Raw genomic sequence first — 144,179 nt, 5'->3', positions numbered from 1 at the left:
AAACCACAAAAAAAAAAAAAAATATATATATATATATATATATATATATATATATATATAATTGGCTGTTGGGAAGAATAGAATTGTAAGCCATTCCAGAGCAGCACCATGTCTAAGCAAGGAGGTCTTCCTGCCCGCAAGCTTAATATTCTGAGTGCTGCTGTAGAAGCCAAGTAAGTTCAGGTTTAAATTCTTGCATTCTGATTTTGCCACGACTTTACTTTGAGGCTTCAGGGAATCTACCTATCATTCCTGACCCTCAGTCTCCTCATGTGTAAAATGGAGACAAGAGTCCCTGATTTGAAGCTTTATTGGAAGGATTAGAGATAAGACTGGCGTAGAATAGTGAACAGATAAATGGGCCTGATTATTATAGAAGATTTTGAAAGTGGCTGGGAAGGAATGTCCAGGGAATCAGTGAGATGGTGATGACTGAATTCTGACCAAGCAATTTCTCACAATGCCACAGAACACTTAAAACCTGCACGTCACACGACTAAGGTCGGTGTGATTTGAGCCCATTTGTCATGGAATATTACAGAAGAATAGCAGGAAGTTAATGAGCAGTGGGGTGAACAGTAGGATAGGAAGAACTGAGGGAAATTATTTTGAAAGTGCAAAGCAACCTGTATATAGACCCTTGGAAAAGGTTATACATAGCTAAAAGGAAAAGGGCTTTCCAAAGTTATCAGTTAATGAGATCTGCATATGAACTACCTTAAAGTTGCTGGATTTTGTCTAAATTTTGCATTTTCACCATGTTATATGTTGTTTTTATGATTTGATCAATTTATAAACCAACTTAACTCCAATGGTTGAACTATTCTGAATACTTGTGTTGGACACCTTTTCCTTTTTTTTTTGAGACAGTTTTACTTTGTCACCTTGGTAGAGTGCCGCCGTGGCGTCATAGCTCACACCAACCTCAATCTCCTTGGCTTAGGCAATTCTCTTGCCTCAGCCTCCCAAGTAGCTGGGACTACAGGCGGCCACCACTATGCCCAGCTATTTTTAGAGACGAGGTCTTGCTCTGGCTTAGGCTGATCTTGAACCTGTGATCTCAGACTATTCACCCACTTTGGCCTTCCGAGTGCTGATATTAGAGGCGCGAGCCATGGTGCCCAACTGTTGAATACCTCTTGATTCCTGCCTCAAAGTCTCTTGGCTCCCTTTCTTTCCAGCCTTTGCTGCACTAAACACTTTTGAGCAGGTGGAACCTGCGCTTTGCTGCACCCTGTGTCTTTTTTTTTTTTTTTTTTTAGAGACAGAGTCTCACTTTATGGCCCTTGGTAGAGTGCTGTGGCATCACACAGCTCACAGCAACCTCCAGCTCCTGGGCTTAAACGATTCTCTTGCCTCAGCCTCCCGAGTAGCTGGGACTACAGGTGCCCGCCATAGCACCCGGCTATTTTTTTGTTGCAGTTTGGCCGGGGCTGGGTTTGAACCCGCCACCCTCGGCATATGGGGCCGGCGCCCTACTCACTGAGCCACAGGCGCCACCAGCACCCTGTGTCTTGAATGCTCTCTAACCTGGAACTCCACAAAGCTGCAAAAAGATAGTCCTGCAACGACAGCAAGGAAGTTCAGGGGAGTTAGCAGCCATGTGGCACCCTTTGTCAAGGATGGAAACTGGTGGGACATGGTTCCTCTTCTGTCCCTTGGGAGAAGTGTAGAGGACCACTGGACATGTCCCTTCAGAGGGATATCCCCAGCAATGACCAGCATGAAAATGCACCCCTGTATTGGCCTCCTCACTTTTCTGTCTCATTCTTTCCAGTATTCTTAAACCTGCTTTTCTGTGCCTCTCCTCTCCACCTGCAAAAAAGCTGCATCCTCATGAGCCCTCTGCTCGGGCTCAGCTTTCTGTGCTAAATAGAGTCGATATCAGATCTTTGACATGGAGTCACTCACCGACCAGATAGCAACAGGATCCCTTGTGGTGCTGGTGTTAAGTGGCTTGGCTGTAGCATGCAGCAGGGGTACAACTTCCAAGACTCTCCATGTGGGGTGAGGTGTAGGTGACTGCAGCGGCAGTAGCACATAAGCAGTCCGAGGAAAAAAGCAACGAGTGTGCGATTGAATAAATGGCTGTGGACAGCTGCCTCGGAGCAGGGGTGGGCAAACTATAACCTGGGAGCTGGCCATCTGTTTTTGTTCATAAAGTTTTACTGGAACAAAGTCAAAATTATTTGTTAACTTAGTGTCTATGGCTGTTTTTTTTTTTTTTTTTTTTTTTTTTTTGTTGACGCAAGGCAGAGTTGAGCAATTCCAAAAGAGAACATATGGCTTCCGAGTCCAAATATTTGCTACCTGTCTCCTTGACTCTCCTTGAGAGTTTTCCAATTTCTATTTTGGAAGTATTTCTTCATTCCCTTCTTTTTTGAGAAAGAAAGAGAAATATAACATATATTTCTAAGTCTTAATTTCAGCACATGCAATGAAAGTCATTTTTATCTCCTATAGTCAGAAAGGAAACAACGCTGAGAACTTGAAAATGTGCAAGGTCCTAACAGAAAATGTCTGGGAACCTGAGACATAAGATGGAGACATTCGGGTGGCTGAGCCCCAGATTATCCTGGACCCAGCCTGGCAGAAGCAGGAGTCACTCCATTGCTGGAGGAGTGCAGCCTCCTCTTGCCTAGAGACTATGAAGTTCTCCACAGAGCAGGTGCTTCTCAAAGGATGACCATCCTGGTCAACATCTGCCCCATTTCCTTTTCATTCCTGGTCTCTTAAATTCAGTCCAAAGAAAGATTTTTAAGAAACACTGACTACATATATTAGTCAGGATTCTCCAAAGAAACAGAATATACATAATATATATAATATATATTATACATTAATACATGTGCATATATATAAATAAACAGAATATATATGTATATATAAAGTGGTTCGTGAGATTACCAAAGCTGAGAAGTTGTATCATCTTCTGTCAACAAACTGAACATCCAAGAAAGCCAGTGGTGTAATTTCAGTCTAAGTCTGAGAACCAGGGAGCTGATGGCATAAATCCCAGTCCAAGGGCAAGAGAAGACTGATGTCCTGGCTCAAGCAGACAGGCAGGAACTAAAAGGGGAATTCCTCTTTTCTCCACTTTTTGTTCTATTCAGGACCTCATGGAAGTGACTGATGCCCACTGACACTGGGGAAGGCCATCTACTTTACTGTGTCCACTGATTCAAACACTAGTCTCATCTGGCAACTCACAGACACACCCAGAAATAATGTTTAATATGGACACCCCTTGACCCAGTTAACTTAAAATTATCACACTCCATGAATTGTAGTTCCCAAATATGTTCTAAATTTAAAAGATGAGAACATTATGTATTCTATTATTAAAATATTGGTATGATATTGAAAAACATATATATATAAAACATATAACGTATTTATATTGGAAAATAGCTCTCCTGATTGATAGATATCCATGGAGAAAACCCTGGGAATCTAGAGGAGATAGTGAGATCAAAGCCAGTCCCAGCTGTGCTGTGAAGCTTGGACATGGCTCTCATTCAGGCTTTATATCAACAGGAATGGGTCTAGTCGAGGGTCTAGCTGAGATTCTCAGGGTAGCAGTAATGATTCAAAGAATCTTATTGTTCACCCATTTGATCTAGGGAGATAAGGCAGGGAAAATGGTGAGGGTGAGGGCGTGTGCGTGCACACATAAGCATCATTATAGTGTAGGAGAATTCAGGCTGCACATCCCACCTGCCCGCTTTCTGAGCAACAGTTGCTTGCTGTTTCCTGCCAGGCTGTGCCTTTCTTTTCATGACACTCCTAAATCAAGGACTTCAGTCCAGCCAAGAAAACAAGGCAGGGCAAGGGAGTCAATTGCCATTGAAGTTATAACTGACTGCATATCTTCCTACAGTTTTGCTGTGGAAATAATAATAATGACTGGCATTTATTGAGTGCTTACTACATACCATGTAAACCTTACATACATACACTAATTAATGCTCACACGGAGCTTATTGCTATTAATATCTGTTTCACTGATGAGAAAATTGAGAAATAGAGAAGTTAAGAAATGTGGCCAGTTTACCCAGATAATAATTGATGGACCAGGTAATCTGTTCCTTTAGCCATTAAAATAATGTTCACTGTAAATACACCTAAATTGAAAACTTTTTAAGGGTGGTGGGAATTATAAAAGAATGAGGACTAGGTTAAGAATCATAATAACCAGTGGTTTATTATACGTGCACCATCAATCCTTGGTAAGGAAGTTATTTTTCAATTACACTTCACCTTGATTAGAACATTGTTCATATTCATATGTCAGACACACATTTTTCTGTTTTCAGAAACCGCTGTACCTAATGGCATTACTGCATCAGAGTCAGGAAATAAATTAAAATTAATCAATAAGGCCATTTTCTTTTAGGTAATTCAGCCTATAAAAGAGCTGGAAGGTAATTGTGGTATACAAAGGGGTTTTGTTTCCAAAAGTACTTAGTGCCACGTTTTCTAGATTCTACAACTTAAAAAATCATATGTCACCATGTTTCCCTTGGTGACTTTTGGGTCAATGTTAGACTGTACACGTGACTGTTTTTTTAAGATTACAATACTGGGCTCGGCGCCCATAGCACAGTGGTTGCGACGCCAGCCATGTGCACCAAGGCTGACGTGTTTGAACCTGGCCTGGGCCACCTAGAGAAAAATGACAACTGCAACAAAAAATGGCTGGGCATTGTGGTGGGCGCCTGTAGTCCCAGCTACTTGGAGGTTGAACGGCAAGAATTGCTTGAGCCCAAGAGTTCAAGGTTGCTGTGCGCTGTAACACCACAGCACTCTACCGAGGGTGACATAATGAGGCTCTGTCTCAAAAAAAAAAAAAAGATGATAATACTGTATTTTTTATTGTATCTTTTCTATGTTTAGATATACAAACACTTAGCACTGTGTTACAATTGTTATCAGTACTCAATACAGTAATAGGCTGTACAGGTTTGTAGCCTAGAATCAATAAGCTACACCACGTACCCTAGGTAGGCAATAGGTTTGTGTAAGTATTTTCTATGATGTTCATAGGATGATGAAATCACTCAACTTTGTTTTTCTCAGACTGTATCCCCGTCATTAAGTGGTGCATGACTATATATGTACTTATGTTTACAGACAAAAGAGAAAAAAGATTCCAAAGTTCCATATGCACATATTGTAACGCCAAGGCAGGAAGTATAAAACGAAGACTTCAGTTTTGACTTTTTACTTAAGTAAATATAATACAGAAAATGTGATTTTTGGAATTCATCAACATTCTCATCATATTGACTATTCATCAAGCACTTACTATATACAGATACTGACTTGTATATTTACAGGTTTCACAGCTTGGCCAAAATGCCATAACCTAAGTTTACAGGAGAATGTTTCAACTAAGAAAAAATAAATCTATGGGAAGCTTTAACATATTTATGTGAGAAAAAAATAACCATTTTTAACTAAATGAAGAATGAGACTATCTTGAAAGTACTGAGCAGCTGGTGTACATCCACACTCAGGGCAATTGTGCAAGCTGTGTATACCTGCTGCTAGAATTTGAGATCAAATGAGAGGAAGCAGCTGAAACTAACAGCAGCATTTCCACAGATCTCCAGACACACACACGATGAACAAAAGCGCTCTGGGCTCATGCGGCCCAGGATGACAGTGAATGCAGCCCAACACAAAATCTTAAATTTGCTTTATGGCATCTTTTTGTGTCCTTTTTTTTTTTTCTTTTTTTGGATGAAACTTGATTGAATGGTTCTCGAGTGTGAACTTTGTAGATAATGTCATGTTGCAATGTCATGTAAAATAAACATTCCTATTTGTATGCATGCATGGGTTCAGTTTTACTGTGGTGTGGGGCTTCCAGTGCGTTATCTGCCAATTTGGAAATGGAACGCACAGTGCTATAATCTAACATTTAACTTAAAGAAGAATTTGATCACATCTCTTTACTGGACTTTCATAGGCCCTACCTTCCCAGAAACAAATATCCCTTTACTTCACAATGACATCTTATCCATGTCATCCTTTTTTGGAAGCATGTACATTTGCAAGTGACTATTTTCAAGAATGAAACACATTAAGAATAAAATTTGAAATATCTGATGAGCCCCTTGAGAACTCCAAACGCATCTGCACAACAAGGGAAGCAAGAGCACATGTGGCGTGAAGATGAGAATTACCGTAGCAAGAGGGAATGCTCAAGTGAAGTGGTTTTTTCCCCTTATTTTTTGAAAAATTAGGAATGAAAAAAATGAAAAGTCAAAAATCACGTAAGCTTTTCAAGGACTACAGAAGAGCTTAAACATACTCGGCTTCTTTCCCAAGTGATTTCTCTGTAGCTGGGATCTCAGAACACGGCTTTTGAAAAAAAATTGTGACTGTCAGTCATGCATTTCCCTGTCTTAAGCCCAGGTGCCATGATGAAAAGCAGTGGAGGTTTAAAAAAAATTGATTTGATGGTTTAGCGACAATAGACGTTAGAACCAAAAAAAAAAAATTTTTTTCCTATCATATATATGTCAAGTCACAGATATCGATCTGTTTACATTTTTGCATGTAGAAATGAGTGCATAATAAGAAAAACTGCTCTTAAAATGATACGACTCTTCAGCCAATTTACTAAAATTTGCAATAGTGTTACGCTATTTTTCCCTCTTAACATTTTCCACTTGATGCTGTTAATTAAAACAGGTATATCAATCTTGTTACTTTTGCAAAAATATTATTCACTGCAGACGGCTGTTGATATCTCTGAGCAGTTCGGTATAGGCACAAAATCCAGGTTTGGAAAGTGGAAGAAAATGAACTTTGTTACCAGTAGAAATGACGTTTTAAAGCTGCCTCATGTTTTCCTGTAGCTTTGTCAGTCTTATTCCCATCCTTTCGCTTTTCTTCCCACCCTCCTTCCTTTCTTCTCCTTTTCTTCTTTCCTTTGTCCCTACCCCAACCTCCTTTTTAATGTTTATTTAGACATTAAAAAAAAAAAAGTTTGTTTTGTGTCAGGTGCTGTACGACATTACTGATACTTACTTTCACCAGAAGACTTCCTGGTCTTTGATGGGTCTGTTTTAATCCTCTTGAGTGTAGTCAGTGCTGTAGGTGTACAAGCAAAACGGACAAGATATTCAGCAGGGAGGTCCAACATGCGGCCCAGGATGGCAGTGAATGCAGCCCAACACAAAATCTTAAATTTGCTTTATGGCATCTTTTTGTGTCCTTTTTTTTTTTCTTTTTTTGGATGAAACTTGATTGAATGGTTCTCGAGTGTGAACTTTGTAGATAATGTCATGTTGCAATGTCATGTAAAATAAACATTCCTATTTGTATGCATGCATGGGTTCAGTTTTACTGTGGTGTGGGGCTTCCAGTGCGTTATCTGCCAATTTGGAAATGGAACGCACAGTGCTATAATCTAACATTTAACTTAAAGAAGAATTTGATCACATCTCTTTACTGGACTTTCATAGGCCCTACCTTCCCAGAAACAAATATCCCTTTACTTCACAATGACATCTTATCCATGTCATCCTTTTTTGGCAGCATGTACATTTGCAAGTGACTATTGTCAAGAATGAAACACATTAAGAATAAAATTTGAAATATCTGATGAGCCCCTTGAGAACTCACTGAAAATTGCAACTACTTCCATTGAACTGGATATTAATGCATTGGTTTCCCAAATACAATGTTGAACATCCCGTTAGTTTTATGTTACCCACTTTTACTTTTATATTAAAAAACTCCACCCCCACAAAGGTGTTTTATTACTTAGATATGTACATCGTCTATCTTAATGATCTCAAACTTGTGAACAGACCACTGCGTAATTAGGATTATTACTTGAGGACTTTTCTTGCTCACGTGTGGTGGCAGATATTAGAAAAATCATGTATGAACTTTTTTTTTCCTGGCTCATCACCTGTTGTTAGTGTTTGCATATTTAATGGGTGGCCCAAGACAATTTTTCTTCTTCCAGTGTGGCCCAGAGACCCCAAAAGTTGCCTTGATATAGAGGTTGGGACAGAGCTGGAGCCATGAACTGTGTCTAGGGGCACAAGTTCAAGTTCAGGGAGCAGAGATGGTTCCACAAAAGGAGAGCTGTTTGATCTAATTTTCTTTTTTTTTCTATTTTTTTTTTTTTTTATTGTTGGGGATTCATTGAGGGTACAATAAGCCAGGTTACACTGATTGCAATTGTTAGGTAGAGTCCCTCTTGCAATCATGTCTTGCCCCCATAAAGTGTGACACACACCAAGGCCCCACCCACCTCCCTCCTTCCCTCTTTCTGCTTCCCCCCCCCATAACCTTAATTGTCATTAATTGTCCTCATATCAAAATTGAGTACATAGGACTCATGCTTCTCCATTCTTGTGATGCTTTACTAAGAATAATGTCTTCCACTTCCATCCAGGTTAATACGAAGGAGGTAAAGTCTCCATTTTTTTTAATGGCTGAATAGTATTCCATGGTATACATATACCACAGCTTGTTAATCCATTCCTGGGTTGGTGGGCATTTAGGCTGTTTCCACATTTTGGCGATTGTAAATTTTGCTGCAATAAACAGTCTAGTACAAGTGTCCTTATGATAAAAGGATTTCTTTCCTTCTGGGTAGATGCCCAGTAATGGGATTGCAGGATCAAATGGGAGGTCTAGCTTGAGTGCTTTGAGGTTTCTCCATACTTCCTTCCAGAAAGGTTGTACTAGTTTGCAGTCCCACCAGCAGTGTAAAAGTTTTCCCTTCTCTCCACATCCACGCCAGCATCTGCAGTTTTGAGATTTTGTGGTGTGGGTCATTCTCACTGGGGTTAGATGATATCTCAGGGTGGTTTTGATTTGCATTTCTCTAATATATAGAGATGATGAACATTTTTTCATATGTTTGTTAGCCATTCGTCTGTCATCTTTAGAGAAAGTTCTATTCATGTCTCTTGCCCATTGATATATGGGATTGTTGGCTTTTTTCATGTGGATTAATTTTAGTTCTCTATAGATCCTAGTTATCAAGCTTTTGTCTGATTGAAAATATGCAAATATCCTTTCCCATTGTGTAGGTTGTCTCTTTGCTTTGGTGGTTGTCTCCTTAGCTGTACAGAAGCTTTTCAGTTTAATGAAGTCCCATTTGTTTATTTTTGTTGTTGTTGCAATTGCCATGGCAGTCTTCTTCATGAAGTCTTTCCCCAGGTCAATATCTTCCAGTGTTTTTCCTATGCTTTCTTTGAGGATTTTTATTGTTTCATGCCTTAAATTTAAGTCCTTTATCCATCTTGAATCAATTTTTGTGAGTGGGGAAAGGTGTGGGTCCGGTTTCAGTCTTTTACATGTAGACATCCAGTTCTCCCAACACCATTTACTGAATAGGGAGTCTTTCCCCCAAGGTATGTTCTTGTTTGGTTTATCGAAGATTAGGCAGTTGTAAGTTTCATTTCTTGGTTTTCAATTCGATTCCAAGAGTCTATGTCTCTGTTTTTGTGCCAGTACCATGCTGTCTTGACCACTATGGCTTTGTAGTACAGACTAAAATCTGGTATGCTGATGCCCCCAGCTTTATTTTTATTACTAAGAACTGCCTTAGCTATACGGGTTTTTTTCTGGTTCCATACAAAATGCAGAATCATCTTTTCCAAATCTTGAAAGTACGATGTTGGTATTTTGATAGGAATGGCATTGAATAGGTAGATTGCTTTGGGAAGTATAGACATTTTAACAATGTTGATTCTTCCCGTCCATGAGCATGAGCATGGTACGTTCTTCCATTTGTTAATATCCTCTGCTATTTCCTTTCTGAGGATTTCATAGTTTTCTTTATAGAGGTCCTTCACTTCCTTCATTAGGTATATTCCTAGGTATTTCATTTTCTTTGAAACTATGGTGAAGGGAGTTGTGTCCTTAATTAGCTTCTCATCTTGACTGTTATTGGTGTATATAAAGACTACTGACTTGTGGATATTGATTTTATATCCTGAAACATTACTGTATTTTTTGATGACTTCTAGGAGTCTTGTGGTTGAGTCTTTGGGGTTCTCTAAGTATAAGATCATGTCGTCAGCAAAGAGGGAGAGTTTGACCTCCTCTGCTCTCATTTGGATTCCCTTTATTTCCTTGTCTTGCCTAATTGTATTGGCTAGAACTTCCAGCACCATGTTGAATAGTAAAGGTGACAGAGGACAGCCTTGTCTGGTTCCAGTTCTAAGAGGAAAAGCTTTCAGTTTTACTCCATTCAGTAAAATATTGGCTGTGGGTTTGTCATAAATAGCTTCTATCAGTTTTAGAAATGTGCCACCTATGCCTATACTCTTCAGTGTTCTAATTAGAAAAGGATGCTGGATTTTATCAAATGCTTTTTCTGCATCTATTGAGAGGATCATGTGGTCTTTATTTTTGCCTCTGTTAATATGGTGGATAATGTTTATGGACTTGCATATGTTAAACCAGCCTTGCATCCCTGGGATGAAGCCTACTTGATCATGATGAATGACTTTTTTGATGATAAGCTGTAATCTATTGGCTAGGATTTTGTTGAGAATTTTTGCATCTATATTCATGAGTGAGATTGGTCTGAAATTCTCCTTTTTATTTGGGTCTTTCCCTGGTTTTGGTATTGATCTAATTTTCTTAACTGCATTATTTTGAGACTTCACAGATTTTGTATATGAATAATATTTTAGTTTCTTATCCTTCTCTAAAATGATAAGAATATGAAAAAATTCTCTTCTCTTGGAAAGGATCACATGTTCTAGAAAAAAATTTCAATTTTTGTTTTAGTCATTTGGTTTAGCACATTGTGGTCCATATACTTAGTTTTTACATTCTACTAAATTGTCCTTATTAACTGTTTTGTTCTGAAGTAATGTAAAATCTATATAACTTCACACAGATATTCATACAGAAAAAGACTTTGTCATGGAGGAATATAGCTTATATCCACTTAGCCATGTCAGGAAATGACCAAAATATTATGCTAAAATCTAATTTTAAAAATTTAATGAGTAGCTTTTACAGTTTAACTCTTTCTCTATTTCTAGAAAATGTCCATTCAGCATCATTTAAAAATGTTATCAATGTCTCTTTGTTTTTCTAAAAATTATGAGAGCTTATAAAACCCAAGCACTAACATGTCATTCATTACTTAGTTTAAAGAATGACCTTGGGGCATTGTTCCCTTGTTAAAAAATAAAACAAAACAAAAACTTTGAGTTTGAAACCTTCACCTTAATATTAACATATTTAAAATATTTTCTTTTAATATTTTCTCCTTTATATAGAATTTACTTATTCACTTTAAAATGATTGTAAATAATAAGAACAGATTTTTGCACTCCTTACATTTTTCCTTCCTTTTCTAATTATTCCTGTTAAGGGTGATATAAAATATTGAAGCTATGAGGAGAATCTTATTGTCCTAAGGAAAAAATATCTTTGCAATCTCTTCGTAGATAAGATGCTTACATTAAGAAATAAAAATGTCAACTGAAAAACAATTTAATTTTTGTCCTATATTTCTTGCAGAATAAATTACATATGTACATATACAAACACACATAGTTAGAGAAATCAATGCAAGCCTTCAATCATATTTTTAAAAATTGGGATAGTCTTGGGCGGTGCCTGTGGCTCAAAGGAGTAGGGCACCGGCCCCAATATGCTGGAGGTGGTGGGTTCAAACCCAGCCCCGGCCAAAAACTGCAAAAAAAAAAAAAAAAAAAAAAAATTTGGGATAGTCTTGCAATTTTACGTTTATTGTCCGAATTGGTACTTAAATAACAAACCATTTTCAAACATGAATTTTCTGAAAAGTTGGAACGTGCCAACTTTTTTAAATGGAACATGTTAAAATGGAGCTTTTTCCTCATTTACTCTCTGGTAGATATTGAAGTAGATATTATTGTACAGATCCAGTGGTTCTCTAAGTAATCTACAAATCCAGTGAAATCTTGATTTTTTTTTTTTTTCAGTAATGAAGGAGTCAAAGACACAAGTAATTCCAAATATTGGATTTTGAACATATATAAAAGATTTTTAACACATATAGAAGATTTTAAACAAGACATTAAGTTGATGTGGATACAAAACTTGATGATGATAGTGATGGTGGTAATGACCACCACTTGATGGTTAGACACTACACCAAATACTTCCCATGGGTCTGGTTTATTTATTCCTCAAAACAGCCCTGTGAGGTTATTTTCTACTGTTATTTGAAGCTTAGATATGTTAACTGACCTGAGCAAGGTTCCTTAGCTAAGAAGCAGCTTATGATTATAAACTGTCCCTCAAATATTTCTGGTTCTCTTCCAAAACACATGTTTGTATTGCACTTCCTCACCCACTTGAATTTAGGTGTGTCTGTGTGACTTGCTTTAATAAATGGAGAGCAAAATGACTTCCACTGGTCAATGCAATGAAAGCAAAGTATTTCTTAGACTCCTAAGAGACACTGAGATCTCTCTCTTTTCTTCTGTAATGACAATTATGTCAAAATCACTGCTCCATGTGCCTGACCCTAGAAAAGTGGTGATGGCAATGGAGCCACCAACCATAGTGAACAAGTGGATTGAAGGTGCTCACAGATTCAGTGTCTGAAGAGGGCCTGCTCTCTAGTTCACTGACAGATGTTTCCTGGCTGTGATCTCACAGGGTAGAAGGGGCCAGAGGTTTCTCCCAGGCCTTTTTAATAAGGGCTCCAATTCCATTCATGACAGCTGTGCCCTCTTGACCTCATCACCCCTAACATCTCTAGCTCCTAACATCAGGAGTTACAATCATCTCAGGGCAGTGGTTCTCAACCTTCCTAATGCTGCAACCCTTTAATACCGTTCTTCATGATGTGGTGACCCCCAACCATAAAATTATTTTCATTGCTACTTCATAAGTGTAATTTTGCTACTGTTATGAATTGTAATGTAAACATCTGATATGCAGAATGTATTTTCATTGTTACAAAGAGGTCAAGACCCACAGCTTAAGAACCACTGCTTTAGGGATTACTATTTCAAAATCACATTTTGGAGAGGACTCAAACATAAAGTCTATAATGCTATTTCACTTAAAACTAAGAAAATAAGTAAAAACTATCATATAACATAGGATGATGTAGCATAGTCATAACTTTTATATATATAAGGAGCAAACAGCTTAAGGACACAATGGAAGAAATATCCCCTTTACATTGATTTAAAAAAAACTACTGACATTCCAGAAAGGAACATGACCAAAAATACACAAGAGCTTTGTTTGAAAAGTAATAAAGTTTTGAGGAATATAAAATGATTTGAGAAAATGATGTCATACCTTATCGTTTTTCCATGGAAGACTCAACATTATAAAAATATTAGATCTCCGTATCTTGTACCTTTAACACAAACCCAATAAAAACATGAATAATTTTCAAAGGGAAAAGAATAGTCATTCTAAAATTCAGATAGGGAAGCAAGCAGGGGAAACTAATTCAAAGGAGTTTAGCTTTGGTATAGGAGGTGGGAAGCTGCAAAAGAACAAGTGTTGGAAAAATATGAACTATCAACAAATCATAATTTTCCTCTAACTACTCAAAAAGCTGCTGTCACAAAAAACTACACTTAATTCCTCTAACAAGTAAAACAAAGTGAATTTGTTTTACTATTGGTAGAACACTGAGAAAACTTACCTACTATGAAGATGGATAAGAAAAAAGTTACAATATTGGTAAATTCTTAAAGGCTAAATGATCAGCCTCTCAGAAACCCCAGACACAGGTAGAGTCTGAACTCATTCACCAGTTCCACGTTCCCCTCTTCTTGGTGACTATTAGGTACAAAACTCTCCTTTTTTTCCTAGACTTATCTTTTTTTTTTTTTTTTTTTTTTTTTTTTTTTGTGGTTTTTGGCCGGGGCTGGGTTTGAACCCACCACTTCCAGCATATGGGACCGGCACCCTACTCCTTGAGCCACAGGCGCCGCCCCCTAGACTTATCTTTTATATGATGCCAAAGAGAAAGGGAAATGATCCACTAACTCCTGGGGTAGAATTTAAAACAAAACCCAACTGTCTCCTTTGCGTCAGAGAAAACAGAACAGGCTGCCTCCCAGATCCAAAATGGTGGCAAAGAGGCGACACACACAGTTCTGAGACCCACACCAGCACCTAGCCAGAGCTCAAGCCCGAAGATGAGACGGGTCCTGGGGCCACGGGAAAGTGGAAACCCCTGGGCAGCTGGTAAGAAAATAGGACTTCCGTGTCCTAGATGTCACTGCCCCCGCATTGCCACGCGTGCAGGACCAGCCCCTGCAACTCACAGTTTTTATACCAGAAAAAGTGAAACTGAAGTGGTCGAAGCTTGCGCATGTTGGGTTCTCTGGCGGGAGACCTGTCTTTGCCTTCATACACCGTAGCAGCCCAACTGCCTGAAGGGAGAACTAGCCCCAGGACAGGCAGAGATAAACCAGGAGCGCTGCTCAGGGTCCGAGAGGTTGTTCTGCAGCACCACATCTTAGGAGATGGGCTCCCCAGGTCCCCTGGACACAAACCCCTTCCCGGTCTTCCCGCATTGGTGGGTGACCTCTGCAGGACCTTGTCCACTGCGGGCCTACAGGTACATTGATGACCTGTGCAGGACCTGTCCACTGTGGGCAGACAGGCACATTGATGACCTCTGCGGGACCTTGTCCACTGTGGGCAGACAGGCACATTGATGACCTTTGCCGGACCTTGTCCACTGCGGGCAGACAGGCACATTGATGACCTTTGCCGGACCTTGTCCACTGCAGGCAGACAGGCACATTGATGACCTGTGCAGGACCTGTCCACTGTGGGCAGACAGGCACATTGATGACCTCTGCGGGACCTTGTCCACTGTGGGCAGACAGGCACATTGATGACCTCTGCGGGACCTTGTCCACTGTGGGCAGACAGGCACATTGATGACCTCTGCCGGACCTTGTCCACTGCAGGCAGACAGGCACATGGACTACCCCTGTGGCTGCTGTTCCCCAGAGCAGAGGCCAACCTGGGCTCCAGGAGCTATCTAGAGGCAAAAAAGAGGCAGAGAACTAGAAGAAAAGATTTGGAAAGCAAATACAGTGTCGTATTAAAAAAAAAAAAAAACAAATTCAATAAAAACAAGCAGAACAGAGAAAACTGGAATAAAAAACAAAATAGTCCACCCTTGGTGGAAGAAGGAAAATAACCAGGGAGAGAGGATGTTACAGTTTGATTCCAAAGACAGGAAAAGCCAATGTCTCTGTCTGCTTCTTTCCCTTTTGTTTTCTCCAAACCTGGAACATCTTTTACTCTCTTGTGTGCCTGAAAAACTTCTTTTTAAATGCTCGATACTTTGTTTATATGGTGTCTTCACGTTAAAAAAAAAATGTCATATAATGCTGGTTCCTCCCTGACAAAGACATAGGCTGAGGTGGTAAGTTCCTTCTTCTATTTTTCATTAGCTTTTATACAAATCAGATTTCTGTAATTGGTTACTTACATAATTTTCCCATTGGTGTATACACTTCTCCAGGGCAGGGGTTGTGTCTTATCACCATCTGCAACTTTTTCTTTTTAATTATCAGATACTCAACCAAAACATTTATATCAAATCAGTTGAAATGAAACTGTTCAGACCAATATGAACATGATGTTTGTACAGGATGGATTGCAAAGAGAACACACTTCTTTAAATAAATATTTTATAGTAAAGGAATTATCAGGAGGCATATTTTTTAATTTATCTTGCTTAATTTATTATAAAATAAAAATTGTTTGTTTAATTTCTATGGATAAGAAATTGATAGTCCAAGATGACTTGTTAACTACAGGTGTTTTATTTGAATTTACAATAAAAGATTTAAAAATTAATAGGCTTTTCTTTCTCCTGAAGGCAAGGTTATTAGTCAGATTGCCTTAAGACTCTTCATGCTGAAAATTACTAAAAAGGATTAAAAAAATAAAAAATAAACTGTTTATAAATGTATCTGTAATGATACAAGAAAGTAAGGAATTCTTAGAGGCCAAGGATTCAACGCAGGAAAACAAAATTCATAAGTCAATTCTTTTTGAGGGAATTTTCTGTATGGATAGCTTGTTTTAAGGGACTATTCAGATGTGGAGAACAGTAGGTAAATTTTAGGTCTACACGAGATGGTATTCTCACAGGAATTTTAAAACATTAAGGCAGGAATCATCTCTGTGTATCCTATTCATTTACTTCTCAGGAAAGGACAAGAAAAATCGTCGGTCTTGAACTTTGATATTGTAAAAAGAAGAAAGAAAAAATTTCTTTCAGACTTGTACCCATAAGCCATCTGATTTCAGTTTTATAAGTTTGTACTTCCTGGGTGGTCTCAGCTCTCAAAGTACAAGTATTCCATGTAATGTGGTCTTCGGTTACTAGTGCCCCCAGGACTTGGCAGGACTTGACAAAAATCCTCTGCCACAGCTCTCAGCGCAAATACTATGCACAGAAATATGCACTCACATTTCAAAACAAAAGCAAGTCAAAGCAAAACAACAAAATAAGCAAGCTCTATGGTAAGTGAGAGCCTGCAAGAAAAAAATAAAATCACAAAACCGAACCTGCAAAAACTTAAAATATTAAAGTTATCAGACACAAAATATAAAGTAACGATTTAAAAACAAGTTATAAGTGAGAGTCTATAAATACATTTGAACACAAAATCTGAATGAAATGGGTTTACTAGCAGATTAGACAAAGATGAAGAGCAAATTAGTGAACTGGAGAAAGATACGGAGAAATTTCTGAGTCTACGAGAAATTCCCTGGGATAGAAAATAGAAAAGATACGTTAAGACAGATGGAAGATAGAGTCAGATTAAAAATAAGAAGTTCATATCTAAACATAACAGTAAAAATTCAGATGGCAAAGATAAATAGATGATTTAATACCCCAGCCAGAACTTTGATCAGTTATATTCAGAGCGATATAAAGAAGGTGATTTCTCACTAGCATCAATGTAAGTTTGAAGAAAGTGGAATGATATATTTCATATCCCAAGTGAAAAGAACTGTTTGTGTAGAATTGTATACTAAAAAATAACAAGAATTAGGGCAAAATAGTGATATTTTCAGGTAAAGAAAACTTGAATTTGCTCATAATAGGTTCTCAATAGGGAAAACGTAAAGTGTGTATTTCAGGAAGAAAATATTATTTCAGGTAGAAGTTTTCACCAGGGAGTTAAGCAACAGCTTCCATTTTGACAAAAATGATTCCAGGGTAGATAAAAAGAAAGAACATTCCAACTCTTTATATGAAAATAGTATATGTTTGATCCCAGAAACACCAAAAAGAGTGAATGAAAAAAACATATCAGGTCATGTCACTGTTGATATCAAAATAGGTTTGGTAATGTACAAATAAGATAATAAACATATTTTAGACAGATGGTTTAACTCAAAAATGCAGTAGAGATTTAACATAAGAAAATTAATGAATAGAATTCACTACATTAACAACTTGAGGAAGAAAAAGTTGACAAGGGTAGAAAGAAATACAGACAAACATGGTAGGTTAAAAAAACAGGATTAACAAGATTGAAGAAATAGAAAACAAAGCAGAAGCTATGCAAGTAGGTACATTGAACACAACTATATTAAATATTCTAGTGAAAAGACAAACACTGCCAGATTAAAATAATAATGATGAAGATAATAAAAAACCCATCTACATAATCTGTATAATGGCAGGACTTGACAAAAATCCTCTCCCATGCGAACTGGTTGAAAATAAAATTTATAAACAGGTTGAAAATAAAAATTAAAAAAGGGCGGCGCCCGTGGCTCAAGGAGTAGGGCGCCGGTCCCATATGCCAGAGGTGGCAGGTTCAAACCTAGCCCTGGCCAAAATAAAAAAAAAAAAATAAATAAAAATTAAAAAAGATAAACAATAAAATTTGCAACCAAACATTATATTTTGAGCATCTTGTCCTAATCAATGGTAAACCTTTAAACTTTTATTTATTTTTTATTTTTATTTTTTTATTGAATCATAGCTGTGTACATGAATGCAATCACGGGGTACAATGTTCTGGTTGTATATACAATTTGAAATATTTTCATCAGACTGGTTAGCATAGCCTTCACGGCATTTTCTTAGTTACTGTGTTAAGACATTTATATTCTACATTTAGTAAATTTCACATATACCCTTGTAAGAGGCACTGTAGGTGTGGTCCCACCGATTACCACCCTCCCTCCAACCATTCTCCTCCCTCCCCTCTCCTTCCTCTCCCCTTTTCCCTTCTTCTTGTGCTATAATTGGGTTATAGCTTTCATATGAAAGCTATAAATTGGTTTCATAGTAGGGATGAGTACATTGAATACTTTTTCTTCCATTCTTGAGATACTTTGCTAAGAAGAATATGTTCCAGCTCCATCCATGTAAACATGAAAGAGGTAAAGTCTCCATCTTTCTTTAAAGCTACATAATATTCCATGGTGGTAAACTTTTATTTATTTATTTATTGTTTGGGATTCATTGAGGATACAAAGAATTAGGTTACACTGATTGAGGTTGTTAGGTAAAGTCCTTCTTTACCTGTCCCACCCTCAAGAGGTGCGCCATACACCATGACTCCCATCCCCCTTCTCCTTCCCCTCCCCTCTCCCCACTTGCTCATTACCCTACAACCCACCATGTACAAAATCATCTTCTGCCTTCATATTAGAATTGAGAACATTGGATTCTTGCTTCTCCATTCTTCTGATGCTTTACTAAGAAGAATGTCTTCCACTTCCATCCAGGTTAATAAAAAAGATGTAAAGTCTCCATTTTTTTTAATGGCTGAATAGTATTCCAAGGCATACGTACACAGCAGCTTCTTAATGCATTCCTGGGTCGGTGGGCATTTAGGTTGTTTCCAAATTTTGGTGTTTGTAAATTGAGTTGCGATAAATGTCTAGTGTAAGTGTCCTTATGATAAAAGGATTTTTTTTCTTCTAGGTAGATGCCTAGCACTTTGATTGCAGGATCAAATGGGAGGTCTAATTTGAGTTCTTTGAGAATTCTTCATACTTCCTTCCAAAAATATTGTATTAGTTTTCAGTCCCACCAGCAGTGTAAAAGTGTTCCCTTCTCTCTACATCCATGCCAGCATCTGCAGCTTTGGGACTTTGTGATGTAAGCTATTCTCACTGGGGGTAGGTGATATTTCAGGGTGGTTTTGATTTGCATTTCTGTGATGATCAGGGACAATGAGTATTTTTTCAAATGTTTGTTAACCATTCATCTATCTTCATCAGAGAAGGTTCTGCTCATATCTCTTCTCCAGAGGCAGATGGGATTTTTTACTGTTTCTGTTGATTAATTTGAATTCTTTGTAGATTCTATTTATCAACCCTTCATTGGATTGATACCCTGCATCTTCCCATTCTGAAGGTTGTCTTTTTGCTTAACTTGTTGCATCTTTAGCTGTGCAGAAGCTTTTCAGCTTAATTAAGTCTCATTTGTTAATTTTTGTTGTTGTTGCGATGGCCGCTTAAGTCTTTCTCATAAAATCTTTCCCCAGTCCAACACCATCAAGAGTATCCCCACACTTTCTGCTAAGATTTTTATTGTTTTGTGTCTTAGATTTAAGTCTCTTATCTATCTTGAGTCAATTTTTGTAAGGGATGAAAAGTGCGGGTGGAGTTTCAATCTTTTACAAGTGGTTATCCAGTTCTCCTAGCACCATTTGTTGAATAGGGATGCTTTTGTTTGGTTTACCAAAGATCAAATGGCAACTAGACACTGGTTTCATCTCTTGGTTTTCTATTCTGTTCCATATATCTATGTCTCTATTTTTGTGCAATACCATGCAGTTTTGATTATGGACTGGTAATGTAGCCTGAAGTCTGGTAGGGTGATGCCTCTGGCTTTGTTTTTATTACTAAGAATGGCCTTAGCTATATGTTTTTTTTTTTCTGGTTCCATACAATATGAAGTAAAATTTTTTCCAGTTCTTAAAAATATGATGTTGGTATTTTAATGGGGATTGCATTGAATTTGTAGATTGTTTTGGTAGAATAGACATTTTGACAATGTTGATTCTTCCCAGCCAAGAGCATGCTATGTTCTCCATTTGTTATTGTCATCTGCAGTTTCTTTTCTTAGCGTTTGATAATTCTCTTAGAAAATATCTTCCATATCTTTTGTTAGGTATGTTCCTAAGTTTTTCATTTACTTTGAAGCTACTACAAAGGGAATTGTGTCCTTGGTTTGCTTCTCAACTTGGTTGTTATTGGGGTATACAAAGGCTACTGATTTGTGGACATTGATTTTTGTACCCTGAAGTATTACCATATTTCTGATGACTTCCAGGAGTTTTGTGGTTGAGTCTCTGGTGTTTTCTAAGTATAGTATCTTATCATCAGCAAGGAGGGAGAGTTTGACCTCCTCTGCCCACATTTGGATGTCCATTATACCCCCTTGCCTGATTGCATTGGCTAGAATTTCCAGAACTATGTTGAATAATAGTGGCGATAGTGTACATCCTTGTCTGGTTCTAGTTCTAACTGGAAATGCTTTTAGTTTTACACCATTCAGTATGATGTTAGCTGTGGGTTTGTCATAGCTGGCTTAAAAAAATGTGTCACTTATCCCTATTAAGTGTTCTTGTTTGAAAAGGATGCAGAATTTTATCAAATGCTTTTTTCTGCATCAATTAAGAGGATCATATGGTCTTTGTTTTGCTTCCATTGATATAGTGTATTACATTAATGGATTTGTGTATGTTAGATCAACCTTGCATCCTTTGTATAAAGCCTACTTGATATGATATATGATTTTTTTAATGAGTAGCTGCAATCTATTAGCTAAGATTTTGTTGAGTGTTTTTCATAGATATTCATTAGTGAAATTGGTCTGTAGTTCTCCTTTTTGGTTGGGTCCTTTCCACGTTTTGCAATCAAGGTGATGTTTGCTTCAAAGAACATGTTGGGGAAGGTTCTTTCCTTCTCAATTGTTTTGGAATAAGTTCTGCAGAATAGGTACAAGCTCATCTTTGAAGGTGAATTCTAGATGTGAAGCCATTTGATCCTGGGCTTTTGTTGTTGTTGTTGGAAGCCTTTTTATTCTTTCTGTAATCTCAGTGCTTGATACTGGTCTGTTCAAGAGATCAATTTCTTCCTGGTTAAATCTAAGAAGGTGTGATTCCAGGTGTTAGTCCATTTCTTCCATATTGTTGAATTTATGGGCACAAAGTTTTTGGTTATAGTCAGAAATAATCTCTTGTATCTTTGGGGTATCAGTTGTTATTTCCCCCTTTCATTTCTGATTGAGGTTATTAAAGATTTTACTTTCCTATTTCTGGTTAATCTGGCCAATGGTTTATCAGTTTTATTTATGTTTTCAAAGAACCACCTTTTTGTTTCATTAATTTTCTGAATGATTCTTTTATTTTCAATTTCATTTATTTCTGATTTAATTTTGGTTATTTTTTTTTTCCTGTTAGTTTGGGATTGGATTGCTTTTCCATTTCCATTTCTTTAAGATGATTCATTAGGTTACTGATGTGCTCTATTTCTATTTTTTGGATGTATGCATCTAATGCAATAAATTTCTTAGGACTGCCTTTGCAGTGTCCCACAGGTTTTGGTACCTTTTGTCTTCATTGTTGTTATGCTCAAGGAAGTTAATGATTTCCTTATTTTACCTCTTCCTTGATTCAACTGTCATTCAGCATAAAGTTGTTTAATTTTCATGCCTTTGTGTGGGGTTGAGTTCCACCTTTATTGCCTTGTGGTCTGAGAAGATACAAGGTAAAATTTCAATTCTTTTGATTTTGTTAAGGTTTGACTTGTGTCTTAGAAAATGATCTATTTGGGGGAATGTTCCCTGGGCCATTGAGAAGAACATATATTTTTTATCTTTGGGATGGAATGTTTTATATATGTCTATCATATATAAAAGCACAGTTTTTCTAGGGTCACATTTAAGTCCCTTGTATCTTTGTTTAGTTTCTGTTTAGAGGATCTGTCCAGGTCTGTAAGAGGAGTTTAAAGTCCCCTGCTATTATGGTGTTATGGGATATCATATTCCTCAGACTAATTAAAGACTGTTTCAAGAATCTTGGAGCATTTAAGTTGGGTACATAAGTATTCATAAGAATTGAAATATCTACTTTTTGTACTGTTCCCTTGACCAACATAAAGTGTCCATCATTTTTTTTTTTTTTTGGTTTGTTGTTGTTGTTTTTAATTGTGTTGCTTTAAATCCACTTGTATCTGAGGATAAGTTCGCAACTCCTCTTTTCTTCTGATTTCCATTTGCCTGAAAAATTGTCTTCCATCCTTTAGCCCTGAGTTTTACTTTGTCCTTTGAGGCTATGTGTGTTTCCTGTAGAAAACAAATGGATGGCTGTGTTTTTTGTCCAATCAGCCAGTCTATGCCTCTTCAATGGGGAATTCAAGCCATTTAAATTTATTGAGAGAATTGATAAGTGTGATGGAGTTCTATTCATTTTATTTTGTGAAAGTCCATTGTTTAGTTTTATCATTTGCATCATTGTAAATGCTAGGTTTTGTCACTTAGTTTCTGGATATTTACTTTTCTCATGGTCTATTGTGATAGTCAGTCAGCAAAATAGGTCAAAGTATTTCCTGTAGAGATGGTTTTGTTGTGGCAAACTTCCTCAATGTTTGCACATCAGTAAATTTCTCTGATTTTGATTTCTCTGAAATTGATTTCTCTGTCAATTTTAAAGCTGAGCTTAGCAGGATACAGAATTATGGGCTGAAAATTGTTCTGTTTAAGTAGATTAAAGGTAGATGAGAATTGTCTTCTGGCTTGAAAAATTTCATTTGAAAAGTCTGCAGTCACCTGGGCTGATGGATTTGCCCCTGTGCCTCAATTGGCACTTACTCCTGGCAACTTGCAGAATCTTCTCTTTTGTCTTGACTTTGGATAGGTTCATCACAATGTGTCTTGGAGAAGCTCTATTTGAGTTGAGATGGCCTGGAGTCCGATATTCTTCTCTAAGATGTGTGTCAGAATTCTTGGTAATATTTGGGAAATTTTCATTTATGATATCCTCTAGTAGGGATTCCATTCCTCTGGGGCCTTCTTCTTCCTTTTCTGGTATACCTATAGCTCATGTGTTTGAACACTTCATGAAGTCCCATAATTCTGTCAGTGAATGTTCTGCTTTCTCTCTCATTTTTTTCTGTCTCTTTGACTGCCTGAGTTAGCTCAAGAGCTTTATCCTATACCTCTGAGGATTCTTTCTTCTGCATGGTCTAATCTGTTATTGATACTTTCTACTGCATCTTTTAAGTTCCCTGATTGACTGCTTTAAGTTCTGCTATATTCTTAATATCATTCATCTCTTATTTGATTCTATTTTTGGATTTCCTTTTGGTTATTTTCTACTTTCTTAGCAATTTGTTCATTGTTTTTACCATCCATATTTTAAATTCCCTTCTGTTATTTTTAACATTTCATTAATGGTGGAATGCTCTGTAGTAGCGACTTCATGATCCCTTGGGGGGAGGGGTGTTCCTCTGTTCTGGTTTTTCTCTCTCTCTCTATTTTTTTTGAGACAGTGTCTCAATATGTCACCCTCAGTAGAGTGCCATGGCATCACAGGTCATAGCAACCTCAAACTCTTGGGCTTAAGTGATTCTCTTGCCTCAGCCTCCCTAAGTAACTAAGACTATAGGTGCTCGCCACAATGCCTGGCTATTTTTTTTTTGTTGTTGCAACTATCATTGTTTAGCTAGCCCAGGCTGTGTTTGAACCTGCCACCCTGGATATATGTGGCTGGTGCCCTACCCACTGAGGTATGGATCCTGCATTCTGGCTTTTCTTGTTGCAGGGTTTTTCTGCTCTTTCTTCTTCATGAATGTTTTCTTTCTGTCTATTCCCTTGCCCTACTTTTTCCTAACACTTCCTCTTGCTCTTCAAGTTACTGTGCCTCTGACCTAAGTTGTTAAAGTGTCTTTTTGGTAAAGGACACTTCTCCACTGCTTTCATCCTCCTCTTGTGGGCCTGAAGTCTACTGCTGCTTCCCTGTGTCCCTGAAGGGATGTTTCTGGGTAGAGCCCATAAGCCAGAGGTGCCTGGAGTCAGGTTTCCCCAGTCTCACCACGGCTGGCCATAAAGAAACTGTCTCTAATCTGCTATATTGCTCCACCCCCCGAACCTTTAAAATTTTAAATGATATCTTTAGAAAGCCTGTGCTTTTTATTTTAATGTAGTATAATTTATGAACTTTTCATTTTGGGCTTAGTACTTTTTAAACATTGTTAAAGAATTTTGCCTAATTCCAGATTCTAGATGTTTATGATTTTACTATTTACATATCAAGCAACGTACATTTCAAGTTAGTGTTTAGGCAAGGGAAGTGAAGTGCAGTCAGTTTATTTATTTTTTTCTTATATGGGTATATAATTGCTTTAGCACTGTTCTAGTGATCAATTTCTATAAAAGAAAACAAATTGTATAAGGCAAAACTACCCAAAACATAGTATCTTAAAATACATCTTTTGCTTTCCTTATGATTATTTGGGTCAGGGAGTCAAGAAGGACATTGCCAAGTGATTCTTCTTGATCTATATTATCTGCTGGGTCACCTGGGCTTGAAGAACCTATTTCCAAGATGGCTTCTTCCATCCTTGTCTATTTCCCTATCACCACACCATGTCTCATCCTCTAGAATTTCTCAGTGTGGCTTAGGATATTCATAGAACAGTGACCTCCGAGTAGCTGAACTTCTAACATAGCAGCTTATATTTTTCAGAGACCAGACTGGAAGCTGCCAGCCCATTAATGACTAGGTCCACAAGTGGCATAATGTCATTGCAACCATAGTCAGTTGGTGAAAACCATGGCAGGAAAGCCCAGCTCCTCAGCAAAGGAAACTGAACACATCTCAGTGGAAAGAATATCAAAAAAATTATGGCTGTCTTTAATTTACCAGAACATTGTATTGAAAAGACCATTTTTTCCTCCATTAAATTGCATTAGTTATCATAATTTAAATGAATATTTCTGTGTGAAGCTATTTTGGTACTGTTGTTTATTCTTATAAAGTTAAAGATGTACTTACCATAAGACCCAGTAATTTTACTTAGTATTTCCATAAGATAAAGAAAAAACTGTATAGAGATAAAGCCAATTCCATGAGAATGTATGAAAGCTTAATTCATAATTGTCCCAAATTGGAAATGATTCAGATGGCTTTTAACAAGCAAATGTATAAAGAAATCATAGCACACCCATTCAGTGAAATACTCAGATGTTTAAAGGAAAGAGCTATTGATTTACACAACATATATAAATCTTAAATACATTTTCCTGGGCAGAAAAAATACTAAATCCAAAAATCTACATATTGCTTTTTAAAAATTATTATTTATTTAGTTTCAGTACATTTGGGGGTATGAGTAGAGTTTTATTTCATGGGTATGTTGTATAGTGGTGAAGTCTGAACCTTAGGTGTATCCATCACTCAATTAGTGTACATTGTACCCAGTAGGTAATTTTTCATCCCTTACCCTCCCACTCCTCGCCTGTTGAGTCTCCAATACCACATCCATTATGTCACACTGTATTACCATGAATACCATTATATATTGCTTGATTCTATTTATACAGTATTGTGGAAGAAAGGAAAATTAAAGGGATGTGTATTTGTTAGGGTTTTAGCAAGAAATAGAACCTATAGGGGAGCTATACTTAGACAAGGAAATAGATAAGAGATTTATTATGGGAACTGACCCAGGTGATTTTGGATGCTGAAATCTCCTACTATATGCCACTTGTAAGCTGAAGAATCAGAAAAGCTAGTGGAGTAATTCAGTCAGAATCCCAAGGCCTAAAATATAGGGAAGGTATGGTGTATCCTGCATAGAGGCTGTAGGCCAGAGAACAGGGGATGTGGCATCCAATAGCATTAACTAGATGTCCCAGGTCAAAAAGAGAAAGAGAACATTTATCCTTCCTCTGCCTTTTGTTCTATCAAGATCCTCAGCTGAATGAATGCTGCCTGCCACATTAGTGAACATAAATTTCTCTTACTCAGTCTACTGATTCAAATGATAATCTCTTTCGGAAATATCCTCATAGATATAACCAGAAATAATTCTGCATCATTGATCTGGGCATCCCTCAACCCAGTCAAGTTATACACAAAATTAAACATCACAGATTTGTAGTAACTAGGAATAAGGGGTAATAGGAGATGCTGACAAAGAGACAGCATGAGGGAATTTCAGGGGAAATGAACTGCTTTTGTGTCACAACTGTAGTGGGGGGAGGTACATGAATATGCATTTTTTAAAGCCTCTACAACTCCATGCCACAAAAAATGTGTAGATAATTTAGAGCTAAATGAGAAAAGATCATTGAACAAACCCTACATTGTATTATAAATTTGTTTCTCATGGAGATATGGGTTAGTTATTCTGGAATAACTAACACATTCTACTTTATGTGTATAATATGATTGAAAATATAAGTAAATGTATTATGGAAAATAAGAGCTCAGGTTTCTTTCTCCTTTGTAAAAGTTACATATGAGTAAAGGGGGAAAATTGGAATGAAGTTTATGGTGTTGAATTGGAGTTGGAAATATCTATATCAAATTGCAAATATCTGTAGAAATGTATACACACAAAAATAAATATATGAATGTATTTGTGTGTTAGTATGCATACACATACATTCACATTCTACATGCCAAAAGGACTTAAAAGCAATGGCAACCCAGTAGCAATAAGCATACTTAGAGCCTAGATCTTGATTTTTACATACCATTCTCCAATAAAAAGAATAAGGACTTCTTGCTAGAGTGGTTGATTTCAGGGAAAATATAAAATGTGCTTGGAAAATCTTATGGTACCAGAAAAAAAAAAGTAGTTATAAAAATGGATTACTGAAATAAACAGAATGTTTATAAATAAACAGAACAAATAAAAGTTTGTTAAAGGATATATGTAGTATCATTCTATTTATATGACAACTAGAAATGTTCAGAAGCAGAAATATTAAGTGATGCAGACACATGTGGTGATAATGTAAATAAAATAGCACTCAAAATGCTATTTTCCTTATTTGCTAAAAACAAAAACACTGTTGAACGTTCAACTGCTTACTGGCTTCCATCATCAGGAAAACTTTTTCTTTATCTCACATACATATTTTTCTTGTTACAATTACTTCCATCTGTTTAGGGTTCAGTAGATCTAGTTATTGCATGCTCTGGGCAGTAGCCAAGCTTAAAATTGAAGATTGACATTAACTTTCTTTCTCTAGGGTAAATGATTCTGAGTCTTAAAGATCATGTCCTCTAATCATTTAACCATATTCGCATTGTTCCTCTGGTCTTTCTAAGTTTTTCTTACTCTTTGTCTTGAATACCTTTTTATAAAGCTATGAAATTAGCAACTCTTAAACAAAATAAGCCCCCTTTATGATGTCAGTTAGCAAACCCAAGTTTATTGATTCCAAATTAAATTTTCCAAAAATCTTTAATAAAGTAGTTTTCTCTGCCACAATCTCACAGAAATATTCAAGTCTTGAATGGTTGAAGTTTCTCTCTCTTTCTATCTTTAGTTTCTGAGATACTTAGAGCAGCATCTGTATCTAAGCAAATAGTCCTATCTAACCCAGATAGTTTACAGTCATAGGAACATATCTTTTCATAAACAGGACAAATAATACCATAATAAACACATTGAAATGTAAATTCCACTTTTTCAGTGTGTAAATGTATTATTTTACTACTTTTGTATAATTTTATGCTTTTATAATGAATTAATATAAATAAATACACACTAAGAGCAAAATGAAATGCTAATTACACTAGAAGGTGCTAAATCCTACAGATTTACTCCAAGCTTTTGTGTAAGTTTTAAAGAACACCTTGTCCAAGAAGTGTATTAGATTTCTACTTCTAACAAATATTTTAATAATATTCAAGTAATATTATATTAATATTTATTTTATCAACAATAAATGTAAATATGTTTCATAAAAAACTAACTAAATGAAACATGGTACCATGGACTACTACTGAAAAAGGCTTAGAGAAAAAACTGGTGAAATCTGAATATTGTCTGTAGTTTAATGTTAATTTATTAATTTTAATGATTCAGCCATGGTCATATAGAGGTTAACATTAGGGAAATCTGAGTCAAGGGTACATGAGAGTTCTCTGTATTCTCTTTGCAACAAGAACTATTAAAAAATAAAAAAATAAAAGTCTATTTAAAAATAATATATGTTACCTTTGGCCAGGTGCAGTGGCTCATACCTGTAATCCTAGCACTTTGGGAGGCTGAGATGAAAGTATCACTTGAGACCAGGAGTTCAAGACCAGCCTCAGCAAAAGTGAGATTGTCTTTATAAAAAAATAGAAAAATTAGCCAGTCATGGTGGCATGCACATGTATTTTTTTTTTTTTTTTTAGAGACAGAGTCTTACTTTGTCACCCTCCGTAGAGTGCTGTGGGGTATTCACAGCTCCAGCTCTTGGGCTTAGGCAATCCCCTTGCCTCAGCCTCCCAAGTAGCTGGGACTAGCCACGATGCCTGACTATTTTTTGTTGCAGTTTGGCCGGGCCAGGTTTGAACCCACCATTCTTGGTATATGGGACCAGCACTCCACTCACTGAGCCACAGGCACCATTTGGCATGCACATCCACCAGCTACTCTGGAGGCTGACTCAGGAGGCTTGCTGGAGCCTAGAAATTTGAGGTTGATGATGCCACTACATTCTAACCCAAGAAACAGAATGAGATCACGTCTCAAAAAATAAAACAAAATAAAAATAACACATGTTATTTTTAAGTAAAAAATGTATTCTTGGCGGCACCTGTGGCTCAAAGGAGTAGGGCACTGGCCCCATATACCAGAGGTGGTGGGTTCAAACCCAGCCCCACCCAAAAATAAATAAATAAATAAATAAATAATTTATTCTATTTAGTATGTGTTTTTAATTTTTGTCTGACTTTTCTTTTTGCTTAAAAAGAGAATTTGCTTAAGAACCTAGTAATTTAGTAACTGATTTCAAATTATAGATTAATTTTAATGGTGGTCTTTGGTCTTTAGTATTCCTCTCTGTCACATAAACTTATAGACGTAATGAATATGTACTTTTAATTCGGAACTATGACATTTTGGAACTAGAAGTTTTGTGAATAAGTGATATTTTTTAGGACAATATAGAGCATATAAGTGCCTGTCAAATATATTATTGTACCTCACACTTCTTTTAGATGAGCCCAGTTGTATATTTAGGATAAAGATCCCTACGTATCAACTAGATATTCTATTATGTACGTTTTTCTAGTAGGGGCAGAATGGACAGTAAGCACAGATAACTGTTGACATACTTCATGATAATAAATACACAAAATAGGAAAACAACTTATAATTTTATTGTGATTTTTGAAAGTTTAATAAACAAGTCAGACTTAAACGAACTCGGGAAAAAATCAAGAATGGTAATTTCTGAGACTGCATTTACAAATTTGTGATAAAAGAACTGAATATATCGGGCGGCACCTGTGGCTCAAGGAGTAGGGCGCCGGTCCCATATGCCAGAGGTGGCGGGTTCAAACCCAGCCCCGGCCAAAAAAAAAAAAAAAAAAAAAAAAAGAACTGAATATATCGTAATTCTCAAATATGCTATGAAAACAAGTCCATGAAGAAATTTAAGCACTATCTGAAGGTTCTATTTAAGTATAAACAGCAAATAAACTGATGTGTAACAACCTACTAACAAAAAGGAGAAATAGTACTTTATTATGCATGCTACATTTCTTTCCTATTAATATACCAGAAGTAATAGATTCTTAGTGGACTAACATAGAGAGGGCAATAAGATTTGCATGGTTTGATGAAGTCCCATTTGTTTATTTTTGTTGTTGTTGCAATTGCCATGGCAGTCTTCTTCGTGAAGTCTTTCCCCAGGCCAATATCTTCCAGTGTTTTTCCTATGCTTTCTTTGAGGATTTTTATTGTTTCATGCCTTAAGTTTAAGTCCTTTATCCATCTTGAATCAATTTTTGTGAGTTGGGAAAGGTGTGGGTCCAGTGTCAGTCTTTTACATGTAGACATCAAGTTCTCCCAACACCATTTATTGAATAGGGAGTCTTTCCCCCAAGGTATGTTCTTGTTTGGTTTATCGAAGATTAGGTGGTTGTAAGATGTTAGTTTCATTTCTTGGTTTGGAAGGAAGTATGGAGAAACCTCAAAGCACTCAAGCTAGACCTCCCATTTGATCCTGCAATACCACTACTGGGCATCTACGCAGAAGGAAAGAAATCCTTTTATCATAAGGACACTTGTACTAGACTGTTTATTGCAGCAAAATTTACAATTGCCAAAATGTGGAAACAGCCTAAATGCCCACCAACCCAGGAATGGATTAACAAGCTGTGGTATATGTATACCATGGAATACTACTCAGCTATTAAAAAAAATGGAGACTTTACATCCTTCATATTAAACTGGATGGAAGTGGAAGACATTATTCTTAGTAAAGCATTGTAAGAATGGAGAAGTATGAATCCTATGTACTCAATTTTGATATGAGGACAATTAATGACAATTAAGGTTATGGGGGGGAGGAAAAGCAGAAAGAGGAACAGAGGGAGGGGGGTGGGGCCTTGGTGTGTGTCACACTTTATGGGGGCAAGACATGATTGCAAACGGACTTTGCCTAACAATTGCAATCAGTGTGGCGCCGGTCCCATATGCCAGAGGTGGCGGGTTCAAGCCCAGCCCTGGCCAAAAAAAAAAAAAAAAAAAAATTGCAATCAGTGTAACCTGGCTTATTGTACCCTCAATGAATCCCCAACAATAAAAAAAAAAAAAAAGATTTGCATGGTTTGAATGTGTTTTTAAATTAATACTACTCTAGATTTTAAGCTAATAGGACTCCCATAAGTTGTTAAGTAGTTTTCCCTTATTTGTGAATTTGTTGATTCTCACTTAACTCTGTGGAGTGAAGAATAAAGCACGACCTTGACTGGATTTGAATTTAGTCAATGCACACACTCTCAGGTGGGCAAGGTGCACAGATTTGTGTTTCATCTTACCAGTGGCATATAGTAAAAGCTTGGTTATCTCAGTGCAATGTCTTGTGGAATGCATTCCTTCACAAACTTGATCCATTCTGGATGTGTGCTACACTTTTACTCCAGTCACAACTTCCTCACACTAAGACAGTGTTTCTCAAAAGGGGTGGGCTCAGGCGGTAGCCCAGTACTATTACTCAAAGGGTACCACTACCTTTGCTGGGCCATTGCCTGCAGACCACTATCATGAACTCCTAAGACATGGCCACAGTGGTTTTACCCTGACTTCTCCTTGGTAAACTTGTGCTAACACAGTTTTTCAATCAGATCCACTGGACTTCAGAAGTTTAAGAATTTTTAACTCTCTTTTTGTTTGATTACAAGTCCACTTGCCTATGAGCTCAGCATGTTTAATACTTATCTTGCATTTTCTGTCCTATCCTTTTTTTTTTTTTTTTTTTTTCTTTTAATCTCCCTTTGGCCTAAGCTAAGACCAAGTAAACTCTCAGAGGGCTGGTACATCCTGCTCCTAGCTGATACTAAGTGCAACAACGACAGCCTCCTTACTGGAGTTAAATTAACCCCTTACACTTTGGCATTTGAGCTACATCAAATGAGATTTAAAATAATTTGTAAAAATAAACTTAACATAAGGAAGAGCAATTTGAAATGCAAACGGAACAGGGGTCGCCAGCAAAGCGCAGAAAGAGTGACAAAATACCTGAGCAGATCTAATTATCATAAGTAGGCACAGAGTTTGAGTTGCTTGTTTTTTTTGTAGCCATAATAATTTAAATGACACAAATTCACACGATGGAACTTTTTTTTTTTTCAGGAATCAAATGTAAAAGGGGTGCTTATATGAGAAGCATTAAATTTCAGGAGAACTACTATGATTTAAAGAAAAAAAAAATCCTCTGAAATCATATTTAAATAAATGATGTTTTTATTAACCTGAAGGCTGAAAATTATAAATTTGTGAAATATTTTTACAGGCAACTGGGTTAATATTTTTACATTTCTTATTGTTCAATGATCCAATTAATTATAGGAGTAGGAGTTTAGGAATCTAGATGAATGGGTGGGAAATACACCACTCTCTTCAATGGTGACTCTTCAATGAATGATTTATAGATTTACATAAGTTTATGGAAGGTACTGGGCAACAATAATATTTTCCATTTTTAATCTAAAGCAGAGAGATCCTTATTGTTGAACAAATTCAGAATGTAGTTTTTAAAATACTAGATCATAGTAAAAGAGAACAATTCTGTTATTTTGCTGCAAAATTTTGAGAATATATTTCTCATCTAACCTGAAGTTCAACCTAGTCTATCAGGATACGAGTAGCAAAGGATATTTGTTAGAGCTACTATTGTCTTGGAGTGGGTGACTGGAATTGGTGAAATTAGAATTACAAAACTGGGGTTTGATATTGGCTCCATGAATTGTAAATTGTGAGACGTTGGAAAAATTTCTTGGTCATCTCTGGCTGTCACTGATACAGGCTCTTTAAGCAGCCATAGTTCATTAATTTTTAAGTTTCTTAAGAGAAACAATGTAGATATAATTTAAAGTCAAACTTTATGTGAATACTAGGGTTTGTGTTGGGGACTCAGAATGTCATAGTTGGGATTGGTGGGGGTCAAATCTCATGATTCAAAAACCTCTGGTGAGGAAAGTTCACTGCTCCTATTTTATTACAGAAGATAAGTGAAAATAGTCCCTGTTTGAATAAACTGTACAATTAATGTGAACAGTTAAGGCCACAAACTTGTTATGCTAGAGTTTAGTTAAAACACATACACTGAATTTCCAGTTATGAAATTTCCATTTCCATTTTAATGTTATGTAATAACAAGACCACCCAAAAGGTGGCACTCAAAAACAGATAGTCGTTATGTAACTTTCAAGTAAATACAATTTAATGAGAAAAAAGAGAGACTTAACAGAGAAGCTTTCGTATTCTTTTACATTTAAATACTAAGGTTCTTAGCAACTTGTAAATATTAAGCAGTTAATGTGTTGAAGAATGGTTTCTCTTTTCAGTTCAACATAAAGCATTTGAAATCAATTTGTATTGAAGCTGTGTGTATTTAATTTAATATATTTCAACTTGAAAGATTAGCAAACTTTGTAATTATCAGAGACATTGGCATCTGTAGACTGATTTGATTTTCTTTGGGGTCATGCTTTTACCATAAATTTTGAATGAACAGATGATCATCTGAATCCAAATTCATACTATTGCATGCCATTTTGCTACAGAAAATGTTAGTTGAAAATGTTATGTTAAAATTGATTTTTTTTTTTACTTTTTAAATTTTTTTCTCTGTGTAAATAACCAAGTCAATTAAGAATATAATGCATGTGTATTAATATATTTTACTTCAAATTGATAGAAAGATTTTCTATGAAAGGTTAGCAGTAGGTTAGCAGTAGCAGTAGCAGTACATTGTAACAATTAACAGAGTATTAGGCCTAAATCAGTAGTTATGTTATAGTAATAGTACACAAAAAGCCTGTTGTAAATATTAATAACAACCATATTTAACTAAATAATATAAAGAATATGCAAACTTTTGAAACTATTTGGAAAGTGTAATAAATTATACTTCATTTATGTACTCAGCTTCCGTATCAATTAAGAAATACAGCCAATAAGTCACCATATGGGGAACAACAACAAAAGATTACTCTTAGTACAGTGACACATGAAAATTTGTATCTGGGAGTTTGTGGGTTTCTGGACTGAACCGCTGATTTATACAGCCTCACTCACCTCGTCACAGACGTGTTTGATGGGCAGGCTTACCTGTGAAGGCAGAATTTGCTCATAGAGGAGCACAGTAGAACGTGTGGGCAGCTGTTTCCCAAGACAAACAAAGAAGAAAAATGCTGGCTTCACTTACTCTGGTCCTTCTTCCAACTTTGCCTGTTAGATAAGCCCCTCCCAGGTATATAAGTTGTGAGGGGAGGAGAGAGTGAGAGGGCAAAGGAAGCTGTGAATTTATAACAGTGGAATCTTCTCCACATAGGAAGGACCAGGAGTAAAGAGCTCTTCCTCCTATGCACAATTGGTCTTTCTAATGAAGAGTTCTTTCCCACCTTGAAACAGCTCTGAGTATTCCCTGATAAATGGGAATAAGTGAGCTGTATCTTGTGATGGGGCCTATTATCTCAGAATCCTGTTAATGTGGAGGATGTGTAGGCACTTGAAGCAGTGACATACCAAAACAAGTGCTGCAGTGTGAAGGTTTTGCCCTCTTCCCCACATTTATACATTGAAATCTAAACCCCAATGTGACAGCATTAGAAGATGGGCCCTTTGGGAGGTGACTAGATTGTGAAGGCTTTGTCCTCATGAATGGAGTTAGCATCCTTGTCAAAGAGACCCCAGAGAGCTACCTAGCCCTTTTCATCATGTGAGGTGACAGTGAAAAAATATTTGTCTGTGAGGGAGAGGAACCTTCACCAGATACCAGACCTGCCAGTGCCTTGACCTTGGACTTCCCCGCCTCCAGAATTATAAGAAAAATGCCCATCAACCAATGAATGGATTACAAATTGTGGTATATGTATGCAATGAAATACTATTCAGCCATAAAAATATGGGGACTTTACATCTTTTATGTTTACCTGGATGGAGTTGGAACATATTCTTCTTAGTAAAGTTTATCAAGAATGCAACAAAAATTATCTAATGTACTCAATACTATTATGAAACCAATATATAACCACTTACACATTTATACAAATAATAAAACACAAATATAGTCCAGCAAGAAGGAGGGGAGAGGACGAATAGGGGAAGGGAGGGGTGAGGGTGAGTGGAGGGAGGAGGGAAGGCCTTGTACACCTAATGTGCACAATGTAAGAATACATTTAAAACAACTGAGAGTAAATTATAAATGTCTTATAATGTTATGTTAATCAGTTTGATCTAAGCATTCCACATTGCATATCAAATCATCACATTGTACCCCATAAATGTATACAGCTATGATTTAATGAAAAATTAAATTTAAAAAAGGAAGAAATTTATGTTGTTTATAAAGCATTGGTATTTTTGTTATTGCACCTTAGATGGCTTAAAGCAATAGAGGAGCCTCTATGTTCCTTCAACCTTTCGATACTCTTCTGAAGGTTCAAAGCCATTTTGTTGCTCACATTAGGTTCATTGTAGGCCGTTGTTACTGGGCAGCTTTGTTCAATGTCAGTAAATGGTAGACTTTCATCTGGGCAGAGGAGACTAGCTCCTAACATGCCTGTGCTCTTCACCTTCAGATTCTAAGAGCATGCTTCCTTTCACATTGCTTTCCCATCTGGTCTGATGATAAGAGACCTAAGCAGGCCTACTGGGACAGGTGGGGATGAAGGGACTGTCCTCAATTCTTCCCTGCAGGTAGCAATGCTCCAGCATTCTAGAATATCAGTGCTGGTTTGAAAATGTCTGCTATACATGAGCTTGGATTATTAACATAAATTTATTGTGCTGGCAACATTCATGCTCACTAAATATCCTGTTTATTCCTCTGCATTTTATAATCCACTTGCAGTTAGGTGAAACCCTGGGAGCCAAAATGAATTTTGTCACTTCTGATCAGAGGTGATGAAAATTCCCTGCACAATTCTCCAGTTTCTTTATTCCTGTGTCATAGCAACTGAGGATAACACAGCACCAGGGATAAAGCCTCTGTCTGCCGGGTGGGACACCGGAATGATTTTGCAGCAGAACTAGGTGATGACGCATGTGGGACAGACACGTAGTGCATGGGGGAAACTTCTGTCAAGTTATGAAATTCAGGGATTGTCTGTTAGATCAGCATAAATTAGCCTACCTTGACTAATACAGGCATTCAGAGGTCTTATGTATTGAAAGAATCCAAGTTAGTTTTTGTCTTTCATTGGAGGCATTTTTACATTAGGAGAGAGGATTTAAGGCGGGGCTTGTGTAGATCCTCATCAATGGGAAAGGAGAGCAAGCTTTTTTTTTTTTTTTTGTAGAGACAGAGTCTCACTTTATGGCCCTCGGTAGAGTGCCGTGGCCTCACACAGCTCACAGCAACCTCCAACTTCTGGGCTTAAGTGATGGTCTTGCCTCAGTCTCCCAAGTAGCTGGGACTACAGGCGCCCGCCACAACGCCCGGCTATTTTTTTGTTGCAGTTCAGCCGGGGCCGGGTTTGAACCCGCCACCCTCGGTATATGGGGCCGGCGCCTTACCGACTGAGCCACAGGCGCCGCCCGGAGAGCAAGCTTTTAGAAGACAGAATTTGGGATGGGTTGAGAAAGCTATGAAGGCTTGGTAGACTCTGAGCAAAGGTGTGAGAAAGGAAATTATTGGTGGTATGGCAAAACTGGATTGAAGAAAACAGGGGCTTAAGCTAAGTGAATTTTTGTAAGGATGAAGAGTCTGGCATAAGAAAACAGTCTGAGACTCCTTATAATTCTGCAAGAAATATGAGGAATGGAAGTGGCCAGATGGAAGCAGCAGGCCGGGGAAAGGATATTGGAAATACTGCTGCCACCCCTACATGAGGTGACGCTGCACCTGATTATCTTGTATCAGAAAATGTTCGGCATGTGATGGATATTTTATAACTACACTAATTAGTTTACTAGATTGTTCAGTGATAAGAGAAAGAAAGTGAGAGGAAGAATAGGATGCCAAGGATAAAAAAACGACGACATGATATTGAAAGAATGGCAGTACCTGTAGATAGTACAAAGGAGAACCAATTGGGGTAAAGACAACTGACTTACTCCTGAATAAGTTTTGCTTGTAGTAAGGGTAAGCTCCCTGGGTACTTGTATATAAAGAAATGAAACTTAATTAGAAGTTAGCACAGGAGTTACATATTTGGGATTAACACTAAGTGGTGATAATTACTGCCCTAAGATTATAATTCCAGGGAGAGAAAATCATCTTGCTGCAGGAACAAAAAAATATATATGTACGATATATCTGGAAAGATGTGCTGATGACTGAATTTGTTTTCATGGTAGGAAATAGAAAGCAAGTTCTTTAAGAATTGTTTATCAAGTGTCGTTTGTGACCAGTATGCCAAGCTCTTTACCACGTGCATGTTGCCTTTTTTCGTTTTTACGAATGTCTGTGAAATTATATTAATGTGTTTATGGCTTTCATTCCACTGGAATCCAGCTTAGAAGAATATCTGCTGTAATCGCCCAATCACTGTCTGGTTTCTTGCACAACTTAGACAACGTGGCATATTTCTTCTTGGGCTGCAACAGATTGACTTAGTTCATCCCTACTTATTAAAAACTCAACTCTTTTGGAGTAGATCACGTCACAATATATTCAGTTTTATCCCACAAAATCCAGAGCTTTATGAACATCTTGGTTTTTCAATATTTCTATGAGAGTTTAGAAGTTTAGTTTGAGTCAATGGAAACTTTATGGGAATCTAGAAAGTTTGTTTGCTATGTGGTAATAAATGTTTTATAATTCAGGGTTAGCAACTTTAGAGGCTCCTGAAATTCTACAGCGTCAAGGTGTTAAGATGAGTCCTGTACTTATGATTAGAATGTCTTAAGATGTACTTTATTCAGGTCTTCTGTGTTATTTGGGTCCATGGAGAAGATACTATATATAGTGCTTCTGAAAATATTTTATATGTGTTAGTCAATAAACATTTACCCTGTGCTCACTTGGACAGCATATATACTAAAACTGGAACAAAACAGAGAAGATTAGCATGGTCCATGGGCATGGATGACATGAAATTTATGAAGTGTTCCATATTTTTATTTTTAAAAAAATGGTGACCTTGTATCTTTTGTAACAACTTGGATGGAATTGGAGACCATTCTACTAAGTGCAGTATCACAAGAATGAAAAAACAAACACCACATGTATTCAATACTAAATTGGAATGAGTTGATCAACACCTAATGCACATGTGAAAGTAAAACTCAATGGAATTCAAGCAGGTGGGGAAGGAGAGAAGGGGACAGGTAAACTCACACCTAATTGGTACAATGCCCACTTTCTGGGTGGGAGGTACACCTGCAAGTTTCACTTAAAACATACAAAAGCAAACCATGTAACCCAAATGTGTGTACCCCTGTAATACTCTGAAATTAAAAAAAAAAAAAAATTATGGGTTGTTTTCATGTGCTGGGGTGTTCCACTAAGTGTGCAGAATACAAAGGTGAATGAGACATAGTTTCCAAATTCAAAGATCAGAACCTGCCTTCTAGAAAGGAAGGCATACAGAGAGAACAAACGTACAGGACACCGTGATAGATTTTGTGTTGGAGGCATGTACAGAGTGACTAGCCAGGTGGAATAAAGGAGAAGTAGATCTTCTAGAGCTGGGGAGGAGGGCAGGCATTTGTCAGGTGAAATGAGGACAGGGAGCAGGAAGGCCACTGCAGGCAGGGGACCGGCAAGTGCCCAGGCCAGGAGATGAGAGAACATGTAAGTAGCTCTGTAAGCTGTAGCACAGAGCGGTGAGAGATGAAGCCGGGGAGATAAGCAAGAGCCAAATCACGATAGACTTTGATGCTTCACTTGTTTGTTTAGTTACAGCTCACTTTGTTCCAGAAGAATTTTCAAGAGCCTTGAAGGGCCGTGAATACCACACTAAGACGTTTGGCACTCTTCCTAAGAGGTTGGCGAGTCTCAGGAAGAAAGCAACATGGTCAGATTTGCATTTAGAAGTTTAATTCTATCTTCTTAGATGAGAGTGAACTGCAAGGAACAGAGACAGAAGCAGAGAACCAGTTCGTAAGTTGCTGCAGTTAGTCAGGTAAGAAATGCATCCTGAGGGGCTGGAGGAAAGAGGAGCCTTCAGGATGGAAAGAAGAGACACAAAGTAACCCAACCAATAAGGTTGCTAATAAATACTTTCTCAATGAATGAGTGGGACGAGCTAGATGTGTGGGGTGAGATAGAAGGAGGAAGCAAGGATGAATTACAGGGTTAGGCTCGGGAACTAGGTGAAGGACAGGAAAAGTCATTGCGTGGGTACTGAATGCTTTCCCTCTGTGGTCTTTGTATGCTTGAAAACTGTAATTGGTGCCCCCTCCAATTTTATTTTTTAATTAATTAATTTATATTTCTGATTAACATTACATAAGGGTACACATGGTTAGGTTACACTGTTTGCCAGGGAAAATATGATTCGTATTTAAGTCTTCATGGAGAATGTGTGCCATCTACCCCAACTTAGCATCTGTTAGGTAATGGCTTATTGAGTACCTTCCCTTCTCCCCCCACATTGTTTTCTGTTGTGTGGGCCTGTAGTTGTTCATCTACTAGTTTCAAATTAGTATTAAGGACATGGAATGCTTATTTTTTCATTCTTGAGATAGTTTATTAAGGAGAATGTTCATCAACTCCATCCAGGTAGATGTAAAGTCTCCTCATTTTTTATGGCTAAATAGTATTCCATGGTGTACCTGTACCACCGTTTATTCATTCATTCCTGGGTTGATGGGCACTTGAGTTGTTTCTACATCTTTGTGATTGTGAATTGAGGTGCTAAAAACATTTGAGTGCAAAGAACTATAATATGTTGTACATGGATTTCTCTTATCAACGTGGTAAACGCCTGGAGTGTAAGTCAGTGACTTCCTTTATTTGAATAATTTTTCTAGCACCAAGAACAGTATTGACCACACAAAATGTGATCATTACTTTCATTGAATTGATTACAATTCAATTGTTCTTGAAACTGTAATTTTGATGATGTTTCTGTTTTCTTTAATTTCTGATATTATACTTAGATAATTTCTTTCTCTTTTTCTGCAAATCAGAGCTCAACCTTGAGAAAGCCCATATTCTTGTGTAGGGTGAAACAGAGATGAAATACTAGACTTAATAGGGGAGAAGTATTTTTTGAAGTACTTTTGATAAAATCAGTATTTTTCATTTAAGAATGACTGGCAGGTCCTCATTGTCAGTTGGTATTCCTTGATTGTGTACAAAAGAAACTGACTCTACATGAGGACCAAAAAGAACTGTGGTAAGTTATTGGGAATTCTCAGACTTGACATCTAGTCTGGAGAAACAGGATTGGAAATAAGCAAGAGGAAAGGAAGCGTCCTGTAGCATGAAGGATCTGGTCAGGAAGCCACTGTGGAAATGAATGAACCATGACAACTTCAAAGCCTTTTTGTCCTTCAGCTCAAGAATCAAATTTTGGAAAGCTCCAAATTATTGCTTATCTTGAGTAGCATCTCCACTGTTTAGCTAGGAGGGGGTTAGGCCCCTCATTATAGTCCCGCAGGAAGAGATGGAAATAATTCCTTCAACATTGGTGCACTTCAGAAGAGAAAAAGGATGCTAGCAAGCCAAGTAATTATAATGCCCACTTCAAGGAGATTTTCTGCTTTTATTGTTTTCTGACTAAAAAGATTCTTAAAAACAAAAGCGAACTTCTGTGAAGTATAAGCATGAGACATTTATTTTCTGACTAAGAGAAACTTGGGGTTTTTTTTAACTTAGCTACTCTCTTTGACAAAAGTTCTATTATTTAACTTCTGCAAAGTAAAACAGATATTTTAAAAATAGTGGGTTACCAGCACTGAATTAAAGAGACACAATGGGAAAATTTTAGCCTTGGGTAGAAATATTATTTAGTTTCTGCAGGAGAAAATTGAATAGGTAGGTGGTGGGGTTGGAAAGAAAACATGTGAGCAAAGGAAGGAACACACACAGAAGAAAACTTCAGGATTATTTGGATAAGCTTCTGAACAACATTCAAACCAAATCTCTAACTCTTAAGCATCCGCAGGGAACACCCACCACTAATTACAGGATAAAACGTACAAGAAGCCACTTGAGGACTGTGGAGCCTGAATCAGTCATCCCGGTGGTAGATTTTAAGATGTGGCTGTGGTTGTCTGTTTGGTGGTAGGGGAGAGTTTAAATTTACTTTCACTGGCTTTAGTAGATGTTGATATTTCTTCCATCTCTAATCTCATTCCAGAGCTAAGGACATACCTGTGCCAGCTATGGATTTGTTTGCTATACCAGATAATCCTGGTGGCACAAAGTCAAATCACTGTGAAAGATGTTTATGCAAATATGGGAAATAGTACTATAATCCTGTTTGAATTTTGCTTGGAGATTACTGGGAAGGTTTCCTATTACATTCCTTTTGAGGAAATAAGTAAAGAAGCTGCTTTTATCGTTGATTCTTAAAACTATAGAACAATTTTAAGTTGGTCTATTCTTAAAACTATAATTTTGATGATGTTTCTATTTTCTTTCATTCCTAATATTTTTCTTAGATAATTTCTTCCTCTTTTTCTGCAAAGCAGAGCTCAACCTTGAGAAAGTCCATATTCTTTTGTACAGTGAAATAGAGATGAAACACTAGACCTAATGGGTAAAAAGTACGTTTTGGAAATCGAATTAGTATTTTCTGTGAACAATCTTATTCTGTTGTTACAGGTATTCTACATGTTGTAGAATGACTTTATAAATCTATGTAGTTGCGGTTTATTACTTAGTTTAGAATTTCTTGGTTTTTCTTTTCTTTTTTTTAAGATAAACTAATGATCTAGAAAAGAAGGAATGATTCATAAAATCATGAATTATAATCCATTTATTTACATTTATTGTTTTTATTCTCATGAGTGAGTTTTTTTTTTTTGATATCTCTATGTAGAAAAGATGTTTATGGAACAGCAAATGGGTAATTAAGGGGTAATTCGACAAACTGGAATTCAAATGGGAAATCAGAGAGCAGAGTTGCTTAAGGAGTAACTGAATTATTTTAATCTGTCACAGACCAAAAATGTCTGACATACTCTTTTTGCTTCAGAAATTGTTTTCTGTCCTCACTTCTAGGAGAATTGATACACTGCCAGGGATACTGGACACGTTAAACAGCACCTTGTAAGTTGGACTAGACAATCTTCTTAAATTCCTTCCAAAAATGAGTTTCTATGTAACCATTGTAGCCAGGGTATAGTCAAAAATATGAGCCAAACTGCCTGAATTTGAGTCCTAGCTCTTAACAATAGAAGCAGCTGCTATCCGTAAGTTGCAAACAAGTGGCCTTTGGAGAGCTCTATCAATATATGTAAATTGATCAAGAAAAACCTGAAAACTTTACTTTGTAAGTTGCTTTTTCATATGGTGCTTCTGAAGAGGTAAGAATGTGTGCATGCGTGTGTGTAAACAGATAAGTGAGCGTGTATATGTACATATGTATTTATTGTATTTTGTGTGTAATATAAGAACTGATATCTTTAATAAAGATTGGATTAATGGTCTTAATATTACCAAGCTATAATAAGAGGAATCTCCTTTCAGTATCTTAATGCTGCTATCCCACACCATTTCATGTGGAATAGAGTTATAGCAGGATTAAATCAATGCTCTAACTTCTCTCCTGGCATTTTATACTTTTTGAGGTAGAGATAAGATAATTAGATAGGTGGAGACTAAATGGGACCCAAGACTGACTCTCATTTATCCCACAAGCTCTTATTTCAGACTAGGAGGGGAGCTATCGTTGAAGAGAATATCAAGATATTGCCCCATCAATGGCAGTCAAGACTAACCTCTGATGTGGAATACTGAATGACATGTTGGTGATGAATACTGAGTAATTCAAATCCTCACAAAGATTTATTTTAGCATTTCCTTAGTTACCTCTGCCTTCTTTCTAGCCTGTCATTTATTACAGGGGGATAAAACGTGTGTGATAACTTGAAGACATTCCTTGAACTAAATTAATGCTACTACTACAATTGGCAACAATATTATGTGACTCTCTGTGTGTTTGGGGGATTATTTCATGAGAGTATTGAAGTGGAAGTTACTGAACCTGAAACCCTTTTGAGCTATATACCAAATTACAAAAGTTCATTCCCTGAGAAATGCCTACACCATTCCACTTCCTGAGTATATTTTCTATTAACTTTTCATGGAAAGTAGGTGGCCTGTATCTTACAACAGAAGAATAAATTCTCAACTACAAGACAGTTGTTAAGTCCAGCTTTGATCCAGTTTGCAATAAAATGATTTTGCATGATTATCTTTTTTTTTTTTTTTTTTTTTTCAGGGACAGGAAAGGGGGTGGGAGAAGGAATTGTGGTATGTAACCATAAAAAAATTTGAATATCCTGCCTTTTTAGAATTTATAGTTGCTGTGTTTCCAGGTCTTGATTTGGGTAGGATAATACTAATAACACTGTGTGGGGTCTGAGAAGTTTACACTAGCTTTTTAATTTAAATATATACATCAAAACTATTTAGGACTTTCTAAATTCTTCTCATGGCTTCGTCATCTATTCATGACACAGTGAGAACATCATTAATATAGGACAACACATCTGGAAATAGGGTTGCAAGGTCAGGTTGAAGTCATGTAACACTCTAGGGAGGCCAAAGTTCTAAATAGAAGCAGCTTAACTCTGATGTTCTTTAGTAAGTGATGGTCATTTTGGCTTCCGTCTCATTGATGATCTGCGATTAAGAAGCTTTCAACATCTTTTCAAAACTTCACTTCCTGAATGATAGGTAAGAATTTTATTAACTGTAAGCATTAGACATAGGCATTCATTAAATTCATGATGTTTTTTCAGACAGTTTCACATTATCATCATTCTTTGGTTCTTGACTAAACTGTGTAGTATAGTGGCCATTAAGTGTCTATTGAAATGTAACTAGTGAAACTGGAATTGAATTTTTAATTCACTTAAATTTTAATTCAGCAAATTAAAAAACTAGCTATAACATAGCTCATTAAAGTTTTTACATTGATCACATGTTAAAATGGTAATATTTTAAATATATTGAGTTAAACTCTATGTGTTATTATTTTGCCTATTAGTTTATACTTTTCTATCAATTCTACACTATAGAAAAGAAGTATAAGACACATCTGGCCTGCATTATATTCTATAAGACAGAACAGTTCTGTTTTATATTTGTCAGTGGCTCAAAGATGTCTAATTTACTTAGATGGACCATCTGTCCTTATCCCCACCCCACCCCCGAGTGGTGGTATAGATCTGTTTTCATTAATTGATTCAATTCAGAAGAAGTGACTCATTCTTCCATGCAATCTCTTAGTTCCTCAGAGAGTGTCTTGTCTTTTCGGAGAACAAAGTCACTATTATGAAATAGTCAAGTTCACCTAATACTCCATTATGCCTTTCTTCCTTGGCTTCCATTAATTCTCAAGGCTAACCCATGCCAACAGCTATGGGCATGGCATTAGAAAATCTTTCTGTTTTGTATTTTTGATTCAGTAATGCCTCCAGGATGTTCATTATGTCTGCTTCTGTCCAGATAGAACATTGGTTTTGCTGGATTTCTGAACTTCTTGGCCTTAAATTCCCCTTTGTTGATCCCACTCTAAGTTATTTCGCATGGTTTTACTCAGAAGGCTGCTTTCTAAGCAATATCCTCTGTTCCACACCCTGATTACTGAGGCCTGGAATAACAGTGGGCTGTTGAGATCTTACACTATTCTGGGTACTGGACGCAGCTCTGTAGAAAGATATGGCTTCTGGCCTCATGGGATCCAAAGTCTAGTGCAAGAGAGAGGTACAAAATAAAACGTGTGTTTCTTTTCCAGCCTGCTGGAAACTGCTTTTCCTGTAAGCCTGGAGAGGGAAGTGCCTGGGAATTTAGTTTTGTGGGGGACAGCTCTACACCAGTAGCTGATGCTTGGGGGGACGGGAAATAGAAATATTCCTTCCCCTACTAAGGGCACCTCTTATGTGAGAGTGACATGGAATTCAAAGTGCCTCTGAATTATTGAGCTTAAATTGCATTCTTGTGGCTTAGCTTGCTACCAGAGCCTTCCTTGGTCTCCCTCCTCCCCTGATCTCACCTCCTCGCTCCCTTCCTTATTTCCTAGGAATAATTCATAAATCACTTTCCTTAAAATCCTCATCCCAGTATATGCTTCTAGGGAATGCAACCCCAGGTCAGGAATCTTAGGCACTGGACCTGGTTTTAGGAAGCAGACTCAGGCTGGGATTTGGGAACTGGATTTCTCAATGGCCTGATGGTGTTGGAGCTTCTGCTGTTTGTGGTACATGGAGGGGTGATACCTTCTGGCCTGTTGTAGCGTTACCATCCTTGATACTTTCATCTGTGCAGAGTTGGGATGGAGTATAAGTGAAAGAAGATGCACTGAATTGTACGACATCTGTGGAATTTAATAGTTATTGCAATAAGAAAGGTGGAGTTTTGGATTGCTGCTGATTGAGCTACTGTAGAAAGAAAACACTGCTTTTGTTAATGAATCACCAGTTCACGGGAAGGAGCACATCAAGAATTGTGAATTATGTTTTATGGATGTTCAGTCTGTATCTAAAGGTGATTTCAAGGGAGGTCATATATCTGCAAATGAGATCAAAGATAGAAGCAGAAAATTTCAAATCATTTCTCTATACATGATATTTAGTGCAATTTTATCGATCAGATTTCTCAGGAAGAAGCAATGAAAACTAAGAGTGACCACCTTAAGAGGGAAAAAAACATTGAAGAAATATTTCAATAGAATAGGTAACTCACAGAATTGCAAGAAAGGTACCCTGACCCGGCTGAGTATCCTAGCCATATGGCCTCTACTTCCACCTCTGACTCCTGGGCGCTACCATGGGCACCTCTGCTGCTGGCGCCCTAAAAAAATAGATGTGGCAGAAACTGGAATCAGAATGGATTCACTACCAGCTGTTTTCTTTCTCTCTCAAGCTCCAAATACAAAGAGTGGAATAAGTGAATAAGCCAAGGCTATGTGCCCACAGATCCTGCACCAGTAGAATATGTATCTTTTGTAACTTACAAAATATTTGAGATTCAGCCAGATTGTTGAGTGTATCATGTAAGTCCGTTCCTTTCTATTGCTGAGTAATATTCTTTGTATGGGTATACAGCAGTTTGTTTATATCATATTATATCCTTGGTCAAGTTCTCAATTTTTTTTTCATAGTTTCTTTTGAAATTTTATAACTTTAGCTTTTGTATTTAAGTTTACGATCCACTTTGAAAAAAATGTTCTCTATGGTATGAAAGAAGTATATATTTTCCCCATATCTATATACCGTTGTTCCATTACCATTTGTTTAAAAATTCTCCCTTTCCCATTGTGTTTCTGTAGTACATATATCAAAATATTATACTGTATCACCAAAATATGTATAATAATTATGTATTAATTAAGAATAAAATAAAATTTAAAATGTCAAATGACTATATATATGTGGATCCAATTCTAAAGTTTCTATTCCGTTCCACTGAGTGATATGTTTATACATTTGAAAATAACACCCTTTGATTACTGCAGGTTTGCAGAGAGTCTTGAATTTAGTCAGTACAATATCTCCAACTTTGTTCCTTAAAAATAATTTGTTTTGCCTATTCTGCTCATGCAAAATTCAAGGTAAATTTCTGAATCAGCCTATTAATTAAAAAGTACCTTGCTGAAATTTTGACTAGAATTATCAATACATAGTTCTGAGAAATTGAAGTTTTAACATTAAGGCTTGTAATCTTTGAAGATAACATGTCTATTCATTTTTTCCTTATTTCACTCAGGAATATTTTATAATTTTCACTATATAAGTCTTTCATTATTATATCTATAACTGTGTATTTTATATTTTTATGCCACTGAAATGGTGTTTGAAAATATTTCAACATTCCATTATTTGTTGCTAGTGTATAGAATGATAGCTGATTTTCCAATGTGGATATTTTACCTTGTGACCTTACATTATCATAAATTTCTAAAGATTATCTAAGTAGATATTTACTAGCTTCCTAGAGTTTTATTTTATTTTTATTTATTTTTTGGAGACAGAGTCTCACTTTGTCACCTTTGGTAGAGTGCCGTGGCATCATAGCTCACAACTCTTGGGCTCAAACAATTCTCTTGCCTTAGCCTCCTGAGTACCTGGGACTACAGGCACCCACCACAACACCCAGGTTTTTTTTTAGAACTCTGAGCTCAGGGCAATACTCCCACCTGGGCCTCCAGAGTGCTAGGATTACAGGTGTGAGCCACTGCACCTGGCTACTCCTGAAGTTCTTTAAATACATATTATCACATTGTCTTCAAGTGAAGAGAGTTTCTTTTTATTCCCACTTTGCTAAGAGGCTTTATCATGAATAGTGTTGAATATTGTCAAGTAGTTTTTTTCTTCATTTATTGAGATAATACATTGTTTAATTTCTCTTTTCTTCTAAGAGGATGGATTGCCCTGATTACTATTCAACCATTGACCAAACTTGCAATCTTGTGATAAACTCCTATTGGTCATGCAGTATGAAGTTACTGCTGCATTTGATTTGCTACTCTTTGTAAGGAGTTCATAAGCAGCATTGATAGTTTCCTTCTCTTGTAACATCTCTGTCTACTTTGGGTATCTGAGAAAAGCTGGTGTCATAAAATTAGTTGGAAATTGTCCCTTCCTCTTCTTGTAGTTTCTGAATTTGAGTGAGATTATGTTTTTCTTTCTTAAAGGTTTGATAGATTTCAACAGTGAAGACATTTGAGCCAAGGGCATTATTTTTCCCTAGATGCTTCTCTTTTTTACTGATTTTTAATAATGTGATTAAGATGCACCTTTTTAAATTCTCTTCGTCTTTTTTGTTGAGTTTCTTGGATCTGTAGATTTATAGTATCCATCAAATTTGGAGAAAATTTGACCATGACTTATTTTAATCTGTCTTTTTTTTTTTTTTTTTGGTGAGAGTTCAATTGTTCCACACGTAATGGAGGCCCTGTTTATTTATTTTGCAGTATTTTTTCCTTTCAGTACTTTAGTTTGCATAATTTCCATTGCTATGTCTTCAAGTTCATTGATTTTTTTTTTATTATCCAGTCTCTCATATATGATTAAATTCCTCCAGTTAATTTTTCCTTTCAGATATTATCTTTGTCAATTCTACAAGTCACATTGTTAAATCTTCCATTTCTCTTGTATTATGTTCTTATTTTCAAGAGAATATTTATAATATTGTTTTAATGCAATTGTCTACAAGTTCTGTCACCTCTGCAATTTCCATTTGTTCCTATTAACCAACATCGCCATGATGATGAAGAACATTTTCCTGCTTCTTTTCCCATCCGGTACCTTTTTACATGATATTGTGCTTGAATCTTTTTGTCTACCCTTAAAAATATCAAAGTATATTTTGGCCAGAAATTTAATTACTTGTGGATTATTTTGAAATTTATGTCTTCTCCTTTTAAGGGTGGCAGCGAGTAGCCCTACTGTAAAGTCCTCTCTGAGTTCACAGGCATTCAGCTGGGTCTCTCCAGTTTGGCTGACCAATACCAAACTGCCTCCTACCCCTGTGGGAGTTTTGGGAATTATTCAGCTTATATTCCTTCATTAGCTTTTCATTTTTGCCCAGCCTCATGGAGTTTTACCCTATGCATTCCTTAGTTTTATCCCATGCATATAGAAATTAGTGTGCAGCCAAGGTCTCAAAAATCCCTATGCAGTTTTCTATAAGACCTGTTTCCCTGGGACATCCTCCATCCTCAGTACTCTGCTTTGCAAGTCCAACTGCTTCATCCTCTCAACTCTAATTGCTGCTTCATCAACTCAGTGGAACTGTGTAAGCTTCCTTTTCTTGTCCTGAAATTTAGGAAGTATTTCCCGAAAGAAAGTTACTACGACCCCTTTTGTTTCCCTTTCCCTGGGCAATGCAGTCCTGTCCTGCCAGTGTCCTGATGCCTGAAAGGAGCTGCTGCACATATTTTGTCAGTTTTCTAGTTGTTTTCAGTGGAAAGGCAAGTCTTGTTCCTCTCACTCTGTCATAGGCTGAACTAGCAGTCTTTGTTAATTTTTAGTCTCTATTTTCAAATTTAAAACGTTTCAAAACAATAATTTATAATATTATACATTCAACATTCACATAGCTATTATGTATATGGTGGTCTTAAGGAAAATTAGTGATAGAAGAATTTATTTATTTGGGGAATCCATAGATAACCCCGACTGTTAGGATTATAATACAGCTTCAGTTTTTTTGGTGGCATAAACAAATAAAACCTTTTAGCAAATAAATCCCTAAGTGCAAAATAATAATTCAAAGTTTTCTATATTCCTTAAATCAGCCAAATGTGTCTTGTTTCAGTTGTTTACTTGTAGTTTTCAGAGTAAAATTTTTTATTCCTTTTGCTGACTTTACCTGCTAGAATTATATCCTTGTATTCAATTCAAAAGAAAACATACAAAAAGACAAGAAAAATGTAGAACACCAGCTAAAAAATTCTTCTATTTGTTTTAAACTTCTATGCTCTCTTTTCTTGAATTATTTTGCCATTTCAGTAAACATGCAGTCAAAAAGGGACAAGTGAACGGAAGTGTCTGCTGGCTTAAAGTATATATACAGGTGAGTTTCAGTGCTTCTCTTTGGAAGCTTTAAGTAGTATTCTGTCCCCTAGCAGTCACTTACAATCAATGTTTTGAACTCTGGCCACAATCTCACTCTGATCCCTTTGTCTGATCTCTCACTCCTTTAGTCCTATCTGCTCTTGCCCTAAATCAGACCACATACCAAGGCAGCACAGGGATTTGTGGGTGAGATTCCAGGTTTCCCAGTGAGGACTAGAAGTTCTGTGTACACATGGAGTACTCACCATGCTTGCCATGGACAGGCATGCGGAAGTGTGACTTGGAGATGCAGTGTTGTGAGGCCATCAGTGTGGACTTGGTCCCTTCGAATCAATATATGAAAGGATGCTGTTAATGGCAGTGACGGGTGCTTTTGACTTTTAGTAGTCATGAATTATTGATCTCTTTCCATAAAAATGCAAAAGGGCAAGGAACCACAGATTTTTCAATTCATTTTGGCAGCACAGGCTTCTGGTCATCTTCCTGTGTGAGTGTTTTCCCCTGCGCATAAATAAACCCACTCCAGCTGTCTGGTATGTCATCTCTTCCAATGTGTTTGCCTTTTAGTTCTGATTATTTTGCACACAAACCAAGCATCGTCTCCAGCCAACACTTAGTTTGACTTCTCATTTCCTAGATCTATCATAGACGTGATGGTTTCTCATGTGATTTCAATCTATTTTTACCCAATGCAGTAAACACTGAATCAGCGCCTACCTTGAGTCACTCAGACAAAACATGATGTGGCATTTGAATGTATTTATAATAACATACACGATAACATTTTACCTAGCATGTATAAAAATTATTTATTATTTTTCTAGGCTTTTGAGATTTCAAACGTGTGTGCTTGAAGTATTTAGAACATGTCTTTAGCGTTATCTAAGGTCAGGACACCTGCTGTAATCATCTTCTCAAGTCACCTAGGATGCTTGAGACCAAATTCAGGGAAGGGAACAACAAACAGTTCAAGGCCAAGATGTGAAACAGTTGATTTAGCAGATGGAGATATGACCATTTTCAAGGTGTTTCTACTTTGAAGATGTTATTTCTCTGGTTGGTTGTTTTTTCCACCCTCCACCCCCCATTTTCCTGTTGCTATTCATCTTAGTCGAAAGCTAACACTTTGGCACTTTCTGGAAAGGTAACAAGAAAGACATAGAGAAATTTAAATTAAAAAAAATTAAAATAAAAGGATATTTTGGCATGGGGCCAAAATTTGCCGGGACTTTTCGGAAGCAAGGAGATCTACCTTCCATTGGGTGTGGTGTTTTAAGTAAGTCTGGTCATCATTTGCTTTTCAATTCACCTGGTTAGGGTTAGTTAGTATTTAAATTCAGTTAGCTATGATCTTATGTTCAGTCTGTGACGTTCACACTTAACATTAGCAATAGATTTGCCAAAGTTTTGATGCCCGTAGAGGGGATCAATATTTATGGAATAGATCAAAATAGATCTAAAGTGAAATAATGGTTTAACTTCCTAAGTTAAATCTTTCAGATATTCATATTTGATTCAGGGAAAAAAATATATGTGTTAAATTTTTGTTATAGGAGACACCGGAATAAATATTTATTCTTTCTCTAAGAGTTTCCTCCTCAGCATTCTTTCTGTTTTCCTCACGTCTCTCTGTCTCTCACTATTTTCATTCATGACTGGATGTTGTTGGTATAGTCAGCGTTTCATTCATTCATTAAATGTGAGTGGAAGTGAAGTTCCGTTAGAAGTTTAGCACAAACATGACTGGTTTACTTCAGGGTAAGTCCATCAACCAAAGGTGGAAAAAAATTCTAAAAAAATTCTCTTTGCTGGAAAATTTGCTAACAAACTCTGGGTTACTCCAAGGTTTGCTCACAATGTGGAACTTGAGGGTGGGAGCCCTGGGTGGAGAGAAGAGAAAGTATAATAAACACAACAGACACTCATTGGCCTCAGAACTGATGGGAGTACATTAGGAAAACAAGTTATGAGAGAACTATGGAAACCGCTCTGTGTATTTTGTTCAGTGGAACATTTCAGAGATGCAGATTACGAAGATTAAAACGAACAGCAAAGTCCCAAAGCAAGTTTTCTGTTTAGGTGTGCATATGCACATTTTATTCTTGATTCATAAATAAATTTTACTTCCCAAACAGGATGTATGCCAGACCCCTTAAAAATCTAGAATTTCATCTGCATAGAGAATTAATATAAACACATGTCCTTCTTTAAGAGTGAGAGAAGGTTAAGCTGAAATCAAACAAATAGCATTTGGCTTATCTTTCTTTTTTAAAATTAGGAGAAAAGATATATAAATGAAGAAGTAGGTTTTTTTATTAAAACATATTGTAGAATGTTTTATTTTTTCAGGTGTATTTATTTTCTTTCATTTGTTGACTTCATTGAGAATTTAAATAAGTTCTTGGCATGTTCTTGGTTTATATGAATTTTTATTTAAAAAGACAAGGGATGAATTTTAGTTTCTAAATTTGGAAGAAGTTCTTGGGAATGAGGTCATCTTAGCTTCTTGGAGGAAGTTGCACTTACATTAGGTCTTGGTTTCTCGGAGGGCACAATTACAGTAACAGAAGAATAGAGACGAGTGCCCTCTACGAAGGGGCTGAGCTTCTTGAATGAAGGGATGTGGGTGAGGACCAAGTCATATCAGACTAATGAGAGGAACTCGAGGTGCGGGACATTAGGCAAAGTGGAAGGTGGAGTAGGAAAGTTAGGATTGGCACACCCTGAATGCCGAGATTGGGACCGTTCAGTATGTTTATAACTGGCCCTTTGTAGACATTGAGTTTTTTTTTTTTTTTTTGTAGGGAAAAATGGAAAGCTTTATTGTATGTGGGTTACATCTCAATGAAACTAACCAAAACAAACAAATAAATAATTTAAGAATCATTTTTCTAAAAGGCTAGGATCAATTTAGTATCACTTTATTCTAGTAAGCAAGGCTTTAATTTCCATTCAAAGGGAAGAAACTCACACAAATATAAAAATTATTTTTTACACCTGGTTCCCTAATAGATGATTTAAAAAATACTCTCATATTCTCTTGCATTCAAAGGTGGCCCATAAGATGGGGAAATTCTTTGGACAAGTGGAAAGGGAACAGAACAACTTCAGGCAGGACTAAGAGAAGGGAAGAGCTGTTTGGACTCCACTTGTCTACGGGGAGGTAGTACAGAGGAGCAGGAGATGAAGCCGGTGAGAAATGACAGTGGCAGGCAATGGAATCTGAGCTTTGTCCTGAACAGATGGGGCACCAGCCCTGCCCCCAAACAACCTCAAAGTCGAGCCTAAATATCTCCTTTCCATCCATCTACAAACATTACCAACTACCTACTATGTGCTGGGTACTCCCAGAGGGAACCGACACAGATGTGGCTGCAACCCACATGAGGCTTCATCTAGCCTGGAAAAAACCCAAGGGTCAGCACAGTGATGGGTCTAGGAGGGGAAGTAAGTGTGAGTGCAGGATATTGTAGCAGAAATAAATGGCATGAAACCCAGGTCTGGGGTCAAGGGCAAGTTTCCCAAAGGATGAAGCACCCCAAATTGTGGTTCTTGATCTTAGCTGTTCATCAGAATCACGGGTGCAAGTTTTAAAAACAATAAAGTTTGGCTTCACCCGCAGACATTCAAATTTTAACTGGTCATTGGAGGACCGCATTGTTATTTCTTTTTTTTTCTTTTTTTTTTTTTTTATTAAATCATAGCTGTGTACATTGATACTATCATGGGGCATCATTCACTAGCTTCACAGACCGTTTACCAAGTTTCACATATACCCTTGTAAGATGCACCACTAGTGTAATCCCACCAATCCCCTTCCCTCTACCCATCTCCCCCCTCCCGCCCCTCCCTGTCCCCCTTCCCCCTATTCTTAGGTTGTAACTGGGTTATAGCTTTCATGTGAAAACCCTAAATTAGTCTCCTAGTAGGGCTGAGTACATTGGGTACTTTCTCTTCCATTCTTGAGATACTTTACTAAGAAGAATATGTTCCAGCTCCATCCAAGTAAACATGAAAGAGGTAAAGTCTCCATCTTTCTTTAAGGCTGCATAATATTCCATGGTGTACATATACCACAATTTATTAATCCATTTGTGGATCAATGGGCACCTGGGCTTCTTCCATGACTTACCAATTATGAATTGGGCTGCAATAAACATTCTGGTACAAATATCTTTGTTATGATGTGATTTTTTGGTCTTCTGGGTATATGCCCAGTAGAGGAATTACAGGATTGAATGGCAGATCTATTTTTAGATCTCTAAGTGTTCTCCATATCTCTTTCCAAAAGGAATGTATTTATTTGCATTCCCACCAGCAGTGTAAAAGTGTTCCCTTTTCTCCACATCCGCGCCAACATCTCTGGTCTTGGGATTTTGTGATATAGGCTAGTCTCACTGGAGTTAGATGGTATCTCAAAGTAGTTTTGATTTGCATTTCTCTGATGATTAAAGATGATGAGCATTTTTTCATATGTCTGAAGGCCACGCGCCTATCTTCTTCAGAGAAGTTTCTCTTCAAATCCCTTGCCCAGCCTGTGATGGGATCCCTTGTTCTATTCTTGCTAATGCGTTTGAGTTCTCTGTGGATTCTGGTTATTAAACCTTTGTCGGAGACATAACCTGCAAATATCTTCTCCCATTCTGAGGGCTGTTTGCTTGCTTTACTTACTGTGTTCTTGGCTGTGCAGAAGCTTTTTAGTTTGATCAAGTCCCAGTAGTGTATTTTTGAAGCTGCTTCAATTGCCCAGGGGATCCTCCTCATAAAATACTCACCCATCCCGATTTCTTCAATGGTTTTACCTGCACTCTCCTCTAGTATTTTTATAGTTTCATGTCTTAAGTTTAAATCTTTGATCCAGTGAGAGTCTATCTTAGTTAATGGTGAAAGGTGTGGGTCCACTTTCAGTCTTTTACAGGTTGCCAGCCAGTTCACCCAACACCATTTGTTAAATAGGGAATCTTTTCCCCACTGAATGTTTTTAATTGGCTTGTCAAAGATTAAATAACGGTAAGTAGCTGGCTTCATCTCTTGATTCTCTATTCTATTCCAGACATCTACCTCTCTGTTTTTGTGCCAATACCATGCTGTTTTGATCACTATTGATTTGTAGTATAGTCTGAGGTCTGGTAGCGTAATTCCTCCTGCTTTGTTTTTATTTATGAGTAATGTCTTGGCTATTCGAGGTTTTTTCTGATTCCATATAAAACGAACTATTGTTTTTTCCAGATCTTTAAAGTATGACAGTGGAGCTTTAATAGGGATTACATTGAAATTATATATTGCTTTGGGTAGTATAGACATTTTAACTATGTTGATTCTTCCCAGCCATGAGCATGGTATGTTTTTCCATTTGTTAGTATTTTCAGCTATTTCTTTTCTTAGAGTTTCATAGTTCTCTTTATAGAGATCTTTCATGTCCTTTGTTAGATAAATTCCCAAATATTTCATCTTCTTTGGCACTACTGTGAATGACATTGAGTTTTTAAATAAAGAGGGTGGGTAAGATAGGACCACGGCAGAAAGACCACACATTTGCAGAGCTATTCCTCTGTGCTTTATTATATGGGCATGTTACATGCCCTGTTCCATGATGTGGATGCTGAGACTCAGAGTAGTTGAAAACTTGCTAATATCTATACAGTGAGCATTTTTTTTTTTAAGACAAAGTCTCACTCATTCTGTCACCCTGGGTAGAGTGCCATGATGTCGTAGTTTACAGCAACCTCAAACTTTGGGGTTTGAGCAATCCTCTTGCCTCAGCCTCCTCAATCCTCTTGCCTCAGCCTCCTGAATAGCTGGACTACAGGCACCTACCACTGTGCCCAGCTAGTATTTCCTATTTTTAGTAGAGATGAGGTCTTGCTTTCGCTCAGGCTGGTCTTGAATTCCTGCTCCACTGGTCTCGGCCTCCCTGAGAGCTAGGATTACAGGGCTGAGCCAGTGCGCCTGGCCTATACAGTGAGCATTTTGATTCAGGTTTCTTGAATGACAAAAGGCTAAGCTCCAAGATTCAAGAAGACGGTAGGAGATCTGGCCTTGGGCATAGAGATTAGGAGTTGCAATACTGGATTTGAGCCTCTAGCCTATGTCCACAATGGAACTCATAAACTATATTAACATTACTGAACATAGAGCAAACATAGGGATTTCCAGTTTTATTATTTTTGTCTGATTATAAAAGTATGTAAGAGTTCTGAGTTAGCACACTAGGCATGCTTAATAATATACCTCCACTTAACTTCCCATTAAAATTGCCATAATGGTACACAGAGTGGCATCAGCAGTATAAATTAAATGGAAGAGAACAAGGGACAAATTTTCTCTAATTGCATCTCTTGTGTGACATTTGTAAAGCTCATTCTTGGGCTACACACTCTGGGGTTCCAACCTCTGAAATGGGATGAAAAAGAAGCCACCATGTTTGCAAGGGAGTAAACATGTTAACCTCTGCTTACAGGTGCTGGTAACACCTGTCCTCTGAACATAGATGTCTACTTCTGAGCTGTGAGCATGCTAAAGTCTGAACTATTTAAATCCAGAGCCCAATTCTTTCCTTCATTTCATCTACATGCATTAGCTTCTTGACATTTATTCATAGATTCCACTTCTCAGCATGGAAAAGCCCAGGAACTAGAGGGGGCTGGAATGTATCTGGTAGCACACTGAAAATAAGAAGACTTGTGAACTCAATCTGTCAGAGAAACCTACTGTTGGTGTTAAAAAGGACCCAAATTCTTAGTTCACCAGGTGCTATCTTGGTGACAAATCCTTCCTGTGTTCTACAAGATGACCAAGGGATTATACAAGTCTGCTTGATTTTATACCAAAACTCCCAAAATTCAAGTGGAATTTATGGAGGTTGGTTGCTCACCTTATTGAAAAAAATCACATCTGGGTAGACTTTTTTCCATTCAAAGATGATTAACTAAAAACTCAACTAAACTAAAGCAGGTAGCCTATGTAAAGAAAATGAGAAAGTGAACATTGTCACAAAGATTTGCAGAATTACTTTGCTTCCTTGCTTCACTTTGGAATCTCCTGAGATTAAAAAATAATAAAAATCAACCTGGGCCTCAATCCAGAGCTTCTGATTTAATTGATCCAGAGTGAGGTCTGGGCATTTTTAAAATAGATTCATAATTTAGAGCAATTACAGATTTACAGCAAAATTTAGAGGAAGGGACAGAGATTTCTTATTTACTGCCCCCCACCCCCGCCATCCCCACACATGCACAGCCTTTCCCATTGTCAACATCCCTTGGCCAGAATAGGACATTTGTTGCAATTAGGACGTTTGTTGTTGAACTTACGGTGACACACTATTAGCACCCAAAGCCTGTAGTTTACACTGGAGCTGAATGTAAGTGTTGCACATTCTGTATGTTCAGACAAATGTAAAATGACGTGTATCCACCGTACCCATCATGCAGCGCAGTTTTGCTGCCCTAAATTTCTTGTATTCTGCCTGTTTATCCCTCCATGCCCTCAACAACCTGACAACCACTTATATTTTTATGGTTTCCATAGTTTTGCCTTTTCTAGAAAGTTGGATTCATACAGCATAACTTTTCCTGATTGGCAACTTTCACTTAGTAATGTGCGTGTAGGTTTCTGTGATGTCTTTTCATGGCTTGATAGTTCCTTTCTTTTTAGTAGTAAATAATATCCCATTGTCTGAATGTACCATAGTTTATTTATCTGTTCACCCAAAACATCTTGGTTGTTCCCAAGTTTTGGCAATAATGAATGAAGCTGCTATAAACATCTTTGTGTGGACCCAAGTTTTCAACCTATTTCACCACAACTGCTGGATTGTTATGGAAAGAATATGTTTACATATTTCTGTGAGAATCTGTCCCAAATGTCTTCCAATGTGATTGTGCCATTTTCCATTCCCACCAGCAATGAATGAGAGCTATTTTTGCTTCACAGGTATTTTTAAAAAGTGCCCCGGGTGACTTTAGTGTAGCCAAGATTGAGAATTGCCGATTAGAGCAACACTCTCAGCAAATATTTTCCTCTCAGTCTCTGCTTCCTCATCTAATAAGAGAGACATCTTCAATAAAGCAATGAATCATTGTTTCTTCCTACCTTCTCGGAAATGCTGGTACTTTTCTATAATGTTGATATCATAAAGTCCTCCAAGGAAACACCCATCCACCTTAAAACATGAGAAACAAAAGCTAATGAAATAAGTAAAAATTGCATGTGATCTAAGACTACTTCTTTGCACCTTCATTGTTTTATGAAGTATTGTTATCCAAGGTGGGTTGAGCTCACAGTGATAGAGAGCAGCACTCACAGAGTCAAGGACCTTGAAATGGTGCATGGGAAAGTTCACTGGGTTCTGTTCATGGCCACAGACCCCAAATAGCCACCCAGTGAAAGCCTCACAAGGTGGGGAGATGGTATGATTTATAAGCTTCCTAAATGCTCTAACCTACACATAACCTTATTCTTCAGTAACAAAACTTCATTAGCAACGAGGACAACAAATGAAACAAAATGCATATTCTGCTACTTTTCATCATCTACTTAGAATTGATATTCAAGTAGTGAATCTATGATAAGGTAAGTGAAGAACTTGCCACCAGCACTGAATTTAAGGAGGTGTGGGTAGGGGTTAGCATGCTTGATTGTAAAAAAAAAAAAAAAAACAAAAAAAACCCCTCAGTGTCATGATTTTCAAAATCCAAATTAATATACAACAATCCATGATGACTAAAACATCAACATTCTAAATATAGATCCCATTTTAAAATTAATTTGGCACTATAAATTAATATCTACAATATTTGTTCAAGCTAATACTACAATACACATTCGTAAATATCAGTATGATTGTGTTTACCATACCATAAACTTGCAGTGTTTGTAAATACCAGGATGCTTAAACCACAGCCTTTGCCCTCAAAGAACTTACGGGCAAACGTGGGGTGGTGAAGTCAGAAGGGCAGGTAAAGATGTAGGATTATGTCACTAATTCAAAGTCAAAGCAAAAACAGAATAGTACAATAGTCATGGTACCCATAATGTGGACATTTAGAGGACACTGTGATTGACACTATAGTTAATTTTGACAGAAAGAGAGAGAAAGAGAGGGAAGGAGTAGCAGCAATAGCGGAATCAAGAAGTCTTTATAAAATGTGAGACTTTGTAACTGCACAGGGTTTTGTTAAAAATAGATGATTGAAAGGCAACCTGGCTGAAGACTAAAGTGGCAAAGGCCCAGGTACATGGGCATGTGGAGGAAATTCAGAAAAGAGGTGCCTTTGTGTCAGATTGATAAATGTGTGTGATCAGGTATAAAAGCTGCACATGTGGCTGGAAATGTTGGTTGGAATTTGAATGTTCTATGTATCTGCTGGATTCCAGAGTCAGGCACTCTGGGGTGAAGAACTCAGCTGCAAATATTCTTCAAAGTATGGAATCCCCGCAAATGAGAACTCACTGCATTTCTAAATGGAATAGCGTTTGGGAAGTTTGTTCCTCTGACCTGGTACACTTAGCCAAGCTGATTTAGTTAAACATCCAGGAAAACATGCTGCCTTCACAACTTAGCTTTGAACTGACTAAAGGAATTATTTGCTGCCCCATCTGTATCACGTGCACAGTGAATCAGAACCAAGGTAACACGCGAGGAGCCGTGACCCTGTGCTTAGATGGCTTGAGGGCTTTCATATACTAGTCACTGCGCACCAGGCTTTCAACTGAGCCCAGATTGGCCCCTGTGATTAAGAATCGTTTCCATGAGAAAACAAAGCACATCAAAGCGTAATCATTTGTCAAATTGTACCCTCAATTCTAGAGATGTAGCTGTCTTTGGCCTTGACTTGAAAGTTGTAGTGTTGAGTCTTTTAGGAGGTGGAAGGTAATGGCTTTAGACAGCAGAAATAAACGAGAACCTCAGGAATCCCTGTGGTTTGGCCTGATGGAATCCAGTACACTGGATATATCCAAAAATGAGCAATAACCTCATGAAAAGTGGAGTTTCAGTGTGTCCTCCTCTGATCTTACCTGCTCTGAGCCATAGCATCTGTAGGCGTCTCTCTTTTTCTTCCTCCTTCTCTTTCTTTCCTCCTGTCTGTCTCTCCTTCCTTCCCAGCCTCCCTCCCTCTTTCTTCTCTCTCTCTTTCTCCCCTTGATTGCTAAGATATTGTTTATTGTGGTTCCTTTTTGGTATTGACCAAATTTCCAGCTATTATGTTAGTGGTGTTTTCTTTGCTAAATTAGGAAATTGTGGCTGCAAAAAAAAAGAAAGAAAAGGACCCTTCTGTCTTCCCATTTTCTTTTTCTCTTTAGTCAAACAGAATAGCATGAGGGCTGTTCTAAATGATCAAGTTCAAGAATGTATATTTTGGTATAAATCATCATGCATAGGCCTTTTATTACATAACTTTTATTCTTAGGCAGACATTTAAAGATTTTTAAATAAAAATGTTCTTTAAAACAGAACCAATAGCAATAGCAAGTAACTCATGTTGGAAACAGAATTAGGATTTCCTGTGGTAGTACTATGATTTTGTATTTCCTAGAATTCCCTAGAAACTAGAACATGCTCATTTATAGTGGTAACTAGTTAGAAATACATGCAATTTGCACCTAAAGTAAAATATTGTTTAAGAATGCCCTTGAAAGAACAAAACTTCCATTCTTTTCAATTCTTTTCATTTGGTTATGTGGAAAACATTCCACTTAGCTCATTCAGAAAATGTGCAAAACTGGCTTTGGGCACAACAGTAATTTTCTAAAATGGATGGGCCAAGGCTGATTTTCATAGATTTCTTACAATCAGTTTCATGTGCCTGGAAGTAGGACTCACAGTGATTTATAGTAATTGCCTGTCGTCAGTCTATGCCATGCTCACCTGCATAATCCATCAATTGTTCCAACAGTGCCCAGGGTGTATAAGCTACCTGAAGTTATCTGGGTCTCAGGAAAACACATACCAAGTGCCAGTGCTCCAGGAGCCAGGCACTGGCTCCTAGTTTTTGCTGCTCCAATTTCTGCAGCAGCAAGCAGACAAGAGTTACAAGAATGCTGACCCACATCTAATTGGAAAGTGAGAAGTACCCCCTGAAAAGGTTTATGACATAGGCAGACCAGACCAGAACGGGAGTGGTCTGTCAAAGCAGAGTTTCTCAACCTTAATTCTGTTAACATTCAGAATGGGACAGATCTTTGTGGTGTGTGTGTGTGTTTGAGGGAGTTGTTCTATGCAGCTTCCCTGGATTCTTTCCATCAGATGCCAGGAGAATCCCTTCCACCTTTGTGGCTATCTAAAATATCTCCAACACTACCAAATGTTTCATGGTGTGGGGTGGGAATTAGCCATGATTGAGAACCCCTTTACTAAGAGAAAAGTAAAACTGGGAATTTGTAATTGGTCAACATCATAAACTAAATTCATGAAATATATAGCAGTCTATAGGATGAAAAATAACAACAGGACAAATACTCATTAAGGAAACAAAATTAATGGGTATAAAGCCAAAGCATACATTAAACTTTTGGAAAACCTTTTATTATGGGGGGAACGGTAAAAATAAACCCCTAGTTGTGATACTTCTGAAGCACCCATGTTTGGAAGAAAAATTGGAATGTGATAGTGGTAGAAACTTTCTAAGTTAATCCTTATTTTGACTAACTCATTTGTTTGAAGTCTATCCTTTTAGACTACGTAGAATAATTATTCTTTTCCTTTTCTCTGACAGTCTTTCAAGTATTTGAAAATATGTAATGTGTTATATTTTTTGAAGTCCATTTTTAATCTTTGCCATATAAAATAGGACATAGATTTCAGTTCCTCCAGGCTTTCTACCTTTTTCCCTTACTGGAGCTTTAATCTGTTTATATTATTAAATTGGGATTACTAGGACTGAAAATCCCAATTCCCATGAGAAACTGAATCAGTTAGAAATGCCTTTGTCTGCAAGATACAGAACATCCAGCAGTGACTTCATCCTTTAAAAAATGTTCTCACATAACAGGAATGCCAGAGATGGCTGATTGCTGATGTTGGCTCAGCTGCTCAAAGACCTAGATTCTAGCTAAGCAGACGTTAGTAGGGTGCAAAAAAGGCAGGTGGACTGTGAATTAGTATTGTCAGTGTCTGCGGCATACTTAGCAAGGTAGATTGGGAGGAACATCACTGTCTATAACTGGATTAATGCACTTTAAGAGCCTCATTGCTTCTTTGACAGCCGTCTTATTGCATGATTGATGCTGTATTTACCTTAGAATAGAACCTACTCTAATGCAATGTAATTTCCTTGTCACTTCCATTTGCGTCACGTGGCTTTGGGCCACTGAATACTGAGGCTGTGCCTTACCTGCAATTGCATCCCCATATTTATTACAGGCCGTATTACATAAGTGCTCCAGAAATTTTTTTTAAATATCAATCAATATCAAATACGGTCTAATCTTAACAGCGAAATGTTCATTTACATGAAGTTATTTACTAGAAAATTTCCATTTACAGTACATTTCTTTTTGTTTCCATTAGATCAGATTTCTTTATTTAGCTGGCTGGTGGTCTATGAATTATCTCAGAACTGGATGTAATATTTTGTGTACATGTACATTTGTTAAAACCACAGCTTTAAAATAAAGTTCTTAAAGAAGGATAGCCCCATAGTCTTAAATTTCAAGTTTCTATGCAACATAGATTTTTCAGGAAAGGATACACAGAAAATCAAAGGTAAATTTATTTTCAGAAAAATAGAACAGCCAGCTGGGGCCTATTTTGGAGATATTTCTGTTTCTTTCTATGATCCCGAAGCAAAAACAAACAAACAAAAAAACAATGTATTTACAATGACAGTTTTGGATTTTATGTGTATACATGTCACTGAGCTCACACCATGGGGGTTAGTGATACCAAAATTTCACAAAAGGTTGGGGAGTCTACTTCTAATGGATTGCAAAAATAACAATAATGGTTTTCAGAATCACTTTACCAAATTTTACATCATTTCGTTCTTCCAAAGGAGAAGGATGCACCATATAAGTTGTGCTTTCTATAGTTCCCTGGCCCGTTTTCATCAGTAGCTTCCTTTCAAAGTGTACACTGACGGATTTATACTGATTCATTCATAACCTGGGACTGGCCTCCGTAGGACGAACAACAGAGGAACCATTAGCAGTTAGGGGTGGGTTCTATCTCTTTAAAGGAGCCGGAACTTGATAATGGCTTCATTAAATAGAGCCAGATTAAAGTACTATCCACATTTCCTAAACAGCACATTTCCAAAGACTCTTCTTCTAAATTAGAGGGGTTTCAGTTGCACATGGAATGACTCAGTAGATGATTGAACATTTCATTATACAGTCGTGTACATCTGGCTTAATCTACTTTGGAAAATGACGGTGTCTTGTCTAACTTCACCCATACAACTGATAAAAACATTTTCTCTGCAGCCTTAGGTTTGGAGCCTCCTTGCATCCTGGTCCACAGAATGGTTGGTTCCCTTACATTCTGTTCCCCCTTACATCTGGACACTCCTAGTCCACAAAATGACAACAACTTTCAGAAATGTTGAAATGTTTTTTCAGGAAAAGGCATGTAGACTGGGAAAACACCTCACCTCTCCACAACAAACCAAAAAAATGAATTCATCTTTCCTGTCCACCCAGGAAGGTTCCCCAGAGTCAGGGCTAATGCACCATGTTCGTGAGGAGAATATGTGATTTAGTGCTTGCAGCTTGCTTGTTTTATACTCAAGTGAGTAGAAAGGGTAATATTAATAACTACTTCTTTATCATTGACTATTATGCCTTTGTAATAATAAACGTCATTGTTGAAGATATTTATTTACAGACATTGCTGTTTCTGATATAAAAGCCTCATTTGGGGGGTGTAGGGATGACATGTTAACAAAGTGCAAAGTGGTATATTTTATAACTTTTCAACTTCTAGAAGAATCAACATCTTCTAGTCTGGTTGAGTCACACATACTGAAATGTATAATTAATTGTGTTTAAAAGGAATGTTCTGAGACTTCCGAGTCTTGAGCATAAGAAACCTTGCAGATTTCTCTTCGTTCTCTGGAAATATCTTCCCTCAGGACCCTAAGCCACTTTGTAAGCAGATTGAGTACCCTGTTAAACAGGTATCTTGGAAAGGCCCTGAGACCACCTGAGGAGAGACATAGGCCTTGCTAAGACTGAACTTTAGTTGTCCCTGCCAAAACCCATGAATTTGGGTGAACCTATCTTATTGATGTGTTGAGTGTAAGTATTGCCTGGCTGAACTCTGACTCACAACATCATAAGGTTCAATAGATAGCTGATTTAAACCACTAAGTTGTGGATTGGCTTATAAACAGCAATATATAAACAGAAAGCCTTTGCTAAAATTTTTAGCTTATTTGATTAAAATCTTTGTTCATTTATTTACTGCCAACAAGGGATTTCTTAGCTACATTTTGAAAAACTTTGTTCCAGGCAATAGATTTTCACATCCATCAACTCTCACTCATTTTGCTTCCAGCTTTGGTTTTGCTTGTTCCTGTCACTGTGACTGTAACTCCTCCTATAGTGAGGACTCCACAACATGTTTTTAGTGAATGCTGTCCTTGAGTTAGGGTGTAGATAAGATCCTCTTGTTTCTAGTCAAGTGACTCCCGGTAAAAGTTTGCTTAGAATGGTGTCCTTTTCCAACTTTTTGTGCCAGATGTAGTAATTCTGTATTTTTTATGCACATGTCCCCCATTTTACTATCGCCTCCCAAACTGAGTCTTAACCTTGTTCATTCTACTTGTGTATCTAATGTGACAGCTGGATTGGAACCCTTCCTTGTTTTCATCAGTGTGTTCGTTTGCAGAACTGACATTCCCATTTCCTTGCTGGCTGTTGGCCAGGCATCATTCTCAGCTTTTAGGTGCTGGCTGAATTCCTTCATTTGGGGTTCCCTTTCTTCATTTTCCAACCCAGCAATGGTGCATGGAATCTTTTTCCTGCTTGGAATCCCTCTGACTTCCCCCTCTGCCTTTCTCTTCTGCTTTAAGAGTTCACATGATTATATTAGACCCTGACACTTAGTCCAGGGTAATCTCCCCATTTCAAGGCTTCTTGGTTAGTCCTATTAATTCTGTTCACACAGTACTTTCATAGAGTATGCACATTTGTGGTTGATTAAATAATCAGGGGATAGGAATTACAGAAGGATGTCTTTTGGATTCTTCTTTTCACACCATGTCATCCCAGGAACTGAAGATCTGCCTTGGAATCGAGGAGCCAAGTTCTTGGTTCCACCCCTGTCCTTGAACTCTCCCACTTCCCTAATCTAATCCTGGCTTGACCTTCCTCTAAAATAAACAGCATTGCCTGTTTAAAATAGTCTCATTATCACATTTTTCCCACCCACTGAAACCCGTCCATCATTTCCTGAATCTCTTACTGATAAATATCTACCTGACTTGCCGCCATTTCTTAGATTCACTCATTTATTCCATGAGTACCCTTTCTGTGTACTTAGCATAAGCCAAGAACCTTTGTAGAAGCTGGTGATATAACAGTGAAAAAAAATAAAAGACCATGCAATCAACATATATATTAATAATTAATACACTCGTACATCTGTGTATATGACAGGAATCACACACATACACAAATGAATATATGATGACATTTCAAGTGATGGTAAGTGCCAGGAAGAAAAATCAAAGGAAGAATGTGTCTATTAGATTTAGTATGCTCAAGGACCTCTTTGAGAGACAACATTTAAGTAGAGACTCGGAGGAAGAGAGGAAACTAATGTATATTTGGAGAAGAGTGTTCTAGGCAAAGGATTGTGGACAGGGCTCATGCTTGAATCCTGAACAACAACAGAGAAATAAGTAGTAGCTGGAGTGGTGAACCAGATGGTGAGAAACAGGAGGGGAAGTTCCGACAGGTCAGCAGGACCAGGTCCTACCGCATCTGGAAGGCCATTTAAAGGACATTGTTTCTTACTTTTGAGTAAGGTAAGAAGTTGTGGGGACCTTTTAGCAGAAGAGTTAAATGGTTTATGGTTTTTAGTGATCTGAAACCTTTATCATCTGACTGATAAAGAAGGAAGAAAGCCCCATTCAGGGCCATTTGCTGTTGTTCAGGATGGATAGGGTTGGTGGCTTGGCCTTGGGTGCTGTTGGCGGTGGAGCTTTGAACTGTCTGGTCCTGGTCTTACTCTGTTGCTTATTTTCATACACTAATACTCTGCCGGACAGACCCACACCTGGTCATAGCTTCAGGCACTTGTGTAGGATTGTGCCTACAGGCTCTTGTGTCTTTTATATCCTCTGCCTGATCCTGTCTAGTTCTAAGCTCTGAGCTCCCATCTTGAAACTACTTAAAAAATACATATAAGACTCATGAAGCAAGAGAGAAAATATCTTTGAATAGGAACACAGAAATAAAGGAACTTGAGAGTAAGAAAAAAATTTAGGCAGATGTTTTCTGATGGCTGGTAGGTATCAGATGTATTTGGAAGATGAATAGGTTAATGGTTCTCAACATATTTTGTCAATGAAAAATTCTTGTAACCTAAAATTAGTTCAGCCACTGTTTCTGGAAGGAGTCTGCTGATAAGTGGTTAAGAAAAATGTTTCTTGCTTTACAAGATTTAACTTGTTTTCATAATAAATAAAATCAACAACAACAGAGTCTGTAATTCCAATGTAAGACAAACCCTGATGAAGGCTGAAAGAGGGAGACAAAGCCCTGTGGGCATCTAGAAGTAGAAAGAGAAATAAATATTGCAGAAAACCTTACTCCTGCACATTAACATCTCCAGCTAGGAATTGCCCCAGATGCTGAATCATTCTAGAATTCCATTCTCTTTATTTGATACACACTGAAGGGAACTAAGTAAAACAGGGATATTCAACTCTACCCACCCCTCTACTTGTTTCTACATAATGACATATAATCATTCATCCTCCCACACCTGTGTCTACATAAAAACATAATCATTCATTCTCTGGGAAAACATAAGTTTGATTAAACAGGTAAAACACTCAATAATATATCAAAAAAGACCCAAGAGAATCTTGATATTAAAGACGATGTAGACTTCACAAAATTCCATAGTTCCATTTCTAATGATCTCCTTTGTTCATTCTTCTACTAATTAATCTACAAATACCCTCAGTATTATGTCTGTGACCTTGTGTGAGTCAGCTCATTATTAGCAGTGAGGAGTTTGCAATGTTAAATACTAAAGTTTTTGTTGTTGTTTTGTTTTGTTTTAAAACGCTTACTAGGTAATTTACTAGTTTTCTAAATCAGAATTTCTCTCTTCTTTCCACAAACAAAAGTCCTTTTGTACAATACTAAGCTTCGGCCTTTACCCTTGCTGCTTGCTGGATTTTCCATTGTTTCCTTGCCATTTTCATTGGAAGTTTAGCATGGTTCTTACTTTTACTCAGAGGACACACATTAGAGCATCTAAACAATTCTCCCTGTTTCTCCAATCTCACACAGTCCTACGTCTATCCTGAAATCCCTTTCTCAGATTTGTAGTCCATAAGGATTTAAGACTCCCAGTACGTAAATCCTTAAGTCCCAGTTTGTGGGGGTGATTACCACAGAGCCTGACCTACTGAGATATTCAAACGTTAGCCATGGTATAGTGGCTAAGTTTACAAACCATATTTTTAAAAGTATAGAGGTTGTGAATCTTTTATTTAAATATTATAATCTTACTAAGGAGAAAATATAAAGTACAAACATTCTAAAATGTTTGATGTGAGATGGAAAGTCAATGTTTGAAATGTATCTTAAACACGAATGATCTCAGGTTTAAAAGGAATTAACGACATTAAGGAAACTTAATAATATAAATTTGCTAGCAAATAAACTGACTTTTGCCCATGAAATTCAGGGTTTTAAAAATTGTTTATGCTTGCATTATTATCTCAACTCTTTAATTTTACATCTGGAATACGTTTATTTATAAGAAAATAAAAATGAAGTCGTAGATTTTGCTTCCTGTTTCTAATTTAACACCAGAATGTCAATAGTAGGTAGACTTTGGGAGATGATAGTGTAGTAAAAAGAACTTGAAGTAATAATTCCATAGTACTCCAGATAAAGCATTAATCATCTGTGTCAAAGTGGATAAGGCATGACAGATCATAGAGAGCCTAGGGATTCCTTGAGATCTGGCTTTGTGCTGCCACTACTGATCACATGGTCATATAACTAGAAAACCCATGACTCCATGAATAAACTACTGGAACTGACGAATAAATTCAGCACAGTTTCAGAACACAAAATCAGTGTACACAAATCAGTAGCATCGCTATACACCAATAATAGTCAAGCTGAGAGTCAAATCAAAGACTCAATCCTATTCACAATTGCTTCAAAGGAAATAAAATACTTAGGAATATACTTAACTAAGGAGATGAAAGACCTCTACAAGAAGAACTATGAAACCCTATGAAATCACAGATGACATAAACAAAAAGAAAACTGTAACATGCTAATGGACCAGTAGAATCAACATTGTTAAAATGCCCATACTACCCAAGTGACTTATAGATTGAAAGTAATCCCATCAAAATACCAACATCATATTTCATTGACCTAGAAAAAATAATTCTATACATTGTTACCAGAAAGTAGCCCAGATAACCAAAGCAATCTTAAGCATCACGTTACCAGACTTTATTTATTTAAAGACAGAATCTCACTATGTCACCCTCAGTAGAGCACTGTGGTGTCACAGCTCACAGCAACCTCAAACTCTTGGGCTTAAGCAATTCTCTTGTCTCAGCTTCCCAAGTAGCTGGGACTACAGGCGTCCGCCACAAAGCCTAGCTATTTTTGTTGTTGTTGTTGCAGTTGTCATTGTTGTTTAGCAGGCCCAGGAAGGGTTTGAACCCACCAGCCTTGGTATATGTGGCCGGTGTCCTAACCACTGAGATACAGGTGCCGAGCCATATGACCAGACTTTAAAATAAACTACTAGGCTATAATAATGAAAATGGCGTGGTATTGGCACAAAAATAGAGACATAGACCAATGGGACAGAACAGAGAACCCAGATATAAAACGATCCGTATGTACAGCCAACTGACCTTTGACAAACCAGACAACAATATACACTGGTGAAAAGATGACTTATTCAATGCATCCTGCTGGGAAATTTGGACAGCCACATGCAGAAGAATGAAACAAGACCTGTATTTCTCACTATTCACAAAATTAATTCACAATGGATAAGATTTAAATGAAGACACAAAACGATAAGCATTCTAGAAGAAAATGCAGGGAAAACTTTTCTGTATATGGCTTAGGCAAAGAATTTATGACTAAGACCTGATTGACAATTACAGCAACAACAAAAATAAATATGATTCGATTAAATTAAAAGGCTGATTCTGTACAGCTAAGGAAATAATCAACAGAGCAAAAGACAACCTACCCAATGGGAGAAAATATTCATAATTTATCCATTCAAAAAGGGCTGATACTCAGAATCTACAAAGAACTCAAACCAGCAAGAACAAGCAAGCCCATTAACAAGTGGGTAGAAGATGAGGACAGAAGTTTTTTTTTTTTTTTTGTAGAGACAGAGTCTCACTTTACCGCCCTCGGTAGAGTGCCATGATGTCACAGGACTCACAGCAACCTCCAGCTCTTGGGCTTCTGCGATTCTCCTGCTTCAGCCTCCTGAGCAGCTGGGACTACAGGCACCTGCCACAACGCCCGGCTATTTTTTTGTTGCAATTCGGCCGGGGCTGGGTTTGAACCCACCACCCTCGGTATATGGGGCCGGGGCCCTACTCACTGAGCCACAGGTGCCACCCGAGGACAGAAGTTTTTCAAAAGAAGAAGATAGACAAATAAAAACAGGAGAAATGCTCACTGTCACCGATCATCAGGCAAAAGCAAACTAAAACCACAATGAGATGTCACCTTACTCCTCTTAAAATGGCCTTTATTAAAAAGTTGAAACACAGTGGATGCTGGCATGGATCTGTTGTTGGGACTGCAAATTAAAACAATCTTTATAGAAAACCATATGGAGATTCCTCAAAGAACTAAAAGTAGACCTACTATTTGACGCAGCGATCCACTATTGAGTATCCACCCAGAGGAAAAGAAGTATTTTCATAAACAAACAACAGCAACTAAACACACCTGCATTTGAATGTGTATTGCAGCGCAATTTACAATTGCAAACATGCGCAATCAATCCAAGTGCCCATCCGTTCATGAGTGGACTAATGAAATGTGGTATAGGTATACCATGGAGTACTACTCAGACATAAAAGGATGAATTCATGCCTTTTGTAAAAATTTAGATAGAACTGGAGATGATTATCCTAAGTGAAGTAGGTAAAGAACGGAAAAATAAACACCACATGTGCTCGCTATTAAATTGGAACTGATGAGCACCCAGGTGCCCAGAGGAAAGTAAAACACGGTGGGAATCAAGCAGGGGGCAGCGAAGACAAGAGGGGGGCAAAAGCCGCCTAATGGGTACATGGACACTGTTGGGTGGGGCGCACCCTCATAGCCCTGACTCAAGCTCTGTAACAAATACATGTGTACCCTGTTAATATTTTGAAAAAAATAAAGAATAATCAGAAATGGACAATAGTTTCCAACTATATTATATGCAAAATATACAGTAATCTAGTTTATAATTTATATTTATTATGCTCACTGAAACCACAAAACCAATGTTTAACTTTACAGTTTAAAGTCACACATAGGGAAATGTTTTACAAAATAGGATATTGTTCCTCAAAGAAAAATGTTACAGTATAGGTCCCAAACGGCTCAGTGCAAGTGGTTTACCTGACTGACAGAACTTTTGTGGAATGCAGATTATAAGACACAGTAATGCTTTAACTAGTTTTTTGACATTTGAAGTTTGCCAAAGCTGAAGAGACATTTTAAACAAGACCCATCTTAGTTTTCCAAGATTTTTAGTTTCACAACTGAATTATATACCATATTCTGGAGAATTGGGTTGAGTGTAATGACCAGCTTTCAGGCACATCTCCTCTACAGTGTGTAAGTCTTCAATGTTCTCCTTTACCATGACAGCATGTTAAAAAGGCAGGATTTAAAAATCTCAGTTACACCTACTCAAGTTCATTACTTGACTTGACTCACATACTGTAATAGAGAAATCAAATATTTGTGCCATTATATATATCTCAAATGGAACACATTTCCTCTATCTGGTTATCTTCAAAGTTTATTTACAAAGCATGTGTATGATTTCCTCTGATTAACAGGTCATACAAAAACATAAGCAGTGTTTGTCAACTCTTCATTGTAGCAAGAAGAACCAACCATGTTTATGTCATGCCTGAGTATATAGTGCAAAAATAACATCTAGGGACTATATATTTCTGAATGAAATCTCTAGCCTCACAAAGTCACACACAGTAGGATCTTCTATTCTAAATAAACTCTTGATATAGGCAGAAATATTTCTAATATGTTGTGAGTTGTTAAAGAAAAGGCCGAGATACAGCCATCAAGTGTTTACTATGGACATAAAATACTGCGAAGCTTAAAATAATCAGGAGGAGTATATACAAAAGTTTGAATGGAAGGCCGAGGATGCAGTAAATGCAGACACATGACCCATCCAAAAGTCTGCTACGCCAGCCTGGCGCTCTTCAAGTTTTGATGACACCTTCAGTATCCTCAGATGCACATATAGTATATGCTACTGAGCACCCTTGGTCACAATGACCATAGAATGTACTTATTTCCTAAACTTTTCAGTACCAAGTTGTGTCTTCCCTTACAGGTCTTTTTCTGTAAATGGTAAAATCGTGTAGAAGAAAAGTCGTAATTCAGAGATACTACATTGGACAGTGAGTCACTAAAGCTGTTAGCACCTTGATAACAATTAACAGTTATTCACTGAATGTGCCAAAGGAAAATGAAAAAAGTAAAAAAGTGTGCCCTGTTGTATTTACAAATCACAGTTTTCCTCACAGTGTTAGACTCTGGATCACTCTGATGTGGTAGTGCTTTACAGGATCATCAACCGTTATTTAATTTTAGTTGACCTAACGAGCCAAATGGACTAGTTAGGTGGTGGAGAAGATAAGCAAATAACGACCAAGAAAAATTATTGCTAAAGTGCTAGTGTATTAGTAGGGTACAATTAACTGGGAGAACTAATGTGTATGTTAATGTCTTATTTTCCGTCAAATCCAACGTTTAACAACACATTCCTTTATTTTTCCCACAAAACCTGCATTGAGAATTATAACATCAGGCATTTGCCAGATGGAATTCTTTGCTGATCTGATCACCATATTTATTCCTATTTTTTTTGGCTGATAAATGCATGATTTTTATGTCAATATGCTCCTACACATTACTTCAGTAGAACACAGTTATGCACAATTATAGACTGACATGTTTCATAACGACGTATTGTTTGGGTAATTCATGCTAACAGAATGCTATTATAATAATTTTTTTCCAGAGTACTAGCCAGTCAAGTTAATCTGTCTGATAATCTAAAACTATAGGTTGTTGACAAATGAGAAAAATAATAAAAAATGCACAAATTCTTTTTTGTGTATCTAAATAATAAAGCACCTCAAATTTCATTCTATTGTAGCCTGAGATGACCATTGTGTACTCATGGTTATTTCATTTATTTTTTTGTTTGAAATGTTTAAGAATATAAAGTCTTTGTGTGCCCTTAAGTTTAATTATGAAAAAATTAGTAATATGCACCAATCATGCCAATGAGATTTCACACTGAGTCATAAACCACCACAAAATGCAGTCATTATTAAATTCAATCTTATTTTACAGTGAACGTTAAGTTATAGCACAAGCCCTGGACTTCAAATCTAGCTGCTGTCCTCACCTAAACCATTACAGTGACCATGTTAACAAGGAAGGAGTCAAGAGGGAAATATCAGAACCAGAGACTGGTGTGACCCGTGCTATGAGACGAAGGTTGCTTTGCTTATTGCTGGGATCAGACTGTGAAATCACAGTCAGTGGTAAGTTGATGTCATTAGAGATAACCCTGCCTGTCCCAAATCTTATCATCATTTCAGGGGATTCAATAGCAGTAGGGGACAGTCCTATTCTATTCATGGACACCCCATGTCTGTAGAAACAATTATGACTCCTAGCATCTGAATCACACAAATCCAATGTGTTTGCCCTTGTCTATGGAATCCTACAGACACCAGAGACCAAATGATATTCATTTCAGCAGATGTTTCTAAAGCAGTAAAAGGCAATATTTGGTTTCATTATCATTTATACTCCTCAGAGGTGGTATGTACACAACTTTCATCTAATACATGAGCAGCAACTTGTCCAGGTTTATCAGTGAATGGACCTGCCTCTTGACTATGTCTCAGCATCTGTGGTAAGCTTCTAGGCTGTGCACCCAGATTTAGAACTTGCACCTTGTTTGATTGTATAAGGATTTTTCTTATCACTGACTTGGGAAAACTAGTGTTAATAGGATGTAAAAGACCTATTGACTTAGCAACAAGTAATGAATGTGAACTAGTCATGAAAGATTGAATTTAAAATTTCCTTAGGTAGGAAAATGTTAGTATCAGAATAGGGATACATGAGGAATATATACACATACGCCTGCTTTACACGAAAAGCTTTCTGTAAAAATATACAAATTCGACCAGTGCTGAACATTATGTAAACTCACAAAGTGTACTTTATACACAAACATAAAGCATAAATTAAAAAGAAAGACAACAGCAAAACATTTTAAATATAGAAGAATTTGCACATATTTTTGTTAAATAAGAATAAATAATTTTATCACACAAATTCACATACCAGTTGCAAAAACAATAAATTACTTTTTTTTTTCAGTGCTGCAAAGTACTTTTTGTTTGTTTGTGATTCATCTCTTAATTCTTAGTTTAATGAGATAAAACTGTTTCCACAGGAAGGCAAAGGAAGTTGAATTTATTGAGTAAATTATAACAATGGCCCAATACCATGACCAGGGAGGTGGGGCTTAATTTGCCTTTTTCTGGTCTGGAAGAAATAGATGTGATTTTCTTCTAGGTTCCCTTCGTATGTAACGAAAGATACTTACTTATTAGGTAAGTGAGATTAGATTTCTACAAACCTGAGCATTTTCAGATATTTTTTTTTTTTAAGAAGTAGCTCCTAGCATCCTGAATTTTAGATTTTTAAAAAAATTCAAGATGGCAGTTACAGTGAGGTGGAAGACAGAACAAATGGAAACTGAACTGAATTGGATGGAGTTATAGACATATGGTATCTTCCCTTTGTTCATCATTCTTTGCATCCATTGAACACTCCCGTTTTCTGAATCATAGTTTCCAGTCTGTATCACTTTTCTAGGAGTTTAGATATACATTCCTCAGTCAATCTAGTAATACTCATAAGAAAAAGGTTAAAAAAGGTCAAAAAAAAAAAAAAGGAAAGCATGGCATAGTGGTTTATTGGCTCTACGTTCACTTGCAATGTTTCAGTGAGAAGTGTAAGATATCATTATTTGGGGGAAAATGAATCATTGATAAATCATTTTAAAAATCTATGAATCCAGTACAAAGAAGCAGAGTAGCAGACAACTATGCCTGCTCTCAATTATTTCTTAATGTTATTGGTAATATAACCACTAAATATAAAAATAAATTTTGTTACATTTGAGTTACTTGATTAAAATTTCTTTCAATATTGGAAAAAGTAACATTGCACTCTCCATTCTCTTTGCACAATCAAATGGTCAAAGTGCTTTTATCAGTTTTTTCTGACTTATTTGACTAGCTTTGGTTCATGTCTTTGGTAGATGGTGATATCCATCAAATATAGGTTATCAGCCTTGTATAGGTCTTATTTCTTGAACTGACTAGTTGTTAAGAAAAAAATTACCACATATAAATCAGAATTTCTGTTTAAATTCAAAGAATAAGAATAATCATTGGTGTTCTATAACAATTATTTTTTTAAAAAATAATTTCTTAAGAAAATACTTAAAACAGTGAGACACTTGTTTTCCTGGTCCACTGAAAAGAAAGTGATATAGTGAGATCAATTACATAATTCATTTATATTAAAAATATCTTCTAATAAAAATAAACTCCATGAGCTTAATGGAACTCAAACAATGGATCCCTAATATCCTTATATGCAAATCTTTAACAACAGGCACATTGGGTATGATTATTATAAAATTTTATAAAAAAACAATTGGCTTTGCAGTATTTCATACATAAAAAATAATCCCCATGAAATATCTTAGATTTTCTGAGTTTTGCAGTGCCAGGGTATACAGTTCACCATCTAAAAGACAGTTTTGTAGATGTATGATTATAAAAAAAAAAATGATGTCTAACTATTTAAACTTACAACCTACCTAAACAGGCTATGAAATAAAAGCAACAACTTCCTGAAAACCATCACATTGCATCACTCAAACACTTAACTGGCACAACCAAATGCTTTCCAGTTGGGAAAAATCTTTAGTACAGTAGAAATATAGTTAGACATAAAAGAATTTTGAAGGAGTATAGCCTATGGTGTGGAAACAGTCTTATTAATAACAATCACTTTTTTTTCCCCTGCGTTAAGCACATTAATGATGATAACCACTTTTAGAGGTGGCTAATTACCACGTGATCTTCGATGTGCCTACACTACGTGGAGAAGCAGTACACAACATTGTAGGTCTCCTGGAACCCTTGAACAAAACGAACAAGCAAACACAATTGCAAGTGCTTTTTAAAGGCCTGCTGGTAAGAGGTATACCAGTGTTGACGGTGTTGGATATGACAGAACAATCTTAGCTGTGTGTTTTGAATGCACATTACACATTGTAAGATTCCAGATGAGAGCCATAGGAAGAGAAAGTATCTGTGAAAATATAAATCAAAAACACAGTGAAATATGTATCTTTTTCTTTTAAATTCTAACACGAGGAAACTAGATTTTGGACTCTTGAATACCGGTCACATAACACACACGCAAACCCTACTTTACATCCTAAATTATGCATGAATTTGGCTGGCTACCTGATAAAAATACAGGCAGTTAAAGATGTGAGGAGATGGACATGTGTGTATATTTAAATGACTATATACACTAAGCTCCTCTTTCTTTTCAGAATTTCTCAGAAGATGCTTGCTGTCAGAATGGTTTTTGACTCAAATTTTATCTCCTGTAGTCAGAAAATACACTAAATCTTATTAAAACAGCAGCAAGTTCTTAATTTCCAGTAAAACATCCACAGCTCTTTCTGGAAACTGAAGGGAGTTGAAATAGCTGCAGACCTACTTTGGTCGAACACATTTTATAGAAATATATATATATATAAATATATATACGAATATATAAATATATATATATGTATGTATATACTTTTAACAGAATCAAGGGATATAAAGTGACATACCAAGGAAGGATGTATTTACAAACAGTAAAAATAAGCTACTGTGTATCATGGGTGAAAATGATTACAATGCCTTTACAGACATTCTCTAAGAGGTAGGTGACAAAGGGCAGACTCTTCTGCCATCTTCAAATGTCCCCTGATTCTACATTCATCAGTGTTTTACTTTTTCTTCTTCTTTTTTTTTCTTTCATTTTTGTAGGCTCAGGGGATGTTGAATCATTCCCGATTTATTCTATATTCCAATGTCACCGTTGTCACATGAAGCAGTGCACATCTTCTTTTGGTCACAGAGAGCAGATTCTGCCCATAATTTGACTCCCATAGACAATGACACTGAAACATGACTTTCTGCACACAGGTAGACCTCTCATTCACCACGGCAGCGTCAGTGCTGAGTCCTCCAGTTATCTTTGTGCGTAAGATCATAACCACAGGCTAACATTTCTTTAGCAAACACTGCTTAAATGCAGAAGGCCTTTGGGAGAGGGGACATCCCTTTGCTAACTTCCGGTTTCCGTCCTGGCACTGCACCGTCCTCGTGTGCCAGCCTGTGTCACAGGTCCTAGAGCAAGCCAGCCACGGGCCCGTCACCCACTGTGGCTGTGAAGGATGGGGTACCACTTTATTGCTGCCCTGGCTAGTGACAGAGTTTGCTTTTGGAGTGGACTTGTTGGGAACAAAAAAACTGTAACGAACATCTAATGCTTTAGTGGGGTCCGTTGCAAGAATCTGCACTATTAGAATTTCCTTCGTGGCAGAGTAGCCCATACCGTGCAAGAAGTCGTCCCTGTGGCTCCAGCCGCTGTAGTTCATGACCGTCCCGTTGATGTCAATGATGGTCTCTGAGGTGGATATCATGTACTTCCCGTTGATGAGGTACTCACCATTTTTCTTCTTCAAGGCTAAGTATGCAGTGAATCTTGTCTGGTCTTTGGCTTTGAACTGTCGGACTTTTATATGGGTGGCCCCTTCAGGGATCCTCACAACGTCAGTGTAACCCTTACTGGAGGCAGGATGTCCACCAGGCAGGGAGAAAGGGACGGTGATGAGACGAGGAGAGAAAATAAGTTAACATTTAACACACAGAAATTCTCTAAAATTCTTCCCATAATACCAAGTGTGAACTAAAATAAAGTCTTAAGGCTCCCCACTCAGCGAGTGACTGACTGGACTCCCTGTTAGCCAATAGAATCCCTAAAAATGAGTTGCTAGCTGTGAAAAAGGAGATCAGACACGCCTCATCACGCCCCCTCCCTTCTTAGAGATGTCCTCAGAGACTCACTAACAGGCCTAAGGCTATGCAAGACCTACCGGCAGGTCCTCAATATACATAACAAAGCACTTGAGTCTGTCTGGTACCTTGTCTCTAGTTAAGAGACCCTTAATCTTAAGCATACCTTTTAGTGGAATCCTTACATAACCTTACTTAACCTGCTGAAAGTAAGTTATGCTCCTTCATCTTAAGCATTCCTTTTCACTGACTCCTAGTCCTTTAGACAGAGCCTAACTCTTTCAGCCAACTATCAGCTAAATAATCTTTAAACCCACCTATAACCTGTAAGCTCCCATTTCCAGGCTTCCAGAAGTCTCACCTTTTGGGGCCAAACCAATGTATGTTTTTCACGTATTGATTTATGACCTCACCTGCAATCCCTGTCTCCCTAAAATGCATAAAACCAAACTGTAACCCCACCATTGTGAGTTCACATCCTCAAGGCTTCTTGGTGTTGCTCTAGGTCATGGTCCTCAAATGTGGCTCAGAATAAACCTCCTTAAATTGTTTTACATAATATGGTTCCTTTTCCATAGACAAAAGTTTTCATTTAAAAGATTAAGGTGGGCGGCGCCTGTGGCTCAGTGAGCAGGGTGCCGGCCCCATATGCCGAGGGTGGCGAGTTCAAATCCAGCCCCGGCCAAACTGCAACAAAAAAATAGCCGGGCGTTGTGGCAGGCGCCTGTAGTCCCAGCTGCTCGGGAGGCTGAGGCAGGAGAATCACGTAAGCCCAAGAGTTGGAGGTTGCTGTGAGCCGTGTGACGCCACAGCACTCTACCCGAGGGCGGTACAGTGAGACTCTGTCTCTACAAAAAAAAAAAAAAAAAAAAAAGATTAAGGTAAAAGATTTCATTTAAAAATTCATTCAAAATTGGCTTTAAAAATCAATCTTTTCAAGATGAATTCAGTTGGACTATATAGTACTGTATACATTTTTATTGAAATGTTCAAAATTAGGATGATGTCAGCATGCTGCCTTTATTTTAAATATTTACACTAACGTCACACAGTGGTACAGTCATTACCATTCTTATAAAATCCTATCATCTTTGCACACGTACTTCGCTCTTTTTTTTCTGGCACAAAATTGGATGTAACTGACAAGAATCTGCCTTCAATTAATCTCATAGAAATTTTTAATGTTTCTCAAACTTGTTTGTATATTAGAGTCACATGGGGATCTTTTAAATACTCCAAAGCCTATGCCTTACCCCAGAACAACGAAATCCCCATCTGGGGGGAGGAGGAGCGGAAACCAGTGGCAAGACTTGAAGCTCCCACATTGTTCCAATGTGCAGACTATTTGAGGAACGTGGATTTAATTAACCTCGAGACTGGAAACAGAATAGAGTCTCTGTTGCCTTTTCCACATAGAACTCTAGGTTTCAGGGGGCGGGCCACTAAATGGAACATAAAATTCTATTTGAGTAATGATACCTCACTATTATCATAACAAGAAAAAAAGGAATGCCTTAGCAAATGTTTCTGAATGCTTAATAAGACATTATGATAGACTAATAAAACTTTACAGTGACAAATAAGACTCTAAAGATTTATCCTCTGCTCAGGAAGATGGGCAAAGGCATAAATAAACTGTGACAAATGCTAGGAGGGAAATGCTAATTAAGCATCCAGGGAAAAGTGAGAAGGAGTATCTTTTGCCAAAAATCTTTGGGTTTGTAGGTAATTTCATACTAAGGTCCCCACATGTGTTACTTTCCTATTTATTTAAATAGAAATACGATTGCTTGTGCAGTTTGATGTATGTGAAATTAAATTGTTTAATTTCCAGTTCTCCCTCAAGGTTAGACATTCAGGGATCATTGACTTACACACTAAAAATCCAAGTTGTGTTTCCCCTGCTCCAGTGTTTCCTTTGAAGTAGAGAGGAGGCTTATCCTCAGGGAAGGCCCCTGTCTATAGCAATCGCCAGGCAGGTGTCAAAGCTGCCTACAGTGGGGAAGAAGAACTCAGCATCGCATATTCTGTCTGACTGGATTCACTGCTTTTGTTTTTTCATAATATATTATGGATCAGACTTTGTTACAGGGCTTTTTGTTGTGGTATCAAACATGAATAAATAATATGCAATCCTACAGTCACTGACTTCAAACAAAGTCGGGGGTTACTGGAGATAATATCTCATCTTACACAAAAAGGATATGAACTGGGGATACGATGCAAGTACTTGATCAAGTTCATTCCAAGGTTAATTAGTGGTAGTGTCAGGCTTAAAAGCAAGGTCTCTTCACTTCCACTGTGTGTTCTTTTCTCTACGTCTCCATGCGTAGAATCCTTACGTAACCTTCCCAGCCATATTTTATAATAGTTAAATGAAAATAAGTCACGCTGGTGACCAGAGTTTAAGTGATACCAAGCAAAGCGTTAAGAACAAAATGAAACAAAAATAAACAAATAAACAAAACAAAGAATGAAGGGGAATGGGATCAGGCAGAAATCTCTCTAGTATTTATCTTTGTTCCTTACGGCCTGACTCATGAGAATCAGTAGGGTGGGCAGTATTGCTGTGGGCCTTATAAACTTAGTTTGTCCAGGCACTGATAAGCCTGAGTCTTAGTGCCTTAGGAAAAGATGATTCACTCTGTATTTTTAAATTCATTTTCTTTACACTCTGGTTGGTATTACAGAGAACCGTGTGAGACCTCCTCTTGCCAAAAGCTTGTGATGTAATGTGAGTCCACCTTTATCAATTTTTCAGGGAGCTTAGTTCAATTCATATAAAGGCAAGGGTTCTATTATGTTACCTTTTCCTATTGAAGGTTCCAACCACCTTTGTGCAGCTGGAGTTGTCTCCCCCACATACTCCACACTTGTCGTACTGCAACTTGGAGCCAATGATGCTGTCGCAGCCGGTCCTCACACACTTCCCCCGGACGCAAACGGAATTACTGTAGGGTCTACATTCAGTTCCGTCAGTCACCTGAATCATTACAAATACAGTAGCAGTGGGAAATACTGTGCATGGTATTTACTTCCTTTGGTAGACTAGCAACTTCTAATTTGTCAGTTTTGAGTTTGATTGGAATAGATTGAAAAATAACCCCACCCCCCAAAAACATACTTTCCAGAAAAGTCTAGCTGAAAAACCTTTGACATATTGTCAGAAAACAGATCTGACATAGGTCTAGGTTACACACTTTCTCTCTTGAACTTAATTCCAAATGTGTTAGGAGACCAGAGGTCCCCATCTCCATTTGCTTATGCACAACACAGTCCCACAGTGCAATCTGGGCTTTTTACTTTGATAGAAGCCTCTTTTCATTTACCGTTTGGGATCAACCATCCCTTCTCTGGGTGGCTAAATATGAGCAGCCTCCAGAATGCAAAGATCCTTCCTTGTTGCACAAGTGTTATTATAATAACAAAATTGAAAATCTACACTTGACATTTAAAACCAATCATGGTTGGGAAGCATGCCCCACTGGGTGTTGAACTGTCCGACACCAGAATAAAGACACTCAGATCAGGGCAGAAAATGGAGTCCGAGGAAGCCAGAAGAAAGTGCTTTCTGGAAGAGACTGAATATCTTTTGAATAAAGGAATTAGTTAAAAAGCTACTCATTAAATAGATGTATGTAGACTGTGGCTTATGCATGTGAATATACATTAAGTATAACATATATACATGTATTCCTATATAAGTATAACATATATACATGTATTCCTATATAAATAAACCTACATATTTTGTATTTGTGTATATACAAAACTCTTCCCTTCCATATATGTGTGTGTGAGTGAAAGTGTGTGTGTGTGTGTGTAAAATGAAGGAGGATATATTTCAACAGGATAAAAGCTCTCCAGATTGTAGTATTTTCAGGTGATATTTATGTTTAGAAACACATAAATATTTCTAAATGACAATTTATTATTCTTAACAAAATATGATATTTTAAAAATCATCTAAGTTGGACATTAGCTTATTTTTTGGTAACATGTCATAAATACCTGAATTCCATGTTTTAGAGGTGGTTTTAAATGTAGTACTTATTTGAAAATTAAATAAACAGTATCTGTAAATTGTTGCCCAACAATAATTGTAAGAAAAAAAAGCCTTGCTATGTATTTAGAAAATACTCACCTGTAAAAAATAGGAAATAACTCATGCACACAAATATCATAAAAGAAATAACTAAGGGAACATTGATTCATATTAAGGGTGAAAGACAGTTAGAAGCCTGGGTCAAAGACGATGACCTTGAAACCTATCTTCATTACTTATAAAAGGACTTCTTAAGCAAGTAATAGGAATATAAAAAATTCCCTTCCTTTAAAGTCCCCTTTACAATTGTTCTTAGGATATACTGGTTGTTTTCCTGGCTGTTTTAAAGTTAAGGCCATACTTCTCTTTCCCTGATAGTGAGTTACACTTCCCAAATAGCTTTCGAAACATTTACTTAATCTCATTTATAAAATTATTTTTATTCATTGTGTAAATTTTGAAAATATAAAAATTATATAGACAAAAATTAAAACCCTCCACAATCTAACCATTCCCAAATAATGACTGTTTATATTTGGCATTATCAGGCTTGAGTCTACCAAATAATTTCCACCACTGATGCCTACTGTTTCTGGACAATCGTGTGTAGTTACCTTTGGAGAAAATACCACATAGTAGCCAGTGCCCTTGGCTCTGCAGGTCAGTTTGCACACGTCCCCGGGCAGGACGCCTGCGTATTTGGGAACCCATTCCACAAAGGTTTTGACTCCTTTTGCGTCAGACTGATAGCCATTTTTGGCCTCACACTGTTCCTGACGAAATGATTTACCTAGGAAACAAACATGTTGCATTATTACGATATCCGTTTTGAAACTCAGATATGTCTGTGAGTGCTTAAGTAATTAATTTTAAGGAGAAGATGCTATTTTTTTGTACAGCCCCTTGATCCACCAGTGTTGATGGATTTTATGTATACACAACGTATTCTTTGAATACTTTATTATTTACAGTAATAATTTTAAAATCACTTATTTATTTGTGGAACTATGCAATATAAGATAATTATATCTTATCTCTTTCTCCAGCCTCCCCTATTTATTACTTCTAAAATACAAACTCCATGTGGTGCACGGTGGCTGCTGTCCCTTGGGAGCATCGTACCATTGGGTGGGCAGGGCGTGACACTGCAGGAGCGGTAGATGGCCCTCTTCCCTGTGCAGTAGCGGCCGTTGTTTCTTGGTGCAGGGTTATTGCAGTGGCGATAGGCGAACTGTACTCCTCCCCCACAGGAGCGAGAACACTGACCCCAGGACCCCCAAGACCCCCAGTTGCCATGGCTTGATGTCTGAAATAGAAAACAGAAGATATTTTAACTCTGGAGAAAAACATTCAAAATGTACATTTAAAAATGACACAGCGGGGGCGGCGCCTGTGGCTCAGTCGGTAAGGCGCGGGCCCCATATACCGAGGATGGCGGGTTCAAACCCGGCCCCGGCCAAACTGCAACCAAAAAATAGCTGGGCGTTGTGGCGGGTGCCTGTAGTCCCAGCTACTCGGGAGGCTGAGGCAAGAGAATCACTTAAGCCCAGGAGTTGGAGGTTGCTGTGAGCTGTGTGAGGCCACGGCGCTCTACCAAGGGCCATAAAGTGAGACTCTGTCTCTACAAAAAAAAAAAAAAAAAAAAAAGACACAGCGGAAACTTCATCATAGAAATAAATTTTCACTAAATTTAACATGGGCATGCTCTGCAATTACAACACGCTTCCAATCTCTAAGTCGTTCACCTTTTCCTGCATCCTCACCTTGCACTCCTCCAGCCCTGGCTCCATGCATCAGAGGGTCTGAAAACATCACCCTGAGTACTGAGCACACCACAGGAGATCACCTCCTGGCCTCTCTGAGCCATTTTAAACTGTGTCTTCTGACATTGTACAACTCTGCTAATAACCACAGAACCATGTGAGCCTGAATCTGAGCTTGAAGTGTCTGATATCAGGCTGATGGTTTTGCATGATGCTTGGCATGATTCGACTGTGTCTGCCTCTCTTTTTCCCTCGTTAGCACTGAAGTTCCATAGTGCTTTTGTTGCTATTCCACATCCCGTCTCTGACAGACTCTGTGCTACATACATACACGTATTTGACCTGGGTGTGGCTATCTTCCTAATCAGATGTGACAGATGCTGACGTGCACCAACACCACACACACACACACACCCCACGGGGAAAGAAGGAAGAGCCTTTGAATGATGTCTTAAGTCTGTTCCTCTAGAAACATTCCAGGAGAAACTCCAAAAGGAAGAATATTATAAACTGCTTTGCTAAAGAAATGTGTGAAAACTGCCTCTGGCTGCCCATGTGAGGGTATCCGATGATGTAAAGTTGGGTGACAACCGGGAAGACACAGGCAGTGAGCGTATGGCAATGTTCCTCTAGCGGTTCTCAGCCTGTGGGTCACGACCTCTTTGTAACAATGAAAATACATCACGGCATTAGGAAGGTTGAGAACTACTGCAGGGACTTGGCAAATCTTGTGGGTGGGAGTGAGCACATACTCTGCCCAGCCTTGAGAATTCAGAAAGCAGCTGACCTGAGGTTGGACTATGTACCTGTGGTGGCAGACACTTCCCTGGAGCAGCCATAGGTCACTTTAGCTCCTAAATTTAGATTAACTAACTATGGGAGAGGGGGGAAGTGATCATTCTGGAGCTCACCAAGTTTTACCAGGACCATATGCCTCGGCTCTGTTACTTCCCTACTGGCTTTCAATAAATACATTCTGATAACTTCAGAAAGAAAAGTTTGCAAGTGAGGTTCCAAAAAGCAACTTCTAGTGTCCTGCTTGGGGTCTTGCTTGGACAGAATTTGGGTTATACGAATATTTGTTAAAGGACGTAACATGCCAAGAACTTCCTATCATCTGCTTTTTCTCTAGAATTTGATTACTGAGAATGGCTACTACGGGTAAAAGATGAAGCTGTAACTAGATCTCAAAAGCAGAAATATTTTAACTAGAAAATAAAACCTTCTGATGACAGTGCCTACACACGTCAGAGGAATGCCCATCACAGCCTCGGCCCTCCAGGCAGCAGGTGATCAGAAGATCACTTACTGAATAATACTTTTTCTTGGTTTTGTCCACACACTTGCCCTGCAGGCAAATCCTCCCCTTTCCACAAGGTGTTCCCTCCACGGCGGGCAGCTTCTTGGTCAGACAGACCATCTGGCCCTGGCGCACCACCGCGCACCACAGGCGAGCGCAGACGTCCATGCCCGGACACACGGAGTACTCGGGCCCGAAGGTCAGGTTGCATTGCTGCGTGGCGTCGTAGGTCTGTCCTGGGAGCTCCTCGGGACTCTGGATCTGCTTGCGTGGTAGGTCTAGCAAACAGTTACCTGAAAGAAAAAGCGAGATAGACCACAGCTCTACATCGCAGGTTTCACGTCGCTAAAACACGCTGGTTGGCGCGGAAGCCTAGGTCACGGCAAATCCACCCGCAGTGTGGCGCCCCAGAGAAGGGACTTCGTGGAGGGCGAGGCTGGGCGCCTCCTTGCCTCCCCAACACAGAGCAGGATTTTCAGGGGGTGACGAGCGCTGCAGGATATGTAATGATCAGATGGGGGCTGGGTTATGATGAAAGAAAATTATTTTGTGATGATTAGTTGTGAAAATAACAGTTGTGCAGAGACACTAAAAAAAATAGAGAAGGACTTACAGGAGCTCAGATAGTGACCTTTAACAGTAACAACCATGATGGTAATAAAGCATGTGCAGCTCCGAGAAATACAGTTTATAACTCTCTTTATAATCTATTCTCCGTTTCCATCTTACCTCTTCCCCACGTGTCTGCTACACGTCTCCTTTTGGCACCTCATTCATTCTTGCACAAACTCAGCAAGCATTTGCTCAGCACCTACCATGTTCCAGAAACTATGCCAGGTATTGAGAATACAGAAAATGACCCTCAAGTCCTCCCAATAAAGCAAAGGAGATAGACTAAATAATGTATTTCTTTCTAACTGGTAAAAATTTTAATAAAGAACTTTCAAGATCCGCAGCACAAAGAAATAACAGGAGAAGGAAAACAAATCCCTATAATTGATCATTTAGGTCTGGACCCGTCTTTATACTCCTCTCCTTTTTCTTCTCTCTCTGCCTGTTATTGAATGGAACTGGTATTTGTTGGGTATTTAGACTGTCTGCCAAAACCAAGCTGGTTTCTCCCTGCATTGTATGTGGGGGTGTCCAGTGAGCTGGGGAGACCACAGAAGTTGGAACACAGATGATGTGAATCCGGAAGGTGACACTTGCCTGCTTTTCTGCAAAAGCCTGCCCAGTGACTGAGTTCACACCATTATTTTTTTTCTTGGCAAGTCTGCCTACTTCCACATTGCCCATTCATTTAAGTAAATTTATTTTTGGCATGCTCGACTTTAGGATTTATACACCGATTACCATACACATCTCAATAAAAGTAATAACAAATATTTGTTACATACACTATTCTCAGTTTTTTACATGGATTAGTTTATTTAATCCTCAGAGGAACTGCATGATGCAGATTCTAATTATTTATTCTAAGATAAGGAAACTGAGGAACATAAATACAGATCACTTACTCAGGGTCACATGGCTATTGGAGTTTTCTGCCCTCCTCACCATAGACCTTATGACCTCTGTTTAGCATATGAATAGTCGCCTTCTGCTACTGCTGAGGGACAGACATATGCAAGGATCCTGTAAGTGGTTGGATATTGAGCTGAATGGTAGAAACATCCAGTCTAAAGCTTAATCCTGGTGAAATACTAAACAGCTGAGTGCTGTTGGCCAAGTTAGTTAACCTCTCCTTGAACTTATTTTCAAGATCTATGAAATGTTTCTCTTCTCACTGTGATACTGTAAACATTAAATTAGCTAACAGAGATATAAAGGGTAATCAGAAAAATATGAAACCATGATAGCTGTTTCCATTCCCTACCTATTTAGCCACCTCTTAGATGTATTAGAGTCATTCATTTTATTAGGCAGAAGAAAATCACATACAAATCCTTATGTTCCACTGAGAAATAGAATATTCAGCAAATTTTAAATATACCGTAAATGTTTTTACAACTACATTCAAATTTCTTCAAAGTGAATACCTCAGAAATTGTCAATCTCTGATGGCGGCATTATATGAAAATGAATAAAGAGCTAAGTTCCTATTTCACTTTTGGGCCAGAATGTTTGAAGAGGTAAAGTTTCTTAAGGCAAGCCAGAAAAAGCATTGAAAGTTAAGTATCTAGCCAAAGTGAACTCTGGAGAAAAACATCTAGTTAAAAGAAAAACATCAAGTCAATAGGAAAGAATTGACAGTAAAACCTCACTAAGCTTTGTTTACAAAACAGAGTGAGATTAGGTACTTTAGAGCTCCATGAAAAGGTTATCTTCCTTGCTACATAAAAGTAGTGCTGTTGTGTCAACCACAGGGTACTTGACAGACTGCTGATGTTAGAAAACTGTCAACAAATCTCTGAATCAGCATGAATGCTTTCCAATCTTCAAAAGTGTTGTTTTAATAAACTTTTTTTATTTTACTAAATAACACAGACATAAGACTGGGTAACTAAATAGCTAGGAAGACTTTACCATGCACGGGTGCAGCCCATGGCATGGGTCTACCTCATTTATCTCACGCCAGAATAACTTACCACCTGGCTGTGGCTACACAGTCACTGACACCTGTTCTACCCACCAGGATGATGAGTGAAAAGAAATATTTAATACAAACAACTTGAAATCAGCTTACAAGAAGGAGACTTCAATATGTGGCATCTCTTTACAAAGATTAATCCTGAATTATAATTTTAGAAATAACACATGTGCTTGGTTATTAAAAAAGAAGATATTTTAGCTCTATAATTTTCCTTTAGAGATCATACGTGTGGACATGACCTTTCGTGGCTTCAAATAAAAAGATTTATTTCCGAATTGCCACTAATTTATTATCTCCAAGTTCTTACTACCAGGGTTTGTTGGCTGCGTCAGTTTCTGTTTACCCTGAACTAGTATGCAGGCTATTGATTTCAGTTTTAGTTTGAATGATGTCCTTTTACAACAAAGAGCTATAGCCATCACTACCAAAGGGCAGACTGGTGCCAAGGAACGACAACAAAAATCAATCTGGAGTCTGATTCTTAATCTCGTAGTATAAAATATTTAAAATATAAATAATAATGGATTGGATATACATTTTCATTTTTTTTAAATGTATACAATTTCCCTGAGGGGTAAAAGGGAAATGGATCAATCTTTTGGTATCCTTCCTCTTGACCTCTAAAGGCATGCAACCCGCTGCTGACATTTTCCTGATCTGCTTTTTATTCTCAACCACTTCTTTATATCTACCTCACATATTTTTAATTCATCCTTGTCTAGAATTTTATCTGGCTCTACTGCCAACATTTTGTGTTTGCTCCTCTCCATGAGTTGGCAAGTTGCTTCTTGTTCCCTCCCTCCCTCTCCTCTCCTTTTTTCCCTTCGTCCTTCTTTTCTTATATTTTAACATTTTGTGTGTATGGCTGGTTTATAGAGAATGCCAACAGCAATGTGAACATATAGCATATGTGTTTTTACCATCCTTGGCACCTCAGATGTTTACAATAAGACAAAAACTTAAACTTAAAATAGAATGATTTGAGAAGGATGAATAAAGCGTGTGGTCATCTCTCCATGGCCACTAACGTCCACTGACGAGCAATGGAGGGTCTTTTTCACCTCCAGGAAATGGAACATAAATGCTATGGTTTTCCCACCTCTGACTTCTAGTGCTATTTGTCTCTCATATTAACGATCAATAGAAATTATCACAGTAAAATTGCTCTTCATTCCTTTTACTTTATTTCCTATTTCTAGCACTATCATCACTTCATTCTCCCTTGCCTTTTAGTACTTGGGCATGGAATTAAGCATTGGCTCAAATACCCATGGCCTAGGAGAAATCAATTAAAATGCCTAAGGAAACTCGTGCGCAGAAGCCTCACACCACTGCCTGCTCCCTTCCCCTTTTGCTTCTCTGCACTAGCACCTGTTTCTAAGTCTTTCCTTGAATGGGTAACATTAGGAAAGAAACTGGTGCATTGCTTGCTCTTTGATGACTCACTTTGGGCCCAACCACAGAGGAGCCAACAGGAGAACCGACAAAGGAGCAGATGCTTGTCCTTGATTAAAATTAACGGGCGGTGCCTGTGGCTCAGTGAGTAAGGCGCCGGCCCCATATGCCGAGGGTGGCGGGTTCAAACCCAGCCCCGGCCAAACTGCAACAAAAAAATAGCCGGGCGTTGTGGCGGGCGCCTGTAGTCCCAGCTGCTCAGGAGGCTGAGGCAAGAGAATCGCGCAAGCCCAAGAGTTAGAGGTTGCTGTGAGCCGTGTGACTCCACGGCACTCTACCCAAGGGTGGTACAGTGAGACTCTGTCTCTACAAAAAAAAAAAAAAAAAAAAAATTAACATCTCAGGAGCCTGTGGGTGAAGTGGTTGGAGGTACAGGTGCACTGTTTAAGCAAATGTACTTGCCGGGGAATTATATTAAAAATTCTCCATGATAAAGGATGAAGAAAATTTTTAAAAATGTACATCATTATGGCCTTAAAATATACGTCTTATTCCCTCCTTTCTTTTATTGTGAAAGTCAGCATACAACCATAATAGGCTTTGGACATTATTAATACCACCTTAAAAACTGACATTAAGCTCCCATTGTTAGTTTTACTGTCTACACTTAACAAAGGATTCAATGAGCTGGTTTTTCAATATCATTTTATGTCCAGAGTTCAGTAAGTGTCTATAAACTTAGCACTTTAAATATGCTAGCTACATGGTAATTTTTCAAAGCCATCTGTAAGTTTCCTTTAGCGGACTGTGCTGTGAGTGGTCTTGAGGGCTCTGTGTAACTTAGGCGGTATAGCCTTTCTCATCATCTGACACTATGGACTTAAGGATGCAGAGGACACAGCTACCTTTTTTGGCTTCAAGGTTATTAAGCATTTGAGAAAGGAAATTCAATAACCTGCTTTCCCTGCACAATTTTTCTGCCAGTGCTTACCTTTATTTTCGAGGATCACACTCCTAGCCAGCTTGCCTAGAGCTAACTTGTATAAACACTGAAGAATTTCTACAGGTTATCTTGGCCAGGTCAATGGAGAACTCCCATGACACATGGCTTCTCCTTTTTGAATCACAAATCTGCAGACACAGTTCTTGAGAATAAGCACTGTAGCTTTTTGACCATAACTTAATTGCTGCATATTTCTTGTTGGAACTAAATCAGGAAACACTCAGTACTAATGAATTTAAATTTGGCAGTGGTCGACTGCTACAAATGTCCAGCTACTTATGGCTAATAATTTTTAGAATAAATCAATTTAATTTTACTCTGTGACCTCATTGCTCTGGTATTGCTGGAGGTGAGATGGGGAGGAATAAGATATTACACATAAATGGATTTTCTATTTATAATGTATTTTTTTGGATACCACTGAAAAATTGTACAAATTCATGAGAGTACCTAACTAAAACATAGCTATTGCCTTTGCTGCTTATGTATTAGTCACAATGTAACTTTGCTAAAAAACCAAAAAACCCTTTTTTTTTTCCCTGTGTATCAATTATTGTATCATGATGAAATGCAGAGGTACCTTCAGGGATCGTGCTGGTGTGCTAGAGTTTTTGACCTTTCAGGAAATGTTACCAGACTATTGCGCCTTTCATGTTTTAGGCCTAAATTTTACAGCTTTCTGACTTTACCCTGATTGTCAAATGATATCACTTCTTTTCTTAGATTACCTTCTAAAGTCTCCCAACCCCCACCAGACATGCTATTTTATTGCTTAAACTTTTTAGTGGCCCAGAAAGTTAAAACAGAAATGTAGAAGGCCTGGAAAGTATGGACTCTAAGTGGAAGCCTGAGTTGCTTATCACTATGAAAAAATTAAAAAGTTTTATAGTAAAGTTTCATGTTATCAGCTTAATCATCTAACAAAGTTGAATTTGTTTTTCTGTCATCTTGAGCTCTGATTTTCTTCATAGATCTCTTCAAAGCTCTGTAGCTAAAATGTTAGACCCTCAGTCATTTCAAAATTCGCTTTGCTAGTTTCCATGGGCCACACTTTCCCTTAAACTGACTTAAGTCAGTTTTGAAATAAAACAAGACATAATCAAGCTTTGCCATTGTGCCACAATTCCTTTCTTGGTTTTTTATCATTCTGCAATCACTTGATTCATTATAGGCTACTGATAAAAGAGAATTTGGTGGTGGTGGGGGGGTTGAAATAAAAGACTGCCTAACTAATCCAATATATACAAAAATGAGAGTCTACATTTAATGACACAAATTAATAAGTATATCAACTGTAAGTGTTTACTGTCCAAAGAATGTTGATAACTGAATTTATTTATTTAATATATATCTGGGAAATTCAGATAATTTTCTTACCAGTGAAAATAAAGAAGATCCATTTCTACTAAATTATGTTCTTAGTTATTCTCCATCATGAGTTCTTTAGCATAGAAACTGATAGATTAAAAATATGTAAATTTGATGTAAATTTATAGCATGGAGTTCTTTAAGTATAGAAATAATGTTAACAAATGAAGACAATGCTGAAAGCATATTTACAACACATAAAGTAAGAGCACAAATTCCATAAACATGAAATAAATGAATCATTCCAAAATTATGGCAATAAGGAACAAAGTTCTCCATAGCATTGTAATTAGCTGACCTAATACTTATACAGGAAAAAAAAAGTTAGTCCCATTTTAGCCATAAGTATTTGCTGCCTTAGCAACTAAATCCATTCATTCAGTGATTCAAGATTTAGCTCAACTTTTTGGAATGTATAACATGTGATTTCTGGAATAAAATATTAATATTATTTTATTTTCAGAAAACCTGAAAAAAAAGGAAACAGCAAAAGCAGTATTAAGAGTGGGGACTTAAAGATTCTACTCAAGAGGGACTTTGTTAGATACTGATCCTATCACTGTGTAGAGGGAGATAATAAGGAAATACTATTTTAGAACTTTATCAACATTTAATCCACATTTTAAACTCGCCAAACATAAAATTACCATTAGTTGAAAAATTATCATTAGTTGAAAAGCAAAGCTTAATACATTAATTCTTACTATTTTTTCTAAGTCTTCAAGATATTGGGATATCTTTTCAACTAACAGAGAACATTTATTCATTTTGTATTCTAAACCAAGCTGGACCCTGATTGCTTTTAGATTGGAGATTTAAATACATAATAGTAAGCAGCTAAAACCTTGCCTGTATATTACTAAAATGGCAAAATATGAGTTAGTGAACAAATTTCAGCTGCCTGGTGTCAGAAAACTGTGAGGCTGAATTTCTTTTTGTGTGAAATGAATTGAATTTTTCAATTGTTTTGACCCTGTTGTAGCCAAACCTCAAGATGGTCAATAAACTAAGAGATTATGAAAATACTGCCATACACTTTGTGGAACTGAAAAAAGACAGTTATCACAGATTCTCTTTATTCAACACTGAACTGTATCTGATGAGATAATTTTTATGAAAAATTATTATGATCAAGAACTTCTGTCATATTCAATTTAATCACAAGCGTTGGGGGAAAAAGACACATTTTAAAAGCACAGAAGAGAATGTGTCCATTCTGGCAGGATAAAAAGCTTGAACTACATGATCTTTGAAGATCTTTTCCTACCCTCGTGCTTCTCCCCTCCTGTGTTTCTTTTATGTTAAAGTAATAAAGAATGCAGGGAAATTTGCGACAGCTTGTTTCAAAGATGACTTAGAGGTCAGTATTTATTATTTCTGAAAATTGTGACTTCCTGAGTATTTTTATATAATTTATAGCACTAATCCTAGTCTTACAGAATTTAATAAAGTATTCTGTGCTCTTGAACTGTGTCTAAAGGATAAAGCCAAAGATTTTCCTTTGAAGTTCTTAAAGCATTTTCCCATCATTCCAATCGCTTTTCTATTTCTGTTCTGCAGTTTTCACTGCATTTTCAGGAGAATCTGCTGTCAGGATGAAACCAAAATCTTCCAGTCAATGCAAATCTAGAGCGCTTTCTTTCCTGGCTTTATGTTGCGGTGAAGGGAAACCAGAGGAGCTGTCACCTACAACTTAAACAGGCTCCTATAATGGGCATGTAACAAGTAATTCTGAGAGTCATATTAATAGCAGAGAGACCAAGATATCTGCCAAAGTTCTCGCAGGAAGCTAGTGGTGAAAGAAGGAATAAAAGCCAGGCTTTCAGGGCACTAGCTGGGCATTCTGTGTGGTCTCCCACACTGCTTCTCCTTTGAACTTTTTCAATTCAAAAGCAAAAATACCATAGCTAGAATGCCACCAAGGGTGTCGGCATTACACACCAGCAGACAATCAATTTCCTTGCTCCTCTTTCTGACACTGGGCAAACCACTCATTGTCTGAGAGGGCAAGATGAATGTTATGAAGAGATAATGAAGTAAAACTCCTAAGAATCCCGAGTCTTGCTTCTGGGCTCACATTGTCCTGAATGATACATACCATGGCCGTCATCCAGGAATTCGGTGATGGTGGCGGAAGTACATTTGGACCAGGGTTTGGAGGCATCGATGCTGGTTAGGATGGAAGACATTAAGCGCTTATCTTCTGTGGAACCAAAGTTTTCTTCACAGAATTTGGAATCATCATGGGAAAGGCCAAGTAGGTGTCCTAAGAGAAAGAACAGAGGAAGTACAAATAATGGATTGTTGTACATTTCTATTTTCCCATAACGATTGTGCTAGTGCTTGATTTTTTTATTCATCAATTGTACATGACTTCATTTTAACTGCCTTCCACCCACAGACCTGACTCCTGGAAAGTAAAAACTGCACAATTAGTTAGTGTAGCAGTTACTTTTGATGACTATCCAGATGAAAACTGAAAATATGAAACTGAAATCGATGTTCCCATAATTCATCTGGATCACATATGCTCTCAATGACATGTAGAAACAAACCCTTACTTAGAATCTAGAGTTTGTCAGACAACTGTGGGATTAGGTCATAACCCTCACCACATATTATTTTGATTGTCTAATTTTCTGCCTTCTCTCATCAAACCCCATGAGATTAAAGTATATCTTCCCCCATACACAGTTGAAACCTCTGTATTTAACTTAATGCTGTGCAAGTTGCAAGCCCATAATAGATGGTTTTTGAGTGTCAAAGTTCTATTTTCTTAGTCAATTAAACAGGTAGCTAAATAAGAGAGAACTAGAGGAGGAAAAAAGAATGAAGTGAAATGAAGAACATACAAGTTCCACGCCATGTAACTTGGTTCCATGCACCTGTTCATTTCTTTTTGTGATTTAGCGCGTTGTGAATGTGTACTATTTTCACAGATATATTACTTTGAAAACACACCTGTCTACATTTGGGAAATGTCTAAAATACCAAGATGTTCATAGAGTGTTAGAGCTTAAAGAGAAAACAAATACTAGGGAGGTAAGTGATTGTTTAAAATCATTCAGCCCTAAATGGGCGGCGCCTGTGGCTCAGTCGGTAAGGCACCGGCCCCATATACCAAAGGTGGCGGGTTCAAACTCGGCCCCGGCCAAACTGCAACCAAAAAAATAGCCGGGCGTTGTGGCGGGTGCCTGTAGTCCCAGCTACTCGGGAGGCTGAGGCAAGAGAATCGCTTAAGCCCAGGAGTTGGAGGTTGCTGTGAGCTGTGTGAGGCCACGGCACTCTACCCAGGGCCATAAAGTGAAACTCTATCTCTACAAAAAAAATAAATAAATAATAAATAAATAAATAAATAAAATAAAATCATTCAGCCAGGTGGTATCTGCGCTTAAGCTTCCCAAACACGTTCTCTGCAATACCAGCCAATGCCACATTTTCATTCTATCAAAGTAGATATTATTTCACAGATTAATCACATTTTTATAATCTGAGTATATTGTTTCTTTTCTTTTTTTTTTGCAGTTTTTGACCGGGGCTGGGTTAAACCCACCACCTCCAGCATATGGGGCCGGCGCCCCACTCCTTTGAGCCACAGGTGCCACCCGAGTATATTGTTTCTTATTACATAAAATCAATTTTCACATAGTCTAAGGACAAAATGCTGTTCTCCACTAAATCTAAAATGTTGTTTAAAACAATCTGGCACAATAGTTTGAGCAGTCAGTAGAAACTCTAAAAAGTTAACAGAAAATCATACCAGTAGTGTTTTAGCAAAGCTTTCTGGAACCATATACAAATCACTAAAAAGAAAGTATTAAAGTAGAAAGTATTACGGCAAGTTGAAGAGTGGATTCTTCTTGGATTCTTGAATGCCAAATGCAGAAACTTTGGCCACTATCAAAAGTGTCCAGTACACACCAATAAAACCCAACAGAGATGAAAATTTTCATGCTGGAATCTGACTACTTTTGGTCAACTTGTTAAATCACCAACACCTCATAACAAAATTGTTCACCGAGCAACTGCCGGCTGTTATGACTGAAATTAAGTGGTGAGGGCTCGGTGACCTTCCAAGTCTCCACATTTTTATGCTATTTATTCAGATATTTACTTCAATAATATTTATTAGGCAAGTAAGTTTTCTTTGGGAAACTATCCCACCACCACTTATGGTTTTGTTTGTATAAATGTGCATTATGGTGTATAAAGTACGTCCCAAATAACATGCAAAGGAAAATTCCAGGGGCTGTTCCAATTTTTGAGTTAGTAAGTTGAGAATTCAAGAGAAGGCACAGCTCTCAGAAGAAGCAGAATCTTTCACTTATGTCCTGTGAAAAACTCCTTAAAGGTATTTAGTACACCAAACACTTGTTGATAAAGCACTCGGTGCCTCCCGAACCTTCCCAATGTGGATTTGGCAGCCAACAAGGACAAATGGCATGTTTGTGTGGAAATTTCACACTTGAGATTTTCCCTCTGGCATAAAAGAGAAAGGAAGAGTGCCCCAAAGGAAGAGTGCCCTCTGAAACATAATGTTTATTTGAATCCAGGTTTTATATTTTAAAATGTGACTTTTGAATCCTATTTCATAAGAGATTCATGCTTATTTAATGGAATAATAGTCTTTTCCTGTAAATCTACATAAATAAATAATATTTTCCATATGCGTTGCTATCATTGCATTGAGGGCTTTTCACTTCATTTGGAGGGTATATTTTAGAATTCTGATTTAAAATATTGGCCATATGGCAAACACTAAATTCACTTTGAAGGGCCCAAGAGAGTACAGAGAAGTGAGGTGTATAATTTTAAAGATTTAAATTATGTAAGCAAGACAGTTTAATGTTAAATATATTGGCATAGTTGCACAAATATTTTGGCATGTTATTTGGCATAATATTATAAATTTTATGCTCCCCCAATTTACTATTTTATCAATGTAACTTAATTGCCACCAAAGATGTATGCCATTTGGAGCATAAACAAATATTAGTTGTACTTCAGCAAGAGGTAAAAGGAGATGTGAACTTAAGATCTACCCCAAATCAGGCAGAAACAGACTGCTAAGGGTCAACTGAAAGAAAATGACTCTTTTGAGGACGAATGAAGGTTCTGTCCCCTCTGTGAAGAAAGTCTGTCACCTGTCTGGGAGAAGCATGCTCTCTCAAGGGCAATGAGAGCCACGGACAACGTGAAGAACATTCAAGCACCCAGAGAAACAGGCAGCCAGTTCCAGAGTAGCTGGAACCAGGGCACAGTGAGAGAGCCATGTGACTTCCCTTCAGGAGCCGGACAGGATATGAAAGGGAAGATCAATGAGAGGGATATTTGGATGCTCTTCAGGAAAGATGTGACAGACATACTAAAATCTGGGAACAGCAAAAGGAGGGGTATTTTCAAATTTAAATCCTCAATAAATTATGCAAAGACATTTACTGTGAGTTTCAAACTGGCCAATGTTGTTGTGCCTCAAAGTTGCAAGACACATATAAAAAGCCTAAGCTAGTTGAAAGCGGATTTGCATTCGAGATAGCGCAATATGGTGCTAAAAACTTATTATCAAAGAAAACCCAGAATCTAGGAAATTGAACATGTAAGGCCTCAGCTGAATCAAAATTTCTACTATTAAGCTTTTCAGATATCTGCCTTTTTTAAGAGAGTTGTTTATATACCACACACAAAGATATTTAAAATGAATAGTGTGGTTTGGTGATTAAGAATTTCTTCACTAATCAGCCCTCAGGAGCACTGGTAGCAGATGGGGGGTAGATATTCCTGCCCCAGAGAGGAATACCAAACTTAAAGAATATAAAATGCTTACCGTGCCTAAAGTAATCTGTTATTTACATTAAATTTTATTTTATTATTAGTTTTATAGAACAATACAGACCAACAGAGCTTACTAAGAGTGAAGTCTCGGAAGAGGCCAGGGGATGGAATCAAGAAACCCACGCAGAAATTGCATTTTTACCTTTGGAATGGAAAAATATTTCTTTCTGGAGAGTCAGAATATTGGAAGAGAAAGCAGGGGAGGATTCAAAGCAATTCTGAAGAGTTAAAGAAGAGATGTGAGGACATGAAAAGCTTCCTACTGAGAAAAAGGGAGAGCTGGGTTAGGAAGCAGCAATTCACTGTCACGGTTTAAATTAGAAGTCCCAAAGTCTTGTTTTTGGGAATGATTAGTGTTTGTATTTATAACCATTTATAATCAGCAAATATGCAAAAGATTGAAAAAGACAGCAATTTTGTCTTTCTTAGCAAATCTTTAATTCTTTCTTTCTTTTTTTTTTTTTTTTTTGAGACAGAACCTCAAGCTATCGCCCTGGGTTGAGTGCTGTGGCATCACAGCTCACAGCAGCCTCCAAATCCTGAGCTCAAGTGATTCTCTTGCCTGAGCCTCCCAAGTAGCTGGGACTATAGGCGCCCACCACAACGCCCGGCTATTTTTTAGTTGCAGCTGTCATTGTTGTTTGGCGGGCCCAGGCTGGATTCGAACATGTCAGCTCAGGTGTATGTGGCTGTTGCCTCAGCCACTTGAGCCACAGGTGCCGTGCCAGCAAATCTTTAATTCTTAATAATGCATTTGGAAGCTTCTCACCTAAAATTCTAAGGCAATTGAGGGCCAAACACACTCTGTGGTGGATGCCTTGTCAATGGCACCTGCACTTACACATTAAACAAGATTTTTAAAAGGAAAGAGACATAAGCCAGGATGAATTTAAGAGAATAAGGCAAATCCACAAGTGTTTTTCCAAGTGATGCACACTTCAGAGCTATATTTTGCTTTTTGAGATCATTAATAAAAGTCAAGGATGTCAATTGTATTTCCGTAAAAAATATTCATCTATTCTTAATAGGCATTAAATCATGTCCTAAATATAAGAGTCCTGTTAATGAGTGCCCATCACACAAAGAAATGTCAGGAAAGAGTTTCTTTGAATTATACAGAGTTAATAAATTGGATGGTAAATTATGTCACAGAAAAGTTCATAGGGTCAAGATTCTGAGTTACACTGGTAACTCAGAAATAGCAAACAATTAGTCACCTGATCATTTTCCAGTATGATTATCATCTTTCTAAACTGGTAAATGAGTGACATTTTATTAAATAAGTTTTATCTTTGCTATTCATAATAAGTATTCAGAGCATCTTGTTTCCTAAAATTCACAAGGAATTGTAAAATCTGACATTAGAGAATCTTCGACAATGGAGGTAAAGACACATTTCTTTAAAGGAAATTGTTGGTTTGGTTTCTTACTCAGCTCGGGTATTACCATACAGCTGTGGCTGCCTTGTAATCTTACCCTCAGGAGGGAAACTGGTTGTTTTTCTAAATTTTGGTCTTCAAATGAAGCAGAATTTCAAGCTTCTGTCTCCTGATCCCATACTGACCAGTGGTCAAGGGGACACAGCACCACATCCTAAAAAAATGTCACAAGAAGCTCTGTAATGTGTTTACTTGGGAAAGCGCTGCTCAGATGAAGCATCTGCTTCTTAATGAGGTCATGTTTTCATTTTACCTAATTTTCCAGCTGGGATTATGGAGGTGCCAGGGGTTGAAAAGTGAGTCAACAGCCCACATGGGATCAGCATCTCGAATCGTTGTAGAAAGGAATCATGAGCTCCAATAACTGGATCATACACATTTATTCAAACATGAATCCTTATATAGATGTGATAAAAGTCTTAAACTCCTATTTCGAAACGTGGTATCAATTATGTAATTTGGAAGGAAGAGAAACGTAATTTTTTTCACCTTATAAACTGGCTGTGTCAATATCCTTTTGAATTAAATTCAGAAACTAAATATGGTCTTTAAAAAGTCCGTTTTAGAATAGTGAGTTTGAATCTCACCCTAGCAGTATATTAGTTTTTGACCTTGGCTTTGGAAATTTCTGTTTGTATCCGTTTCCTCTTTTATTGGGGGACCTATGAATAGTACTTACGTCATGGCATTTTGTGAGGATTAAATGATACAAAATATGTGAATTATTTAGGATATGCGCTTGACATATAAAAAAGGAACAGCGAGTGTTAATGACCTCTGTTATCCTCATGGATAATTTTGGGTTTGCTACTCTCACTTTTACTTATGGGCATTCTAGTCCTCGTTGGTTTTAGTACATTTTGATGTTACCAGAACTCTTGATTGAAAGCAAGGGGAAATATCCTAATCATTAGGAGAAAAAAAAAAAACACATATATTTATATTTTATGCCACTTTTAAGTTGCTGGTCTGCTGGTGTTACAGCTAATCTATAGACTTCCCCTAGAGAAAAATGACTTGGGATTCGGTTTTTAAAAACTGACAATCAACATTAAATCTCCTGATGCTGTTGAACATATAGCAAAAACTTATTTCTGCCTTTCATCTGGGGGCCAAGAAAGACATAGCGTGGCACTGCTCCCAGCTGGATAGGAAAAGATGCTCAGCTTGTGTTGATTAAAGCGATGGGTTTGGGGGTAAATACCAAGTTTAATCCCAGCTTCCTTCTCACTTCACATCTCACAGCCAGTCTGGGCATCTGATTCTGTGCACTTGGCTTTGGTCTATGGTGTTGAGGGCCTCTGCAGCTTGTCAAAACATGGCTGTGTTTAATCTAATCATCCATGGGGGCACAGTCACTCACAGATCAGCACAACCAGAGAACAACCTCCAACCACAGCGAAACAGGCAGCCCTGCTGTTGTGTCTCAACCACTTCCTAAGTCTCAGCTGAATATTTGAGCTTGACTTTTTAAGTTGCCTGACTTAGGAAGCACACTGAAGTCTTTCACTGTAGAGAGATTCACTTCGCAAGTTTCATAATTTATTATAAAGCAAAATGTGGACTTGGTGGCAAACCATGGATTTCATTAGCCTGAGTAGAATCCAGTTGTTCTCTCTAGCATGTTAGAAGCTGGCCCAGCATCACAAAAATGATTGTTTTTAAGGACCATGTGGCCAGCAGGTGAAATCTTTATTATTGCAAGTCAATAGTAAAAGTTTGACAAGTTAAAAAGTACCCAATGTATTCACCCCTACTATGAAACTAATTTAGGACTCTCACATGAAAGCTGTAACCCAGTTACAACCTAAGAATAGGGGGAAGGGGGAAAGGGAAGGGAGGGAGGGAGGATGTGGGTAGAGGGAGGGGGATTGGTGGGATTACACCTGCAGTGCATCTTACAAGGATATATGTGAAACTTAGTAAATGTAGAATGTAAGTGTCTTAGCCCAATAACTGAAAAACGCCAGGAAGTCTATGTCAACCAGTGTGATGAAAATGTGTCAAACGGTTTATGAAGCTAGTGTGTGATGCCCCACGATCATATCAATGTACACAGCTATGATTTAATAAAAAAATAAAATAAAATAAAAAAATAAAAATATAAACTCAAATATAAACTTACATTAACTTGCAAACTTTCTGCACTTCACGTTTGGATTGTAATACAGCTGTAAACACATTCTTGCCGTCACTCAAGGAACACACATGGGAACTGTGTTTTGGATGCTTTGAAGTAACTTTCTGAAATGTCCTAACAGTTTAGTCCATGTTTACATGCTCACAACGTGACAAAGAGGAAGGCAATCCAGGACTGTCTACGCACATACTCATCGACATGTATCTTCCAGAAGCCTGCAACGGCAACACTCACTGTGTACCTCTAAAATCTAGCTCTTTTTCAAAAGAATTATCAGGAAAAGAGAAGCTTCCCAGTTATTACAAGGAATATGAGAAGAGTAACCCTTCAGAATTCTTCATTTATTACCCATGTCATTTTGCCCTCAAGTCATCTGGTACCATGCAGAGAAATGTTCTAAGACAGGACTTCAGCTTTGCCTCTGTTTATCCTACATGTTCATTCCCAACATGGGTCGAGTTTTATGTGAATGAGGTAGAAGCAAATGTACATTTTTTTGTTTGTGCATAAAATGTACATGACTTTCTATCTTAAACCTGGAAAGAGAAAATAGTTTTGGGCACTCCCGTGAGGACTTATAAGTCAGTTAATAAAGGTGTTATTCTTAAATAATCGCCTATATCCTTTTACTGCTTATAGAAGAAATAAAGTAGAAAAATTATGAGAACAGTCTAGGAATCTTCTCCCAGCTTATGTTTTAAGCATGGTAACACATTTACACTGTTGGTTTGCACGAAGCAAATTGCACATTTTGCAATGAGGCTTGAAAAAATTCAAAACACTCTGGAATGCTGACACTTTACGACATAATTGTCATTGCCATACTTCGCCTGTGTACATAATTTCCAAAGCTGGCAAGTTGAAAAGGTCTAGTAAAAAAGGATGGGGGAAATCGCATGAATAGAGTAGAATTAGAATAGGGTGCATGGTTAGGCCAGGCTGAGAGCTTCGCGCAACGATCCAAAAATAAAGCATTGGAAAAAGATGGGGAAGCTGCAATATGGGATATCACACTGGCTGTGGAGGCAGGTCTCTATAATAACACACAGATGATCAGGAAATCTTTTGTCAGGCTATCTTTTCTAAATATTTAAGCCTCATATTTTATAACACATGTTCATAATATTTAGGTAAAAACGAAGTTAAAGAATAATAAAGCAATTAAAAAACAAAGTGAATGAAAGCCAGATTCTCTTATGAAAGGGAAATTAAATCCATATTCCCCTACCTCTAATTCTTAACTATCTCAGATGAGTCCATTGGTAATGCAAAAAAGGGAATTAAGTGTGCAATGTTTGGAGAATAAATTGTAGGGAACTCCAATAAAATAAACAGAGATGATCCAATCATGAAATTAAAGTGAATGCATATCATAGGTTTAGGTTTGATTTTTCATACAGAAATCCACACTTGTCCCACATTATTTCCTTGTATAATTATGTCTAATATTCCGTACTATTAAATTCTTACTGGAAAAGTAGGTGCCCATATAGTTTCAATACAGTATTTGTTCTTATCAGCATCTGGCTCGTCTCAGACTGCTGCATTAGCCTGTGTAACCAAAGACTCTCAGTTTAGGAATTCAGGGGAGTCGCAAAAGGTGACGACACTTCATGGCTCTTGGTTCCAGCCCAGACGGATGATAGTCAGAGCAGCCCTGCAGGGGCATTTATTATTTGTCTTACCGGAAAGCCTCCCAGAAGCTGTCAATGTGTAAAAACCCATTGATCACTACCAGAGAGGCAGAGGGGAGGAAGAAATTGCCCTTCCTTCAAGGAATGTGTAATCTCATTGTTCGAAGGTCATGAGTTAGAAGCTTAAATTCTGTGGGTGGATGATGCCAAAATTCAGCTCTGTGTCTGGTTGCTCCTGCTTTCTCCACCCAGCCAGAGACAGACCAACCTCTGCCTTCCCAGGGATGTAGACACTTCCCAGTAGGAAGTGTCTTTTTCCGGATGACTCACGAACATAGATAGATGTGTAATGAATACCGACTAAGGTTCTACATGAGGCTGTGTTTTCATCAATTCCTTTAAAAGGCATGAGTGAGAGACAAGTAAAGCCAAAAACTATTATCCTGGATCCCACAGTACATGTTTTAAAAACACTTCCAGGCTGACCAGCTCTTGTGGTGCAGCACAGAGAAGAGACGAGATTTGTAAGACAAATCTACCTTACAAAGAGATGGAGACCCAATGTGTCTAAAGCACTTGTCTCAGATAAAAGAGAAAATCCAGCCTCAGAGCTGGGATTCCACTTCAGACCCCTGGCCAGGTCCTGAAGCTACAGATGCTCAACTAATAAAGTATTGAATTAACATATTATCAGCAATGCTATCGGATAGCTTTTTACACCCAGGTTTTACTTTTTATTATTTTTTTCTTAAGTGGTAAGAAGAGTGGCAGTTAAGAAGATTAATGTCATGATTAATACTTGAGCATTGAAATTGAACTCCCAAATTCTATTTTACTGCCACAATATTCTGACTTATGCAATCATACTGTACCTTTGATTAGAAGGTGTTTTAACTTCCCAAGGCAAACATGACAGTCAGAAGTGACACTTTGTGAAAATATTCTCTGTCTACTAGGAATGTGAAAAAAAGTTATAATTTCCAACAAAAGGTTATGATTTTAGCTTTGAAAAAATCTGTTTAAAAATACATAGCACAAAAAGGCACAATCATTATCAAACCATACTCTGCTCCCACCACAAAAATGATGGTAAGAGGTGATAGATATGTCTAAAATGTTGAACGATTTAACTACAAAACCAAAGTACCCAGGATTGTAAATAATACCTATTATCTAAACTCTCCCAATTTGGTTCCTAAAATAACTCCATGAAATAGGTACTACTATCCCTATATTTCATGTGTAAAGACTGAAGCTTAGAGAGTTTAAATAATTAGATCGCTACGAAGTAGGCAGAAAGTACTTTAGCAAGAAGTAAGCCCTGAGGTGTCTAATTCTAACATCCAGTCCTAAGTGTACTAAGCTCATTTCTCACCCACCTAGTAGCCTAAGTCAATGATTAGGAAGCACGCGTATTTTATTTGAGACTATTTTTTAGCAATCGACTCAGCCTTATATTTATAGTTGAGGGTATTTCTTGTAACAAACAAACTGGGTAAATGATATTTTCAAGCAAACCCTGTTGAATGTCAGGCATAGTGTTATTGGCTTTGCTATTAAGAATGAGACAGAAATATTTACTATAGGCTGTTGATACCTTTGACAGGAGCCTATAATTATTACACACAGTGAAGTAAAATACATGTTAAATTTTTGTGCAGACAGATTAGCTCAGGGTGAGTCAATACTATGCTGAATAACTTCTAAGCTGGGCATCTCCACATTCCATAGTCAACTGTGACAAATTTAGTCTAGGAGAGATTCAGGGATGCTTAAAACAACAATAAGAAGACAGTAGCAGTAAGGAAGTTCTCTGACATTTTTAAATGATGCGGTGAAAAGGAAACATCTCCTGTGTTGCTGACTTTGCCTTCCCTTTCCCATTTCAGTTAACCCTAAAAGTGCAAATATAAACAAATTTAATCCCCGATGGTACATGTGAACCAGGAAAAATCTGGAATTAATTGCCAAGTATTTTGGTTCCTGTTGCAGCTGTTACAAGTGTTTGATTTGGCTAGGGAAGAGAAAAGGCGCCGCATACCAATTTCGTGAGCCACGGTGAAAGCTGCATGGAGGCCATCGTCTTCAATCACAGCACAGCTGCGCTCTGGAGAACATATGGTCCCAACGTCTGCCATTCCCAGGGTGTCACATGAATGATGCCCACACAAATCCTATCCGGGAGAAAGAAAGACATCATTAAAATCAATTTACATCCAGAAGTAGTCACCACACAGAGCCACTTGCTTACCCCAAATGGCAAGACCGGGATATGTTTATGGTATCACCTGTTCCGCTTTGGAAGTGATCCAAAGGCAAGCTGAGGGCAGCAACTCTTCTGAGCTATGCTGGGACCCAGAAGAACAGAAGACAATCAAACTCAATTACATTAAAAAAGATGTTTGGGGATTGTAGCTTGTCCATTACAATAGTACCTCGGCCTTAACAAAGCTGTAATGCTTGGACATTATAGACCCCTTTCACACATGGTCATGCCCAGAAAAGCCCTAATATTCTGACCTAAATTCATGCTAAATTTATCAGAAGTCTGGCCTAATAATTTCTTTTCTGTCAGGGGGCAAACTAACTACACATCTACAACAGGATATAAATTTATCTATAATTTATATAAACAACTAAATTTTAATTCATAAGCATAATTCCCAGATTCTCTCTTAAATTTCCAAAATGAGGTTCAATTTTATAGGTTGCATTTTCTAAAATTTGTGCATTCTTATTCATAGAATTTAATATAGTATTATTCAACCCGATTAATCCCCAGGAAATATATTTTGTATTGTGTGCATACAGTGACTGACAAAAAATGTATATACATTTTAAGAAAGGAAAAAAATGTGTTAAATTTGTAATACTCAAGTCACATTGGCCTTTTGCAATTACAAGAGGTGCTCAACATGAGTTGTATTCATCTTCTGTTATTGGTATATATGGAGTATTACAATTTTCCTTTTCTTAAATGTGTATCCTTTTTTGGCACCCTCTGTATATGTAAAGATATGCATTTCTTTGGTAAGAAGTTCTAACTTCACCATGTATTGTGAACTTTTAAGGGGTTCACACACCATGAATGGTTAAAAATGAAGGATTTGGATGAAAGGGATAGCAGCCAGGCTCTTAAAATAGGTGATAGAGGGAAGATCGAAGCCACAATTATTGACATGATAGATTTGCAATGATAAATTTTGTCTTTAATTGCTTTTTGAGTATTCATTTTCTTTTTTCCTAACTTTTAGACAATGTGGGAATGAGTCGTAACTGACAGTAAGTTTCTTGTATTTGACTACCAGTTTGAATGAAAATTTCTTCAGTGTGCCCAATTATATCCCAAACTGCAAGATAGTATTTCTAGTAAGGCATAAGCAAATAACTTCAAAAGGAAAAGATTGAAAAATATATTAATTACTAAAAAAGATGACTGCTTATTAGTTGAAATAATAAATTTTGTTTCTATCACAGCAATCATCTTTCCAAGACTAACTACCATATTGTCTGGCTTAACATAGGAACACAACAAATATTTGCTTCATTGAATGGGATTTTGACAGTCAGATGCACGCAGTAATTGCACATCTTTAATACACCGTGTTAGTGGGACCTCACCAGCCTTAGTGCAGGACAGTATGACTATAAAACCAATTCCATACATTCAGTGGCCACATAGTCCTGTTCCTCACCCTTCCCTATTTCACTGCCTATTTCCATCACCTAACCGAGACCCACCTTGTTCTTTTCTTTTTTACACCTTCAGGTCTTTATTGTGTTATGTGTATTATGCTTTCCCAGCTGTGGAGAATTACAGTGTGGCACCGTGTTATTGTAGCTTCAGACAGTGGAAACCTTGGCCAAGTAGGGGCTTGATGAATCAAGTCACCAAACCAACAACAGCCTTCCGAAGTTTCCTGTGTGTCCTCAGATGTCATCCCACGGGATCCCAAATTACAGCGGTTGAGAACAAATTAGTAGTTTTTAAATTGAAATTGGAACACACTTTTGCATAATAATCGGTCTTTGAGATAATAACATAGTACAATACATTTTTTAACTCCCTCTCCAATGATTTCAGTAGCTGTAGAACCAAAGACCCAGGGTCATAGCTTAAGAGAGTTGCAAGACACAGCTGTACACATGAATGTTTTTTTCTTTTAAACAAGATGTACTTTTCTAAAAACCAGATGTATGTTTATGTCACAATTTGGGGTTCATTATCTTCAAATAATAAAATCCAAAAATTAAGTCTCCCTTCTTACTCCTTACTTCATTTATAAGCTTGAAGGGCCACACCAAAGGGAAATGGCCCTCTCTGTTCTGGATGGAATTTAAATTGGATTCTAAATACCTGTTTACAGCCAATCAATTGCTCAGGAGAGGCTGTCAGTCCTCCTTGTCATCCTTGAATTGGATTAAATGCATTTGTTCTTGAAGATATGTGCATGTGACAAAATTAGAACAGAAGCACTTGTCATTAATTTTTTTTTTTTTTTTTTTGTAGAGACAGAGTCTCACTGTACCGCCCTCGGGTAGAGTGCCATGGCGTCACACGGCTCACAGCAACCTCTTAACTCTTGGGCTTACGCGATTCTCTTGCCTCAGCCTCCCGAACAGCTGGGACTACAGGCGCCCGCCACAACGCCCGGCTATTTTTTTGTTGCAGTTTGGCCGGGGCTGGGTTTGAACCCGCCACCCTCGGCATATGGGGCTGGCGCCCTACTCACTGAGTCACAGGCGCCGCCCACTTGTCATTAATTTTTAACCACACTGATTAAGTCCCTTGCCTACAAACACTCTACGTATTTCTGTAGCTACAATTTTGTAAACTGGCAACATCTCCATTTCACTCACAGTGTTTCAAACCTTGGCAGTATAGTTAGGATTTCATGCTCAAGATTTCCAATGAACATCTGAATTTCTTTGTGATCCAATGTGCATCTCAATGTATTAAAACTAACTTGTATGTCAAATTATTAAGAATACAGCAAATCACATTCATGTCTATTTTCTGGCAGTGATTTATAATACTTTCAGTAGCAGAGTTACTGAATTTTATAGGATTAAAACAATACAGCACTTGATAGACACCATTGGGACAATTGCATGTGTACATGAAGTAATCTAGATAGGGACACAGGAGACACTGGAAGAATCTTGTAGGAGGTGAATTAATTTTTTTTTTTTTTTTTTGTAGAGACAGAGTCTCACTGTACCGCCCTCAGGTAGAGTGCCATGACGTCACACGGCTCACAGCAACCTCTAACTCTTGGGCTTACGCGATTCTCTTGCCTCAGCCTCCCAAGCAGCTGGGACTACAGGCGCCCGCCACAACGCCCGGCTATTTTTTTGTTGCAGTTTGGCCGAGGCTGGGTTTGAACCCGCCACCCTCGGCATATAGGGCCGGTGCCCTACTCACTGAGCCACAGGCGCCGCCCCGGAGGTGAATGAATTCTAATGTCTGACAAGACCTCCTTTTCTACTTATTCAGTGAAAATCTGAGATAAAATGTATCTTTGTCATATCAAAGATGGCTCTTTTTCTGCAGGATCAATATTTGTCACCATTGTGCGATGAGTAATGCAATGGGAGATTTAGTGAAATGAAAGGATTGCAAGAGTGTGCAGAGAGTCACCGGGTGCTTTTGTCGTGTGGTGTTGGGCAGAATATAAATTCTAATTCAAAAATATACCTGAGATGGTCTACAAGATCAACAAAGATTTGACAGGAAGGTGACATTGTGCCATTCACCAGGTGTGACCTTTTAGATGGCTATAAATGTAGCAGAGTTTGTGATTTATCATGGAATTTAGAAATACTAATAGTACCTGAGATCTATTCTTCAGGACAGAGAAGGGAAATAAAGAGCAAGCAAATTCTGATGCATTGAAAAGCAAATGCCCAGAAAACAGCGTGGCTTGGAAAAATGCCAGGGCTCGGTACTGAGTGGTGAAAATGAATCAGGCCGATGACATCTACAGAACATTTCATCCCAACAAAACTGAATACACATACTTCTTATAAGCTCATGGAACATACTCCAAAATTGATCACATCTTAGGTCACAAGTCTAAACTCAGTAAATTTAAGGGAATAGAAATTATTCCTTGCACCTTCTCAGACCACTATGGTCAATAAAAGTTGAACTCAGTAACAACAGGAATCTGCATACCCATACATAAACATAGAAGTTAAATAACCTTATGTTGAGTGATAGCTGGGTCAGAGATGAGATTAAGAAGGAAATTGCCAAATTTCTGGAATGAAATGACAATGAAGACACGAATTTTCAGAACCTCTGGGATACCGCAAAGGCAGTCCTAAGAGGGAAATTTATAGCACTGCAAGTCTTCCTCAAGAGAACGGAAAGAAAGGAAGTTAACAACTTAATGGGACATCTCAAGCAATTGGAAAAGGAAGAACATTCCAACCCCAAACCCTGTAGAAGAAAAGAAATAACCAAAATTAGAGCAGAATTAAATGAAATTGAAAACAAAAGAATTATACAACAGATCAATAAATCAAAAAGTTGATTTTTTGAAAAGCTCAATAAAATAGATAAACCCTTGGCTAACCTAATCAGAGAAAAAAGAGTAAAATCTCCAATTTCTTCAATCAGAAGTGACAAAGACGAAATAACAAAAGACTCCTCAGAAATTCAAAAAATCCTTAATGAATATTACAAGAAAATTTATTCTCAGAAATATGAAAATCTGAAGGAAATTGACCAAAACTTGGAAGCACGTCACCTTCCAAGATGTAGCCAGATCAAGTGGAAATGTTGAACAGGCCAATATCAAGTTCTGAAATAGCATTAACCATACGAAATCTCCCTAAAAAGAAAAGCCCAGGACCAGATGGCTTCACGTGAGAATTCAACCAAACCTTTATTTTTTTTTCACCATACACTGGTTTTATAGACCATTTAACACATTTTCATCACACTGGCTAACATAGCCTTCCTGGCATTTTCTTAGTTATTGTGTTAAGACATTTACATTCTACATTTACTAAGTTTCACACATACCCTTGTAAGATGCACCGCAGGTGTAATCCCACCAATCACCCTCCCTCCGCCCCATCCCCCCTCCCTTTGCTGCCTTTTCCCCTTCCCCCTTCCCCCTATTCTTAGATTATAACTGGGTTATAGCTTTCATGTGAAAGCCATAAATTAGTTTCATAGTAGGGCTGAGTACATTGGATACTTTTTCTTCCATTCTTGAGATACTTTACTAAGAAGAATATGTTCCAGCTCCACCCATGTAAACATGAAAGAGGTAAAGTCTCCATCTTTCTTTAAGGCTGCATACTATTCCATGGTGTACATATACCACAATTTATTAATCCATTCGTGGATTGATAGACATTTGGGCTTTTTCCATGACATAGCAATTATGAATTGGGCTGCAATAAACATTTTGGTACAAATATATTTTTTATGATGTGATTTTTGGTATTCTGGGTATATGCCTAGTAGAGGAATTATAGGATTGAATGGCAGATCTATTTTTAGATTTCTAAGTGTTCTCCAAACATCTTTGCAAAAGGAATGTATTAATTTGCATTCCCACCAGCAGTGTAGAAGTGTTCCCTTTTCTTCACATCCACGCCAACATCTCTGGTCTTGGGACTTTGTGATATGGGCTAATCTTACTGGAGTTAGATGATATCTTAAAGTAGTTTTGATTTGCATTTCTCTGATGATTAAAGATGATGAGCATTTTTTCTTATGTCTGTAGGCTGTGTGCCTGTCTTCTTCAGAGAAGTTTCTCTTCAAGTCCCTTGCCCAGCCTGCGATGGGATCACTGGTTCTTTTCTTGCTTATATGTTTGAGTTCTCTGTGAATTCTGGTTATTAAACCTTTGTCGGAAACATAACCTGCAAATACCTTCTCCCATTCTGATGGCTGTTTGCTTGCTTTACTTACTGTGTTCTTAGCTGTGCAGAAGCTTTTTAGTTTGATCAGGTCTCAGTGTTGTATTTTTGAGCTGCTTCAATTGCCCGTGGGTTCCTCCTCATAAAATACTCGCCCAGACCGATTTCCTCAAGGGCTTTCCCTGCACTCTCTTCCAGTACGTTTATAGTTTCATGTCTTAAGTTTAAATCTTTAATCCAGTGAGAGTCTATCTTAGTTAATGGTGAAAGCTGTGGGTCCAGTTTCAGTCTTCTACAGGTCAGCAGTCAGTTCACCCAGCACCATTTCTGAATAGGGAATCTTTTCCCCACTGAATGTTTTTAATTGGCTTGTCAAAGATCAAATAATGGTAAATAGCTGGATTCATCTCTTGGTTCTCTATTTTGTTCCAGATATCTTCTTCTCTGTTTTTGTGCCAGTACCATGCTGTTTTGATCACTATCGACTTATAGTATAGTGTCAGGTCTGGTAGTGTGATTCCTCCTGCTTTGTTTTTATTTCTGAGTAATGTCTTGGCTTGACAAAGGTTTAATAACCAGAATCCACAGAAAACTCAAACGTATAAGCATGTCACAAGACCAGAGATGTTGGCATGGATGTGAAGAAAAGGGAACACTTCTACACTGCTGGTGGGAAGGCAAATTAATACATTCCTTTTGGAAAGATGTTTGGAGAACACTTAGAGATCTAGAAATAGATCTGCCATTCAATGCTATAATTCCTCTACTAGGTATACCCAGAAGACCAAAAATCACATGATAACAAAGATATTTGTACTAGAATGTTTATTGCAGCTCAATTTGTAATTGCTATGTCATGGAAAAAGCCCAAGTGCCCATCGATCCACAAATGGTTTAATAAATTGTGGTATATGTACACCATGGAACATTATGCAGCCTTAAAGAAAGATGGAGACTTTACCTCTTTCATGTTTACATGGATGGAGCTGGAACATATTCTTCTTAGTAAAGTATCTCAAGAATGGAAGAAAAAATATCCAATGTACTTAGCCCTACTATGAAACTAATTTATGGCTTTCACATGAAAGCTATAACCCAGTTATAACCTAAGAATAGGGGGAAGGGGAAGAGGAAGTGGAGGGAGGGGGGAGGATGGGCAGAGGGAGGGTGATTGGTGGGATTACACCTGCGGTGCATCTTACAAGGGTACATGTGAAACTTAGTAAATGTGGAATATAAATGTCTTAACACAATGACTAAGAAAATGCCAGGAAGGCTATGTTAACCAGTATGATGAAAATGTGTCAAACTGTTTATAGAACCAGTGTATGGTGCCCCATGATCGCATTAATGTACACAGCTATGATTTAATAATAAAAAATAATAAAAAAAATGTACAAAATGAAAAAATCAATAAGAGTTGACGACTATCTTGACTTGACTAAGAGATCGGTCTCCTATGTGGCATCAATATGTTAAGGAAAAGATCTGGAGGAAACACAAATTCTAGGAAGGGTAGATATTGAAACTATAGCAGTAGCAGCCAAAGGTAAGAAATAATACCTTATAAGAGTGAAATAATAGCAATTTCGGCTTCTATAGATATCATCTCCTGGAAAGGGCCAGTAAAGAACTCAAGGGAAGGGCATGCATGTGGTTTAACAAGGCTTGAGTTGTCTACCCATCTGTCAGCACAATTTGTAGTGAACAGAGATTAGTGATGGAAGAATGAATCTAGTGTAGTACATATTTTAATCATAAGTATCACACACACGCACCATCATGCATATTTGTGAGCTGTCGTTTGCCTTCCTGCCTACCCACACAGCAATCCTCCAAATCCAAGGAGTCTTATTTTTAGACTTTAGCAAGGACTATGTTAATTGGAACTCTTGGGTCACCATTCCAAAGGCCTGTGTTATACGATCTCTGTCCTTGTCTCTGGATACAACTAAGTAATACCAAACATATAGGACCCAGCCAGGTTAGGAGCCAGATGCATTTATTTCCAAAACAATTGCTGTGTGCCCACAATCATCGAGATACTGTGCTAAGTGCTGACACCATAGCAGACAGACAAAATATGACCTGATTCAAAGTCTTAAGCAGGATCATGACCTAGTGAGCAAAACATCTATGTCGAGAAGGAAGCAGATGTGACGCGAATGTGGTATGAATGGATTGTTGAAGGAGAACGGAAGAAGGACTGATAAACTCCCCTTGAGGGAATCAGTTAAGGTGTCTGAGCAGGGGTGACTGAATCTCATAGTGTGGGAGGAAAGGTATTCTAACAAGGAAAGTGGAAACCTCACAGGATGATAAAAGGCAAAGGTTTTTTAGGGGGAACAATGGAGATGTTGTTGTGAAGGACTAGTAGAGGAAGCTGGAAAGACAGTCTGAGCCCAAACTTCGAAAATAGGAAATTTCCTCTGACAAAAGTGAGGAAAGAACAGGAAGAGACAGAGAAAGTAGGAGATTGAGTGGCGTGGGTGACTGGAAAAGTCAGTTTGTAAAATGCGAATGGAAGCTAGATAGAAATGTGACTGAAAGGTAAGTTGCGTTTTAACTCCAACTCCATTAGCAAGAAGCATTGTGTAAGTCATTTATACGCTTTGCCACCAACATAAGCACTTTGGACCAGATGATGTCTAGGGCTTGTTCCAGCCACACATTGATATGAACGGAAAAAGTTTCAATTCATACCTGAAGAAATTAATGTTCAGGTGCATGAAGGGTCCATGCTCAAGCTAGAGCATAAGGAAGCTGAAATTCTAACCTGTGTTGACACACTCCCAGTTCCTGAGCTTCTCTATGAGATTATCCTTGACGTTAAACTTATCTTTTACATTCATGACTGGCACTTGATCAACCAAACTTCCTTTTTTGAAGAAAATGAAGAACAGCATGATCTCTGTGGTATGTTTGGAAAAACTCAATAATTTAGAAGCATATTAAATACACACAATGCACTGGAAAGATATTCTAGAAAATAAGAAAGTGGGAGTTCCGGATAAGAACCTAGTGCTATCGTTAACATCGCTCTCGCTCCCTCCTCCCTCCACACACATTTAATCAATCACTATTAAGTCACTGTAGTTGGCCTCTATAGCTCATTCTTTCCATTATTCCTTCCTGTCTGGAATATCACCTGAGAGTTTTAACTGGTCCCTTCACCTCCTGTAACTTCCCTGTCCACACACCACAGTCAGTTACCTTCTTAGAGAACAGATCATATAAGATTTCTCTATTCTTCCCCACTAACCTCTGCCTGGCCTTCAAAACCTTGCACAATGCAGCTTGCTTCCACTGCACATTCCTTCTACTATTTCCTGCATGGCTCATGAATAATTTTGCCCACAAACCTGAGCCCAAAACATTCCTTTTGCTAGAAAAAATTAATTCACTCACATCCACCTCTTTTTAACATTTCTTGACTTGATCCCTGTTCCTTAATTCCTAATGCCACGGCTTTAGTTCATACCACCTAGAGCTGCCCTTTGAAGATTACTGAAATAGCCTACAAAGGCTCATGGAGGAGCTGCTACTTCAACTACTTAGACCAGAAGGCTCACTGCAGAACACATCTTTGGTCACTGATATTTCCCCACTAATGTTCTTTCCTTTGATTTCCACTGCATTTAGTTCACAATGTAAGCTTCTTAATGATGCTATTGACCGAATTGTGTTTAACATCAGGAAAACTCAGATAAATGCCCTAAATTCTTAAGTTGAAGCCCTAACCTTGAATGTGACTACATTTGAAGGCAGGGCCTATAAGAAAGTAAATAAGGTAAAAGGTACTAAGGGTGGGGCTCTGGTCAGAATTATGAGAAATAACACTGAGAAGCGCTTTCCCTCTCTTCGTCTCCGTGCTCGTGTACCCAGGCAAGGCCTTGTGCACCCACAGTGTGAAGGTAGCTGTCTACAAGTCAGGCAGAGAGCCCTCCCCAGAAACAGAGTTGGCTAAAACCTTGACCCTGGACTTTCCAGCTCCAGAACTGTAGAAAATATGTACCTGTTATTAAAGCCACATATTCTATACTTTGTTTTGTTGTTATGGTAGTTGAGGCAGAAGAATACACATGGTGTGTGTATGTATATATATATATATATATATATTTCTTCTATCCTCTGGTTGTTATTGTCTTGTCCAGACTAACCTGCTGCCATTCCACTGCTGCTGGGTATATGATAGTTGGGCGAATGTCTTCAATACCTTTCTTCTCCTGACACGTTTAGAAAACTCTTACTCTTTCTTTAAAATTGAACTCAGAATAGGTCACAACCTTCTTATGTATGTCCATAATATCTTATGACCACGTCTCTCATAAAAGTCATCATGCTTTATAGCAATTATCTATTTCCTTGTTTGTTTCCAGGAATAAATTCTTAGGAAAGGGGATAATTCTTAAACTTCTGAATCCCTCTCTGTTAGAAACATGTTGGCCTTTTAAACATATTAGTTAAAATATTTTCAGTTTAGAGAGCACTAGACAGGTTGATCTCTGCCTGTGTCACTTACCAGCCGTTACTCTAAAAGACTATCTCTATTTCTCGTCACATGAATTTCATATCTGTCAAATTAAAATAATGATATGATGATTGTAGATTGTTGAGTTACTTACAACTATCATAAAATATTTAATGGCCAGAGATAGTACATAAGAACGCTCAATAACAGACAGTTGAATCCAAATCAAATCTATTTATCTTTTGAGGACCAATTCAATTCTACATTTACAATAAGGCTTGGAGAAAGATTCATATGCAGAATCAATTGTTCTTCCCCTCTTTCCTTGCACAGATTTTGTTGATTTTTGTTGTAACAGCTCCATTACAGCATTTATCTGTGTTTTCCTGAAGTTAAAGAAATGCAGGCATGGATCTGCTTCGTCTCTGCAGGATAAGCCCAGTAGGCAGGGACTAGGTGCCTAAATCAGTGCCGCACACATAGGAGGTGCATGTAGACATGTGCTGAATAAGGGAGACACAACAACATAATAGCTCCTGTTCATTGTGGTGCACTGTCTCTAATGGACTTTATATTTTCCAGACTATTCCAATACAGTTCATTATAAAATATCAACTGGAGCTGCTCAATATGCTCAATAACTCCACATTTCTGAGTTATTTAGGCTTTTATTGATTTGGATTGACCTATAAGCTATGATGTCTTGGTAGGGGTTTGCTTTAGAACTTACATGGGATTTGAACTGAAACATGTGACTGAATTAGTCCAGCTAGCCAATAAGAAAAACATATCCATCTTCCTCTTCCAAGTTCTGGTCTCCCTCTACTGCCCCTATTGTCATACCCTAACAAGGAACCAGATGGTGAAGAAGTGCTCTACTCAAGAGTCTCAGCTCCAGCATCATACAGCAGAAAGGAGAAGAGAGGTTTAGGTGAGAGATGATGGGCTCCTAACTGGCAGGCTGATAGTTAATGAAAGCAAATGAATCTTCTATGTTACACAGACTTTTAGCTAGTTCCATTTCAATCCATAGCTTTCCATCTAGGAAGGTCAGACTTTCATTGGTCTTGTGCAGGGAAGTAAGGATGTTAAACAATTTCTAATTTCGTTAACAAGCAGGTAGGCTTTTGTTTCTGAAGAGTGAATGGTCTACAAAATGAGTTGAAGAGTCTGTCTTTCAGTGAATTATTTTAAAATAAAAGAGGAAGTCAGGGACAAGAAAAGGATTCTGGAAAGAAAAATGAAATCCTGCTGAGATTGGATTTCTACTGTTTGGTGGCAGGAGTGGTGTGAATTCCAGCATGAGTGCCACTCCAAAACGAAAACAGTTTCCATGTCAGGAAATTGACTGGTGCTAACTCTCTCAAAGTAGAATAGTACTGGAGTGCTGGGTATAGTCCTGGCAGTGAAGTGTGTTAGGTTGATAGATGAATTACTAGCACTATTCTGTGGACTCCTAGAGAGAATATTCAAGGGGGCCTCAGCTAGTAAACAGGGGTAGAAAACATATCCTCACACATTTGCTTCATGCTTGGAAAACAAGCAATTTAGGAAAAGACATCTGGACACAAAATCTGAACAGGACTCAGAGCCCATCAAAACATGCATTTGATGGCTTGGCGTCTGGTTACTAAGCAACATACCTCTTACATTCAAAACAGAGTTGTAAAAGTGGAATCCTGGTGCCAACTCTGGGTATTTTTCATTAAAAAAGAAATAACTAGGAAAGTTTTGCTTTAGGCCTTAGGATATTTGATGTTGATGAGATAAAAGAGATCAGATCATCTCTCCAATTATTAGGCAGAGATTAATTTTAACTTTGAAGAACTCTCAGTGAATGCTACATGAGGGTCTCGAAATATTTTCCTCAGCCCCCTATTAATAGCACTCTTTAAATTAGGTACATATATTCATAATACTCATACTTTTCAAATATTCAGTTCTTCCATAATTAGTTGTCTATACTAGAATGCCAACCACAAATGAGATGCGCTTTACTAAAAGTATGCTTCTGCTTGGCAAGGAGGCCTGGGAGGGCCCATGTAAAATATTTTCCATGTGTAGACTAGTTTGAAAAAATCTGGATCATTATAATACTTATTAAAATTAAGACAGACCATTAATTTATTTCTCCTTTGCTGCTATCTACTTAAAACATGCTGATAAGTTTTAGAGTTTGGAAAATGGGAATTGTTAACTATCCAAACAAGAAATAAATCCAGGAAAAAAACAAGAGACTGATAGTTTAGAACCACTGACTATTTTTTAGGGAGTGGGGAAAAAGTTAAGAAAATCATGGCAGGGGGTAGAGAGTAATGAACCACCCATTAATTAGTATGAATTTTAAAATTATGTAATGAGTATTTGTATTAAAAAATAAAGGCACAGTATTAAAATGACCTACTCTTTGGAGCAGTATGCCTAAAAAAGTATTTTTTCCTCTTTCTTTTGAGAGCCTCCTTCCATAAATTCTCCAAAGGCTCCTTCTTGGCAGCCTCTTGTGATGTAGCAAGGCAAGAAAACCCAGGCATGGAAAGTTGCTCACAGAAAAAAAGGGGGGGAAAAAAAACCTTGGAAACAAAATAATAAAAGGATAATTTTACAGAACTTCACTTCATAGAGAAGGCTACAAAATGAGTGTTCTACAGTTTCAAAGATTAATGCTGTGCAGAGGAATTAAAGGATGGCTTCCAGAAGATCACTTAATGAGGGGAAAGATTTTCCGTTGTGCACAGTGCTGAGCACTGCCTGGCTCCCCCTAAGCTGCAGCCCTTCACTGCCTTGTTTACCTGTGGCTTACATTTATGTCCACCCTTGAACCACAAGTGTTTCTCTACTCCAAATTTATCAACACTTTTCCTTCATACCAGGGGTGCTATAGTAAAAAATAGAAGAATTGGGTAGTGAAGCTGTCTGATTCTGAAGTCTCCTGCAATCCATCATTCAATTTCCTGTCCTTGTTCTGTTTGCTTCATTTCATACCATGACTTATACAATACTTCCAAGTTTGTAATTCGTCATCTCTTCTGGTCTCAAACACTTAAGAATGAGCTTTCAAAAGTCTAATTCTTACCAGGCATCTGAGAGGCAGCGACTTAAAACTGCCAGTCTGAGGAAAGTTGTGAAAACTGGGGCTCAGAAATATGTGCAAACCAATCCAGACTTTTTGTGGAAATGTCACACTAAGGTGGTGGTCTGATCACTGTGTAAACAGATACTGTGTTCCTCCCAGAGCCTCTGGGCCTGTAAGGATCTATTTCTTTCCTGTCCTGTAACCATCTTTCTTAAGAGAGAGAAATCCTGGGAAAACATTCCTTCCCCCTGTCTTGACTTTTTGCCCAGACCTCCTGCACTGGGGCTTCAGAAACACATTCATCCAAAACCCAAATATGAGAACTGTATGTGACCTTTCCTTCCTTCCTTGGTGTGGACTTGGCATGGACAGAGATGTGACAGATTGGTCAACCACGCAAAGGAGTGCTTAAGCAACCTCGCCGGTTTATATCCTCGCTGATGGGGTTTCTACATGCTCTGGTCCCTCTTTCCTTCCCAGGAATGGAGGTTCCAAGGTGGACATGTAAGAACTCCATTAGTGATGCAGATTGCAAAAGGAGTCCTGGGGCAAGTCTTCCCTCCATTTGGGTAGCAAAGGCATTCAAGGGATAAAGATTTGGCATTTACAAAAGAAGGTCATAAGTTAAAAAAGTGAGCCCTATGAATGACCCATCAAGCAATTTCTATGAGGTCAGGCAGTTATACTTTTGGTTTCACTGGAAAGCTGAACACTTGTGTGTCCCATGAAAATCTTGCTTTCCCTTTTTTTCTCATTTAATTATTACATTTTCCCAAGCATTCTAGGGCCTTCTTACCAGGTTTATGTGCTTTTGCCACCGTGTCTCAGACTGGATGACATCCAGCATTATTGATTGCTGTCTGATTGTCTAAGCAGGTCTACTTATTTAAGGCAAAAACTGCTGCTAGGACTAAGCTGAGTCCAAAGCAGAGTTGACAGCTGTCTGGGTTTCCTACAAGAAGCAGTTAAACAAATCCATAGTGGCAGGTGGCTGGTGGGAGAAGCAAAGCCATCAGCAAGATGGCCCCTTCCAACAACCTCCTTTTCCCAGTGCTGGGACCACACGTACCAGCTGGACCTACCTCCCGTGTAAACAGGATGGCTGCATCGTAGTGTTCCTCGTGGTCATCTCCCAGCTGGTTATGCTGGTGCTGCCACTTGCAGAAGTTCTTGAGTGTAGTGGCTGCATTCTTGCTCACTTCCAGGCTCTTGTCCTTGTCGCCTAGCACCACCACCTTCACCACGGCCAGGCGGATGTGGTTCTCGATACTGGCGTGGCTGTACAGCCGATTGGCGATGGAAGCCAGAGTCATCAGGTAATGCTGCAGGCCCCGACCATACATCCGCGCCATGGACGCGTCAGCCACCAGGAGCAGCTCCACCTGGCGGGCCCGGGAGATGGAGCGGCGCCGACGCCGCCACCACGTCTGCGGTCCTGGGTCCCGGGCGGGCGAGGTAGTGGACTGGTCCAGGAGCCGCGGGGCCAGCTCTGTCCGTCGACGTGGGCTGCCGTGCACCAGGGGACGTTCTCGGGGTCCTAGTGGGGACGCCGGGGTCTCGCAGCTGGCGCGCGGCGGCAGGGCCTCGAACCTGAAGCCCTCGCGGGTGTAGAGGTGGAGGATTCGCGCGGATCCATCCCCGTACACGCGCCCGTTTTCCGCGTTGGCCCAGGGCCCGCGCAACAGCGGCTTTAGGGTGTAGCGCGCGTGCTTGACCGCGAAGAAGCCGTCGAGACCCCCACAGAGGTCAAAGACAGCCAGGGAGCGGGGGCTACCGTCCACCGTGCCCCTATAGAAGCAGTGGCTTCGGTGGCGCCAGGACGCGCTGGGCCCGCCTCCTGAAGGCACAAAGCCAGCGGCGCCCACCGAACCATCCCGCTCCAGGTCCAGGAGGAACCTCCGGCCGCCCGCGTAGACGAGGTAGCCCACCTTGCCGCCGCCTGAGTAGAGCTGATCGATGTTCTGCACTAGCCCACTGCTCCTGCGCCGTTGCGCCAGGGGGTGCGGATGACCTGGAGGCTCGGCCAGCTCCTGCGCCTCCTCCCCCTGTAGCCGGCTGGGCTGGGCGGCCGCTGCAGCAGACTGAGGCTGCCGGGCTTTATCCTGGGCAGGTGCGGCGGCGGGGCCGGCTGCGGCCAGGGACAGGCGGAACGCGCAGAGCAGCAGGGACGCCCACCCGAGCAGCATAGTGCGCTGCCCGCGGGGAGGGGCTGCGCGACTGGGACTTTATGGGTATTTGTTATTCGCTAGGGAAGTTGCCGGGGCGGGGATGGGGCTCGCGAGCGCCACACACACACACACACACACACACGCTTGCAAGGCTGAGTCAAGTGTCGGAGGGAGGGGGAATGGGCAGCAGCGCCAGCCTGTCCGGGCCTCGGTGCCAGCGTGCGAACTTTTCTTTGTTGGTTTGGAGAATGTTTGGATTCGTGCTCCAGAGAGAGGAGAAAAAAAAAAAAAGAAAAGAAGAACGCCAGGTTGTGGAGATTCAGCAAATACGGGGAAAAGAGAAAAAACCCAAACGCAGCCACGATCGCTGCTCCAAGAAAAGTAAGAAAGGCACCGCGCACCCGGCTGGCAACTGGTGCGCCCGGCCGGCCGCCCCCCTGCGGCTGGGGACTTGCTGGCTGCCGAGGTTCCAAGCTCCGGGCCCGCTTCCTTTCTTATTTTGTGGGTTTCTTTGGCTCTGCTAGAACCAGAAGGAAGGGAAGAAAGAGAGGGGAAAAAGCCATAAAAAGTAAAACAAAATCGCAGGGCGCGGCCTGCGGCGAGCTGGTGAAGCGGCGCGTCGGTGTCCCTCCGGCTGAGGTGTCTTCCTGCCCGCGGTCATCCCCAGTCGGCCGCTGCGAGCGCCGAGAGCAGCGCGAGCGCTGTGAAGATGCGAGGAGGTGGAACAATGAATTTATAGCGGCATGCCATCCTGCAATGGCAATTTCAACAATTCGTCACTGCACGCTGCCTCTTAAAGGGAGAGCTTTCCCCACCACTCCCACCCTTCCCCGTCCGCGCCTAATCAGATGGGGGAGGGCAAAAGGGAGGGTGATGGAGGAAAGGGAGAGGAGAAAGGAAGAAGGGACCCGGACCTGGCGAGGTGGAAGGAGGGACAAGGGAGGGACCAAAGGCAAGGGAGAAAAAAGTATTTGGGCAAGAAAAACAGAAGATTTCCTTGGCCTTATTTAAAGCCACAGCGACTCCGGGTCTGTCTGATATTACACAACCAATTGGGTTTGGTTAACCTCGGCTTACCTCATGTCCTGTAGGGGTGTTTTGGTGTGTTTTTAAAGTTATTGAGACATTTCAAGTCTCTCCCTGCCTCCTTCTCGCCTGCCTTTCTCGCCCTGGGTAGGAAGTTCCTGCCGCAAGTTTTTCCTCTTTGCGAGCCAGTGCGCTCCCCCCACCCCCGCAGACCCTGCAACTCCATCCTCCGGCCAGGGCTTCCAGCTTCTCCCGGTACCGGGTTTCCTTCTTCCCGATTCCCCAGCCTGGTGACTAACCTCTCCCGGCCACCAGCTGAGCGGCTGGGCTGCGGAAAAGCGGAGGGCGCTTCCTGGCGCGCTCTTGTGTCCCAGGGCAAGGCTGCCCACTGGCTGGGAACTCCGAGGCGCCGTGTGCGTACGACAGCCGGCTCCCCTGTTTCTCAAGCGCGCCTTTAGTCCGTGCCACGATCCGTCACTTAGTCCTGGCCCACTGGAATGGGCTAAGGGAGGGCAGGAGAGAGTTAACTCCTGAAGGGAATTCTGTCAAGGCCACCTCCCCAAAATTTTAAAATTTTGTGCTTTCTCTTTTTCTTCCTTCTAAATGACAATTAAGTGACAAACAGCCATAACTGTTTTGGTCTGTCCTAGGACAACAATTCACCACCATAGTCTTTGCCTTAGGGTCGTTCTCTGAAGACTTGAGGGAAGGAAGGTTGGGCTGATTGGTACACCAGTGGCGTTGTCATGGCTACTCATTTGCTCCATCCTATTGTGTCCTTTAATTATCGATTCTAAGAAGGAAGGAGAACCCGGGGAGTTTCCAACCTGGTAATGGTTATAAGATCTGGTACTGTAGGGGCAAGAGCGCCCCCTCCAATCATTCTTCAGGCTAATTAATTAATGTGCCAGTGAAAAATGAATCCCGTGTAATTAGCACGTCCTCATCTTTTTCTACGTTTAACTTTGCTGGTGCAGAGGATTGCCAGGTGGGGGGTCTCGTGGTCTTCAAGCAGTTCATTTTTATCAGGGAGGGAACCATGAGGGTCTAGGCCTGACGTGAGGTCCTCAACATCTGGAAGGAATTCCAGAATTGTCCAGCAACAAGGCCCATTGTTGCTGGACTCCATCCTGGAGTCACTTGAGAGACAGAGTCAAAGAAGTCCTCACATCTTGTTCTCATTTATAAATTATCTTTGGGGTCCCGGAGACACCCAACGGCCCCTGGATTTTAAAATACGCCAGGCCATGGAGGAAGTTGCCGTTATTTTTTAATTTCGCAATGCCTCAGTGGTGGAATTAAGTGGTCAGTTAGGGTCAGGGCATAAAAGAGAAGGGCATAGGTTCCTGCAGTCTTCTCTGTCCCCCCAGTAGAGCCTAGGCGACCACTCTCTCTCCAGTGGTCATTGCCTTGAAATGGCTGATAGCAAACTTTATTATTTATTTTTTACCAGTTCCAGTGTGTGTGTGTGTGTGTGCGCGCGCGCGGGGGTGGGGGGGTGGGAGGGGGGAACGTCCTGTATTTGTCACTTAATGACATTTCCAGAACAACCTTGATTCAATAAGTTTAACTATTTCATCATTGTTCATCTTAAAGGATCATTTTGATAGAGAGGCATTTTAGGTGACAGTGGTTCAAATTTATTAATTAGAGTTCTTTTCATTCACAGATGTCTCATTTGGAATTTAAAAAAATTCCAAATGAATTTTCTTCTTAATGAAGCATTTATGCTCTTTTAAGAACACTGTGCTTCTCACATGGAGCCCGTATCTAACTTTGGCCTTTATATTTAATTTCATAATGCCATTTGTACTCAGATCATGCAAATTTTGATAAATACATTGAAGAACAGGATAAAAAGTGATACAGTTCCAAATGTTAACATCAAGTGCTAAATACTAACTAGAACCAAATATTCAAAAGGAATTTTAATAATTCAGCTTTGAAATATAATGAGTAAATTCTTAAATACTCAGACCATTTCTATTTGCCTTGCATATAGCTTGTTTTGTTTTATTTTATTTAAAAAGTAACTTGAATAATTTAGAAGGTTCATTTGGTTGTGTTTTTAAAATATTATGCTGGTGGATTAGGATGAGATATGTTCCAGAGAGAAAAATGTCTGTCGGTCCAAAGAAGTCCTTTGCACTGGATGAAAATAGCTAAAGTTTTTTATTGTAGAAAGACAAAATATATTAATAATCATGCCTAGTTTGACTAATTGCTATACTGCTTCATTATGTTAAGTAACCATTTTATTTGTGTATATTTAATGATAAATTTCTACTGCATTTATGGAATGTATGATCCCAAATGCAACTGACATATAATTTTAACATTTCCTGAAAGGAAGACTGACTTTCTATTCCAGTATGTTACAAGTTGGACGTTATTTTGGAGATTATCTAGATTACACCTTCTTCTATCTGACAATGAGGAAGACCTAGAGGCTGAAGTGGCCTGCCTGTGGATAAAAAGCTAACTGGTGGCAGAATCTCCTGAAACTTAAAGGGTGCAGAGAAAGGCGTATATTTACTATTCTAGCTTTGTGCTCCACCTAGAAGACCTTTAAAAATCTACCAAGTTTACCAAATATCTGTCCAGGGCCTACTGCGTAGTGCTTTGTGTGGCTTTCTAGAAGCACGTGAAGATGGATGAAGTATGATGGATGTTCTCAGGCAACTCAGTTCAGAGATGGAGCCAATTATACCTATAGATATTTGGAATACGAACTGGAAACTACAAATATATAGAGAAAAAAAAGCAAGAGAACAGCTCCTGCAGGTGCTGTGAGCCCAGTGTTTCTGGTACAGCTTCACTCCATAGGATTTGTGTATCCTTGTAAGTAGGATTTTCTCAAATTTCCATTTGCTAAAGTGTCATTTCCTTCTCTCTCCTCAAACTATGACTTTAATACTAAGAGTGAGGAAATATCTGACAGTAAAATATTCCCTTCCAGCCAAACACCTGTTCTGTACCTCCCAAGGAGCAATCTCAGTTTCTCAACTCCGTGTTTTTCTTTCCCACATCAAGATTCTCGCCCCAGTCCATGCTGTGTCTGGAGCCCTCTTAGTACCATCTCTTTGGCAGGACGATGCATGGACTCTTTTATCAGCTATTGCTCCATTACTGCTTGGAGCCATTTATGAAAGATTCTGGGTGAGCTTTTTCTTCCAGTTCCCCTTAGCTTTGCAAGTTCTACTTCTTTGGGAGCAGAGAAAGGACTGTATTTACTATTCTGGCTTTGATACCAATCCAAGTTTTTAGAGCGTGAAGCTACATCTGAACAGTCCTTCTTTCCTCCTTTCCAAGCCCTTCCTCCCTCCCCTTTTCCTCCCATGGCCCACAGTGGTGGAACATGCATCTTGCTGCATCAATTCTCATACACGTTAGCACATATAACATGTCAGCACGCCTGTGCCTGACATGTACTTATTCTAATCACTGATTCTGATGGGTGAATAGAAAGTTCTAATCAGAGCTTGAATAATAGGACAGGGGATTAGACTATCAGCCCTTCTTCCCTCAGAAACAAACTTTCTTGAGCCCTGCATTGCAGAGGTTTTTCTTTTTTTCTTTAAGAAAGCTTACTGCACGTATGATAAAACTTGAAAGCATTTTCTCCATCTGATTAGGACATATAGATAACATATGCTTCAGAGTTTAAATTTAACATTATAAAAAGTAATTTTTTGGAATAGCTAGATTTTCACTTTTCTTATTCACAGAAATTTTATACTGTGTTAAAGTCTTCAAGTGAAAAATGTACATATGTATTATTTAAGACATATAGGTGTTATCTGTAAAGTAATACCGACAAGTCGCTTTTTATGCTGACCAGCTGTGAAATGTTGTTTTAGCTTTTGTCACACAATTACGCACATATTACTTGCTTTTATGAGTTACCTACCTTCCTTTTTTTTCTTTTTTACTTGATTTTCCAGAAATCATCTCAAAATCAAACCTTATAGGAAACACATGGAAAATTCCGCATTTCCAGCTGAGAGTAATTTGAAACATTCGAGGTTCTTCCCTCCCCGCCCCTGAGGAGGGCAAATTTCAAACAAATATTTCAAATTACTTAATGGGTTGTAGTTATAGTTGTAATGGTAGTAGGAATTGTTACTTAATGGTCTTACAATTATCTTTTTTAAAAGTTAGTGTTACATCTTAATATTGCTTTATTCAAGCTCCAGAATCATAATATTTCTAGAAACTATTCATTATTTCCATATTATTTGTATTTGCACTATTCTGGTTAAGAAGCTGAAGTTAGTTTAAACCAAGCTGATAACGATCAATGGTTACTGACTTACATGGCCCTAGAGAGTTGAAAACAGTAGCTTCCCAGTCAATGTGATTCCCTCCTGCCATCATGGCCAATGGAAGAGATATACAACATCATTTGTCATGACTTCCCGTGGACTATTACATGCCTCTTTAACACACACCTGTCCTAGTTCTGTAGTAACAAGTGGAAGGGCAGATATCTGGGGTGCAATCCTAGCCAGGAGAATAAAGACATTGCTGTTTTTACTCCCATTTACCTAGGAGGTGTCACATTTCTTATATCCTTGCTTCCCCACTTCTCAGTCCTATTGGAAACAGAAAGTGACCATGTACCTTAAATGAAAATTTGATTCTACGTCCCAGGAAACAACCCCCTTAAAGGAGTTCTCCATTCCCTCCCGCTTTTCTTTTTCCAGCAGGTACAATCTGGACCTATTAGACACTCCCCTTTCCCCACCAACTGAAATGTGCCTGGATCATAACAAAATTACCATCTTTGTCCTTCAAGAATAAGAATATGAACTTGAGAGGAAGAGGAAATGGGTTTTGACTGATTTACAGTTCAGGGAACCAACCTTTCCCCGTGGTTTCCTGTGTGGTTCTTCCCAGGAGCCTCATTCTCACTTTTGCTGCTCTTTTTCTCTCATCTCAGGACCCTCTTTGAAGACATCTATACCCTTTCTGGTTCATGTTGGTGATGAACCAAGATTCCTTTATCCTTCAGGGATTGGACAGAGGGCATCAGAATCTTTTGAGAATGGAGGTGGATAGGAAAGAAAGAGGCTGTGGTGTGGGTCATTTGCCAGAGTTAGCCTATGCTCAAAATCATCCTCCAGGGAGAGTTTTCACCAGATCTAGCCAGAAAGGTTATCAGACCCTTCATAGCCCAAGTCATTTTGGGACCAAGTTGTTCAGATAATTCTGTTGAATGATAACTGAAAGACTTCCTTTGACTCATAACTTGATGGCATTAATTACCACTAGCTGGCTGTAAATTACTAAGCACATGTTTGTAATGTAGTGTGTACTCTCTAGTCCCGCAGGTGTCCTCAAACTTTTTAAACCATTGGAGGGCCAGACTATTGTTAAAAACAAAACAAAACAAAACAAAAACACAACTATGAACAAATTCCTATGTACACTGCACATATCTTATTTTGAAGTAAAAAAACAAAACAGGAATAAATACAGTCACACCACCTAATGTGGCCCATGGGCCACAGTTTGAGGACCCCTGCAGGGTGTTTTCCTGCATCTCAGATCCACATTTCTTTCTGACAAGCTTTAAAAATCAAATAAACAGGGCGGGTGCCTGTGGCTCAAGGAGTAGGGTGCGGTCCCATATACCGGGGGGTGGCAGGTTCAAGCCTGGCCCCAGCCTAAACTGCAAAAAAAAAAAAAAAAAAAGAAAGAAAAATGAAAAATCAAATAAACAATTATTTCAATTATCTGTTACCTTATTGAATCTTTTTTCTTTTAGAACATTCTAATGGTGCATATTAAACATAAAAACAGTGGCAGTATTAACAGAATGAAACAGTGGCCGGTATGACACAGAGAAAATCTCTCATGTATATATCACAGCTAATCACAGCATAATTTTCAGAGAATTTATTAATAACTGTAAAAATATTGCTGGTAGTTAGATGACTAAAGGGTAAACTAACCAGACCAAAATGTCTGCTAGTTTTCAGCCAATCAGTTTGCCCTCTAAAAAATGCAAAACAATGTCTTGAGACGCTAATGTTTTTCTTCCCCTATCCTCTCTGTATCATAAATCTTATTTTTGCTTTTGATTGTTGACAAGAGTTTAATGGTTGGGTTCATCCCACGTGAGTGAACTTTTTGTTTGCTAAAGATAATGTCTCAGAATTATTTTTGGTCTTCCTCTCTCTTTCTTTTCTTTCTTTCTTTTTTTTTTTTGCAGTTTTTGGCCCAGGGCTGGGTTTGAACCTGCCACCTCTGTATATGGGGCCAGTGCCCTACTCCTTTAAGCCACAGGCGGCACCCCCTCTCTCTTTCTTCTTTACACAGTCTCTCTCTCTTACTCTCTCCCTCCCTCACTCTCTCCCTCCCTCATGGAATGTATGTTTTATGAAATCAGGACACCCTATAGTTGTCTTGATCATCATTCTATCTCCAGATTCTAGCTAAGTACTTGGCAAATAGGAGGTATGAATCAAATACACGTTAAAGAAGCAAAGCATACATATAAACTTTTTTTAAATATGAATGTAGGTGTGTGTTTACATTTGCCTATTGCCTTTCTTTACTGTCTTTTATTCTCATAATAAGAACACACCTTTTCGGAGAAACCCAATATTCATGTGGTTTTGTTTCTTTTTTTCAAGACAGAGTCTCACCTTGTCACCCTTGGTAGAGTGCCATGGCATCATCGATCACAGCAACCTCCAACTTCTGGGCTGAAGCGATTCTCTTGCCTCAGACTCCTGTAGCTGGGACCATAGGCGCCTGGCTATTTTTTAGAGACGAGGTCTCACTCTGGCTCAGGTTGGTCTCCAACCTGTGAGCTCAGGCAATACATCTACCTCCTAAGTGCTGGGATTATAGGCGTGAGCCACCCAATTCATGTGTTTTATAGAAAACTGGCCCTTTTCCCTCAGATCTGGACATGAGGTACAAAACCTGGCGCCTAGAGTGCCCCTTACACCTGGCCAGAGCAACTGGTTCTGGGAAGGCTTTGCCTATTGGAGTCCCACTTAGAACATTTACTTAAACCATTAGCTGAATTTGCTTTTTTTCCTGGGACACAAAGGTCGAAGGGCCATGTATTAAAAAAGAAAGCTTAGCTGCTATGAAAAAGACCTTTAACTTTTCAGTGGTTTCATACAAAGTACATTTTTTTGCTCATGTCACTGTTCACTGAGGGCTTAGCCAGCACTGTGCTGCCCTGGGCAGTCACTCAGGAACTCAGCCTTGTTTTATGCTGTGATCCTGCCCCGGCCTTAACCTGCTGCCTCTAAAGCTGATAGAGAAAGGAATGAGAGATAGAGAAGGCCCTCCCTCCCTTACTTGCCTTTCCTAGAAGGGGCATATTTCTAGTCCATATGGCAGAAATAACCATGTGGCCTCCCCCAGATGTCAGAGTGAGGGCCGGAAGCTGGGGAAGATAGAGCAGCTGTAAGTCAAGAAAAAGAAAGAAGGAGAAAGAACATTGATTTTTTCAATGTTTTTGGCAATCAACACTGCTGATTGCCATTTTATCTTAAAGATGCCATCAAATGGGGAAAGACTAAAAATAAAGTCAAGCAGATGTGAGAAAGGGAGAAAATAAGAAGGAAAGAGAAGAAAAAAGGGAGAGAGAAGATAAATCACCAAAAGTATTAACTCCAGCCATTTCAATAAAACCACCCAAACTATAGACTTTGGCAATTTCAATAAAATCCTTATTTCTGCCACCTATAACAGAAAGAACCTGGATGAACATAACGTTTGCCACGTTATGTCTAGCCCCCAGTCCAGGGCCTTACATATGGTAGACAATCTAAATGTTTTTGGAAACAAAGTGCAAAAGAATGAAACTGTGCACTAAAATACAGCATGTCCAGAAAGTCACCCCTCAGTCACCATACAGAAGGAAAATGAGAAATTTTAGTTAAATGCATCTTTACTTACAAAATATTCATTACAAAATTTTACAAAATATCCTCCACATGTTGGCTACCTCTTTGTACAATTTAGCAACATTTTCCCATTTTCCCTAGACATGGTGACATTAGGGGTGACTGCTTGGACACCCTATAGTCTAATGTCAACTAACAAGCTTATCTCCAGTATTAGTCCTTATTTTACCAGTAAGAATCTGATACTAATTCTATTATTATATTTTTTGTTATTTTGTTCTATTTCAATTACATGTGGATGTCTCATATTGGGTCTGTCAACAGCTTTTTATCTGGGTTAATATGCTAAGTGCAGAATTTTTGCATTTATGATTAATTAAAACTGAGGTTTTTGATTATGTTTCTATTATTCCAAGCCTGCTTAATCTCATTAGAGATTCCAAATATCTGTAAAATCCTGGAACATAAGGACATCTTACACTTCTCCAGCGTGTACTCTGAAAAGATGGCTGACTGACCTGCCTCTGTGCCTGACTGTCCAGTGAAGAAAAATACTAATCACTGTGGTTAGAGGAAACTGCCAGGCTGAACAGGATAACAAAATTCTTGGACCAATCTATGAGGCACAGGAGTAAAAAGATGGTCTATGTGCTAACTTTTCTATATGGTTGAGCATAGACTTCCAAAACCAATAATAAGCCAAAAATGCTCAAGTTTATATCCCAATCTAGGCACCCACTGTCATCCTGGAGAAGTCATCTCTGTTTGCCTGTTTCTTCCTCTGTAAAAGAGTAACAATAGCAACACGTACTTCCTTGGGTTTTAATGAATGTTAAGAGTTTAAATATGGGGAAAGTACCAGTTGCATAGCAAATGAATAATAAAGTTAGGATTATTATTTTTATTAATTAACCCCTACAACAGTGGAGGATTTTGTTTTAAATCTTTCATGCTCATGTAAATTTTCCCTTGAAAAATTTATCTCTGACTTTGTCCTGATTAGGAGCTTTTGGAAGAAAATCACTGAGATTGTAAAGAATAAAGATATTTAAGACATTTGGGATATAAGGTTAAAGAAAAGAAGCTTGATGAGCAAAGGTAGATGATCCCAAGGGTTTAGAAAGATGCACCTTATAATGGTCACTTCTCTGTAGAGAAGAATTTTCAAAAGCAATTTATCCTTCAATTCACGTTCTCTTGTGTCTGCAGTTGCCGATGGCATTAAGGTCATTTGCATGCTTATCTTTTTTGTCCCCTGCTATGCGCTAGCCTGCCACTGCACAGACTATGAAGACTGTCACTCCATCTTTAGAGGGATTCAGTGCTTAGCACATCAGAGTATAAAGACTCTACACAAAAATTGTCTTGATTGATCACAATTAAGTCAATTCCATAAAATTCCATAGAGTTTAGGTGAGAAGAAAGAAAAATAATTAATAGGGCGGCGCCTGTGGCTCAGTGAGTAGGGCGCCAGCCCCATATGCTGAGGGTGGCGGGTTCAAACCCAGCCCCGGCCAAACTGCAACCAAAAAATAGCCGGGCGTTGTGGCGGGCACCTGTAGTCCCAGCTGCTCGGGAGGCTGAGGCAAGAGAATCGCGTAAGGCCAAGAGTTAGAGGTTGCTGTGAGCTGTGTGATGCCACGGCACTCTACCTGAGGGCGGTATGTGAGACTCTGTCTCTACCAAAAAAAAAAAAAAAAAGAAAAGAAAAATAATTAATAAAACATTAATTTCTATTTAATTTTTTGATCTTGGTTTAAATGAAAGAAAAAGAGGAAGAATTATAGAGTAAGACAGTAATCGTGACTCTCTGTAACTATGTTTAATAGAAACTTTTGTTTTCTATAGCCCCGATTCAAGAAGAGAAATGGGCTGACAAGTGGCATTGATTATTTTTATTTGAGAGAAGAATCAATGACTCTCATCTTTCCCACTACATGTTGTAATCTATTTGACTGCTACGATTAGTTTTTATGGTATTCCCATTTTCAATCATTTACTAGTTCCCTGAAGAACACAGCTACACAGTACACAGCACTACATAATGGGAAATGTGATCAGCCTCTGCAGTTTCCTGGCATTTCTGGTCTGAATTTTTCAGATTTGTTTTGGTTTGTTTTATTTGGGTTTGAATATTCCTTATTGCAAAAACAAGCAGGTGAGAGATTATAGCTAAAACTAAAACCACCACTCTGTTTCTTTAAAGGAGACATTCCTCCTAAGGAGGGGTAACTGTTATTGTTGGTGGCAGAAGTGAACATAAATTAAGTGAAGACACTTGTGTTTTAAGTCAGAACATAAAATGGATACATCTAAAAAGGGAATTCAGTAATTGCTCAAATCTGCCATGAGAAGAATTTCAATTATGCTGCCCACAAGTATAAAAATATGGTGGGTAAGACACCCCTTTCAAGTAGCTCATCCCATGCAGAGTTTACTCATCAATGAACACTTGGGAAAAGTAAATGGCTATGTCGTTACAATAAAAAGTCACATGTCTATGACTTTCCATTAAAATGAAGTTGAAGGCAAAGTCAAGAGTGCAAACATTTCTACAAACTAGAGGTGGGGAGGGCTCTGTGCCTGTACCTCAGTGGTTAGGGGCTGGGGGTTCGAACCCAGCCTGGGTCTGCTAATCAACAACAACAACAACAACAAGAAAAAACATAGCTGGGCATTGTGGTGAGTGCCTGTAGTCCCAGCTACTCGGGAGGCTGAGGCAAGAGAATCGCTTGAGCCCAAGAGTTTGAGGCTATGGGCTCAAATGCCACAGCACTCTACAGAGGGTGACAAAGTGAGATGCTGTCTCAAAAAAATAAAAAGCTATTGTATAAAAAAATCAACACATTGTACTCCACAAATGCATAAATGTATTCATAATCTATGTGTATATGACTTAATGACAGGAAAAAAATGTTAGAGGTAGTGAATGCGAGATGGAGGCAGCTGAACTAAGCACACGTGGAGTAAACGTTGCTCTTAAACTTGTAGAAGCAGCTTTCACTCTTTGGGACAAACGAAGTCAACAAAGGCACTGTGTGACTTATCCCCCACATGTATTCTCTTGAAGAGAAGAAGCTCATAGAAGAGAAATAACTTGCCCAATAAAGAACATCCTGGGCTGTGTTAGAAGAAAATACCTTCCCAAACATTCATCCATGAGATGGGGAAGAAAACATGAGGATTGAAGGAAGCCAAGGGCAAACTGACTCATCCATGTTTGTGGCAATGCAGCATATTTTGGGATTAAGACTCACTTGTTTTCCGGCTCTGTCATTTCCCAACATTAAGGGACTTGAATAAGAACTCCCTGGGTGTTTATTGACATGCCATTAAAAAGAACATAAGGCATAGCCAAACTGTTTCTATTCCTTCACAAATGTCCACAAATACTTTCAGCTAAGTTAGAGTTTTATAAATGCGTGGGTTCTCAGAGTTTTCTTGACATGTCTATAGAGTAGGGGAGCATACTTTCTCTTTCTTCATGTTTCTGCTGTCCAAGGCAAATAAACTTCCATCCTCTGGAAAGAAGTACATCTTAAATATTTTGGGGCCCTTTTAGCTCCTTAAAAATTCATGAGGATTCTGAAAAACTTTGGTTTATATGGGTTATACCTACTAATATTTATCATAATAGTAATTAGAATTGAAAAAAAAATTGTCCATTCAGTTAATTATAACAATAATAAACCTATCACATGTTAATGTGGGTAACATTTTTTATGACTACTGATTCTCCAAGGCAAAGAAAAAAATTGGTGAAAGGAGTGATACTGGTTTACATTTTTGCAAATCTCAGAAGGTAGCTGGATTCTCATATATTCTTCCGTATCCAATTGTTTTAACATCACATGTCATATATCTTCTAGAAAACTCAGTGCAACATCTTTATATTATTGTAAAAATACTTTTGACCTTGAGGAGCTCCTGAAAGACCTTGCTCTAGCAACTTGGTCCTCAAAGCCAGCATCTGCATGATCTGGGAATTGTTAGAAATGGAAAATCTCAGGCCACACCCCAGACCCACCAGATCTGCATTTTCACAAGCTTTGCGAATAATTCTCATAAATGTTAGGAAATGGAAAGACATTTGACATTTGAGGTAAGGTGTTATTTTTCAATATTGCTTTGTTTTGCGCTCTCCCTGGCTTCTCCCTAGGGAAACAGAGTGGATTAGCTGGTTGTTGAAAGAAAAAGATAAACAAAAAGTGGTCCACATTTTCTAGTTAGGTGTACTTAATACAGTAAAAATCATTGAGCATTTGTAGCAGTTTTTGTGGGGGCACAAATTGGTTCGCTGTGCTTAAAGGTTAAAGTGGAAAGCTTGCTAAACATTTTACTCTTCCTAGGGAAGGTACTGAGAGCTAAACAAGGAAAGAAGAAAGATACAGAATTGGGGTTAAGACATCTTCAATTAAGCTCACAATTAAGTTGAGTCTTATCTGGTTCTGAGGTCTCTTTCTTGGTTGGTTCAGAAGGGAGAGGGTTTTGATAATTTATTACTTCCACCTATCTTTGAACCTGGTGAGGATGAGAATCTTCTGTACAATGATTAGCCCAGTGCATGTGCCCATTTTACGTTGTGGTTGCTTTTGTTTCTAGAGACAAAGTCTAGAACACAATATTGGTTCAATTATTGGTTTCCTTTGAAAAAATTGGCTGTAAATATTTTTATAAAATAACACGGTATTAAGATATGGTCAAGAACACATTCAAGGTTACACTTTTAAGACTCAGTTACATTTATATTAACTTACATGTGTTTATGCTCCTCTGCATAAACTTCTCCTTTAACTTCCATTCTCTGGATAGAAGTGCATCTTAAATATTTTGGGGCCCTTTTATCTCCTTAAAAATTCATGAGGACTTTGAAAACCAAAGTTTTTCATTAAAAAGTCCTCCATTAACTTCTATTAACTTAACAATAGAAGTTAAGTCCTCCATTAACCTCTATTGAAAAGAACAGCTATTACGGTGCTGAATTAAGGCAAAATAAGGAGTATGAAAAAGAACAAATTAAAAATCTTGAAAATAAAAAATAGGTGTTTTAAAATAAACTATTTTAATGGATTCTATAAACTTCATACAATTGAAGAAAATTAGTTATCTGGAGGAAGATACTGAAGAATTTGTCTCAAGATCTTCATAGACAGACAAAGAGCAGGTAAAAGATGTGTACATGAACCAGGAAAGACAGAATGCAGTTAGAGAATGGAGATAATTACTGTCAAAGCAGCACATGAGGGAAAATACTTGATAATTTCCCAGTTTCATTAGATAAAAGTTTACTCTGAACACCAAAATATATAAATAAAAAATATTTCAATTTAGACTCATTGCACTGAATTTTACTAGCAAGAGGGATTATTATTTTATCTTAATGGATACTTCCTTTGAAAAAAAAAGATAAACAAAAAGTGGTCCACATTTTCTAGTTAGGTGTACTTAATACAGTAAAAATCATTGAGCATTTATCTTAATGGATACCAGAGTAGGTGAAAACTCAGACCAATACATTTTTAGCAAACTTTTTGTCAGTGCAAGTAGACAGGCTGTGCATAAAGTTCAGCGCAATTTTTTATGTTGAACTATTTTAAATCGCACACAAACTTCATGTCCACACTGTATAACAAAAACAGGGGATTTAATCATCAAAGGACTGAAAGAAAATAATCATAAGCCTAAAATTTTATAACCAGCTGTATTATTTTCCATAAATGCAGGCAAAATGAGGACTATTTTTGAAAATGCCAATACTAAAATGTTTTACTATCAATTTATAGACCTTTATAGAGAGAGGAACTGTGCGAGATAAAAATTAGCAACAAGGAAGGTCAGCACACGAGCAAGGTGACGAATGCAAAATTGATCAAATACGATGATAAACATGTTGCATTTTAGCTTAAATGTATAAACTAGTGCATCTTGTATGCTTTGTGTTGTTTTATCAAAAATAATTAAACGGGAGAAATCAGTTTGAGCGTTAGTATAGAAATCATCCCGAGAGAGCTCCTAATGGTCAAAGAGGGAACAATTTGAGCAAATAAGAAAAGGTGGTATTGGTCTATAACCCAAAGATAAAAAATAAACATCTATGAGTTCATACTGATATGTATATATCATTGAATAAATAAACAAATAAAGGAGAAATCATCTAGAAGAATTTCCACACAACCTGTCCATATTCCTTTCCTTAAAGAAATAGAGATGAAGTCTCTATTTCTGGCGTATGGGTTTCATTTAATGACTGGCTTCCAATGAGGTGAGTGTGGGAAGTGGGGAAAGTTTCTTTATAGCAGAGAACTCCTGTCAACATCACCTTGTCGCGTGGTCCAGGTAAACAACATTGCTGAAAAGTACTGTTGATAGCATGTACTCTCGATAGAGTGTGATGAGAGATCTTTGTCATCTTCCTTCCAAAAACTCAGTCAAACCAGGAGAAAAACATGCTGAGGACATGAGGGACTAGTGTCTCTGGAAGTGTAGGTGGGAATAAAATGAAGGGAAGGTTGTAAGGAGGCCAGAAGTTTTTTTTAGTGAAATTGAAATGTAAATACAGAAAAATAAAATGGGAGAAAATGAGGGCTCAATCCAGGCCCAATTGAAGGGGCAGAGAACAAACCTTGCAGGGCTTTAATGATCAAAATAAAAGAGACAGAAAGTTGTCAAGAGCTATCTAAATGGGCGTATTCAAATAGGGTTTAACTGTAATGTAAAGAATTGAAAGCTACCCTGGGCAAGTTGAAGGGGAAGAGAAACAGATTTTGTGCATGCATCGTGATGGTGTTTTGATTTAGAAAACTGGATTAGAATTTGAATGCTTATCCATGGGATGAGTTCAGACTAGGCAGGTAGGTCAAGGCTTTATATTCTATGTTTTGTATGTAAAGTTAAAGGGAAATAATTCCCTTTCTATGTTTTATTTTTTAGAGTAATCCACAATCAAAAATGTTGTAAAGGCAGCAAAATGTAAGTATGCCGTGGTCATGAGAAGCCCCAGATATCAGATCCCAGTTTCCTCCAAAGGGGAGGCTTAGAAGACAAGCTTTAACCAGATATAAAAGTGGCAGGAGGAAATTACTAGAAAGTACTGAAAGCCAGAGTTCAGGACTACATACTTTGCATCAAAGAACTCACTCTTTTCCTGAGTTTTCTCCTGCTGTAATAAATTCAATGAGACACTTGTCTTAACTACAGGTGGCTCCCCCTTAGAGCAATTTGACCTATAATGAGTCACAAGCTCTGTTCTCTGCCAGTTACTTAGAGCCCTGGCAGAAGGCTGCAGGCAGCTACATCGCTGGCACTCTCTGCTTTCTGACGTGCATCAATACTTAAGGCCCTGTGGTCTGGATCCTGGACAGCAGATGACCTCTCGATAGCTTACGCAGCTTCCTCTGCAGGAATTTTCTTTGTCACTTGGCCTCAAATGTTTCTTTTCAATAATCAATAATAACAAAGGAGTACACATTGCATTATATAAAGCTTTGCTATGTTCTTTCATTTTGCATAAATGCCAATAACCAAATGTTTATTGAACACTTACTGTGTAACAGTCACTAGAATAGTCACTTTAAATGGGTGAGTGTATTAAATCCCTTTAAGAGAACTGTGTGAGGACATTATTAATTGTATTTAGCTTATAAGTCTATTTAGTTTTAAAAATGATGTGTGATTTGGATAAAGACAGAAAGATGGTATGTAGCAGAGCTGGAGCTAATAATCAAGTTTCTGGACTCCAAATCTTGCTCCCCTTTTTTCAGATAGTGTTGTCTCTCTTCTGGAAGATCTTCAGTTGTTCACTTTTAACTACAAAACTGCTCCCTGTTATAGCTTCAATAAGCTAAGTATTGTTTGTGTGTCTAGCTATTGTATTGCTCAAGGATATTCACAATACATTGTAAAAATCTTATATATTTATGATTTAGTGAGAATTAGTTGTAATAGACAGCTGTAATCATGTTATGAAAAACTGAGCATAATAAGCCTGTTGGTTAGGCAATAATAGTCTATTATTACAATGTTGTGAATATAAGAACACCAAAGTCAACTTGAATCATTTTATTTACAGCTCAAGTGATTAGCTTTAAATTCCATAACTGTATTAGGATGATCTAGGACAAAACTAAAGGCAATGTCTTTGAAAGAGAAATGTCTTTGAAAGAGAAATATTATCTTCATTTTCAGTTCCTGGGCATAAATAATGTGAAATTAATTTCAAGTAGAAGTTCAGAAATCTAGCCATTTCTTTGCATTTTGAAATTATCCTTATCAAAGACAACCCTTGAGATTTTGACAGGGTATCATTTAGAGGTGTGAATGACTATCTTCTGAGTTCAGCAGCTATCTACCCCAAACCCTCAGAGATGATTATTAGCTTGGTGAATTTTCAGGTTTGAGGTCTGGTCATTAGCATTGCAGATAAGAAACTGGGTCATTCACTTCCCCAGCTCACTTACTTTTTACTACTGTCAACACTCTTTCATACTTTCTTTTCTTTTCTTTTCTTTTCTCTTTCTTCCTTTTTTTCTTCTTTCTTTTTGAGACAGAGTTTTGCTTTTGTCACCCTCAGTAGAGGGCCTTGGTGTCGTAGCTCACAGAAACCTCAAATTCTTGGGCTCAAGCAAGTCTCTTGCCTCAGCTTCCAAATAGCTGGGTCTACAGCCGCCTGCCACAACACGTGGCTATTTTTAGAGATGGGGGTCTTGCTCTTGCTCAGGCTGGTCTTGAACCTGTGAGCTCAGGTAATCCACCTGGAGCTAGGAATGCTAGGATTACAGGTGTGAGCCATCGCACCCGGCCGTGCTTATTTTCTTTGGCATATTAAATTTACTGATAAAGTCAGCAGCTCCTTTAGTCCTGGAAAACATTTATGTCCCTTTCTTTACATGTTGAGCCCAACAATGGGGTCAGCAAAGAATAATCTCTTTTCCTGGCTTGTAGTTAAGATTTAAAACATATAATAAGAAATGTAAGTACTAACTCCTTTCTCTACTACTGAGTTATTTCTTTTGAAGAATACTTAAAATGTCTACTAAAATGGAATAAAATTCAAAAGAAATTGTTCTCCGTAAAGATTCATTGGTAAATTATGTGAATTATAATAACCTTGAAAAAAGTTGAGGAAAACCCGGTTATCACTCAGATTTAACACCTTAATGTTTAAGCAATTATAATTTTTATGTATCATTCCCAGCCTTCAATTTTACAATTGTGTCAATTGCATTTTTTATCACCTAGGTTTTAAAAAATGTTAATAGGCACAGGGTGAAAATATAGTATCCTTGTGTATCTTCAGATGTACTGGTTCAATTCCTCAGAAGCAACCATTTGCGTTTTCAAAGTGTTTTAGCTGTGTCTTTTGATATTCCCTTCCATATTGCTAGGTGGAATGTAAATAATACTATTTCTTGACTTACTGATTTTAATCATTGCCCAATAATTTCTTACAGTAGCTAAAGATAGACCCTTCCTATCTATTTCTTCTTCCTATCTTCAGACAAAAGAGTTAAACCAAATTTTAGAAAAAAATCATTTGTTAGGGAACTCCTAGTTTTTCAATATGTAGCAAGCAAGGTTGTTTTGTTGCCTGAGAGAAAAGAAAAGGAAGGAGATTTTGGAGGTTTGAAGAGGCAAAGAATATGAGGACGGATGACGGAGGAGAGTAGGAGAGTAAATTCGTTCATCATTCATTTCAGTGCGTTCTGGAGAACACAAAGGAGGCAACAAATACATGCACACAGAAAAACAAATAAGTATTTTAAAATTGCTTCTAGAAAATGTGCTCAGGATGCAATGCTGTAAGTTTTTATTTAGCTTAAATATGATGGTCAATTGTATACCATGATTAAAAATAAATAAATGCACTGTGCTCCTGTACTTATCTCCTTAAAACTAATGAAAGGCACATCCCCACAAATACTACAATAAAAAAATTATATTTTTCCTTAAAGAACTAAATTTGGGTCAAATTCTCCAAAGGAAATATAAATATGTTGATTTGTTAGGGATTTTAAGTGGGGTGTTTCTGAACTAGCTTATTGTGCTAGGAATAGCATGATTTGGGGGTTGAAAGGTTCTGTGTTTGGTTTGAATGTCAAATCTGCCAGTTAAATCCCTGATCTATTAAAATGTCTGAAATAATATTTTCCTCATCTATTAAAATGAGAAAATTACTGGTTTCCATATCTTTTACAATAGCATTTCTCTTGCAGCAATGTTGTGTGGAACAGAAGTCATTTTTATGTGGTACTAGTTACTTCGTAGGTCTTTAATAGTTAGAAATCACTCTTTGTTAGGAATAGACAGTGGTGGATGGCCTTGGTGGTTCATGCCTGTAATCCTAGAATTCTGGGAGCCTGAGGTGGGAAGATTGCTTGAGCTCAGGAATTTGAGACCACCCTGAGCAAGAGTAAGACCCCCATCTCTACTAAAAAAATAGAAAAAAAATTAGCCAAGCATTGTGGTGGGCACCTGTATCCCCAGCTACTTGGGAATTTGAGACAGGAAGATTGCCTGAACTCAGGAGTTTGAGGTTGCAGGCTGAAACATGGCACTCTAGTCTGGGCAACAGAGTAAGACTCTGTCCAAAAAAAAAAAAAAAAAAAAGAGAGAGAGAGAAATAACAAAATTTGCACAGTGGCAATGCTATGAAATATTCATTGGGAGAGATGCATATGGCATGCCATTTATATTTAACTTCCATGGGTTTCAAAGTCAACCAATTATTTTGAAAAGATCAAGTTTCATTTGTGCTTAAGGCAGTATTAACTTGTTATTGACAGTGGATTTGGCTGATTCACCACTTGTTTTCACAGCTCTGTCTTCACAATCCTCACTTCCGTGTTTACTAACCTCCCCGGTCCAAACGACACCCTCTTCACCTACTGCTCTTCACCTTCTTTCCACACTCTCCACCCACTCAAAACAAAACAAAACAAAACAAAATAAAGCAAAGCAAACAAACTCAAAATATTGAACACTCCCTGAACAACTTGTTTCCCTCCTCCCCTGGCCTGTATTGCCTGACCTCTGTAAGGTCCTGGAGTCACCCCAAGCAGGACATCACTAGCCAAGAGCCCGGACAAAGTGGGTGGAGAGTAAATATTTAGTAAGTGAATGAATGAATGGCGTAAACAGCCCACAAGTCCCCTCATCCTTCTTTTTTCAGTTCGTGACATTGGTGTTCATTCGTCTGCTGCTGTCAGATGCCTAAGGTGCCTTCTCATTCCTGACATTGATTTGGTTAGCAATCCTGGCAGTTTGGCTTCAAAAATAACTCAAGTTCTCCTCTTTTCTGCCCCTTCTCTGATTATCTCACCCAGGGGTTGCCACTGCTTTCTAACTAGTCTCCTCTTCCCTGCCCCCACTCTTGTTTCTTCTCTACCTGGCTTCTAGGGTCAACATTTTACCTAAGAAGATATAAATAAAATTACATCTCCTGAATACCTGTTGACTTACTACATTAAAGATCTGGAGAGTTCTCCTTTTCTTACATTAATAACTTCAACGTATTTAGTACCACATAAAAGACCATCAACAGTAAGGCTCCAGGCTCCAGATTACCTCTTAAATTTCGTTCCTAGCCTTTCTTTCATTTATGCCCTACTCCCAGTCAAATAGGATTCAGTTCTAGTTTTTGAACACTCTTCACTCTTTTACTGCCTATGCCTTTTTGTAATTCCTGTTATTTCTAATTTAATCACCTCTCCCTCTGATTTATCTGGGTAAGATGCATTTAATCTGTAAGTACAACTGTGTTGTGATATGAACCCTGACTCCAGAAGAAAGCTATCTTTCCATGTTAGTGCACCCACTGTGATTGCAAAGGCTTAGAATTACTTCTGGCATGCCTCTGCCCCCATAAGACTGCTACAACTCTGTGGAAGAATCCTTGTCCTAATTTTCTTTGTGCCTGTATCAATTTTCTGTGGCTTCTTTAACAAATTGTTACAAAATTCATGGTTTAAAATAATAGAAACCTCTTTTCTTATAGTTGTAGAGACCAACAGTCCAAAAATCAGTATCATTAGTCTAATATCAAGATATCACTAGGACTATGCTCCCTCAGGAGGCTTTTGGGGAGAATCTATTTCTTACCTCTTCCAGACCAAATCATAGTTTCTAAAAGTCTTAATACCATACAGCATCCATGCAAGCCCAAAATGTCATTTCAATATCATCACATTAAAGGCCCCAAATCTCATCACACCTGAGTCACTTAAATGAAGAATAGACAAGATTCTGGGTATGATTTATCTCAGGGCAAAATCCCTTGCTATCTGTGAATATGTGAAACTAGAAAACAAGTTATGTGTTTACTAAATACAATGGTGGGGCCAACATAGTATAACCTTTATAGAAATTCCCATCCCAAAGGGCAGAAAATGGAAGGAAGAAAGAAATTATTGGTTCCAAGCAATTTTGAAATACGTCAAGACAAATTTCATTAGATTTCAAGGCTTAGGAATGATCCCCTTTGGCTCAAGGCTCTGGCCTCGGAGTCTCCGGCTCTGCTTTTTGAGTTTTACTATCTTTTCCTAGAATGGTGGCCCGTATGTGACGATGGGTAGCGTTGTTAGCCTGCTTTCTGTTCTAGAGTTTTGGAGTCTTACAAACTTCTTTCATTTTGCCTGTCTTTGTCATTTTCAGAAAAGCTGACAGTTTCTGATAAACATTTTCAAAGATGTTGTGACTCTCCTGTGTATGTCATGGAGATTCTTTCCTCTGTTAGACAAGAGGGTCCTCCAAAGATCCTTCCTGGTTAATCCTGTGTCTATTTTGTGTGCTGGGAAGTTCTGTGAGTACGCCTCATCTCTTTGGTGCTAGCCAAATGCCACACTATCCTACCAGTGAATCGTCTAATTTTAGCAGTTCCCCAACAATCAAGGGCGGACTCTTTTCTGTTTAACTGTTCTTTCTTCAATTTACCTCTTTCTACTGACATTTTACTATAAGCAGGCAGAGGCAATCCAGCTTCAACTTCAGTATTTCCTTTGAAACTTAGTTCTATATACAAGCTCTTTGCTTACAAGTCTTGCTCTCTGCACAACTGTAGAACTCAGCAGAGCTAACAAGCTGTTACTACCTAACAAGAATTACCTTTCCTCCAGCTTCCAATAGCATGTTCCTCATTTCCATTTGAGCTTTACTAGAAGTGCCTTTAACATCTATATTTCCACCAACTGTATATTTAAGGCAATTTGGGTCTTTTCTATTCTGTGTCTCAAAATCTATCCAGCCCTTACCCACTAGCCAGTTTCAACGCCATTTCCACATGTTTACTTATCTGTTATACTGCCAGCCTGCATTGCACCCCCTGATACTTATGCAGCCTTAAAGAAAGATGGGGACTTCACCTCTTTCATGTTTACATGGGTAGAGCTGGAACATATTCTTCTTAGCAAAGTATCTCAAGAATGGAAGAAAAGTATCCAATGTACTCAGCCCTACTATGAAACTAATTTATGGCTTTCATATGAAAGCTATAACCCAGTTATAACCTAAGAATATGGGGACGGGGGAGGGAGGAAAGGGAGGGGGGAATGGGCAGAGGGAGGGTCATTGGTGGGACCACACCTACGGTGCATTTTACAAGGGTACGTGTGAAACTTAGTAAGTCGAGAATATAAATTTCTTAACATAATAAGTAAGAAAATGCCAGGAAGGCTATGTTAACCAGTTTGATGAAAATACTTCAAATTGTATATAAAATCAGTGCATGGTGCCCCATGATTGCATTAATGTACACAGCTATGTTTTAATAAAAAAATAAAAAATAAATCTGTATCAGTTAAGTTTCCACTAGAAAAACAGAATGAAGCATCCATCTATTTAAATACATAGATATAGAGAGAAATATAGAGGTAGATATATAGATAGAATTATATCAAGAGATTTATTGCAGGGAGCTAGTTTTTGTAATTGTGTAATTTTGTGATTGTGTAATCTGTACACCACCAAGCTATCAGCAAGAGCAGGCTGGAACTCTCCAGCACAATCAGACGCTGCCATCCACAGGCCAAATTTCCTCTTTTTCAGAAATGCCTCAGTTTTCTACTCTTCAGCCCTTTGAAAAAGGCCCATTCAAACTTTCTCAGATAATCTCCTTTACTTAAAGGCAACTAATAATAGACCTCAATCATATCTACAAAATAGCTTTGCAACAATACCTAGATCACTGTTTAATTGAGTAACTGGGGACTGGAGACTATAGCCAAGTTGACACACAAGACTGACCATGGCAATATTTAGTCTACTTGTGAGGACAGGTTGTGGCAGATGGTTAGCCCCAACTTATTTATGCTACATAAATAAATAAATGATGTTAAACTTTATTAACTATACTCAGGAAACAAGTGACTATCCCAGCAATACCCATAAATTGAGCCAGTTGAAACTTGCACAGGTAAATCAGAAAGGACACTGTTAACTGTGTTTCTTGAAAGTGCAATAATGGACCATAACATGGTCTGTCTCAAAACATTCGTAGTGACCTCAGTAGTTCTGCTAATACTTGACTATGTGTGGAGCTTGAATTCCATGGTAAGCTTCTTGAAATTGCCATCACAAATGCATTTCAGCCCCTATGGCTATGTCGTTCCCTAACCTTGGATCATCCCCACTGTGCCTTTTTTCCATTCTTAATCTTGGTGAGTAGTCATGATGCCAAAAGCATTGGTACAGAATATCATGGTTAAAAAGGGAAAAAGCTAGTATCGAGTCTCGAGTATGAAATAGGTATATAAACACAAGCTTTTCAAATGTATTTATTGTTTTGAATCCATTTAAGAATAGTTATTTGGATAATCCCATCTTAATTTATTCCAAATTTATTTGTTTTCCTCTTCGTAATGACTATTCTATATATTTCCCACGTCTGTTCCTTTTCACCTAGCTCCCTCCCAGCATCATGAATATGAGAAGCTATCTAATGGGAGCCAGTTCCTACACATCATTTTCTAAGCGCCTCAGAAATCTTTCAGTAAGTCAAATTGAAGTTAAATCATTAAATTCCCAAAGATGTAAATGACCCTTAAATTAATATTCTAAAACACCTTAAAGGCTCCACATGAGTTTACCATCCCCGTCAAAGTTGAAATCTTCACTTCACACTCTTAGCCACTTTAGAAATAATATATTATTTTCTTTTAGTTTTCAAATTTTCTGTGAATTGCTGAAGATTACCTATGGGGAGCTGGCTCAGACTCTGCACTTCTTCAGGTCTCAACCACACAATTCAGGAGGCCTGGACACTGAAGCACATCAGGAAGTTAATGTCCCTTGTTATTTTTTCAATCACTTGAGGCTTTTCTTATTCTTTCTTTCTTCTTTTTTTTTTTTTTTTGTAGAGACAGAGTCTCACTTTACCGCCTTCGGTAGAGTGCCATGATGTCACAGGATTCACAGCAACCTCTAGCTCTTGGGCTTCCGTGATTGGAGACCTAGACACTGAAGCACATCGGGAAGTTAATGTCCTTTGTTATTTTTTCACTCATTTGAGGCTTCTATTTTCATTAAATAGATTTATTCAAGTTTGGAAATTATCCTTTGATAAAGAAAATGAAAATCATATTTTGAATCCCAGCTCTTAAACTTATACACATTGATTATGTATCTCCTCTGTACATTTTTTCTAGAATATTGATAGCCGTTAAATAGCTCATAAATTGTTCCTGTTCTTGGCACCCTCGGTTTTGTGCTCAGTTTCTTCTGTTAATTCTTTAATTATTACTTGTCTGTAGTAACCACCACTTCTCTCTTTTGTGTTCCTGATTTGCAAATAGGCAAGAGCTCTTAGGTCTGGGATTCCGTAAATTGCCCTAAGCACATGAGCATTTTCTTCTCTGGGTGTATCATTCTTAATTACATTCTTAGAATTTTACTTGTGATACACCACCAACCCTCTTAATCATCCTTTCTTTGCAGAATTGTTGTTCATATGGTCACTGCTACACTTTTTTCTTAACTTCCTGAAATCCTGATCACGAAATCTAAAGTTTATGTTCAACAGTGTCAGGTGCGAGGCAATATAAACACACTAACTTGTTAAAATTTATTTCAAATTGGGACAACTACCCAGGAAATTCTTGGGCTTGTTTGGTGTAAAGTATTGAGTCAGGTACATTCTCTGGAATATTTTAATCTGAGTTTCCGTTAAATTGACTGGAAATGTGCCAAACCATGTGTTATTCATGATTTGTTT

General features: G+C 38.2%; 1 protein-coding gene and 1 non-coding gene across 2 annotated transcripts; one reads left to right on the top strand and one right to left on the bottom strand.

Annotated features, from left to right (window-relative positions):
- The first annotated feature begins 37,663 nt into the window (after window positions 1–37,663).
- Window positions 37,664–37,769, top strand: LOC128568232 (U6 spliceosomal RNA). Its single transcript, XR_008375053.1, has one exon. It is a non-coding gene; the product is annotated as a U6 spliceosomal RNA (small nuclear RNA).
- A 32,214-nt stretch (window positions 37,770–69,983) lies between these two features.
- ADAMTS5 (ADAM metallopeptidase with thrombospondin type 1 motif 5) lies at window positions 69,984–119,178 on the bottom strand. Its single transcript, XM_053565628.1, has 8 exons — window positions 117,993–119,178; window positions 103,527–103,659; window positions 92,539–92,706; window positions 84,091–84,374; window positions 82,141–82,324; window positions 81,633–81,808; window positions 79,781–79,956; window positions 69,984–76,745 (listed from the first exon to the last, which is right to left on the bottom strand). Exons 1-8 carry the CDS (start codon window positions 119,094–119,096, stop codon window positions 76,178–76,180), a joined length of 2,793 nt encoding a protein of 930 aa, XP_053421603.1. The 5' UTR covers window positions 119,097–119,178; the 3' UTR covers window positions 69,984–76,177.
- Window positions 119,179–144,179: the final 25,001 nt, after the last annotated feature.

The sequence above is a fragment of the Nycticebus coucang genome, chromosome 16 (assembly GCF_027406575.1).
Source record: "Nycticebus coucang isolate mNycCou1 chromosome 16, mNycCou1.pri, whole genome shotgun sequence".
In the NCBI taxonomy this organism is placed as follows: domain Eukaryota; kingdom Metazoa; phylum Chordata; class Mammalia; order Primates; family Lorisidae; genus Nycticebus; species Nycticebus coucang.
This window is presented reverse-complemented; position numbering and strand designations above follow the sequence as displayed.

Excerpts from the sequence above, each read along its gene's own strand:
- ADAMTS5 (XM_053565628.1), bottom strand. The coding sequence starts at position 119,096 with ATGCTGCTCGGGTGGGCGTCCCTGCTGCTCTGCGCGTTCCGCCTGTCC. Across the intron at positions 82,325-84,090 it reads CCAAGAAAAAGTATTATTCA|ACATCAAGCCATGGCAACTG; the intron begins GTAAGTGATCTT and ends TTTCTATTTCAG. Across the intron at positions 81,809-82,140 it reads CACGCCCTGCCCACCCAATG|GTAAATCATTTCGTCAGGAA; the intron begins GTACGATGCTCC and ends TTTGTTTCCTAG.